The sequence below is a fragment of the Vigna unguiculata genome, chromosome 4 (assembly GCF_004118075.2).
Source record: "Vigna unguiculata cultivar IT97K-499-35 chromosome 4, ASM411807v1, whole genome shotgun sequence".
NCBI lineage: Eukaryota > Viridiplantae > Streptophyta > Magnoliopsida > Fabales > Fabaceae > Vigna > Vigna unguiculata.
The window spans coordinates 30,446,482-30,590,660 of NC_040282.1; the positions used below are offsets into that span (position 1 = coordinate 30,446,482).

At 30.5% G+C, this 144,179-nt stretch overlaps 8 protein-coding genes, 2 long non-coding RNA genes and 1 pseudogene across 29 annotated transcripts; 7 read left to right on the plus strand and 4 right to left on the minus strand.

The window, feature by feature from the left end:
- Positions 1–3,443, plus strand: part of LOC114180726 — a 4,659-nt pseudogene extending 1,216 nt beyond the window's left edge.
- Positions 3,444–16,031: 12,588 nt separating this feature from the next.
- Positions 16,032–21,698, plus strand: LOC114181996. Its single transcript, XM_028068732.1, has 7 exons — positions 16,032–16,177; positions 16,371–16,447; positions 17,001–17,133; positions 17,266–17,369; positions 19,744–19,915; positions 20,027–20,167; positions 20,261–21,698. Exons 2-7 carry the CDS (start codon positions 16,398–16,400, stop codon positions 21,239–21,241), a joined length of 1,581 nt encoding a protein of 526 aa, XP_027924533.1. The 5' UTR covers positions 16,032–16,177; positions 16,371–16,397; the 3' UTR covers positions 21,242–21,698.
- A 10,205-nt stretch (positions 21,699–31,903) lies between these two features.
- Positions 31,904–32,980, minus strand: LOC114180727. The gene is made up of 3 exons (XM_028067025.1): positions 32,776–32,980; positions 32,227–32,650; positions 31,904–32,126 (listed from the first exon to the last, which is right to left on the minus strand). Exons 1-3 carry the CDS (start codon positions 32,978–32,980, stop codon positions 31,904–31,906), a joined length of 852 nt encoding a protein of 283 aa, XP_027922826.1.
- Positions 32,981–40,156: 7,176 nt separating this feature from the next.
- LOC114180728 (protein MAIN-LIKE 1-like) lies at positions 40,157–40,887 on the minus strand. The gene is made up of 2 exons (XM_028067026.1): positions 40,369–40,887; positions 40,157–40,297 (listed from the first exon to the last, which is right to left on the minus strand). Exons 1-2 carry the CDS (start codon positions 40,885–40,887, stop codon positions 40,157–40,159), a joined length of 660 nt encoding a protein of 219 aa, XP_027922827.1.
- Positions 40,888–46,831: 5,944 nt separating this feature from the next.
- Positions 46,832–47,622, plus strand: LOC114180729. The gene is made up of 3 exons (XM_028067027.1): positions 46,832–47,226; positions 47,312–47,445; positions 47,546–47,622. The coding sequence occupies exons 1-3, from the start codon at positions 46,832–46,834 to the stop codon at positions 47,620–47,622; spliced, it is 606 nt and encodes a 201-aa protein (XP_027922828.1).
- A 198-nt stretch (positions 47,623–47,820) lies between these two features.
- On the plus strand, positions 47,821–48,369 carry LOC114180731. The gene has a single exon (XM_028067028.1). The coding sequence runs from the start codon at positions 47,821–47,823 to the stop codon at positions 48,367–48,369; it is 549 nt and encodes a 182-aa protein (XP_027922829.1).
- A 1,330-nt stretch (positions 48,370–49,699) lies between these two features.
- LOC114181185 (adenylate kinase isoenzyme 6 homolog) lies at positions 49,700–52,451 on the plus strand. The gene is made up of 4 exons (XM_028067558.1): positions 49,700–49,871; positions 50,685–50,894; positions 51,787–51,932; positions 52,018–52,451. The coding sequence occupies exons 2-4, from the start codon at positions 50,694–50,696 to the stop codon at positions 52,208–52,210; spliced, it is 540 nt and encodes a 179-aa protein (XP_027923359.1). The 5' UTR covers positions 49,700–49,871; positions 50,685–50,693; the 3' UTR covers positions 52,211–52,451.
- Positions 52,452–57,035: 4,584 nt separating this feature from the next.
- Positions 57,036–65,534, minus strand: LOC114182262 (somatic embryogenesis receptor kinase 2-like). Of its 2 annotated transcripts, XM_028069091.1 has the most exons (12): positions 65,419–65,533; positions 65,046–65,327; positions 64,245–64,377; positions 64,055–64,126; positions 62,499–62,642; positions 61,000–61,071; positions 60,833–60,904; positions 60,638–60,750; positions 59,986–60,117; positions 59,562–59,903; positions 58,224–58,618; positions 57,036–57,584 (listed from the first exon to the last, which is right to left on the minus strand). In XM_028069091.1, exons 2-12 carry the CDS (start codon positions 65,128–65,130, stop codon positions 57,270–57,272), a joined length of 1,875 nt encoding a protein of 624 aa, XP_027924892.1. In that variant the 5' UTR covers positions 65,131–65,327; positions 65,419–65,533; the 3' UTR covers positions 57,036–57,269. The 2 variants fall into 2 exon arrangements, with proteins under 2 accessions (XP_027924892.1, XP_027924891.1); XM_028069090.1 differs by having other exon boundaries at positions 65,046–65,534.
- A 9,857-nt stretch (positions 65,535–75,391) lies between these two features.
- LOC114181676 lies at positions 75,392–85,399 on the plus strand. Of its 12 annotated transcripts, none has more exons than XM_028068193.1 (17): positions 75,392–78,192; positions 78,926–79,009; positions 79,291–79,367; positions 79,532–79,615; positions 81,102–81,300; positions 81,440–81,537; positions 82,045–82,131; positions 82,219–82,357; positions 82,557–82,835; positions 83,214–83,353; positions 83,452–83,649; positions 83,805–83,895; positions 83,992–84,139; positions 84,516–84,623; positions 84,717–84,816; positions 85,020–85,080; positions 85,173–85,399. In XM_028068193.1, exons 4-16 carry the CDS (start codon positions 79,560–79,562, stop codon positions 85,054–85,056), a joined length of 1,680 nt encoding a protein of 559 aa, XP_027923994.1. In that variant the 5' UTR covers positions 75,392–78,192; positions 78,926–79,009; positions 79,291–79,367; positions 79,532–79,559; the 3' UTR covers positions 85,057–85,080; positions 85,173–85,399. The 12 variants fall into 12 exon arrangements, with proteins under 12 accessions (XP_027923994.1, XP_027923997.1, XP_027923992.1 ...); XM_028068196.1 differs by having other exon boundaries at positions 78,926–78,978; XM_028068191.1 differs by lacking the exon at positions 79,291–79,367 and having other exon boundaries at positions 75,392–75,617; positions 77,593–77,616; positions 77,698–79,009.
- Positions 85,400–112,741: 27,342 nt separating this feature from the next.
- Positions 112,742–115,325, plus strand: LOC114181543. Of its 8 annotated transcripts, XR_003603840.1 has the most exons (9): positions 112,826–113,012; positions 113,544–113,628; positions 113,710–113,773; positions 113,954–114,093; positions 114,194–114,391; positions 114,551–114,656; positions 114,738–114,809; positions 114,896–114,998; positions 115,091–115,325. It is a non-coding gene; the product is annotated as an uncharacterized LOC114181543 (long non-coding RNA). The 8 variants fall into 8 exon arrangements; XR_003603835.1 differs by adding an exon at positions 112,742–112,819 and having other exon boundaries at positions 112,913–113,012; positions 114,551–114,998; XR_003603837.1 differs by having other exon boundaries at positions 114,551–114,809.
- Positions 115,326–136,501: 21,176 nt separating this feature from the next.
- LOC114181544 lies at positions 136,502–138,213 on the minus strand. Its single transcript, XR_003603842.1, has 3 exons — positions 138,116–138,213; positions 137,937–138,007; positions 136,502–136,710 (listed from the first exon to the last, which is right to left on the minus strand). It is a non-coding gene; the product is annotated as an uncharacterized LOC114181544 (long non-coding RNA).
- Positions 138,214–144,179: the final 5,966 nt, after the last annotated feature.

Here is a 144,179-nt window from a genome sequence, read left to right on the forward strand (position 1 = left end):
TTGATGGAATGGCCATTTGTAGTTATGTTGGTTTTCCAGATCTGTTTCTAACTTTCACATGCAATCCCAAATGGCCTGAGATTCGCAGGATACTGTCTAACCTAAATTTGACACCATCTGATAGGCCAGACTTGATCTCAAGGGTATTCCGAATTAAATTCGATCAACTTCTTACAGACTTAACAAAAAATCATTTACTTGGAAAGGTTATTGCATGTGAGGATTACACTAAAACTACAAAGTTGTTATATGTTAATAATTCTAATTACAGGTTATAATTGATATGTTTTCAATGCAGATATGTACACTATTGAATTCCAAAAACGTGGTCTGCCACATGCACATCTACTTCTCTTCTTGCATTCCAATTGCAAATATCCAACTACGCAAGATATTGATAGGGTTATTTCAGCTGAAATACCATGTCCTAAACAAGAACCAAAACTATATGAATGTGTGAAAGATCACATGATTCATGGGCCATGTGGATTACCAAACAAATCTCTGCCTTGCATGAAAAATGGAAAGTGCTCTAGGTTTTATCCAAAGATGTTTCAAGAGACAACTGCTATTTCTGAAGATGGATTCCCACACTACCGCAGACACAATAATTCAATATGTATTGTCAAGAATGACATTTGCTTAGACAACCGTTCAGTGGTTCCATACAACTCAAAGTTGTTGCTTAAGTATGAAGCTCATATCAATGTTGAATGGTGTAATAGAAGTACCTCCATAAAATACTTATTCAAATACATTAACAAGTGTTATGACAGAATTACAGCAGCTATAGTGGATAACAACAACCAATCTTCAGGTTCGGCCAAAGATGTAGATGAAATCAAGCAGTATGTTGATTGTAGATATATATCACCCAGTGAAGCATGTTGGAGAATATTTTCATTTCCTATTCACGGAAGAAATCCAGCTGTAGAAAGACTATTTTTTCATCTTCCTGGTGAGCAGTCAGTCTACTTCAAGGATGACGACTATATTGACGATATACTAGGAAAACCTACAGTTGCAGAATCTATGTTTACAAGCTGGATGGAGTGCAATAAAACGCATGAAGATGCAAAGTCTTTAACATACCCACTTTTTGTTTCAAAGTTTGTATATGTCAAAAAGGATAGATGTTGGAAACCAAGGAAAAAGGGCAACACAATTGGAAGACTCATTTGGGTGCCACCAACAGCAGGTGAACTTTTCTATCTTAGGAGAATGCTTACAGTAATCAAAGGGCCATCATGTTACAAAGACATTAGGACAGTCAACAACATAGTGTATCCAACTTTTAGAGATGCCTGCCAAGCGTCTGGATTCTTAGCAGATGATAATGAATACATAGAAGCTATTACAGAAGCAAAAGATTGGGGATCTGGTCACTTCCTAAGAAAACTATTTGTAACTATGTTAGTTTGTGATAGTCTTAATAGACCGGATCAAGTATGGGAAAAGACGTGGCATTGGTTGTCTGATGGAATACTACACAGAGAAAGAATAATAGCTGGAAATCCAGGTATATTTAAAATAGTACCCAACTTATTTTTTCATTGATCGCCAAAATACATCTTAGTAATTGTCATATTATTTATGCAGAATTGCAACTTAGCAATGACACCTTGAAAAATTTAACTTTATCTGAAATTGAAGACCTCCTTCTCAAAAATAGGAGAAGTTTGAAACAGTTTCCTTCAATGTCTTATCCTGATGCTTTTGCAACAACTAATTGTGGTAATAGATTGATATACTCTGAACTAGATTATAACATTGCTGAACAACATAACCTATTTGAAAGGAACTTCAATTCGATGACAGGTTAGTAGTTCAAATATAATTTCATCGTACATGATTAACGAGAAAGTTACAATGACTTGTGTTACAATTATTATATCCACCATTACCTTATTTCATGTTACAGTTGAACAAAAGAACATATTCAAAATGGTAAATGAGGCCGTTATGAAGAACAATGGTGGAATGTTTTTCTTGTATGGATATGGGGGCACAGGAAAAACTTTTATGTGGTCAACATTATCATCAGCACTGCGGTCACGGGGAAAAATAGTCCTCACAGTGGCATCAAGCGGAATAGCATCACTTTTGTTACCCGGTGGACGAACAGCACATTCTAAATTTAGAATTCCGATTCCTATACTTGAAAATTCCATCTGTAACATTGAACAAGGTTCTGATGTTGCCCACCTATTAAGAGTAGCTCATCTTATAATATGGGATGAAGCACCAATGGCACACAAATTTTGTTTTGAAGCGCTGGATAGAACATTAAAAGACATTATGAAAGATTATCCAACATGTAATTCAGTTTTTAGAGGAAAAGTAGTTGTATTTGGAGGTGACTTTAGACAGATTCTACCTGTCATTCCTAGAGGAAGTCGATCAGATATAGTGCATGCTACAATTAATGCGTCATACCTATAGAATCACTGTCAGGTATTGACATTGTCCAAGAACATGAGACTTATGCAATCAGGACTGCACAAATCTACAACAAAAGAAATTGAAGAATTCTCTGATTGGATTGTTAAACTCGGAGATGGAAAGTTGTGTGAACCAAATGATGGAGTGGTTGAAATCGAAATACCACATCAATTTCTCATAACAGAATTCACTGATCCTCTTCAAGCAATTGTGGATTCCACTTATCCACAACTAATTCAAAATTACAGTGATAAAACTATCTAAAGAGCAGAGCAATATTGGCCAGTAGAATCGAGACTGTCGATGAAATCAATGACTATATTTTGTCATTGATACCAGGTAAAGCATTTTCTATTCGGCAAATGCATTATATACTATAACACATGCAACAACAACAAAAATAACAATAATACTGTTTTGCAGGGGACCACAAAGAATATCTTAGTGCAGATTCAATTGATAAATCTGATAATTTCACGAATGATGACATGGATTTCATTACACCAGAATTTCTAAACTCATTGACTGTTTCAGGATTGCCAAGTCATAACATCAAACTCAAAATAGGATCACCCATAATGTTATTGAGAAATTTGGATCAGTCTGAGGGTCTGTGCAACGGAACCAGATTAATTATTACAAGACTGGCAAATCATGTCATTGGTGCAAGACCTATTACAGACAACAACAATGGAAATGAAGTATATATACCTAGAATGTCTATGTCCCCATCCCAGTCCCCATGGCCATTCAAGCTAATTAGAAGGCAATTTCCAATCATGTTATCCTACGCCATGACAATAAACAAATCTTAGGGACAATCATTAGGTTCGGTAGGATTATACCTACCCACATCAGTATTTAGCCATGGTCAGTTATATGTTGCAGTTTCTAGGGTTCAGTCTAAATCAGGATTAAAGATATTAATCCATGATAAAGAAAAAAGACCTTTGTCTCATACAACAAATGTTGTTTTCAAGGAAGTCTTCCAGAATGTGTAAATGGAAGCAACCTATATCTTTATCATTGTAATATGTCTCAACATTATATACTATATGCACCTCTCTATATCTATTCCAGATCTACAATACGAAAAAAAAATTACATAACAACAAATATAACAAAATCAAAAAAATACACAATTTTTATAAAACATTATTCGTCTTGAATTTTTTAAAACAAAAAAAGACATATCGATAGTTATTAAAAATGAAAATGTCGAACGAAATGAAAACCAAAAGTTACCTGTTCTTGCTTCTTCCACTTCACTTGCTTCCCCCTCTTCCTTCGCCCCATCTTCATGTATTAATGATATAATAGCATGGATACCCAAAAACGATTCCCCATCATTTAAAACAACACCAACCAACAACGCAACAATCAAAATTACTAATTTGACCCTATTGACACCTCATTAATTTCTATATACACCACCACTATTTCAATACCCGTATTAAAACTATAATACGCATGCCAAAATACACTACACTTTTATATTGCAACCATATCCTGCACAAAACACCTTCCTCTTAAAAATGGTCGTTTACGAAAGGCAGAATCGTAAAACATTATGACATTATAAATTGTTATATTCAACTCAAATTGTTATTTAAATTAAGTTAACCATTACACATTCATTTGTCAAAATACATTCCGTTTGTTGTTATAATCAATCGGTTCATCTATCTATTCATCATTTCATCACTTCATCTATATATTCATTCTAACAGTGTAATCAATTATCGTAAAACTTCATTATTATAATAAAAAATTTTACTCTTTCATTTTTAAAAAACCAATACTTTTCTTACAACAGCTGAGGCACAAAAATCCAACCGATAAGTACGACAAAACGAAATTATTATCCATTACTATACATCAAAGATTCTAAGTTTCAGAAACCATTTACTTAATCCACCAAAATAAAGATATCCATACATACCAAACCAAAAATGCGAACATAATTAAAGTACTTGGGCCACACTTCCACACAAAAGTTATCACATAACTTTATATTTAGCGTTACCAATCTAAAGTCATAAAACAACCTAAACTTTAGTAATTATTATTGTTTTGTCGTCATCTTTCTGAACTTCCACCTTGATAGAGTCTCCAACGCATAAATTATTTTCACTGACAAATCTCTTCCATCCCAAGCCCAGATAACATTTAGATTTTGATCTTGCAGCCCATCTAATTGAACATTCCCAGCTGTTTCGATTGCCATTTGATAGAATATACTTCGTCTTAGACTTCGACAATGCAGATCCACCAAACGAAGCGTTAAGATACTGAAAACAACAATTCAAATTGTTAACAAATTAACTCAACAATAAAATCATTACTCAAAAACAATAATGGCATTAAAGATATAAATAACAGTACCAGCGACGATGAACGAAGATCGTAATCAGTCAAACACTTGACCAACGAATAATCTGCACCATTGTCAGCAAGATCTGAACCGACATTGGCACTACGAGAACAGGACGCACCATTTATGTTATAATCAATCTCCATTCCTTTTATAGAAAAGAACTTATACAGGAAAACATTCTTCGAAACATAATTCAGATGCAAGTACACTTCATCTTTCAAATTGTAGTACTTAAACATCTTTCCAATACCACCACGAAAAATAGTTGTACCATTTGGTTTCACATCAAACTTAAACTTAAAACTTTTATAACACGGATCTATGAACTGCATCTCTTCACCATATATTAATTTCTTCTCCCAGAATAAAAGAAAATATGCATCCAAGCAAATCATAGACTGCATTCCGAAAAAAATTCAATATTAGATTGGAATAAAGATATACAACAACAAAAAAGAAATTAATGAGCTTCGAAAGTTAACCTCTGTGGGACCTAACTTCACCCGAAATGAAGACAAGAACCTGGACCACACTAAATCTTCCTCTGCAATGTAACTATTACCTAAACCAGGATATTCGATCTCAGTCCAGTTTGTGTCAAAAATTTTGATTCGAAAATATCGATCACCACAGAACAAGGTACATATATAGTGCAAGTCTTCCAGTTTGTAGAAATCTTCAAAAACATATGGAACTCGAAAAATCCCCTTACTAATCAAATCGTTCTCGAACTCAAAGTTCATAACATTTCCCATTGGATCGGTGAAATAGTTCGTTCCAATAACCAACTGCTTACCCCATTCAACCATAAAACCTTCTTCAAAATCCCCAAATCCCTGCAATGCCCAAACATGCAACAACAAACCCAGATACAACATGCATGTCAGAAAAATTAACCAAACTAAGCATTAATGTCATTATCAAAACCATTAAAAAGACAAGGAAAGAATTCATCAAAGCAAGAAAAGGTACGCAAAAACATATATATAAACAATATTCATAACGCATATCAATCGCAAAACTCACTGATTACTTACGTCACCAGGAGTTAGCAAGCAGATGGAGTTCTGGAATAAGTTCTTGAAGTTGTATCTACAGCAAGACGACATCTTCAACCACCAAAGAACCAGCCGACCAAATAACGAAAATAATCTTACGAAACCTATGCCTTTTTCAATAATATCTGACCATCGCAAAATATAAAACTGCACCTCAAAATCTTACGAAACCTATCGCAAAATTTAAATCTGCAGCTCAAAATATCTAACCATGTAATTATTACTGATTAAAATATATATTAAAATATATCTGACAAAGCATTGATTACTGACTAAAATATATATTAAAATATTTCGCAAAGCAGAAAAAAAAATCCCGTGCGTATGCACGGGTCTGGTGCTAGTGATGATGAAAATTCTTTCTACTACTCAATGAAGAAGACTTTAACTAACTATGATGTTTAATGTTCTTCGTTGATATGTATGTTTATCTAACTTTAATTTGTTGTTAACGATATACAATACTTTTTTAACATAATAAACTTCATTGTTTCAGTATTTTGATGCCCAATTTGCTGTAGTTGCCTTGGTTAGGAACAGGAAAAACCATTACCTTTGAAACTTCTTTGGTTGATCGTTGAAATGTACCATAAGATGGACCAAAAGAACCACATGATAGTGTTATTTAAGTTGTGGATGGAAGTACTTATGCTAGGAAAATGGATTCAAAGATGAAGATGGTATACGCTTGGAGGTTGATAAACAACGTTCAACAACTATTAATGTTATAAAATTTTAAAATCTTAATTCCTATGCGATAACATTTTGCTATATTGGGATACTTTAAAGTAGGATTTCTTGTTTGATTTTAATATTTTATTCAGATTAAGTACTTTATGTTTATATACTTGCAATTTCAAACCTTTATTGTTACTTGAATTCTACTTCCATTTGCAGATTATTTATATTATGGTTTATGTCATAAATTATTTTATCTGTGTGAATTATTTTATCTGGAAAATGAACTCATTATAATGTTAGTTCTTTATTTAATGTTGATTTTAAATAAACATGAGGATATAATCAATCAATAATGACCATAACATTGTATTTGCTAAATAATTGAAATGTGTCATTAAATTTTATATGGTAGTCTACTAAATTCAAAAACTATATTAAATTTTAATTGGCGCTAGTACTGATTGATCGATAATAAGTTCATTCTTTATCCAGACTGGAATATATTGTATACTTGACCACTTTTTCTTTCGTATACATTAATATTTAAGAAAAACTAACTAAAGTTAAGAAATGTCTACACTTTTTATTTTGTATGAAACTTCTAATTCAGTCTAACCTGTACATCTACAATATTTCATTTTATTATTTATTATATTAAGCTCAACATATTGTAAATTTTTCTTCATATGCACAATATAATGATTAAATTATATTGAAATTGGGTCTAATATTTTCTAATTAACCACTTTTTGGCATACTCAATTCATCTTCTTAGCTCAAGAATGTTCTCTAAACATTAAAGTATGACATATATTTACACCAAAAGTTTGGTCACCTTACATTTCAAAATAAAACAGTTAAGAAGTTTATCCACCATGACCATAATTACATCTATTTCAAAAAGTCATTAAAGTTTTGATTCATCATAAACAAAAAACAGATAGAAAACATAGTGTGCTTAATTCTTCTCCTTCTTAATACTTTTGACGCTCTTGGTGGATCATAGTTGACAAGAATCAATGTCCTGAGAGGAATCACAATATTCCATATTGGTTACCAAAATTTTCTTAGCAGGAGTTTTCAATACATCATTATCAAGTTCATTATCCCTTGTTGCACTTAAACTCATCTGCAAAAATATTTAAATGATGTCATCATTTGTAAATTGATAACAAATTCGAAAATAATAAAGCTAAAATATTAAGATACTTACTTTGTCATTATCATTGTTTGTTGCTAAATTACATACATCTTTGCCATACAATTCAGCAATCTAAACGATCAACAACTTCAACATTTACTTTAATTACGTTATACTAAACAATATTAACAAATTTTTAAATTAATCAATAAATTTAAAAAATAACTATACATTGAATATGAGGACTTATCACATCCGATATCAATTCTGCTTTTATCACTGCACTCACCAATCTATTAAGAATAAATGAAATAACAAAACAATTTAAATTTATTTAATTTAAAAAGAAGATATTAAAACAACCACAATATTTAATTAAGTTATTACTTGTACTAGTTGTATGAGACCTTTTACATGTTTCACTGTATCGGGAACGTCAAACATTTTTATTACAGATGCACATCTAGTCCTTGGTTGGGTTCGGACTTTGAATGCAAAAGTACAGCCTAACATTACATCCAAATCATCATGAAAGCACTTTGGATCATCTTCACCTACCTATTACTAGTTCAAACAAAAACATATTCTATTACTTTTGAATTAGGAAATAAATAAAACAATTCATGTGAAAAAAATTACCTCAACCATTTTCTTTTGCAAATCTGCAACTGATATACCAATAAGGTTTCTACATTCTTGATCCCACACAATAAATTTGGCATAATTAGACGAATCATCACATACTTGTAATTGTAACTTATACCTAAACAATTTTCATAAACTATAAGGCCTCAAAACAATATGTATGAAATATTGAATGATAAAGATAAATATATACTAACTTGAAAATAGGCAAGACATTTTCCAAGTCACAATATGTGCATTTGAAAGAACCTATTTCATAAGTTATTTTATTACAATGATTGCAAAGCAGGTAGAACCAACCATCGTTATCCAAATTAAACTTAATTATGGTACCTAACAGTTGCACATATAATTTCCTACATAAAAAAAAACAATTGTCAATTACAAAATAACCTCACAAAATAGGAAAACAATTTTAGCAATTTATAACACCTTAAACACACCTTTTTTATGCATGGAATTTCAAACAAACTTTTCACTAAACATTTATAAACAAACTGATCTGTATCACTATATTGCAACCCAACCAATCAAATCTCAAAATAATAAAAACAAAAGATAAAATTTAATTACACATTTGTACTTAACAAATTATTTAGTTAATTAAACATATTCAATATGTGGTACATACCATTCAACAAATCCGGAGAGAAATTACCAGCTACTACTTCCTTTATACTTTCAAATTCATATACCTTCTTCGGGATATTTGCAATAGGTTAGGGCTTAACAGAGGTGGCTCCAATAAATAGTAGTTTCAAAGGGTGTTCACAAACCCTATATTGACCATTATTCTTCACTATCTTGAAATTGTGCATTATATATGTTTCACCCTCAACCAACTTGCTATCCCACACATCAAATTCTTCCTTTTTAACTATGCAATGTATCTTGTCCCCCTAATAAAAAGTAAGAGAAATAAAAAAACAAAAAAAAATTAAACATGTAAACAAAAAAAACAATAATTACAGGATTATTAACATGTACCTTCTAATCATTCAAGATCATCTCAAAGTGCACATTGGAATCATGGTTATTAACATACTAGTGATCAACTACTCTAACACCAAACTTTAGAGTCTCCCTCTTACCGTTAATATCTTTGATCATATCAAACTTTTTCGTTATTACAACCTACGTAAAATAAGACAAATAAATATCACAAAAAATTAAACTGCAACCTTAGAAAACCATACAAAGAATTAAGTCATTTCATACATACACAACAAATTACATAAATGTAAAAGAAAATAATTAACGAAAAAAATAATCCATTTCAAACATCCAAGTGAAAACGGTAACACAAAACAATACAAACTATTAAACCGTAAGATAAAACTCAAAATCAAGACAAAACCTTCACAAAAACAAAACCTAAATAGCAAAAACTCATAACAAAGATATGTACAAATATAAAATAATCACAAACCACAAGCAAATATCAAGATAAAGGGAAAAACCTGAAATGAAATGGAAACAAAACATTCATGCCATCAAGAAAAACATTACCTTAACAGAAAACCCATAAAATTTAAAAAGAACCATTGGTAGAAAATGAATCATCACAATATTCAAAACCAAGACAAAACCTTAACAAAAGCAAAAACTCATAATCATAAAGATAAATAGGAAGAAACATTGGTAGAAATATAAAATAACCACAAAACACAAAATCATTTCAACGATGAAGGAAAAAAGCTAAAATGAAATGGAAACAAAACATTCACACCATCAAGAAAAACATCTACCTTAACAGCAAAACCCATAAATCAGTTGTAAAAAAAATAACAATGAATAACAACAATGAAATAATGAAGGGAAACACAGAACACGAAATGGATACACCAATTTCACAGCTAATGCAAAATGGAAAGAAAGAATCACCTGATGAAGTAGAAGAAACCTTCACAGTCACAGTAAAAGACAAATGAAAATAGGAAAATGGGGTTACAAATGAGCAGAAGAGAGAAGGAAGTAACTTTCCATACCTCATACAACAAAGTATAGCTTCCACTACTTCCTAGAAGCTTCTTCAACCACTACCACAGTCTGAAATGAAAGCTAGTCATTTCATGTACAGTGTTTGCGCCATTACAGGAAGAGAGAAAGTGCAAATGGTCTGAGACAATGAAAAAGTCAGAAAAACCAATAAGAATGATAGGTGTCACAAATTTATATAGGGTTGTTTTGGTAATATCCATACCAGTTTGTTTTCTTATAATTATAGTATATTCTTTTTTTAAGGGTTTTAACATATTATATTCCTTGAATCTCATGTTGTTTATACCAATCTTTTTATTCTCATTTTTTATTAATTTGTTTTTTTTTTATTCTATTTGTTGATTTTTTTGTATTATAATTAGAAAATTTTTTTTACCCAATTTTGTTTTTTTATATTTTTCAATTTATAGGTTTCTAGAGATTTTTACATATACTTTGATGAGGAACTAAAATTTTGCTTGGGATTGAATTACATAAATGTACTAACTATATTAAGGTTTAGCCTTTTAGTGGATAATGTAAATAAAATCTATAATGAAATAAGCAATGAATAATTTCAGTATAAATTGTTAAAGAGTTTCTTAAAACTAAAGATAATAAAAATTTAGTTAAGATCAACAATATCTCAACAAATAATACATAGATTAACTTTATTATTCATTGAACAAAATGTTAAATAAAATTAATTACAACAATTTAATTTATTCAAATTCTTAATTTTTTAGTTTGCGGTGACTTTGATCATGAAGAAACACTACTAAAAAAACTCATATTTCCTGTCAATTTTGTTTTGAAACAAATTTTGTTGTGAAAAAATATTTGCAAGAAATTGCTACCAATTTTCTCGCAAAATATTTTGTATTAAACACTTTTCGCAACAAATTTTGTAGAAAATACTTGCAAATTTTATAATTTTGTCGGAAATGATTACCCACGAAGGAACTACAAAGTCTTTTCTTACAAATTTTTTTAACAAATTTACAAGAAAAATCTCATGTAATATAAGTTTTTCTTGTAGTGAAATTCATTTGGTTATTTATTTTTCTTTTCTAAAAAGATTTATTGACAAGTGTGTCCACACGTATCTTAATATCCTAATTACATAAAAAGTCCACCTTATAGCTTGTGGTGTACTTAAATTAAGATAAACTAAAGAAGTCAATATAACATTAATGATGAAATAAAACTTCGTTGACCAAAGAGGGTTGAAACCCCTGTAGATGTATTAGTCCTATTTAACTAACTTCTAAAAAAACTCTACAAATAATTTATGTATAAGCTAATTTATAAAAATTCTCTTTTTTTTATTTTTATTTTTACTAATAGTTAACTAACTTTTAACTTGTGATTATTTATTTATATTTCTTTCCTTGAAAATTTCACGGAGAAGTTCGTCCAAATAAATCCTAAATCAAATAGCTTGTGGTTAAAAGTTATTTTTTTTAAATATAAATGTGAGAGTAGTCATAAAAAAATTAAAAATATTATCTCATAAGTAATATTGTTTTAAAAATAAATAAGAAACTACGTAAAAATAAGTTACGAATAATCAAAGTCTTGTTATCTTAGTAGATGATATGTAAGTTATGTATAAAACTTTTCCTCATAAATTTTTGCTCTTAATATACGATTTTATTGTATTAAGCTTAAGGAAGAAAAAAAAAGAGACATATATCATGTTAAAGTTTCAACGATTCTTCTATTTTACACATGATATTTTTGGCACGTATAATTGTGTTAGACTAAAAAGTATCTACAAGAATTTAAAGCAAAATAATTGCAAGAAAAAAAATATATACTTAATTATATATTAATAATACTTATATATTTTAGTATACCCATCCATAAATTTTAATGTAAAATGATTATTTAAGCTTTGATAGGCTTAATTTCTTGATTCGAACTAGGATATACTTTACAAAATGTTGAGTTACTATTACAAGGCAAAATCTCATTTGCTATTCATTAAAATAAAAAACATTAAATATCGAAACCAATTTTAAACTATTAAAGAAATTCCAACAATTATAGAAAAAATATCAAATCTTACGATATTTTCAACAATCTTTGCCAAGCTAATCGGTTTGAATCTGATGGTAATACTTAAATATTCAGATATTGCACTTTATTAAATGAATAATACGATTTAAATTAATGTTCCAACAATACTTTTTAAAATATTTTAGATTAAATAGTAGTTTGGTCCTAGTTTTTTTTTTTTTTTCAACGTAGTTTTACTTTTGTTTTTTTTTTCAATTTGGTCCTAATATTCATCAATTTTATTCAATTTGGTCATTTTCGCTAATACCGTTAAAATAGTTAACGGATGTGAACGTAACTGTCACGTGTCATTTTGTCATTTTTTTTTTATTTTTTTTATTTTTTTTATTTTTTTTATTTTTTTATTTAAAAAAAATGTACATGTGTCAAGCTCATATTATGTCACGTGTCATTTTGTGATTTTTTAATTTTTTTTTTAATTTAAAATTTTTAAATTAAAAAAAAAATCACGTGTCAAGCTAATATTATACCACGTGTCAAAATTAGATTTTTATATTCAATTTGGTCCTAATATTCGTTATTTGTTTTCAATTTGATCCTAATTTTTTTTAATTTAGCATTTTTGTTCCTTTCCGAAAACAAAATATAATTTGTATATAAATGTTATATGGATATTCTTATTAAAATGCATATTTTAATTAAATATTTGTAATTTAAAATTAGAGTTGGTTTAAAATTAAATATTTTTAACCTCTTAAAAATTTAAATTAATGGTGTTATTGCTTTTTTCATTTTAATTTTAAACTAACTCTAATTCTAAATTAAAAATATTTAACAAACATTTTAATATATACAAATTAAATTTTGTCTCAATTTAGAGAGAAATAAAAATGTTCAATTTAAAAAAAATTAGGACCAAATTGAAAATAATTAACGAATATTGTGACCAAATTGAATATAAAAAACTGACTCTCACACGTGGCATGATATTAGTTTGACACGTGGATTTTTTTTTTTAAATTAAAAAAATTAAAAAAAATTAAAAAATCACAAAATGACACATGGCATTATATGAGCTTGATACGTGTACATTTTTTTAAAATTAAAAAAAATTAAAACAAAATTAAAACAAATTAAAACAAATCAAAAAAATAAAAGAAAATCACAAAATGACACGTGACGGTTATCGTTCACATCTGTTAACTATTTTAACGGTGTTAGCGAAAATGACCAAATTTAATAAAATTTACCAATATTAAAATCAAATTGACAAAAAAAAAACAAAAGTAGGACCATATTGAAAAAACCGAACGAAAACTAGGACCAAACTACTATTTAAGCCAATATTTTAATTACGATTACCGATAACAATTCATAAATGTAATTCCATAAAACAAAGTACATAGTATATAAAAAACCATACATTCCAAATTATCAACAAATTAATAAAGGGTAAAAACGAATATCTCCCTACTAATTTATGAAGTTATGTATAAATCAAACTTAACTTATAAATAAAATTAGAAGTGTTTATAAAGAATTATCCAATCAGATTTTATATAATATGTTAGAAGTAGAAAATAGAATTTTATGTAAGATTTATTTTATAAATGTGACAAATACTTCTAAAAAAATATATGAAAAAATGTAAATTGACTTTTATAAAATAGTTTTCAACAGATAATTTTTCAAATTATGTATGAATAAATTTTAACTTGAAAAAAAATATAAATATTCATAAATAATTTACACAACGTTGATAATGAAAAAGAGATGGAGATAATGATATATAGAATAATAAAACAAAATTGCGAATATGAATAAAAGAGAATAGGCACAACCATAAATACAAAAAAGTGGTGGAATTTGGAAGGAAGATAGTGGAAATTATGAAGAGAATAACAATAAATTTCAAAATTTGGTGATCCATTAAAATAACATAACAAAAAAAAACCAAATTAAGTTTAAAAAGAGTAAAATAATATCAGATAACTAATTTAGGTTATTAATTTTGATAAGTAAAATCATATTCCCAAATATTTTTATTCATTAAATTCAAATTTAAAAACTGAAATCTTAATGAAACCCTAACTTTTAGTTTACATTTCACAGTTATGTTCATTTATTAGAATTTTTATATATCTTATAAATATCTTATATATATTTAGTTTGATAAGAAAACGATACATCTGGTTAATGACCAAGTTTAGTAATTTATATAAGTGAAAGTGAAGTGAAAACGCTGTATTCACTTTCTTTTATATAAATTATTATTATTATTATTATTATTATAAAGTTAAATATAAATAACTTTATAATTTTATTGTAAATAATTTTTATTTACCTTATGTGTAATTTTTTAATTAAAAAAATATTAAGTTTAAAAAACTCAAATGAAAAAATAATTAAATTTAAACAAAGAGTCATTTTTTTAAATTGATAAAAAAATAATTTAAAATAACTTTAAAGTAAAATTGAAAATAAATGTGAAGATAAAAAAATAATACAGATAGATATAAATTATAGATAATTTTATTATTCTTAAACTGTGATCATTAATCACAATTATCCAAAAAAAAAAAGTTATATTATTTTTCATCTACTTACACTCAACTTAAATCAGTTTGGTTTATATAAAAGGTTTAAGGCCGAAAAGTACTTATATCTAAAAATAAAGGCTAAATTTTGTATATAAGATAAAAGATAATATAAATTCTTGAACTCTTAAAAATTATAAACTTTCACTAATTAGAGACCTTGCATTTATACAAATTGTTTTATATTTTTTATTCTATACATATATCTTCTCATTCTCTAATGTCATTGGATTTATATATATATATATATATATATATATATATATATATTGAAAATAATTTGACTTTATCAGAAATTACAAATAAAACTGGCGAATTAACTTCTTTTGGATATATTATTTTTGTATTGATGAAAATTAGACTTAATTAAAAATAAAATTATACACAAAATTTTAAAATTGTCGTATTTGTTCAGTGTATCAATTGAAATATTTTTGAGAAAAAAAAAACTATTTTTTTCCAAAATATTTCAATTTTTATTTTTATAGATGTAGATGAGACATGTTTTGATTTCAAAATCCGAATATTATAATTATAATTTGAAGTGATCCTCGCTGTATTTTTAAAAAGAATTCTGTTTTTCTTTGAATCTTAATAATTAATATCTTTGTGTTTTCATTGGATTGGAATTGAATGTGAATTTTATATATATATATATATATATATATATATATATATATATATATATATATATATATATATATATATATATCATGAGATATGTTCTCCTTATTAATTTATTGTCACAACATATACTAATTAAGATTAACAACCTATAGTCACATTAGTAATATTTGATAACAGGTAATATCTTTTAAAAAAAACACATACTAACCATACAAGGATATTTTTGTAAACAAATTAGAACGTAAAGTTTATTTATTTTAAAATTAAATAGTTAAAATCATACCCTATCACCGTATAAAGAAAATAACTATTACAAATTTAATTTCTTTTGTCATAAATTTTATAGTAATATTATTTATTTGTTTATTTTATTAGAAAACAATTTATATTTTAAAACACTTATTTGTTAGTTTAAAAGTGAGATCTAACATAAGCTTTAATTAATTTAGAGTATATATTTTCTGAAAATCAAGCAGATAATTTACAAATCAACCCAACGCGGACCGAACACTTTGAAAAACAAAATAATTTTTGGTAGTTCAATTTTCACACTTTCATCGATCCTTCTTCAGAAACCAAAACCTTCCTCGTTAAGGAAGACCAATCGGTATTCATCACATATAATCTCCTTTTTCTTTCTCTATTTTTCATTCTCACACACTCACCGATTTGTTTTTGTAGTTCAATTTAAATTGATAAAGAAAAATAGGTACCTTAAATTTCCAAGCTAGCTGTCTTCAACAAAACTCACTGCAATCCTCTGTTTTTGGTTTCTGGGATTTTGCTTTCGTGTGATTTAGGGTTTGATCCTGATCGAAACTTACACCATGGCCATGTTCGATTCCCTCTTCAACAAAGGTTTTAAGGCTGCCAAATGGTACTGTTTGCTTATTGTGTTTGATATTGTATGTAATCTGGGTGTTTTATTTTTCTTATTGAAATTGTGTGTTTTTTGTACTTTGAAATTTATTTGATGGCTGAGTGTACTACTGTGGATCAATTGGCCTAGTTGTGCTATCTGGGATAGTTTGTATTCCTGAATTTCCCCCTTTATTTATTTACCAAGTAACTGGGTATTGCTTATGACTTTTTCTTCTTCTTATGGTTTAATTGTTCGTGTATGAATTAACATACTGTATTTTAGTTTGATTTAAATGATTCTGTTTATTGCATAAGCTCGTTTAAACCAACTTTATGTATTGCCGGAAATTGTGACTGCAATTGTGGGTTATCCCAAAAAACCTTGTTGTGGCCGATATCACGGTGGCGGGCAGATTGTTTTTATAAAACCTTGATCTGGACAACAGTTCTTTTGTGGTGTTTCATTTTATTCTTGTATCATTGTGTGCCGTTGTTGCTGCTTTCATTGTTGTATATTTGGTGTTTAATTTGTTTGTAACTGATATGTTTGCCAATGCTCATACTTTCAGTAAAACTCTGCTGAAACTGACAATTCCCCGAATAAAGCTGTTAAGAAACAGAAGAGAGATTCAGTTAAAGAATATGCGGCGTGACATCGCCAAGCTACTTGAGACTGGCCAAGAAGCCACAGCTCGTATTAGGGTAAACCTGCATATGATGTTTAATTTTTTTTCAATTTTAGTATTTTAAGACAATGGTTGAGGACATCAAGAAAATAATTTTGGTACTTTTTCATTGGTAGTTCTGTTTTTGATGTGGTTATAATATGTGCAGGTAGAGCATATTATCAGAGAGGAGAATATGATGGCTGCTCAAGAAATCATTGAACTCTTTTGTGAACTTATTGCTGTCCGTCTTCCAATAATTGAATCTCAAAGGTAGTCTAGAGATGAAACGGAAATCTGCATGACTAGCTTAGTTTCTGTCTGAATTTGTGTGATATGCCCATTTGAATTTTGCATTCAGCCTAGTTATTAGTAAATCTTGTGTTGATGAAACTGTTGGTGTGTTATTCTGACTGACTTTCCCAAAAATATTACCTTGTTCTACTGATATGACTAACCAGTAACTGGGAGGACCAATTTTTTTTAGCCAAGACCTACAGTAAGCAATGTAAAAGCCACTTTGTTTGAGGGAGTGTTTGGCAGTAAACTTAGAAGAAATGATGAATTTTTTCAGCATTTTGGTTGAGGGAGTGTTCTTAAACATTGAATTTGTGCAAGGTGTAATATGATCTATAACTAGTTTAAACAAATTTATCAATTAAGTGATAAATGCTTGGGGCATAATTTTGTGATTGCAGTGTCTTAGTGCCCATGACACTCAAATGAAAAATCTACTCGAAACTATAAAATGAGTGATGCTCTGGTGTTTGGACAGTGAAGTGCCAACGAGAACAAAAGTTATTGTAGCAGGGATGAGAATACTGAGGTGATTGAGTGGATCATTGGAAATACAAGAAAATGTAAAATTACAAATGATCTGCATCAAAGAACTTCTGAGTAGTCCTTATTGATGATGGATCTTTGTAAGGTGTGGGGCGAAGACCAACAGAAACACTAGTGAGAAAAAAAGGTTTGAACTAAAAATAATGGGGTAGATTTTATTGAATGGTTTTAACTGATGATCCATCTAGTAGGTTTTATTTGCAGCCTAGTTATGTATTTTTATTTTCACACGCAACCAATTTTACTGCCTTAAGAAACTATCCCAATTATCATGATCATTACCTGTGTGATCATCATTACTTTTGTTAACCTTTGTACTTCCCTAATTATCAAATATTACCGCCACAGTTCTACAAGTGATAATAGGTCCCTGTGGTTTTCAATTGCTGTGTATGAGTGACCATAACCCTCATCACTCTTTCAATCACCCTTCACTTGTTAACAGTCAATAATATAGTTTTTATTTTTCTGAGTCAGCTTGGAAATTTCTTAATAATTCAAATAATATAACTCTCAACCTCTTTGGGGGTTGGGAACTTGGGATAGGCCTTTTTAGCTTCTTTATTGGTGTCAACATTCTTTTTAGGGAGTGCCTTTGTTTGATATGATAAGATGATAGATTGCCTTTCTAGGTTTTCACTTTTCTTTTATTGCTTGTGTTCTTGGTTCTAGGAGGCTTCTAATACTCTTGATATGTACTCTTCTTACATAAATATAAAGCATTGAAAAATTACACTGACCTCCTTAGGTTTAAGAAACATATGCAAACACCCCTTGATTATATATATGTGCCTCTTAGTTGACTTTACAGATTCTTCTTTTTGGAGAAAATAATAAAGAAAATTTCATATTGCATCATAGTTGTGCCTCACTACACTGTACTAAATTTTATGCATATTGTCCTAATGCTCCTTATTTTTTTGCTTCTGTTCATGTCCGATTATTGTATGTAGAATTTGATATTATCTCCTTTGATTCCATGGACAGCATGCATACACGCCAAATGAAGGTTGTTAAATATGGAAGGAAAATATGCATATGTTTTGGGTCTGTTTGAAGAAACTTCTCCATAAACATGTATAGGAGAGGAAATAAGGAAAACAACAATTTTTTTTTCCTCAAGTTAAAATTAGTTCATGTATGAACTAATTTATACAAGTTATTTCCTATCAGTTTCTCAATAAACTGATTTTTAACAAGGATTTTTAAATTACACATAAACTAATTATAGTTTATGAAAAATTAATTTCTTTCAGCTTATTGAAAAAACTAATTTCCTTTTTCTTCTCACCTTTATCTCGTAGAGGTGCTAATATGGAAGTTTCCTCCAAACAAACCCTTAGCCATGAACTGGAATCAGTACTCGTACATTGTAGTACTTGGTCAGATTCTACCTCGTAATCTACATTGAAATGGTCTCTATATTGAAAATCAATGAGGTTTTGTTTTAGCAAAGGAAAAAAAGCTTGTCTTTAACTATTTTTTCAAGGTAGTTAGTAAAGCAAGTTATGTTAGGCTGATCAGCTACAGATCCACTGCTGAGTAGTTGTCAATGCTATTCTAAACTTATAGTTTGTACTATTTTCTGTTAGTATCATTGGACAGACTAGGAATTTTGCACATCATCTTTTTTGGAGTGTGATAAGTGCAAATAAGAGGCCAATAGATTTTTAGCATTATTTAGGTTATCTTGTTTTTTAATAAGTGTATGCTGTGATTAAAACCATGATCATTCTGTAACGAAAGTATAACTATAAAATGCCAACCATTATTCTCTAATTATGTAAGTTCGCAATGTTTTTAGGGAATGTCCCCTTGACTTGAAGGAAGCCATATCTAGTGTATGTTTTGCTGCACCAAGGTGTGCAGATCTGTCAGAGTTGCTGCAGGTTCAGATGCTATTTGCTGGCAAATATGGGAAGGAATTTGTATCTGCTGCAACTGAGCTCAGGCCAGACTGTGGGGTTAATCGCCAGGTTCCATGAATTTTTCATGCTACTAAAATTTTTCTTCTCTCGTTGCTAAACATTTTTTTATACATAGCCATTTTATTTTCATGACATTCTCCATGTGAATATCAATTGCAGTTAATAGAGCTACTTTCAATTCGTGCTCCTACACCAGAAAAGAAACTGAACCTTCTGAAAGAAATTGCTGTTGAGCACAATGTAGAATGGGACCCAGCAGAATCAGAAACTGAGTTCTTTAAAAAACATGAAGATTTATTGGTAAGTGTTAGGTTGTAATGACTAAATAGAAAAAAACTGGCAATGATTTAGTAAAGCACCATTATCTTACATTATAAGTCCTTTCCTTTTCAGAATGGCCCCACCCAATTCTTTAGTGGGTCTAAGTTGCCCCTTCCTGATGAAAAGCCCCACGAAGAGATGTACTCTGCTCATGAAACACCCAATAAAGAAGAACCTGATTCTGATTCTGGCTCTGATACATTAGAATTTCCTGAAGTTCCTAAAGTATCAGTCCGGCCTAACGCAAATGTTGCCACAGCTCCAGAAATGGTTACACATCTAACTATGGAACCCCTTGATGTTGATCTTGATTCATCAAGCAATTCCGGAGATTTTGAAGATGTCAAGCAGGAGCAAGTTGAAGATAGATCAACAGTTCACAAAGATGAACCCCATACTTCAATTACCAAAGAGAATATACAGTTCGTGCCATTCATCTCTCCTCCAGCATTATTATCATCTGGATCATTTTCTGCAAGACCTAGTGAATCATCTCCCACCCTGTCAAGCGCAAAACCGGAACCCAATGTGGACTTACAGGATGTGTTGGCTGCAGCCCATGCTGCTGCAGAAACTGCTGAACGTGCTGCGGCTGCAGCTCGCACAGCAGCTAGTCTTGCTCAAGTCCGAATTAATGAGCTGACTAGGAAGAGAAGTGATGAACGTGTACCGGACAGCAGCTCCGATAACCCATTTTATGCTGGTGGTGATAATGAATCTCCAACAAAAGAAAAGCATTTCACTGGGCAAAATCCTGCAGATAACTCTGATGTCCATAATAGAAAAGATCTTGAACATCACCAGGATCATTATACTTCCCCAGGCTCTCATTCATCAAGTTTTCCTTCCTTTGACACACTCAAGGAAGATTTTGATTCCTCCCTGCCCAGTAATCATGTACTGACTGACAACTCCTCTAGTCACCAACCCAAGAGATTACCTTCAATGGACGATGACTCATACTTCTCATACCCCAACTTATTTACCTCTCAAAACTCGAATGTTGGATCTCATACTCATTCAGATAATAGCCGTCCCCCTCATGATCTGTGATTGAGAATATCATCCGGCCACACATTTCTTTATATGAGAATCTAAAGTCTTGCTCACGAGTGTGTTTTATACCTGCAATAAGTACTTTGTTTTTTTCATATTTTCAAAGAGCATGCAGTCCCTGGCTTTGTTGTCTACACAGTGCATACTAGGGCGCTTTGTACGATGACGGTGCTGCCACTATGTAATTGCTTTAGTTCAGAAGCGTTACTGTTTGTGGCTGTGGCTGCAATCACTGTATAAATCTTATACTGTTGGAATAAAAGCACTCACAGCTTTTCTTTTCTTTCTTTTTTTTTTTTTTTTACATTTTTTGTGTCAAGGAAAGCAAGACAGCAGATATCGAGTTAGGTCACCGGGGGATATTAGACATGTAATACATTTAGAACTTCATTTGTAATTTTGTGATATTGTAGCATGAGTGTGGAATATATCACTTCATTAGTTTTGTAACAAATAAGCTTTTATTGTTCGTATTTCTTTCCAAATCTGTTAGATATGCATCATTTGACAATAAATTATTTTTAATATTCCAAGTCTCTTAACCCCTTAAAGTGGTTCAAAATATTACACAGACAAGAGACTAGGAAAGATCTTACATTGGTCATGGAAGCATGTAGTTACATTTTCAGTGCCATTTTATTGGGTGGCGGTGCTGGAAATTCTTGTATGTGTGTGTGTTTATATATATATATATATATATATATATATATATATATATATATATATATTGAGTATTGAGTTGAGGCTTTGTTCTGTATTTGGACCATTGCAAAATAGTTACAGCAGAAATTTATTAGACTTCAAACAATATTTTGTAACATAATCAAGGTGTTGCTTAACAATGGCAGTAAGTTAAAAGCTTGGTTGAAGAAATGGGATTAGACCACTTGGTTGATCTGTTTATAAGACTCAATTGGATAAAAGCTCAAATGATTTGCGCTATGATGTGGATTGTGTTCTACATTTATGATCGATCTTAATTTGGTTTTTATCATAATATTGTTTTAAAATTTGAACTATAAAACTTCATTGGATTAAACCCTGCTGTTTTGGCATGTCTTAAATGTTGTATTTTGAGTATTATGAAAGTACCAAGCCTCTTATTGTCTAGTTTTTCTCTTCCAAAGAGTTTGTGTGAAATTTCTTTATATACCTTCATAGTGGATGACAAGAGTTGTGGGTCTTATATGCATAAAATTGTGAATCTTGTGTGCATGAAGTTGTGGGTCTTATTTAGATTTTCTATGTATGTTTTAGTTTCATTTTCTACCAATTCTCCCTTGCACATCTCTTTTACCATTTTGTTTACTTATTTATTTATTTTCTTTTTATCTTTGGTTAATAATATAAATCGTTATCCTATTTTTGGCTATGTGAACGCTGGGAACCCTTGTCCTCCACATTTCAATTTTCATTATTTTCTGATAAATAAACGTCTCTCTTATTTTCCCAAGACTCATATTCACTTATTCTATTTTTTGTTTTTTTTTTGTTTTTGTCTGTCTAGGATTTTACATTTTACAGTCTACACTCTTCTATTTGCTAGTTTTGTGATTGACGTTCTTGTAGTTTGGAGGATTTGCATAACATTGCTAATAAATCTTTAAAGACGTTGCTTATTCACACCCTCATAAACTACTGGGTTTTTGGCTAGATTTTACTACATTAAATATAAAAATCGCCATTTTAATTACATAAATATTAGAAGAAAAAGAAACATTCTCCTATTCCTATTCACTTTAAAGTAGAATTATAAAACAAAAAATACAATGGTCATATAACAAAATTATTTCTAGAAAAACACAAGATAGAGGATAAACATTACTTTTATTTATATATCTCATCGTTTGGTATCATTTAGAAATCGAGGTAGTACAACTTAAATACACACGAGTCTTATATTGTGTGTATGCACGGGTCATTATATGTTTTTTTTTTCGGTTATATTTGTTAGTTTAACATGTGTATTAGTAAGGAGAATTGATTTATTATCAAGTAACGAAAAGTATGCGGTGATTGTATATGCATACAATAGCAATATATTTTACAATAAAATAATAATATTTTTTACCAGAATCTAATTAGTTTATGAAATTTGTATTCTATTTAATACGAATAAGTTTTGAATCCATTATGAGGTATAATTGATCATGTTTGATATGACATAAGTAAATAATTAGAAATAGTTTTAATTTTGTAAAATCTATATAAGTTGTTGTAGATAATAATTAAGCACACATATCAATCCTACTATTAATATTAATATTACTAATGCTAATATTATTTCAAATAATAATATGATTACTTAGAAAATATGCAAGTTATTGAAATATGATTTCATAGAAAATAAGAGTGAAATATATGTACAAAATAAAAGTAAAGTGTAGACATAATGTGAGATATGAATGACATTATACAAGATAAAAACAACATGACAAATATTAAAATTAAAAGATAACACTTAGATATGAATTTATTTGAGCTAAGTTATAAAATTAACATAATAAGTAATTAGTGATGTGTCGATGATTAAAAATTCAAATTAGACATTAAAATTAAATATTATATTAAAGGAAATATTTTAGGTTGTCTTTTGTTGGTTTTTGTGAATTTATGGTATAGGAATTATTTGTTAATAATAATAATAATAATAATAATAATAATAATGTAAATGTTAATGCTAATAATAATAATAATAATTTCAATTCTGCTATTATGATTAATATTATTACTACTAATGCTAATGTTAATTCAAATAACAATATGGTTATTTAGAGAAAATATAATATGCAAGTAATTGAAACATGATCTCGTACAAAATAAAAGTGAAATGTATGTACAAAATAAAAATAAAGGGTAGGCACATCATAAAATATGAATGATCTCGTACAAAATAAAAAAAGTTGATGTTAAAAGGGTTAAATATGTTTTTGGTCCCTTAACTTTCAGTTAATTTTGGAATTAGTTCATCTCGAAACTTTAGAGCAATTTAGTCCTTCATCTTTTGAAATACGTGAATTTAGTCCTTTTTAATCATATTTTATTAAGTTTATCTAACATTTCAAGCATGTTTCATAATAGTATTTGACTTAACATTAAAGGGAAAATGTGTCAACCGATAAACAACTCAAATACAATCTTGAAATGTGTACGAAACATCAAATAATCAAATCCAATATTTAGATCAGAAAAGAAAAAATCTAATATACATGACCAATAAAAGACAAGCAATCAATTATCAGTAATAAAGTAGAAAAGTAACTTGATTTGAACAAACATACTTTGTTTGAGAGCCTACAACATATCGACCAACCTTCAATTTGAAGCTTCAAAGTAGCAACAATTTTCATGTAAATGATAAAAGTAAATAATAAAAATATAAACAAACTAACTTTCCTACAAACTTAGTCAAAACTAATCAGCATATTTCCAGGAATTTAAACTAAACAACTACATATGCAAATATTCAACACTCATAATTGCCTTATTCCACTATTAAAATGAAACTACTTTTTTGTATGTACTTCTATAACAAAATAAAGCTTTACATTGAAGTGTTTAATCTTTCAATTATAAACTTACTACATGATTCTCTATAAACAACTGGGTTATATTAACTTTTGTACTTTTCTAAGAAAATAAAATAAAGGCTTAAATACCTTTTTGGTCCTCATTTTCGTAGTGTTTGTTGCGAATGGTCCTCATTTTCACAGAATGTTTAAAATGGTCCTCATTTTTACCAAATGTTTAGAATGGTCCTCATTTTCGCAATTCGTGTTTTATTTGGTCCTTTTCTGTAATGCGTTTAAATCATTAACGGAGCATTGTACATGTGGCACGATTTGTATTAGGGTGTATTACGTGTACTGTACAGGTGGCTTAATTAACAATTTTTCAATTTAGGGGAAATTTTGCAATTTGGGAAATTTCTTTATCTTCATCTTTCTTGAGTTCAGATTTGCAGAGGAAGCAGCTAATACTTGCCATTTCATCATTGGATTGTAGTTGCACTCTTCATTTCAATTTTCTAGTTAATCATCATCAACGAGGTAAGTGGGTTCAGGGTTTTCTGGGTTGTGTTTTCTCGTAGGACAATGACCTTTATGTCTGACCAACAAAAGGTATGTTTAATATATGTTCAAGAAAATTGAAAATCACGAGCAAACACAACCTAGAAAACCCTAAACCCACTTACCTCGTTGATGATGATTAACTAGAAAATTGAAATGAAGAGTGCAACTGCAATCCAATGATGAAATGGCAAGTATTAGTTGCTTCCTCTGCAAATCTGAACTCAAAAAAGATGAAGATAAAGAAATTTCCCTAATTGCAAAATTTCCCCTAAATTGAAAAATTAACGTTAATTAAGCCACCTGTACAGTACACGTAACACACCCTAATACAAATCGTGCCACCTGTACAATGTTTCGTTAATGATTTAAACGGCGTTACAAAAAAGGACCAAATAAAACACGAATTGCGAAAATGAGGACCATTCTAAACATTCGGTAAAAAGGAGGACCATTTTAAACATTCTGTGAAAATGAGGACCATCCGCAACAAACACTACGAAAATGAGGACCAAAAAGGTATTTAAGCATAAAATAAATTGTCATGTCAACACTATATAAAGCAAAGAAAATCTACAAGAATATACAAAACAAAAGCACACCATCAGGGGACATTGGCAACCAAGCCATAATCGCCGTAAAAGATAATGATGAATTAAAAGTTAAAAGAAAAAACAAAAGAAATATAAATATCAAAACTTGTGCCCTTAAACATTTGCCATTAATGTTATCGTTAGAATCCTAAGTCATGGATAATGGATAAGATTAACAACAAAAATATACCTCTCACTCTTCTTGACTTTGGATCCCCTCATGCCATCAAGAATGGTTTCATCTTCTCAAGTGCATCCCAAAGTGGAGTTGGATCATTCTAATTAATATTTGGATTATCAAACTACACCAAATATTCTGGCTGAAATTCAATATGCTATAATCAATAAAGAACCGAAAAAAATACAAACAATTAAACATGGAAATACGAGTACTAAACAAAAAAATAGAAATTTGGCTCACAAAACTTCTTCAAGAGAAATGTTTCAAGTTTTTGGGATATGCTTAGTAAGCATTTGATAATCTTAGTGAACATTAGAATTGAAACTGCACATAAAATAGACACCTAATAAATGTTTTAGCGATAGGAACAAATAATTGAAAATGCAACAGATTTAGAACCTCACTCTCATTTCAATACCTATCAATACTAACACAAAAAGGTCTACAAAAAAGTCTTTTAACGTCTGACATTTTTGACCTTTGACGTCTGCCCAAACACTGACGTCGTACCGGGTGACGTCAAAATAACGTCAGAAAAATAGCAGACGTCACTTGACGTCGGTCCTTTAAAAGTCTGACGTTATCCAACGTCGAGGCCAGTAACAGATAACGTCAATTTTCACGCTGAAATGAGGGAAAAACCTAAGCAATTAAACGTCTGTCAGAGCCCGTCAGACATTAAATAACGTCGGCCCTGGTACGGTCAGACGTTAAATAACGTCTGTCAGGGCACACCAGACGTCAAACTGCTCCATTTTTAAAAAAAAATTGACTGTTTTTACAACATCCATACACTTGAAAATCAGAAAATTCCCAAAACAATTTCATAATACTTTCAGCACAATTCTGTAGTTACAATTATATATAATAGAACTTAAGTTTCAACATATATTCTAAACTAATATAAATAACAACAAACTAAAAGTTTCAACATGAAATTCTTGTACAATAAAGTTTTTAAAAGGAGTTCTAATTCATATGGTATCAACTCCATCTCTCCAATAGATATGCTGCCCATTCCTGTCTTAGTGTGTGGATAATGTCATCTGGCAGAGGTGATGGATTCTTGAATCGCTGAAAAAGTAATACAATTTCATTATGTATAAATATCATTCTTTAAAGTTTGATATGATTTATAATATGTGAAAGATATATATAATTACCTCTATCCATTCATCTTTAATTGCAGCTCGAATGATTGTTCTTATCCAAGACATGACATAATATCCACATTCCCATGAATCTTCTTGCTTGTTACACTGAACATTACAAATAAAATAAACACATCAAAGTCATAAGTTGACATACAGAAATTAATAACTTTAAAATGAATGAGTTCTAACCTTTGGATATATGACTTTAAGTTGTTGGCCTCTAGGCTTACCCATAATTCTAATGAAATTTTGGAAACATAAAACATATGTAAGTTTTTATAACTAAGTAGATACATAGGTTAGGATTGAAAAAAAATAATACTTACTCTTGTAACATGTTTTTAAAAGCTGGTGGAATCTTCCTATGACATGAACAAAACCATACAACTAGGCATTGTCTTGGAATGATGAGACAAAGTTGCCAATGATACCTACCATCAATCAAGGGTACTTAGCCAAAATAATTAATAATACTTCACAAAATATTATTAGCAAAAACACTTACGAATTAATGTATGGTGCAAAGTAGATCTCTCTATTTGACTCAACCATCCATGTTTGCAAATAAAGTTTGATGTGGTCAGGTGAGTTTCCCGAAGGTTGAATTGTTTGAGGTTCAATGAATCCATAGACGGAAGATCGACCTTGGTCCACAATGACTTTGTCCATGTACCTACAAGAAGATAGTTAGGTATAATATTAAAAGGTACCAATTCCTTGCTTTAAATATGAAATACAATAAAAAAATCTTACATGCACCATAGTTGTATGACTGAAATATTTAACATCTTGTCTCCTGTAATGATCTCTAGTGCATCATTCAGGTTTATGTACAATGGGACATGACAATGGAGGCCAAATACTCTTAACTCCCACTCTAGCTCTAATGGTCCTCTTTTCAACTTGTGTAATTTCAGAAGCAGATTTCCTAGAGGATCATCTTCTGCTTCTGCCATTTCATCATCTTCACGTATAACACGTGGACGTCGGATCGGCTGTTTTTCAGGACAAGTGGACTGAAATAAAGATTTAGAAAGGTTTGACATTAAAAGTTTTATAAATTGTAAGATTGAACTACTAAAAACATGATGTCATAATACCTTTGGCGGGCTAAAGTATGGCATGATCAATGCTTTAGGCCAAACAATAAATGTGCCTAAAGCTTCCCCAACAAATTGGATTTCTGAAGTTGGCACAAGCACTTGAGCATGGTGATCTCGAACTTCATCAATCATCACACGCGCATACTGGGGCAATAGAGGAACACCATGGATAGTCTCCCCACCCTGAAGTTGTCGTCCTATGGCCACTACGCGCGGGGGGTCTTCATCAACCAATAGCTCATACTGACTTGTGTAGTCAGTATGATCTACACCAGAGCATGAGCATTTTGTACTCACACGTTGTCCTGTTGGAGCTTGAGTGGGTAATTCCATGTTCTGTTGTTGCATGGACTGAAGCTTTTCTTCAAGTTTCTTTGTATTTGTTGTTGTTGTTGAAGTTGTTCCATAAAACGTTGCTCCATAATTCCCATGCGTTGGTTGAATCTTTCCTCCATTTGTTGCTCCATCTTCCTCAAGGCCTCTTGACTCAACGATTCATTACTTCTTTGTGGAGGACCAAAGTAATCTCGAAGACCAATGGCACCTCCAACACCACGCACACATCCTAGGTGCTCTGGCCTTCCAATTGCCGTTGTGAGTATATCGTCCCGACCATGGCCAACAAACGAACCCTAAGTCTCTTGCTCAATTAATTCATCCTACACCACAAAAGAAAGTTTAATCAAAAGGAGAAACATATGAACTATGATAGTCAAATAAGGTTTGTACTTACTATTTTTTGAGATATGATTTGAGCTGATTGTGATGTCATTTACCCATCGGACTTAGTCCAAGCAGCCTTCCACATCTCGTACCTAGGAATTGCATCCACTAGGTCAGGGGACTCAAGTCCCAGAGACTGTGCACGAGACTTTTTCAATTTTTTCTCCAATAATGCATGACCACCTCGAGAGAGTACGTGTGGTGTATCATTAAGCCTTTGTCTTTGTTGGGCTGCTGCCCTTTTTTCTGTCACACATAACATTATTTAATAGTCTTAATACACAAATATATGACTAGTGTCACCATAAAAAAATTTAACAAACAAACTTGCCAGTCTCCAAACTCTCTCCATGCACGAAATTGCATTCACAAAATTTCGACAACATTTCGCATTGGTCTCTGAAGTACACGAAATGAAAGTGATTAATCATGATCACAATCAAGTATGCATCTAGAGAACAACACAAATTAGCCTCAATCGAAATTTTATGAAATTTATGCGTAAACCTCAATGTACACATTGTAGCAAATTATGAAAAATAATTTTTTCAAACTGTCTAATCGGACAATTCAAGATTTAATACAAACGATTAAAAATTTAATCATTTGTACTAAATCTCAAACGGGAACTAAGTTTCGCGCACTGTATACTATAAGTATAATAAATTTACATATATAAAATAACACTACAACAATAATATTCAAAAATAAAATGCAATGAGAATTATTTAAACATGCATATATCTAATAATAAATATAATTTTATTTCGTAATTTTACAAATATTATTATAAAATTTTAAATAAAAAAAAATAGGCCAAAAAAATTAACAAAAAAATAATCTAAGACTAAAACTATAATGAGATTTATAAAAAAAATACAAGTAATTCTATACATACAAGTAATTCTAGGGTCTCCGCACACTGCTGGCCAAATGGGAACGAAGAGCAAGTGGGACGAATCTCAAAACACTGCAAATGGGGATGAAAACGGAAAATAATCAGTTCAAAATGCGTAAAATCAACCCATAATCAAACCCCAACAAGTTTGATGGCGAAAACCTTTCGAAACTCACCTGGAGGGGGTCAGAAATGGCGTTGTCGGCGGGAACTCTCGCGCAAACGATGAACAGCGCGAGGGTTTCTGCGTTTCGCGCAGAGATAAACTAACACTTAACGTCGGGGGTGTGGTATCCGACGTTAAGTGACGTCGGGGGTGGGAGGGGCCGACGTAAGGGACGTCTGGCACGTGCTGGTCCGACGTCAAGGGACGTCTGTCGTGTTGGGGGTCGACGTCCTTTTTTGAGTGACGTCAGGGTATCTTTTAACAGACATTAAGTGACGTCTGCCCGCTCCATGTCAGACGTTAAAAAGGTCCCGTTATTTACAAAAATGCCACCGGTCATTTTTAACGTTGGGCTTTTTTTAGGCAAACGTTATTGGGGTTACGTTAAAAGGCTTTTTTGTGTTAGTGCAAGTACAAACGATTATGTGTTTTATGTCACTATCAATCATAATGAAAACAATTTGAAAATATGAAGGTTCCAACAATACTACCAAATGTCATATCTCTACTTTATCATAAGTATTATTTGTGATGCAGTAAAATTCTTCCACTCGAGGAGCATAAATCTCTTCATATTTTCTTAAAAAGCCACGAGAAAAAAAAACATGACAAACAATTATCAAACTACAAAAGGTTTAATAAATTGACAATACTAAAATATTAGCAACAAAAAAATGTTACATGATGTAGTGTTGAGAGGAGCAGCGGAATGTCAGCTTTCTTGCTAGATGACCATAATCGTATATTTCTCTCTTGCTTCTCTCTTTGTGTTTATCCCTTCCATAGAAACAACATAACAATCCATATGTGTTATAAGATAAAAGAAATAGAAGTAAAGGAAAGATCTTAGTACACGTTAATTTTGACATGAAACTACAACCTGATTAAACTCTTACTCATTTCTAATCACAACTATTTGGTATAAACAAACACAAATCAACCAACAATTATAAATACTAACTACAAGTACAACAAAAATTATATTTAACTTCTACTATTTAAAAAATCATATGACATATATTTTAAAAAATATATATGAAAAAGTTTAAATGACACAAATCAACAAACAATTAAAAAAATCTGGAATGCACGAATACGATACGAGTATCGGATACGACGCGTATCTGATACGGCAATTCGTCTTATCTTAAAATATATAGGATACAACACGTTTTCGATACGATGATTATTTTATATTAAAAAAAATATATTATATTACTGTAATTTATTTTTAAATCATACCACAAATGTAAATTTTATTAATAAATATTATCTAAATTAAATATGCTAAATTTATTAAACTCAATATATGAATTAAAAATACAAACCATAGTTTTAAATAATTTAACAAATAAAAATTGTAAATCACAATTTATTATTTATTGTCTAGAAATAGGAATGGTGTCAATTTCATCTTCTCCTTGAGTATCATTTGTAAATAAGGCAGCTTCCATATTTGGTTCATCAAAAGATAATGTTGTCACTCTAAGATTTCCAACGTCATCGAAGCCATCCCATGTATCTCCGCAAATGTCACAATCTTACTGCTCACTTGGTTGTACTCTTCATTCTTCCTAGCCAAAAGTCGCAAATTAGTATGCATATAAACCAAGCCTTCTACTCTTTTAGGATCCAACTTATTTCTTTTTAATGAATGAATAAATGAATATGTACTCCAATTTCTTTCACAACAAGATGATGAGCAAGGTTGCACAAGAAGTTTCAATGCTAGCTTTTGAAGGAGAGGGGCAGAAGAACCATGCATCACCCACTAAGATTTAGGATCTAATATCCACATATCTTCAATTGTGTCAAAAGAAGAAAAAAAATTTGATTTTGATGAGAAATCAGCATATTCAAGTGCAGCCCTTTGTTTATCCTCACTAGTTGTGAAAAACTTTTTCAGACACTTATTCCTCTCCATAAAAATCTCTTCATTCTCATGTGGAGGGATCCTATTTGAGCTTTCTTGAAGCCATTCTTCACTATTAGACCTACAAATATAAATCGAGAAAGAAATATATTATAAAAATTAGTAACTTTCCAATTATTTAGGTATAAATTATTAAAAAAATATCGCTAAAATACATTTACCTAGGATTTAGAGAATAAGCCGTGCAATGGAGAGGAGTGCAATTTTTAGTCCATCTTGCTATTAGTATATTGTAAACAACTTGATAAAATGTTGATGTATCATTTACTTCTTTTTCTCCTTGCCTATATATAACTATCTTCACCTTTTCTATCATGGTATCCCACCACTCATAAACCAAATGAAGAGTGGGACTATCTGTATCACAAGCTCTAAGCATGTTATATATAGGTTGAGTGAAAGCCAAAATATACGTAATTTTGTCCCACCATACATCATTCAAAACAAATTCTTTAATAGCTTGGGTTTTGCCCATATCATTCGCTCTATAAGAACTCCATTCTTCGCTAATGACCATGGATTGCAATGAAGGTTTCAAAAATTTAAACCTTTTCATCATCACTATAGCATATGTAAAGCGTGTATCTGCAACAGTAAGTAACTTCAAATGTGAGAAACGATTGAAAATTGTCAACTCATGGAGTGATTCATGATAAAATTCCTAATAAAAGAAACATCATCGATAAATTTTATAATCCAACTACACTCACCATAAACAACACCATTCCCTTCAACATTCTTTGTTGCACATATGTTCTTCAAGGCAAGATTTAATGTATGCACAACACAAGGTGTCCAAAAAAGTTTAGGAAATAAACCTTCAATGATCATTCCAACAGCTTTGCATACAGGAGCATTATCTGTTATAATTTGCACAACATTTTCTTCCCCTACTTCTTTAATAACATCGACCATCTTGTCTGTTATGTACTGCTTATTCTTTATTTCATCAGAAACATCAACCGCTTTTAAAAAAATAGGAGCCCCCTCACTTGTGGCCATAAAATTAATTAAAGGTCTCCTTTGGGAATCCGTCCATCCATCAGAGACTATGCTAACCCCTTTTTTGTTCCAAATTGATTAAATTGGGTTGAGTAACCTCTCAACATGGGCTCTCTCTTGTTGTAATAAGGTTGTCCTTAATGCATTGTATCTAGGAGGAACAAAACCACTAATATTATGATTTGCAACAAACAAATATGAATTGACGTAATATGGATTTCTTGCAAGGTTAAAAGGCAATCTAGAAGAATAAAACATTCTAGCTATGAGAGCATTGAGATTGTCTTTATCCTCCATGTTGAATGCCCTCTCTAAGGGACCATTATTCCTTCTTTTTAATGAACTATTTTCATGTCTATTTTTAATGGGCAAGGGAACATGCTTAGGTTTTACTCTATTTTCTGCCAATTCAACAACTGATTTCAATTCAACTAAATATTCTTCATTGACCTTTGAGCACACACTAATTCCAGACCCATGATTTCTCAGTAAATGAGCTTTTACTCTAGAATAAGAACTTTTAAAAGTTTTTTGACAAAAATTGCAAGCCCATCTCTTGTTCCCCCTCCTTCTGCTCTTTTGTCTAATAAAGTGACATATGTCCATAAAGGCGCATAATCAACTTGTTGAACATCTTTTGAAATAAAATTACTTGAAATTTTCAAGTTAGACCTAGAAGAATTTGATAATGGTGTTGACATTTTTTTTCTACTCGCCTAGCCATAAATAAAATATTACATTTGCTTTAGAAGTAAATCAATTAATACAAAGCAAACAATAGTGAAAAAAAAAACAATCTTTAAAAGAAAAAATAATAATTTAAAAAGAAAAATACCTTAGAAAGTCGATAAAAGAAGTTATAAAATGCATCCATCAAATACCTCCAAAATAACAAGAATAGAATAATTGAATATCACTTCAAATAACTTTCTTCGTACTCCTTTACTAACACATCACATGTATAAATATATAGATTGTTATTATTCATGGTTTGTTGTTATTATTAATTTTCCTATTATCTAAACAAAATAAGAAATTATAAACTTAAAACAATATAGTTATACATTTTTATTTTAAAATTATATGGGTAACGAATTTTTTTAACTATTGTAGTGTTACATCTAGTTAAGTTATTGTGTTTTTTAATTATTGTTTTACATTTAAATATTTAATTTTATAGTTTATATTTTTAAACTACTGAAATATTTTTTAGTTGTAGACATTTTGTTATTAATATTTAAAATAGAACTTGTATCTTATTTTTTTTTTAATCTTTATTTAAAAAATTAATTTAAAGAAATATTAAATGTAAAAAAGCACCGAAATATATTTTTATTCTACTGGTTAATATTAAAGAAAGAAGTATTTAAAAGGATAAATAATTTTTTTTAATAATTCAAATTAACAGAAACATAATTACTGAATTTATTTAAATATATTGTTAGGTGATTAGATTGATTTGTTAATATTAATACTGGGTTGTTAGTATAATGAATGATAATAGAGATAATAATATAAAAACCAGTATATGAATTGATGAAAGATCGAATGAGATCAATTCTGTTTCAAATTTTCAGCCTGAATTCAGAATTTATGGTAAGCTCCGAATTCTGAGCATATTAAGACTTGTAAATGTCAGACTCATCCTTAACACGGGTACGCAATGACCATCAACGTGTCCCTAAAAAAAATCTAACTACAAGTACAAAAAAATCATATTTAACTTTTACTATTTAAACAAAATCATATGACATCGTATTTAAAATATAACATATATATATATATATATATATATATATATATATATATATATCAAAAGTAGTTTAAATGCGTACAAATTTTAGATCAAACAATTAAAAGACGTACAAATTTAAATTAAAAGGTTAAATCATTTTAGAGGTTCCATTTTTGTAACGAAATTTCAAGTAGGTTCTCCCATTTTTATTTGACTTCATTGAGTCCCTATTTTTAAAAATTTGCAATCAGTTCTTTTCCATTAGTTGTACAGTAACAGTGTTAATTAGGTGCCACGTGTCAGCACATGATTTTTTTGATTGTTTTTTAATTTTTTTATAATTTTTTTAAAGAAAAATTAAAATTGCCACGTGTCAATCTGACATTGTGCCATGTGGCAGAGACAATGTGATGTGACAATGCCACGTGTCACTATTGGATGTGAAAAATCTCAATGAAGTCCCTATATTTGTTATTTTGTCTCAATTTGGTCCCAAATTTTTTAAAATTGAATCAATTTCATCTCTGTATCAAATTTAATTTTTATATAAATTTTACAATGGTATTTTTATTATAATTGATATTTTTAACAAAATTAAGTTTATTTAAATGTATATTCCGCATTGAATTTTATTTAAATATTGTTTGAAATATTTATATATCAATAATGGGTAGGGAAGCTTGGGAGGGATGTACTCGGACAGGGGCATGACAGGAAAGGGTGTTATTCGAGATAAGGCACAGTCATTAGAAGAAGATGGGGAGAAAGTATGATGGGCTTAGGGTGGTGCGGACATATGCATATATCCCAGCCCAATTTCCGTGAACACCACGGCTCAATAGCCAGGTACATCTCGGCCACTAGAGTCAAGGCGCGTTGTGTGACCTGACAGGATAGCAAGCGCGTCTAAGATGGGGGCCGAGTACATGTCGGCCTTAGGTGCCCGATACATCTTGGCCCAAGGGTCCTGATATGTAATGGGCCAGCAGCGTAGAGAGGTAGACCTTTTCAGGTGATGGCAAAGATAACACACATCCAAGGGCTCAGGAGTTCAACATTAATGAGAATTTAGAAAGGTTACCGTTAAGGTCTGGGGGCAGTTACCATATTGATTAGATTCCTTAGTGCTTAATGGGAGAAGGAAACCGCCCTATGGGTAATAAAGTTGGGAATAATGCTAGGTAGTATAAGGGACAATTCACTGACATACAGGGGGTATGCTATCTAAAACTCATATAGTGCAGAGAGAATATCGAGTTATTTCTGACTTAGGCATCAGAGTGTTTGCAGGTACCCCATTCCCGACGGTGGACCAGAATCAGCTGTAAGGAGAGGAGACGAGGATTAAGAAAATTGAAGCTCTTGAGATCTCTTGGTTCCTACCATACAAGAACAGATAAAAAAATATCAATAAATAAAACTAAAAAATTGTTAAAATGAAGTAAAGTGCTTGAAAAGATTTTTTTTTCCCAAAAAGCACGGTTGACCACTTTTTTTACTTAAATAGCATACTGTAGTTTAAATTTACATGGATGGCACGGTTTTTATTTTCAGTTGAGAATTTGGTCCTCTGGCAGCCGAATTCCAACTTATGATGCTTTTTTTTTTCTTTTTATTCCGAGTCAGAATTCGGTCCCCAGGGATCCGAATTCTGAACTTGGTTTTTTTTTTAAATAAATTAGAATTAATTTTTTAAAATTTTTGTAATAAAATAGATATAAGATTTATTTTTTATCTTTTATGTTTTGTAAAAATTTTACATTAAAGGTTAAATATATATTTTTTAGAAATAGATATAGTATTGTATTTTTAGTCATTTTAGGTATTATTTGAAAGAAAAATAATAATAAATAATATTTTTTTCTTTTTAAATTTGTTGATTTAAAAATAGATTTTATATTGTGTAGTAAGTTATTTTATGTGTAATTTGAAAATATAAACGTCAATTTAATTTAATTTTTTTAATAATTTGTGTAGTATTAATTTTTTTTAATAGGAGTAATTGGGTGTTGTGTTTGGAATCTTTCCTTCGTGGACTTTCATTTCATTGTGGGTTCTGTATGTGGGGAGTAATGCTGGAATAAGTGGGGAGTTTTTCTTAATATTATGAACATCGCTAACAGTTTTGTTAATGTAAAATATGAAACTTGAGTGTTAAGACAAAATGTTCGTTGTCATTGTATCATAGAAAAAAACTATTTTCATTACCACGAAATTGAAAAGCAGCTTTTTTGGATGGTGTAATGAAAAGATGTCCCTTAAAGTATGTATGAGGTATGTGAGGAGTCTTGTTGGATTAAGTTGTGAGTTATTCTTATTATTTTAAACATCAGTTGCAGTAATTCAATGGAAAGAATAAAAATGGAAAATATAAAACTTGAGAGTCAAGAGAAAAATGTTCATTGTAATCATATGATAACACGGTAATATTTCTAAGACTACTAAATGTTAATTGGATGGGGATAATGGAAAAAGGTCTCATAACTAATGAATGAGGTAGGTAGGGACTAATGATGGATTAAGTGGGGAGTTACGATGGACATTTTGATATTGAGTTATGAACAACAAAAGTAAATTATTTCCATGACGACCAAATTGAATAGTAGCTTATTTGGATGGTGAACATTACAAATTATTCCATAAGTAACGTAAATGGTATGTGGGGAGCCGTGTCGGATTAAATGGGGAGTTATTGTAAATTTTTTTATTATCGGTTGCAGTAACTGAAAATATGAAACAAAAACTGGTACTAATGACCAAAATATCCAACATAACTTCCCACTTCATTGTTCTTCACTCCTCAATTTCGAAGATAGTGTGACTCGAAAATTCTAAAAAACCCCGTGGTCACATTACCTAACATTTAATGTCATGGTCATGGAAATGAATTTGTACTATGTTAAGGTTAGTGTGAGGATATTATGTTCACAATGAAATTTGATTTTTATATAAAAATTGGGTAATGAAGACCAAAATAGTCATCACAACTCCCCACTTACTACCTCTGTACTCCCCACTTACAAACAATATCAGTATTAGCACAATTTCAAAAAGGTCCACCGTCCACATAACCCTTTATGAAGTAGTAAAATTATGTATCTTTATACACACACTATCCCAATAGCGTTGACAAGTCTTGTCCAAATTGCAAGGTAAGAGTAAATTTCTGAACTAAATATCAGCCTTGGCACCTCCCAATAAAGTTGACAAGTCTTGTCATAATTAGAAGGTGTAAGTGAGGCCAATTATTTGAAATATGCGTAAGCTTTAACAGTGGTCAAAGTAAATTTTTGAATGGGCATGTTATCCCAATTGGAGTATCTTTCACCTTTTACAAGAGTGATATAATAAATCATCTTTGGCACCTCCCAATAAAATTGATAGGTCTTGTCATAATTAGAAGGTGCAACTGAGGCCTTTTATTTCAAAGATGCGCCAGCTTTTACAGTGGTGAGAGTAAATTTCTGAGTTGGCACGTTATCCCAATTGAAGTATCTATTACCTTTTAGAAGAGTAATATAATAAATCAGCTTTGGCACCTCCCAATAAAGTTGATAAGTCTTGTCATAATTAGAAGGTGCAAGTGAGACCAATTATTTGAAATATGCGTCAGCTTCTACAGTGGTCAAAGTAAATTTCTGAATTGGCACGTTATCCCAATTGAAGTATCTATTACCTTTTAGAAGAGTAATATAATAAATCAGCTTTGGCACCTCCCAATAAAATTGATAAGTCTTGTCATAATTAGAAGGTGCAAGTGAGGCCTTTTATTTCAAAGATGCGCCAGCTTTTACAGTGGTGAGAGTAAATTTTTGAATTGGCACGTTATCCCAATTGAAGTATCTATTACCTTTTAGAAGAGTAATATAATAAATTAGCTTTGGCACCTCCCAATAAAGTTGATAGGTCTTGTCATAATTAGAAGGTGCAATTGAGGCCCTTTATTTAAAAGATGTGCCAGCTTTTACAGTGGTGAGAGTAAATATGTTTCTTGGCACGCTATCCAGGTGAAGATAATCAGTTCTATTTAAGGTTGTGGTTCCTTAGTTTGCAAGTTGTGGAGTGCTCTAGTATAATAAGTAAAAATGGTTTTATTTGAAGAGTTGAATGCATATAATTCCTTTAATGCTGCTATTGATTTTGAAGATGGAAGGTTCTCCCTATGTAGACTTCCAAATGGGGTTACTCTTAACCATATGCGCATCATCATAAGAAGTCATTTGATGGGACCATCTAAGCCCCCACTAAGCCATTTGTGGTACCATGTCCCTCCTGAATTTGTTGCGGAAGGCATTGATGAGTTCCTTTTTGTAAGGAATGACGAAGATCTTCAACATCCCATTCAGTGGCACTCAATGATGGTCCCTACGGTGACAATATCTTTTTATGTCAACTTCATGAAAGTTGAGAAGTGTGACAACTTTGTACCTATTTAGTTTTTTTTTTTTTTGTATGTTGTAACATTGGTCTTTAAGATCATTGAACTTGTTGAGTTTATCTAAAGAAATAGTTGTTCGTTATTTAGCATTAAAGCATTTGTAATTATTAAATTTTTCCATTGCTGATCTTCTAAATTGTGTTAAACACGGTAAACTCTTACAAACACATAAACACAACCTATTTCATATGTAATAAAATATTAAACTAAATCTTTGTCCTTTTAATCACCATAGTGGTGTCCAGTTCCACACCGTGGTCGACGCCTGTTTCTAGTGGGGTTCCTCCTACGCACTTCAGGTCTACGTTCTTCTACGTGTGAAGGTTGTGGTTCATGTTCCTCCTGAGGTTGATGATCATCATGCGCAACAGATGATGATGCTTCTGCATATGGATTGTGGACGTAGTAAACTGAGTTTTCTTGAGGCTGATCCAATCCTTCTAAGAAATTTGGACTTTGAGGATATGTACGCAACCACGGTTGTGCAGAAGGTGATGTTTCATCATAAGTTGCAAACATACTTCATATGCCTAGTTTTGTGTTTGAAGAAATTGAATTCCTTCTTCCCTCCATACCTGATGGTGGAGGTGGAGTGTTGAAGTCATGCCTAGTTTGTTGTGGTGGAGGGACATTTGTTGATGTCGATGCACGATGCATTCTAGGATCATTTAACATTTGTGGAACTGACAAATACAAAAAATGAGTTTGAAATGTACCATGACATGTACTCAATTGTGTGTTGAAGTGGCCCAAGCATCGGTAATCCATTTAATGTTAGGTCATGCCGGTTATTCCAAACCTCTATCCATTGCGCATGTCTAGTAACCCAGTTCTCATCTTGTCTTCCCCTCATGTCTAATTTATGTAGATGATCAAGGTTGTTGGGTTCTTCAGGGATCTCTTGTGATAGCCGAAATTATAACTTCACCCTGTCTGACTGGTGCCACTCCACAATGGCAAAACAAATTATAGTAGTGCATGACGTCCATATTGCTTGGTCCCGATATGCTTCAACATCAATAATAGAGCCCAAACCTTCATAAGGAACCCAAATAAACTACAACAAAAATTGAAAATGTTAGTCATTCATTTACAACCATTTATCAATATAGAAATGCTAAATGTTACCTGATTTTGTTGCATGTGATCTATCCTTGCCCGGTATCCGACTAAATCATTGTGGGGGACATTTTTGTAGTTCAGTACTCGACTGCTGCTCCATTGGCAAACTAGCGGGAAAGTTGGTGGAACTCTTGAAATGGGTGCAATAAAGGGCATCCGAAACCATGCCCATGATTGTAACAACGAAGCACATCCACCCATAGTCCTCGCACGTCCATCCGTTACTCTGCACATCTCCCTATACAACACAGCCAAACATGTCGAACCCCAACTATATCTTCTGGTTCTTCGAAGATTAGTCAAATAGTTCAAGTACATTAAATGTACTTTATTCCCAGTCTTATCAGGCATTAAAACCCCTCCAATAAGTCTTAATATATAAGCTCTAGCATGTGCATGAATAACCTCAATACTGGAATTTTCATCTATAGGAAACAAATTATCCCTTAACCATTTTAGTTTGATCATAGAACCGACAATCGATTCTCCCTTAACCGGTATTATACCTAATAAGGTTTCACACATCTCGTCCCAATCCAACATAGTTGGACCAATGACAGGGGGTCCATCGACAGGAAGCCCCAATTGAAGTGAGACATCTTGCAAGGTTATGGTGCATTCTCCAATTGGAAAATGAAATGTGTGTGTTTCAGGCCTTCACTTTTCTACCAAGGCAGTGACTAAACTATGGTCAACCTTTAAATGTCGCAATTTATCCACACCACTAAACTGTGCTTCTTGTATTATAGGCACAATACTTGGATGAGGTTCAGGCATGGAGTGACAGTAAGACGACACAATGCTCCCTTCCGTGTCCTAAACAAAGAAGTAAAATATGTGATTACATAAAAACTTAGGTGTGTTAATAAGAAATGAAGTTGACATACCCGAGAAGAAATGTATGCAGCCCTATGCTCTTGTTGTCTCCATAGTAACATTTTTTTCAGTCTTTGTAGGTTTCTGTCGATAGCAAGAATTAAAAACAATAACATTAAACATTTATAGACAATGCAAGACTTCATGAGTGAAAACATAGCCGTTGGATTACTCAAACGAATGACATCCCTTAGATTGAGGTTGGTGCATTGTCATGTCAATGGTCATTAATGTGAATTTGACAAGTTGTCATGTGCAAAGACCTTTTCATACTTAATCTTACATGTTATTTGCACAACATGATGGCGACTAAAGCTTGTATGAAGGTGACTATACGGTGCACACACCTTTTCAGAATTCGGGCTCAAAGATCAAAAAAATCGTGAATACCAATAAATTTTATTCATGAGAAGATAAATTAACCAAACAATAGTTCCTCAGTTGTAAAAAAGGGTGGAGAATGAAGTAAAATGAATGTCTTCGACAATTTTATTTGTGGTCTTAATGATGGGATAAATACTTTTTTCTGTTTAATTTTTTGGAATAGAGGACCCAAAATTTGAACATGCAAAAGTTTTATTTGGATGACATTGAACATAAAGGTTGAAAATTATGTGGGGAGTCATCCATAAGTGGGGATTCAACCATTAATATGTGGGGAGTGAAGTTGAAAATTATGTTCCAAGGTTGTAGCTTTTTAAAAAATTCAATAATCGAATTGTGATCACGCAATATAGTCAATTAATCAAATTTTGTCTTCCAAATTCCATGACCAAAACATTGAATATTGACCATCGTGGATCTTTGTGGCTATTTAAAATTATCAAAATTTGCAAGTCATCCGTAAGTGGGGAGTCAACCATTAATATGTGGGGAGTGAAGTTCGAAATTATGTTCTGAGGTTGGAGATTTTTAAAAATAAATAAAAATGGTATTACGATCACACAATTCAGTTAGTTACATAAATTTTTCATCCTACAATTTCCATTCACTAACAGGGGTTCTTGTCTTACTTAAAAATTGTCAAAATCCTCAACTCATCCATACATGGGGATTCAAGCATTAATATGTGGGGAATAGTGTTGTAGATTCTGGACTGCATCTTTTTAAAAATTTAAAATATCGTATTGTAAATATATATATCCACCATCAAATGTGTTTCTGGTGCTTCAAAATTGTAAATATCTTCAACTTATCCGTAAGTGGGGAGTAAAGAATTAATATGTGGGAAGTACCATTGTAAATTCTGGACTGGACGTGCATATTTAAAAAAATTTAAATATGGTATTGTGATCACACAATTTAGTCTCTTAAACAAAATTTCCATCATATAATTTTTGTTATCTGTCGTGGGTGCTTATCTTACTTAACAATTGTCTAAATCCTCAAGTCATCCGTAAGTGGGGAGCCAAGAATTAATATGTGGGGAGTAGTGTTCCAAATTATGAATTACACTTGCAGGTGGTTAAAAAAATTAAAATATCGTTTTGTGATCACACAATGTAGTCACTGACACACATTTTCCTTGATACAATTTTCCTAACCTAAACACTGAATATCCACCATTAAAGGTGCATATTTAAAAAAAAAAATAAAATAGGGTGAACTTTTGGTGGTGACATTTAATTTTTTCTTTTTTTAAAATACTGCAATTGATGACCAAAATATCCAACATAACTCCCCATTTCTACCATCACAACTCCCCACATAAGTCATAATTAACTTAGGAGACTTTTTTTCATGTACACCATGCAAAGAAGACGCTATTAAACCAATGACATAAGTTTCAGATACGACAACAAATATTAATCCATACATAATGTCATCGAAAAATAGGTACTAAGTACTTAAAAAAAAGTTCAAGTAAACACAAATACTTCGTTACATTGCACACATTAAAGTCGTTAATTGAAATTAACTACTAATCATAAATATTACTAAACAGACTATTCAGACTTCCCTAAACACATAAAGAACTAAGCTTTAGTCATCGATAGTATTGCCTGCAGTTGAGTTTATTGCATCCATGTTGTCACTTTCAGAAGGATGTAAGGTCACTGAAAGCTTCATTGGGAGATCATGTGGGAGTGGAAGGAAGAAGGCAACCATGTCGCGAACATCATCATCCGTGAGGAGCTTAATTGTTTCATACTGGTCCTCTTCTCCTAACACGGGCTTGTGAAACCATACATCTTTGACCCTTCTTCCCTGACTGCAGCAACGATAGCTTGCAATTTCTTCTTTCAACATTTGTAAATTCATAGTAGTAGACACATAAAAAGCACAATTAATACGACCTTCATAGTTAACAACAACAAGAAAACTATTGTGAATGTTATTCTCGTGATGCATCACCATCCTTGTTTTGGTAATAAGCAGCTATGGTTATGAACTGAACAACCTAATAATTTATAAGCGCATTGGTTACTTGATAGTCAAAAAAAAAATCTTGACCCCTGCATTAAAGTGGGTTCACGTGACAAAGTAAAGTGGGATAAAGCCTGATTGACATTCATCGTGCAATGTGTATATTAACTATGCATGTGATGTTGGTATCACGTGATGACATTGACTAAAGCCTACCACTCATCAGGTCCAGTGCTTTTAATTTTAACCTGACATATCACATGCCAAATAATTAAAGCTGCAACACATAGGGAAAATCACTACATCACGAACCACTATGAAAAAATCCAAGGTTGTTCTACAAAGTGGATCTAAATCTTATGTGTTGGATTAGTCTACTTTGAATCTAAACCAATAGCATAAACAAACAAAAATTGTCATTGTTGTAACCCACACTGACCCATTCAGGCTATAAATAATGTCCTTCATCAATTCATTCATCAATTTTTAATCAAGTCAGTGCAAACTCCTACCCCCCAGTGACATCTACAACATTCACTGTGTTGGTGTACTTCAATGGCAGCATCTATGTTGAAGATAACTATTCTGATAAATTCATTAGCTCCAACACGGCATGGGTGACCATAACAAATACCATGACGCTGTCCCAACTTAAGCAGGCAATCCTCAAGGAATTCAATTGTGCAACATTGGATGACTATGAAGTAGACTTACGTTACAGGTTACCGATATCCATATCGGGCGACATTACACACTACCGATCTTGTACGATGTGTGGAGATGACGATGTTGAGTCCATTTTTTACATGGGAATGGCAAAAGCATGTCATCTTCCAGTTTAGATAATGGCATTTATTACAGCAAGGCAAAACAACGCAATTCCTGATGAAGTTTATTTTGATTTTTCTAATAACTTCAACATGTCCCTCAATTTAGATTGAGGTTTATATTTTCTTATTTGAAGTATGTATTTTTATTTATGATGTTCTTCTTCATCAAATGTTTATGCAGCTTTTAATTTCAATGAATTTGAACTTACAAAATGGCGGTAATGAAATGCTAATCTCTTATAAAATGTAGTTAAGTCACATGCTAACATTAGAGGTCGTGCCAGTCACATAGGTTCATAATAATTTGTGCCCCTCACATGGGTACATAAGAAGTCGTGTCAATCACATGAGTACATAAAAGCTCGTGCCACTTACATGATAACATTAACTATCGTGCAAGTCACATGTTCACATAATAGAAAGTGACATGATAACTTTAATTTTGGTATAAAAGAATACCCTCACTTTTTAAACTCATAATCTTAATCTTGCAATTTCTCTTCGCTCTGAAAAATCATCAAAAGTCAGATTCAACCACAACCTCAGATGGAAGGGTCAATGTTTGTCTGTGTATACGACGATGGAGAAATCGCCAGTGACGCTCAAACTGGTGTCTACTTTGCATCTGCAAAGACAATCATGATCCGCATTCATAGAGGTTTCGGCTTGTTCAAACTTATTCGCATAATAATGGACAAGGCAAATAGAGATCCAAGGGATGAAGTTCCACTTATTCACTTCAAATTTCCGACTAAAGTTTGTGGCCAACATGTGACATACACAACCACTCAGATCTAGGGGTGGCAATGCGGGCCGGCCCGCCCCGTTTAGGCCCGCCCCGCATAAGGCCCGCACATCGCGGGCCGGCCCGCCCCGCCCCGCACATTTTATGTGGGCCGCATACTCTGGCCCGCCCCGCATATACATTGGCCCGCGGGCCTGCGGGCCGACCCGCTTTTTTTTTTTTTAATTTTTTTATTTATTTATTTTTTTTATAATAAAACTTTCAATGTTTAAAAATTGGGAAACTTTAAGAAGTTCACAAAATTAAGTAAAGACTTTGGGGAATTAGATGATAAATTGATAATTCAACATTTTCATCATATTCATACTATGACATACACAATGTATTCTTTAAATTTTAGCACATTAAAAATTACACAATACTTGTTTTTTCCAATTATACAAGAATTTGAAATGTTAATGCAAGAGTCCATAAAAGAAGTAATTAATATATACAAGTACAAGTTTTTTTTTTTTTTTAATTTTATGCGGGCTTGCGGGCCGGCCCGCGCGGGCCGCGGGCTAGCCCGTGCGGGCCGCGGGCCTATGCGGGCCGAGCCCGCGCGGGCTTGCGGGCTCAATATCCTGGCCCGCCCCGCATTTTTTCTGCGGGCCTGCGGGCCGGGCCCGCGGGCCAGGCCCTAATTGCCACCCCTACTCAGATCCAAGATGACGACGACTTAGACGGCGTTTTCGACATGATACAGGCCACCCCAACTGTTACATCTATTGAACTCTGCACCACCTACAACTCAAGTACGAGACCTTCTGAAAATATTTCTTTAACACATTTTGATGCACATCATCCACATCCAAACACCGAACCGCAACAAGAACTATTTGACCTTAACACTACCTACCTAGGGGATTGGGGAAATGATATAAAGTCATATACCGAACTACTAACCGGTCCGTCTACCTCAAATATTTTTCAAACTCCCGCACATCACAACACCCAAAGGTCCTCTCCTCCAGCTATCATAGAAGTTGAAAACCTAGGTCTACCTACAGCATCCTTAGACGCGTTTAGCGAAGATGAGGACAATATACCTTTTGATCAACATGATGACCATGACCAAACCCTAGATGTCCACCCCATACAACAACAACACCCTCACCCTCACCCTCAAACACATGTCCCCTATAACCCACCACAACACTTCCAATTATATGAAGAATACAACCAAACCCCACACCAGGAATTCCCAAACGCTTATGACCACCACACAATGTTGCATGACAACTTTGAGCACGATGATGGTACACTGACCCAAGGAATGAGGTTTCAAACAAAGGAACAACTTCTATATGCTTTAAATAGGTACCACATAACAAACCATTGCACCTAAAAAACCACACACTCAAACACAACAAGGTTGAGGGTGTAATGTGTGCAACACGTGTGTCCTTGGAAATGTCAGGCAATATTACGTACAAGGGACCAAGTGTGGGAAATTAGAAAGGTTGAAGGTGTGCACACATGTGCAACACAACTCATAACGCAAGACCACAGGTACCTGGGCTCAAGAATAATATCTCAACATGTAAGGCAAATGGTGGAGTCAGACTCATCCACACCAATTGCAACAATAATTTCTTTCATCCAAACCTCTATGGGATATAACACAACCTACAGAAAGGCATGGTTAGCAAAACAACAAGCAATTGAAGATGTGTACGGAAACTGGGAACAATCTTACAACCGATTGTCGTGCCTACTACAAGCCATGCAAACATATTTGCCTGAGTTTGTATACAAGTTGAAAACCAGTCCAATTACAAACGGGGAGGAGGTCGTAGAAAACCAACAACACTTTCGAAGAGTGTTCTGGACATTCAAACCATGCATTGATGGCTTCCCATTTTGCAAACCAATAGTGCAAGTGGATGGAACCTTCCTTTACGGAAGGTATAGGGGTACCCTTCTAGTAGCTGTTGCACAAGATGGGAGAAATAACATTTTTCCCATTGCATTTGCTATAGTAGAGGGTGAAACCGTCGAAGCTTGGTTTTTTTTTCCTTAAAAACCTAAGGACACACGTTACGCCTCAACAAAATTTGTGCTTAATGCCAGACCGCCACAATTGAATCAGTGCAGCATTCAACAGGCCCAATAGTAGCTGGACTGAAGGGAACTGTGTGCAGGTGTTTTGTATTCGACACATTGCACAAAATTTTACAAAAAGATTCAAGAATACAACTTTGAAAAAGGACCTCGTCAACATGGGTAAGTTATTATATGTAAATTTGTCTTTTTCATTTTTTTGGCTGTTAATTTTTCACACCCATTATTAAAAAATAAATTCTTCTTATAATTATATTTGTAGCGTACGCATTGACGGAGCCACGATGTAACTACTACTACAACATCATTAGAGAAGACAACCCAGAACCAGCAACTTAGGTAGACCAAATTCTAAGGGAGCAGTGGTGTCTTGCATATGATCAAGGAAGAAGGTGGGGTCACGTAACAACGAATCTAGCTGAAGCAATAAATTCTGTCCTGAAGAAGACAAGGAATTTGCCCATTTCATCCATAGTATTGGCCACGTACACCAGGTGCAACACATACTTCACAAAAAGAGGTAGGCAAATAACTGCAATGGCCAGTGCTGGTCATGTGTACTCTGAATACGCGACCAACTTCCTACAAGATGCGGACTCCAAGTCAAACACGCACCATATCGTTGAATTTGATAGAAATACCACAAGATTCAGAGTGGAAGAGATGGTCAATCCCAGAGAAGTACGTCCTGCAGGAAAATTTGGGGTTAGATTAGATGAAAGGTGGTGCGATTGTGGAAAGATTCAAAAAATACATCTACCATGTTCACATGTTATTGCAGCTTGCAAGCATGCACATCACAACTTCAGCATGTACATAAGTCCCCATTATAGACTGGATGTCATCATGAAAGTATATGACAATTTATTTGACGAGTTAAGACATGAAGAATATTGGCTACCATACCAAGGGCCACAGGTTTGGCCTCATCCTACCATAAAAAGGAGCGAGAGGGGTCGTCCTAAATCAAGTAGAATTAGGACTGAGATGGACATTAAGGAAGGAACACAATCAAAAAAGTGTTCCTTTTGTAGAACTGAAGGACACACAAGAAATCATTGTCCTAATAATCCTGCACTTAGATGATTCACATCAAACCACTTAGTTTATGTTGTACTTTTAATTGTGTTCAATAAACTTGTACTTGATTCAATTCAATGGTACATCTTTTCTTATTATCTTTTATTGTTACTTATTTTACATAAACCAAAAACAAATAACAAAATTATTTAAAATACAATAATGAAATGCTTTTAAATTATTTTAGTTATTTCCATCATTTTTAAAATATTTTTAACAAATTTTCAATGTTTATAATATACAATTTTTTAAAATTATCAAAAATTAAAAGATAACTGTAATTTTGATATTTATAAACATCTATTAAAAATAATTAATATTACACAAATTATAAAAAAAATTAAATTAAATTAAATTGACTTTTATATTTTCAAATTGCACATAAAATAACTTACTACACAATATAAAATCTATTTTTAAATCATCAAATTTGAAAAGAAAAAAATACTATGTATTTATTTTTTCTTTCAAATAATACCTAAAATAACTAAAAATACAATACTATATCTATTTCTAAAAAATATATATTTAACCTTTAATGTAAAATTTTTACAAAAGATAAAAGATAAAAAATAAATCTTATATCTATTTTATTACAAAATTTTTAAAAAATTAATTCTAATTTATTTATAAAAAAAACAAGTTCAGAATTCGGATTCCTGAGAACTGAATTCTGACTTGGAATAAAAAGAAAAAAAAAACATCATAAGTTGGAATTCGGCGTCAGAGGACCGAATTCTCAACTAAAAATAAAAACCGTGTCATCCCGATAAATTTAAACTACAGTATGCTAAAGTAAAAAAAAAGTAGTCAACCGTGCTTTTTGAAAAAAAAAATCTGCTTGAAAAGGAATAAAAGTTAAAATGGTCAGAAAAAAAATAACATAGAGATCAAAGAAAAACAATTAAACCAAACGTAAAACAAATATATATATATATATATATATATATATATATATATATATATATATATATATATATATATATATATATATATATATATATATATATATATATATCATGATTATTACATTCACGCATGTAGAAAAAATATTGAAAGATTGAACCTTGAAAAAAAGCTGACAAAAAAGATCAGGAAAAAAAACATACTTTTTTACAAAGAAAATAAAAACTAAACAAAACAAACATATAATCATACAAAATAGAGATTGCAAATCTAGAACAGATGGCAAACAAAACAAATACAAATCAAATAAATTGACAAATGTACTCAAAATTTAAAAAAAAAAAAAAGGAAAGATTTTCTCAAACGCATCCTTACCGTTTGTAAAGTTTGTTAACCTACATAAAAGATGCTTTGGTGCAATCGTATCATTTTAAATATTTTAGTAGTTAAAATTTAACTCGCCTATTTTCAGAGTAACAACAATAAAAACAAGAACGAGTAATGCTTCCTCAATCCGATCAACCCTAACCTAGCAGAGCAGAGAAAAGTACCCGACAGAAGCTGCCGCTGCGACGCCGTTTCGATTCAGTCCTAACACTTTCGTATGTTCATCCTCGTTCACACTTTACGAACAATTCACGACTGATTGATGATGCGTCTTGCTAGAGTAGAATTGTTTAAAACCATGTCTTTTTTTTTTTACGAATTCTTGTATGCATCAAAGTTATGGTGGGTATCGGACAGTGGTTCAGTAAGTTTGTGTGAAAAAAAAAATCACATTGTGAAATGTTATGCGGCTATGGTACATTGGAGATTTCGGTGTATGGGTTATTGAGATAATTATGTAACTACGTGTAGATCCAATTTTTATTTTTCAATTTTCTTGAGCCTAATGCATTTTAGTTATAGTTATGGGCAAAGTGATTTTTGCAGGTATATTGGTTTTACTTCCTTTATGTGCCTTTAAGGACTGTTTTATTTGTCAATTATTCGGTGTTGGCGAGGAGAAGTAACCTGGAATTAATCTATTAGTTTATTGGTTAGTCTATTGCTTGGTTATAGAACACAGTATAAATTGTTGTCACCTTTTTTAAGATTTGAGGCTTTTAAAGGATCAAACAACTAGTACTCTTATGTGTTCAGTGGGTAGACTCTAAATTGCTTTAAAATGACTAGAGAAACTGAAATAGAACAAATGTATGACGTAGTGTGTGAGGTTCCAATCTGGTGAGGGTTAGATGTATACCGCGTTGCCCTAGCATGCGGAGAGGCAGAAACAAAACTACCACGGATTAGGAAAAACACAATAGCCTTGCAGTAGAGATTGAATTGAAGAATAAATTTGAAAATAGCCTTGATGATGATATTTATATTTTGTTGTGTGAAACATTGAGACTGCCTATTTTTTGATGTAGGTTGCAGTCATGGTGCTAGAAAATGGTAAGAGGAAGAATCCAAACATTCTGGTGACTGGAACTCCGGGGACTGGAAAGACAACCATGTGCACTACTCTAGCAGAAGCCACCCAACTCCGCCACATCAATATTGGAGAATTAGTCAAGGAAAAGAACTTGCATGATGGCTGGGATGATGAGCTTGATTGTTATGTTCTTAATGAAGACTTGGTAAGCTGCCAATTTATGTATTGACAGCCATTTATTTATGCTTTTTGTTTGCCATTTAGCTCCTCTAAAGGGAGGAAACATGTAAGTGCAAAGATAAGAAAATAACTCTCTCAACATTGATTTAAATTGGCAGATACAATCTTTTTACTCATTTCAATTTTGAAATGTTAATAGTAGGTCAATTGATTCTAAATTATTACTAAATAATGATCCTCGTCAAAACTTGAGGTAGTAGATATATTGAACATTGAATTAAAGACTATCTCTCCGTAAGTCATGGTTCCATTGTAGCAATTAGCAAAGGTTCATGCTACTTAATGGTACAATATTCCTGCATCTGTTTCTAATATCTCTTGGAGATTACTGATAACATCCTGAGAAAAGTTAAGACTCGTCTACTCAACTATTTAGTGAAAGTAACATCCTGAAGTGGGAGTGTTCCAGATCCTACACTTTGTAGACCTCATGTGCGGAGCAACATTCTCGTCATCTATTCTTACTCCCCTAATGTCTAATCCCTTTAGCTGTCCTTATACCTTTCTCTCCTTCATAACAACTCTCGAAATCATTACTGCAGTGCATAAATGTGCTGAACTTCCAGTGGTACAAACTGAATCTAATTTTTCTTCTGAATTTTCCTTGAGTTTAGTTATTTATTTATACTATTGATTGTGTACATTTATATGTAATTTCTCGGGGCTCTTCATGCCAAAAGAAAATGTTATTAAGAATAATGGTGTGGAGATACTTTAGTTTGACGAGGCCTGGATTTGGTTTATGTTACGTTGGATCACATGAAACAGTTTTAATATTTTCTTCATTTACACGTTTCTTGTCATCTTGTGTATGTTGCTTGATTTATAGGTTTTACAATTTTACATGGTTTCTGTAGGTGTGTGATGAACTTGAGGATGTTATGGAAGAGGGCGGAAACATTGTGGATTACCATGGCTGTGATTTCTTTCCAGAGCGATGGTTCGATTGTGTAGTTGTACTTCAAACTGATAACACCATTTTGTATGACCGTTTGAGTAGGAGGTATGAAAGCACTTGTTTCTGTTTTTATCACGTTGATTTTGCTACTGTTATTGGTTTCATTAAACTATCTCCGTACATGTAATAGGGGGTACACGGATTCAAAGCTTTCAAACAACATTGAATGTGAAATCTTCCAAGTTCTGCTTGAGGAGGCTAAAGAAAGCTACTCGGAGGAGAAAGTGGTTGCATTGAAGAGTGACAATATCGAAGACATTAGTAGAAATGTTGCAACTCTGACAGATTGGGTCAGAAATTGGTCTTTACCCTCACAATCTTAACAAAATTATAGCAGTAGTAGTTTGTATATACCATGAGTGTGGTGAAATGTCATGATGAACCGGAAGCAGATCTGCAGTGTGGCTGAATTCTCTTACAAATTTTGGTGTGGCGTTTATCGGAGGCATTTAAGTTATGGGCTTTAAATTTGACAATTGAAAGGATAACTTTTGCCGAGTTTTGTGATCCTGGGTTTCAATTAGTGCAGCGATGTTTAATTAAACTAGATGCAATTTATATCCAGAAGTTGATGCAAAATCCAATGGGTTGATAGAACATGGTACACACACACCCTCAACATTTTGTCAAACACTACTGTCACTGCATAGTTCAATGTCATATAAACCAAGCACCAGGAAGTTGGGGTGGATTACTCAATAAGGATTGTGGATTAGATCCATTCATTTTAACTTTTCACCCCTTCTCCATGTCTAGATTCCACAATCTAATCTCCACCATTTTCCTTCATTTAATCATCCTTTGCATTTCATCTCAAGAAAAATTGGTGCAGATCATGTTTGTCCAAGGGAGATCATGATAGTTCTTACAATTTTTTTACCCATTTAGCCAATGAATATTTACTTACTGTTTTTGCTGATACACTTTCTCCCTCTAGTTTGTTTTATCTTTCTGCCGGGTTCGAGGATACTAATAAAAAGTGTTGTCACAACAAACGAAGTGTTTACTTAGAGTATATTTGATGGGAGTTTTTTTGTCAACAGAAATACTCTTTTTGTTCTTTGTTGACACCCTTTTCAAAAAAATGATCATTTTTACAAGATCTCTTTGTAATTTAATGATGCATTAATTTATTTTTAATTAATTTTCTTTACAGGGTGTAAATTAGTTGAAAGGTTCTTATAAACATGGACAAGAGAATATTACGTTAATGTGAAACTTCACCAACACAAGTTGCTTAAAATTAAATAAGGTTACCCAAAGTTTTTTTTTTCAATTTAAAAAAATAAGGTTTAAAAAACCCATATATAAATAATATTGATACAGAATTCTAGTAAAAAATTCCCATCAGAGATCTTATCATAACAAGTTTTTTTGTTTCCTTCTTATATTATTGGTCTTTTATACAAGTATTCGTTTCTATTTTGTTTGGTATTTAAAAAGTGATAGTGGTTTAAAAATAGTGAGACTCGATTATTTTAATATTAAAAGGTTTTAGTATAAATAAAATTGTTATAAACGAGTTTCATTATTTTAAAACACATCATCTCTCTAGAAACCACTTTTCTAGAGTTCTCTGACTTCTCTCTAGAGATTTTGTCTTTCTGGTCGTCTGATTGAAGAATTGAGACCGTAGGATTGATCCTCTCGGCGAGCTCTTCAAATTGGACCGATCAGTTTCTCCGTTCGCGTAAGTTGAATTTATGCCCTCGTTTTGGTCTAATTCTGTTTTCTCTCGCATGTGAGTCATCTTTTGCTTGCATGCCTTGTTTTAATCATCAGTATGAGATGAGTCTTTGTTGATCAGTGATGATGATGGTAGGTCCTGATCGTTCTTGTGGTGTTTCTATGTGTAGATAGAGCATCCTGTGGAGTTAGATATGTTTTGGTGTTCTTTGAGCGATTTGGGTTTGTAGAGTCGCTTTGTCAGGTAAGGGAAGCTAATAATTGATTGTACTTAAAAGAATTCAGTGGATGTAATTATATGTAATTAGGACTGCCTGTTTGATTGCTATGAGATTGCGAAATGTTTTATGTTTGGTATAAGTGAAATTGTGATTGCATTGTGTGAATTGAGGTTGAATTAGAAAATGAACACTTGAATCATGGCTCTAATTGATATCATCTCACTTTGCTTGAAAACCATTTTGAAAACTAGACAACTCTGTCATGGAGGTGCCAATTTGGTCATGAATTCAAGTGAAACATCTCCCAATGAAAACCAGAATCTGTGCTGTTTTCTGGTGTGAGGTTGAGCCTTGAAAAATCCGACAGAATCCGCGCTGAGTGCCAGCCCAACGGTGCCTAGCATTGAAAAATGCGAGAAGAATGAGGTTGAGCGCCAGCCGAGTGGTGCCCCAGCGTTGAGACCCCTGCAGGTCTGGAACAAAACTCTAATGTTGAGGCTGAGCGTTGGAATATGAGGCTGAGCGCTAAGCTGCCATATTTCATGTGTTTGTTGTTTTGATGTGTTTCATTGCATTAACTGATCTGAAATGGATTATTTTGACTGTCTTTGTATGCTTTGAGTGAGATTGGGTGAATATGTCTGTTGTATGTGAATTATGGAGGAATTTCGTGGAGAAATTCTAAGTGTGGATGAGATAGGTTATGCAAAGACATAAGGACTCAGTTTTGGTTGGTATCCTGACGCTCCAATAACCATTAAGGCTCATATAGAGTATAATGGGTTATGCCGTGAGGAGTAGCAGGAGGTCTTAGCCACTGGGCTCGATCAAGTCTTTGGCGCGAAGGAGATTTACCTGGTGTGATGATTGGGTGATAACCCCTTGAGGCCAAACTCTGCAGAGTTTGAGAATCATACACGGTGCAAGCCACCAAGAGGTCCAATGTTAATTGCATATATCCGGATAATTGAGTCTAGAGTTGAATGACGTGTGAGTATTGGAATGTTCCTATGTGAATTTGTGATAATTGATTGTTATTATACTCTTTCTCTAATGTAACCTTCTTTAAATCATTATTAACTTACCCTTGCTTTTTGTGTTTCTGTCTCGTATTGTATGTTTTTCTTTTGCGATGATCACCTTTTCGGTGGGAGCAGATGTGATTGCAGTGTCAAGGGCACTTATAAAGGATGAGGATTCATCGTTTTAGGTTGTGGAAGAGCTTTCCAGTTGAAGCTTTAGTAGGGGTCAATTTAAGCATAGTGTTTACTAGTTTAGTTTAAGTGTATAATTGATATATTTTTTTAGTCATATCTTTTGTAAGACTGTATTAATATATTGTGTACATTGGATTATCTGGTTTAGAACTACAATAAAACTCCCTATTTTTTTTTTTTAGTTTCAAGCTGCTAAAATTGGGATGTTACATTTTACCTAATGTATGACTTTTAAAATTTAATGCTAAATTTATTTTGGAGTTTATATAGACGATCAAAACCAAATAAAAAGAAATTTAAAACAAAAAAAAAATCATGCTAGAAATTTTACTCCATTTTTACATATCAAACCTATAGTTTAAATTTCTTAAATTTTAATATCTATTAGTTTTAGTTTAACAAATAAGTGAAATATTTTTACTAAAAACTTCAAATTGTGATTCAAATTATTCATATGTAAAGTATTACAATTAAATATAAAACTAAAAACTTGCATTAATGGAAGAAAGTCAAAGAAATTTAAAACAACTCACAATTTTACATTTTTTATATTTAAATTTAATTATCATACATAACATTTATTGCTTTAATAGACATTTTTTTATTAAGTTGAGTTGGCCGGAAAAACAATACATTTTAAGCAACTTCGAATGTCAGTGAGAACTCTAACGAAAAAGTTACTTCAAACTTGTAAAGCTTATAAAACTATAGTAATTACTAAATATAAGAACGGTTTCAGAAAAAGGATTAAGAAATTTTTTTCATTTTTGAAGAAATTGATTAATGATTAGTGATTAAATTAGAAAGAGGTTTGATTAGTGATTCAAAATTATTCCGGCAAGGCGACTTAGTTCACTTTTTAAGACTCCAGAGAAAATGTTCTCTTCCTGTCCTAAATTATAAATAAAAAGTATTTTAAAATTTTCTTATAAATATATGAACCAGGACAGGACAGGACGGATTAAGTGAATTCTGCTCAAAATAAGTTCCATAACTTCACATATTTTTCACTGATTTCCTTTATATATTTTTTTTAAATTAAGGTTGGTCATTCCATACATAATAATAATAATAATAATAATAATAATAATAATACACTAAAGTTAAGTAATTTTTTTGAAAAGAAATCACTGAATCCATATGAACCCATCTTCTAATTGTTCCTCACAGTAATTACCTTTTGAATCAAACTATATTTAATTATTGTAGTTCATAAACAATATATATTATGAGTTTATCTTTTTCTCTTTCAAAAGTTGAAGAGCTTTTAAAGAAAAATTTGAGCTCCTTGTATACATTATTTATTTAATAATTTTGAAAAAAAACATACAATTTCATAAAAATATAAAGTGGTACATTACCTAAATTAAATAGTTTAATGGATATGAATGAACTATTGATGTTATATTTAAAGACAAATAAATTTAATTTAGATGCCAAATATAAAGATTAACTACAAACAAGTAGAAATCACTCAAATAATTATTACAAAAGTATTATATTATAAGTAAAAAAAAAACTTCATTCATTAGTATATTCTAATTAAATTGAAACTAATAAGATATAATTAATCATCAACCTACAAATGATACAGAAAAACATAACACACTGCCAGCAAAATCAATCAGGATCATTGAATAAAAAATATCGCCATAAACTTGAAGCAAATATAAAATAATTGATCAATATACAAGCACATAAAGTATTAAACATATAAGCAAGCAAGGTAAAAGAAAGAATTGAGCAAAGTAAAAAAGAAAAATAAAAGGGTGGTGCAGAAAAACTAATAAATTTATACAATGAGTCAAGCACTACGTTTTAAAAAATGAAAAACTTGATGCATGGAAAATGAAGTAATAATCATGACAAACAAACCCAGATTTGAATGATAGCAAGCACTTGTAAGGACAAAGGATCCATGCAAATTGGCCACCTTGCCCATGAGGGTGCAGGGATAGTCTCCTACCACACAACTTTACAGAACATCATCATCAAAATTGCAGATTATAGAAAAGTATAAAAGATAGTGTGCATAATTCTACTGCAATTCTTTAATCTAAGTAAATTTTCACTTCATCAAACCACAGCAGAAGCAGGTGATACACATTGTAACTCAAGAAAGCTATGCACAAACGTAAATGAATACAATGCAGTGGACTAGACTTACAGGAAGGAACAAGAGTGAAAGAGAACTTCTATAGCTGAAAAAAATGTCAAACAATTCTATTTTCTCCTTTTAACTTACTATTGTGCCAGAGTTACCTTGGACCAGATAACTCAACTGCATGTAGATTTTCAGTTGAGTCAACAATCCAATCAGAACTGGAATGAGGGGTGAGCTCCACTTCCTGGCGCAGAACCTCCACCTTTTGCCACTCGTCCCATCTTTCTGCCAAACCATCACCTTCAAGCATTCGCACTACTTCTGACATCTTAGGCCGGTCCATAGGGAAACCTTGTGTGCAAAGCAGTGCAACCTGAATCAATTGTTCTACCTCAGCATCTATGTAATTGCTATGGAGATCAGGGTCCACAAGCATTTCTAGCTTCTTTTCCTTCAGAAGTCCTTTAACCTAAGAACATACTCAGCCGTTAGATTACTATAAAATATTATGAATTCACTTGTGATTCTTGTCGACAAGTAACATGGACTGTAATTTAACATGTTATTGTTTCATGAAAGATCATGAATGCACAGTTCAAAAGACTACAAGTCAATGTTCAACATCATGCTAATCCTTCTTTTCCAATTAGAGGCATAGCCTGTTTTTTCTTTCCTAAATCAGATCATGATAAATTATATTGGCAGTTAGTACATTTCAGTGCTAATAGCATTAGTAACATTAACGTTGACCTAATTTTCCTAGCCTGCAGTCAAAAAGTATTATCAGTTAGAACTTGTTTTCTCCTGCAAGACCTAACAGGACACATTTGATGTCATAGATACCATTTTCAATAATAAAACAGTGAAAGTATTTAGAAGCACAAAAATAGCATTGAAATTAGCACAGTGGTGACAAAGAAAATGTAAAAAATGGAAAATTTGAAAATGTTCTGCATTCTACTATCTGCGGGCATGATTACTACTCCTGTGTCATCCTTGTCTGAAGAATTGAAGGAAGGAGAAAACTACTTTAAGGATTGAATGAAACTCAACTGTAAACATAAATGAAATTAACAAATACACAACGGTATGCATTTGCAGTTCATACCCAATCCAGCAACATAACATCATCATCATTAGCAAGACGAGCTAAGTCAAAAGCCCTTTGTCCAGTGATCAGCTCCAGAAGCATTATACCATACCCAAATACATCAGTTTTCTCTGAAGATTTACCAGTAGATAGGTACTCTGGGGCTATGTGCCCAATTGTGCCTCGTACAGCAGTTGTAACATGGGTATCCTTGTAGTCCATCAGTTTAGCCAACCCAAAATCCCCAACAACAGCCTCAAACTCCTCATCCAACAATATGTTTGCAGCTTTTACATCACGGTGGATAATCTTTGGATCACAGTGATCATGCAAATATGAAAGACCCCTTGATGAACCCAATGCTATTCTTTTTCTTGTTGGCCAATCAAGGGGTTGTTGGTGTGCCGGACGCTCTGGAATAATGCAAATACGAGATCATGAGGCAACAGAAAATTGGGAAAGATAAGGTAGAAGACTCATGTTTGACATAAATAAAATAAAGAACTGAGTCAGTAACATAAGTTTTGTTGACTTGTGGTTTAACCAAATTCATCTCACTGTAGCATAGAACATTACAGTACAGTACTAAACATCATGGGATTTCCAGTGACTGTAGTGTTAACAAACTCAAATTGCATAAATCGCGCAGTGTCTTTATCTTATAATGGTGCCTTTATCTTATAATGGTGCTTTATCTTCTCTTCTTTAGTTTGAGTCTATACTTCAAACATACTTTCAGCACGAAATTGTACATCAGTGCAGAATCACTTTCCAAGCCAGAGGATAACAAAATCTATAAGTGAAGTCAATGGTAGTTAACACTTAATCCAAAAATGGTGGCCCAAAATTCCTTGTTTTGATGTATATGTAGACATGAATAAGAAAAAAGGAGTAAAAGGTAGAGTGGGCTTTTTACTTTTCTTAACATCATATTAGAGAAATAACTCTAGGGACTTTGAAACTAGAAGTCTCTTTTAAACCACAGATGACACTAGTAAACTTTTGCCAAACATGTCTTTATAAATTTAAACCCTAATTATCATTTTTATTAGTATTCTTTATACGTGCCAGAGCTAGAGGACACTAAAACTATATATGTGCTTTAATTGCCAGTAGCAAGGATTTATAGAATTTGAAAATTGAGAGGAATAACTGGCAATGATAGGTAATCAAGAAAGTAGAGTGCACGACAGTTAAAAAACTGAAAAGTCAAACTGATATCATATGTAACTTATTAACATGTCCTGAAAAACTAAACTCAAAGTCACTACACAGCAAAAATGAAGGGCTTTTAACATAAGCCATGTTCTATTTTGTTGCTAGGCCAAAGACTGGAGGAAAAAGGAAAGGCCATACCTCTTAAGCATGATGCAACGCTTCCATTAGCCATGTAAGGATATACAAGTAGCCTTTCCGTTGGTGTCATACAGAACCCACGTAGACGGAGGAGATTTCGGTGCACAGCCATGCTGATCATCTCTACTTCTGTCTGAAACTGAAGCTCCCCACCAGGCGTGCGCTCCTCTTTCAATCTTTTCACAGCAACCAGTGAACCATCTGCCAAGCGTCCTTTGTACACCTTACCAAATCCTCCCCTTCCAAGAATGTTTTTATTACTAAAGGTATCTGTTGCAACTTGCAGTTCCCGGAGTGAGAACCTCTTGAGCTGCCCAAGGTGTACTTCTGGATCTTCTTCAGCTGCAATTAGATGTAAGGAGTCAAACTCCCTCCAATTGTTCCACCAATGCACTACTAACTCAAATAGGAAGGGAAAGTTCACCAGGCACATCAAAGAAAAATTCTTGTGGTTTCCTTCGACGCCACCATGCAAATGCAATTGCTGGAGCAGCAAATAAAAGAGCAGCACCTGCAGCTACTCCTCCAGCTATTGCACCAGTGGCACTATTTCCTCCTGCAATTAGACAGAGGAAATCACAAAATATAAGTGCTTCCTTTATACTGAGGTTTCCAAGAACGCAATAACTGACAGGGAGCATAAATAGGCATTGACTGAACCTATTAAAATGTATGACTGACCAACGACTAGATAAGAAAAGATTTTAATCTTCAAAACTTCACAAGACAATAAACAGCAGCAATGGAGAACGAACAATAAGTCTATGTAAATCTACACCAACTCACTAGCATGACACAATAAGAATCCTGACGTTCAATGGAAATTAGAAGAAAATATTAACACCAATAATTAAATTTCAATAAACCAAAAATAGAAAAATCAGGACATGGAATATTGCCCAGTCATCATAACCACATTATAAAAAGTTGAAATAGCCACCACGATGGGTATAGCATGAACTTCAAGTTAAAACCCAGGTTAAGAAAAACTAAGCAACAACTATAGAAATTATGACAAATTTGCAGATAACAGTGTAGTCCAAATTTTAAAGTTTCAAAAGCACAATAAAGAATACCTGGAGCTGAAATTGGGGATGGTGGAACAAAAGGAGGGGGAGGAGAAAATGGAGGTGACCCAGGACAAGGGTGCCCAGTGACTGGGCCACATAAATCCAAGTTGTTGGTAAAACTACAGGAAGGGCAATCCATTCAGAAATCGTTTGCAGGCCAGATCACTGAAAGCAAGAATATCTCAAAGCTGAGCAAAATACCTTATGGGAGTGAATAGTGAGAAGGAGCCATTAACAGGAACCACACCTGAGAGACGGTTATTTGAAAAATCCCTACATTTCAGAGTAAATATTGAGAACAAAACATTAGCTTTGCATAAAAACATTGCTAAGATAAATAAACCACATGTTGAGGGAAACTGGCTCACAGCACTTGCAGAGCAGTGACATTAGTCAGTGACATGGGAATAGGACCAGTAAGGCTGTTGTTGTTAAGACGGCTATCCTTAGACAAACATACCACAAAAACGGTATTAGATATTAATATTCCATAGTGGTTCAAAAAACAAGACACATAGATCAACAAGCACAAGGCACCATATTCAGCTTTTAAAGTCCTAGTCTATGACAGAAAAATAATAGCAATTTACACCAAAGCAATATAGCTTTAATTTTCATTTCTGGTTCACTCTTACAATACCTTTTAAATTTCTTCAAAGAAACAAGCACGAAAAATTAAAAAAAAAAATGTATTCACAAAGAGAGAGTCAAGTGCACATGATTTGATTAACGATAATCAAATGCTATGGGCCGGGGAGGGATGAAGGAACAATCTTGGGTAAATAGGAATGCAAGTTCCCTGAATGAGTAACATATCTAAATTCTAACCTAGTATTTCAGTGAGCATTTTGAACCAAGAATGACTCCTTTGGTTTAATTAGTGATTAGTTTACTATTCATTTGCTTAAACTGTCAACTCTACTTGACACACAGAATTAGTAGCAACAAAACCATAGTTGAATGTAAGTTATCTAATTTTTTAGATTCACCGTAGAATTTAACTAGTATCTACCAAAAGTGTAAAAGATTTTTACACTATCATATAATCATGATTTCCATGCATGGTAAGATCTAAATGGAACCGAAAACTAATTGGTGGTTCGTTTATAATAATGTAATTCAATACTAGGCTTTTTATGATAAATTACTTTGAAAATCAAATCTGTAATGGTTCCTAATTGGTTAACTGTGTAAAATTCCTAACAGTATCAATGTATGAAACTAAAATATTTATTAATAGCAGGAATGCATGAACTTGTATATCCGCATTTCTATTATATCAAAGGAATAAAATTTTAAAATATATATACTGTGTAAAAATCCTAACAGTATCAATGTATGAAACTAAAATATTTATTAATAGCAGGAATGCATGAACTTGTATATCCGCATTTCTATTGTATCAAAGGAATAAAATTTTAAAAAATATATATATATATATATATATATATATATATATATATAATTTCTAATAATGGTTTAAAAAAATCTGTGGTGCTTATTTTTAACTGGAGAAGTTATATAGTTACTATTGAGAAGGGAGATTGTGCAATTACATATTTTATTAAATAAATAATATTATTTTTATTTACTAAAGCATAAAATTGTCTCCTTAAAAGGTTAAGCCAAAAGTAGTTATAAAAAGGTGTGGAACATGATGGTATAGTAGCCCATAAGAATTTGTTTTATTGTCAAGGCGCTTTAGCACATTTATCTTTTCATTTACACTAACGTGAGTCATTCATAAATCATAATGCAAACCAAATGTACTGATGATAAATAATGCAATTCAGAAAAAGATATTCTTAGAAAATTCCACAAAATATATGTACTTAAAACAATTCATCCCAACAATAAGTATACTCACAGGAAACGCAATTTTGACAACTTGCCCAATGACTCTGGGATAGGTCCACTGAAGCGGTTTAGATACAAATCCAAGCTCACCAAATTAGTAAGATTTCCCAGATCACTTGGAATTGGTCCACTAATGTTATTGCTGTAAAGTTCCCTGATATGAAAAAAGAAATAGCATGAAAAAATATGAACATATCAGACCTCCAAATTAATATTTCGTAAATTAGAATCTAGCTAAATCACTTTAATATTTCATTAAAATTTTATCACTGACTGCTAGGCAATTGATATCATCCCTTTAGAGTCATACAGCTTCCAAAGCTAAAAGTTTCATTTGAAAAGTACTTAATGCAGATTGTCTGTTTTCTTCAGGATTACAACAAATGCAGATACAAGTATGGGAAATTTCTCTTGTGGGCGAACTCTTAATAGGCTTCTTCTCAAATATGTCAGAACATTTAGAACAAGATCCGCACAATCCCAAAACACAAGAGGCCTTGGATTACCTCCTCAAGAAACTTCTGACTAAGTCAAATGCAACTGCTGTATCGCACAAACTCAATAGCATAACCAAAGAGAACCAATGCACAATTGTAATGCTAGTCAAACCATCCTTAGCCGAAGCCATTTTCAATTTAGATAGCTTATCAATAATCCAAAGCCAAGAGTGTATAGACAAATATATGGTAGAACACTCTCAAAAGTCAGGATCAACCATCAATTCCCCTCCCACTCTCTCTCCTTCCCACACCCTTCCCTCCTTAAAGTATGAAGAACCAAATTGTCATGTTCAGAATCAAAAGAAAAAAGCAAAAAGGAGTAAAGGTCACCCAGAGAGAATCTCGTATAAATTAGTGTTATAACTGTTGTTGATTTCTGTTAATCACTTAGTTACAACTGTCATTGTCCGGTTGATATAACTTAGTCAGTTAGATGAGCTTCTCTAGACTAAATATAGTAGCTGCGAACAGAAGCTCATTTACTTGTTCAAACTAAGGTCATCAATACACAGTTTTCTTTTCTCTATTTTTCTTCTGTTATCAGAGTCAGATTTCTGTAAACAAAAGTTCATTACTTGTATGATGATCAATACAAAGGCCTTTCATTTTATCTTTAATGGTACAAATATCGGGCTCGGATACCTTAGATAAATTCACCAGTTACAGAAAATATTATAATTATTCTGAATAATAAACTAAATAACAATAATAACATGCACTTATCAAGTTCAGTATCTTACAAAAACCTTACCACCTAAAATCTGCATTGAAAAAACTGAATGAAATGTTATAGATAGGACATTTCAGAAAATGACAATAAATTATGCATTCATAAAATTAGAGATCTGAGTACCAAATTTGCGCATGACAGTCCTAAATACTGTACTGTTTTACTCTACATTATTGGAAAACCATCCCTATGAATATTGAAACAGAAAAATAGACTGGCACATAAAATATTAACACAAACAGGAACAAATATGGTCATCCACTAACCAAGTTCATAGAAATATTATAAAAGGAGAACTAAAATATTGAAACACCAAAGGATGAGAGTATAACATACAAATACTGTAAGTTTTTGAGCTGGCCAAGCTGTGGAACAAGTTGACCAGACAAAGCAGCATTTCCCAGATCACTGATATTAAACCAAAGGAAGCGATAATAACACGTTAAAAAGTAAAAAGATGAAATTAGGCTGCAAAAAATACAGAACAAACATAAATACGACAGATATCAGGGGGCAAACAGCTTACACTCTAATGACACTATTATCATTGTTGCATGTTACATGAAACCACGTGCATGGATTCACCAATGTAGGGTCCCAACTTTGCAAAACATTGTTAGGATCCTGTAAATTTGTCCTCAGGTTATGTAAGGCGTCACCTGTTTCGTAATACAAGGACAAAGATCAGGTGCTGTAAAGACTATCATCTTGAAATATATTTGTTACACACTGCATCTAACAAAACAACACCCTACTGAGCAATACACCCCCGACCCCCAACACACATACACACCGAGAGAGACAAATAAATAAATAAAACAAAAAAAAAGTTCAGCAGTTGTTGAAGCATGTGAATCAGAACATTAGAATCATGTCCCTACTAGACAAACAAGTACAAACAATTGAGGAAAAAGATAAGCCTAATGAACACTGTTCCTATTCCCTATGAGTAATGACTTCACACTCTGTTTATATTTCTTACTCTAACCATAAGAGCGTAGCCCATTTTGTTAGAATCTTATCGATACAGAGCAAAGGCATTGTCATCAGATGTTCTCCAACACAAAACCCATAAGGCCATTGGGACAAAAACGTAGATACAATATCTCGTTTGTACCCCAAAACCAAACTATGATCCATCAAAACCAATCCAGCACTTAACATTGCAAGACCACTACACAAAAACCATAACACAGACAATGAAACACCAGCCAAAAGTTCAACCCAGTTATCCAACCCATACACAACCAAAGCTTGAACTCCTCACTAAATGAGCCACAAAGTAAAGAGCTTCAACACTCAAAAAATAAAAATAAAAAATACAAACCTTCCATGTTAGCAGAAACCAAGCACAATGGGCGAGCTAAGAGCACCCACCAGAAGAAAACAAACCCCCACACCTCTCTCTCCATTGAAAACTAAGTCACCAGAACAAACCTCAGATCCAAATGGTACCTCACCCCCCAAAACACCATCACAAAACACCAACAACCCAAAATGCCACAAAAACCCTAACCCCCCAAAAAAATCTCACATGCAAACCACCATTACCAACCACCACCACACCCAGAACCCGATCCCATCAAAACCAACATTTTCCAAAACCACCCTGAAAAGGATCAAAACTCAGAAATCATAACATTTTCCCACATTCTTCTTTTCCAAAACATAAACAAAAATAAATAAAAATAATAACAAACTTTGCTTTTAACTTTTTCTCTCTTGCTTATGAAAGAAAGAGCACACTTTATTTTTTATTTTAATTGATTTCTCTCTCTCTCTCTGCGTATTTATTTATGGGTGAAGAGTGGTGAGTGTATTTGAGTGAAGCGTGGTGAGTATGAGTGAGTGAGGCTGCCCGAACGGTGGTGCCCGCTGCCCGAATCCAATTAAAACAGCTTCGCGCTATATTGCGGAAAGCAACTTGAGGCAGAACCCCTCCGTTCTGGGGTCAATAAGCGTGTGATTTCTGTGGGTCCCACACCTCTCGCTTTTATTATGCTTTTGTAACATCTTATTATTACTATACTATATTAATATTATTATTCTTCATATTATAATATATATTAATATATTATTATGGTATATGTGATGATTGATTACAGTGACTCTTCTATGACTATTGGTGATGAGAATTTAGTTTACTGTTACGTGATTTGAAAAATCATTGAACAAGTTTTTGATGGAAATTGACGTTACTTTCATAATTATATTATGAACCACAGGTAAAATTTGTGTATTCCAGTTTAAAAAAGATTATTTATGGTACGATGTATTTATTTATTTACTGGAAATTATTAGTTTTTACTTGTGGAAAAGAGTAAAAGATGGTTTTGAGTTTATCTTGAATTAAATTGGTTGTTAATATCATTTCTTATGAGAATTATAATAATACTGTAATTGGAAATATTTTTTATCATTTAATATTTATTACACAATTTAACCAAAAAAGAGAGCATTTTTTTAATTGAAATGTGAAAAATGTGTATTCAATACTTTTTCCACTGTGTTTTCATATAATTTATAATAAACAAAATCATTTTTTTCAATTATTTAACCAATATGTTAGTAGGTGATAAAGCAAATGGATTGTATCAGTTTTAATTCAAACTATAATAGATTGGATTGAATTATTGATTTATTTATGTCCATTAAAATATTACGTAAAAAATGATTTATTCATTATCATCAATTTAATAAAACAAATCCAAATTATTTATAAATATTTTTCATACATGTTCAATTTATTGAAAAAATAATATTATCTTAGGTTCTATATAAGAAACAAATGTTTAGTTTATGAATATTAATCAAAGTAATTAAATTGATTGATTTTAATTAATAATAATGTTATAAAATTAAATTTTAATTAAAAGATAAACATAAAATTAAATATTTATGTAAGAAACAGATATGAAGACTAATCAAAGTAATTAAATTGATCCATTCTAATTAATAACAATGTTATAAATTTAAATTTTACTATCACAAAATTAAATACTTTAAGTTGTAGTTACCTTTAATGATACTATTTTATAATTCAATGAATTTTTCAAAGTGACTCAAATAATTAATGAACAAATAAATACATCACTTTCAAAATAAATATATGAGTACATGTATCATTCAATTAAACTAATGATATAAAAAAATTGAGAATTGTAGAATTGTTTATATATTTTGCAAGAGAAAAAAAAGCATCTCCTTGATTTGATATTATATATATATATATATATATATATATATATATATATATATATAAATAGAGAAGAAATCGTAAACTTATTTTATTTGAAAATTTAATCAAATAAAAATGCTCTTTTGCTCCTTTAGTTACTGCAAGGTGTGATATGAAGAAAATTAAAGAAAAGAGAAAGTATAGAGAAAGAAGGAAAAGGTTTTATAAAGAGGTAAGAAAATGAAAAGTGGGGTAACGTTACAAATTCTATTGCAACTAGTTTTCATCCTTTGGTTGTGTTTTTGTTCAATATTTTGGGGTGTGTAACCTTTAAAATGACCGCATCCAAAATCTCTTCTTCAGGAAATTTAACTCAAACTTGATTAAGATTGATTCAGGTAAGGTGGACAAATTATCCACGTTCAATTCATAATGATTCAAATATATATGGATTTTAAATTCAATTCTGATAGGAACAAGGGTCTTGATTCTTATATAGTATTCTACTTTTTCATTTTTAGTCAATGTGGAACTTAGACTCACACTTAGATTCTTAACAATCTCCCTCTCAAGGGTGAGTCCCTTCAACCACATTGGTACACTCCCCCTCCAGCGGAAGCATCCCAACCATGAGTACTCCTTTTCTGTCCTTTTCTGTACCGCCGTTATTCTTAACGGACACATTTTACCTGGAACCCTTACCTGGGACTTTTGTCAGGAAGACTTTCGATACTAGGACCATACTGCACTCGTCTGAGCCAGTTTTAACCATCGGCTCTGATACCACTTGTTAGAAATCCAAGTGTGAGTCTAAGTCTCACATTGACCAAAAATGAGAAAGTAGAGCACTATATAAGAATAAAGACTCATAAACCCATAGCCTTAAGGTTTTGGGTTGATAGTGGTGTCAATGCCTTATGTGGTTAGGCTAATGAATCCCCCTCTATAAAACCTGACAAGTGGTATCAGAGCCGATGGTTAATATCGGCTCATACGAGTGCAGTATGGTCCTAGTATCGAAGTCTTCCTGGCAAAGGTCCCAAGTAAGGGTTCCAGGTAAAGCGCCGTTGGAGGGGGAGTGTACCAATGTGGTTAGGAATCCAAGTGTAAGTCTAAGTCCCACATTAACCAGAAATGAGAAAGTAGAGCACTATATAAGAATAAAGACCCATAAACCCATCGCCTTAAGGTTTTGGGTTGAGAGTGGTGTCAGTGTCTTATGTGGTTAGGCTCAGATCTCATTGGTGTTGTTCTCCCCAATGAAACCCTCTCTGTAAAACCTAACAAATCCATTTAACAATGGATTTGGGTTGAATAATTTTTTGGATTTTGAAAATCTAAATCTTAATTCATTTAATTAGATTTGGATCGGATATTTTTTGGATTTAAAAAATCCAAAATCAAAGTGGGTCTAAGCTATGTAGTTAAGAGTTAGTCTTAATTGTTTTCGGTCAAAGGTTGACTCTAGTCTTCTCAACCTGAAGGTCGATATGAGTCATCACTAGTCGATATTTGGCTAAGAAGGTCTCGGGAAAAATTTGGTTGAGTCAGTCTCGATCGAAATTCGACCGAGTTAGGCTTAGCCAAAATTCGATGAAACTAAATACAACCAAAATTTGATTGAGTTGATCCAAAGCGAAATTTGGTCAAATCGAACCTAGTCAAAATTTGGCGTCAAACTCAACCAAAATTGAGCGAAATTCAGCCAAATTGTCCTTAGTCTAAATTTGACTAAGTTAGTCCAAGCCGAAATTAAACCCAATCGACCTAGGCGGAGTTGACCCTCATTAAAAATTATGTCGAGCCGAGGACGGAAAAAATTTAGTTGAACGTGCCTCAATTATAGCGGCTCCTGTCAAATGTCGGTCGAGTCGGCCCGATCAAAGGTCCACTAATAAATGCATATTTATGCCTCACTAAACCTTTAATCTTAATTTCTTTGTTATTTTTTGTGCTTAAAATGATGTTTAAATTAGGATATATTACAAGATAGCTCAGTGACATTGAGATATAAAAATAGATTAAAAATAGTTTTTTAGTTGTATAAATATTATTTGAATATTCTAAGTGGTTTTTTAATGCAGTCAAAGTTAAGTTTAAGCTCATGGATTGATTAAGCTACAAGAGATCAAGTCGAATAGTGGATAAAAAAGTGAAGAAATGATGATGGTTGAAAAAACAATTTAGCTAAGCCAAACTAAATTTGGCTAAAAAAAGAAAAAGAGAAAACAAGTAACAAAAATTGAACCTTTACAGTTTTATCTATTTACAGTTTTATCTATTTTTATCCACGTAAAGGACTTAGGTAATTCAATAATTTTTAAAATAAAGATAATTGGGGACAAATATATCTTTAAATGTTTTAATTGATGTTTTTAAATAAATCTACATGCATATCAATAAGGTAAAGTGAGTGGAAACTTTTAGGAAAATTTGTAGTAAAGTGAATGATTGTATAAAATAAATTTGGTTATTTATACATATATTTTTAAAATAATTTATTGTAAAATATAAATTAAAGATAAAATAAATTTTAAATTAAGACAAAAAATTATTATAAAATTTTAGCAAATAAAAAATTATATCTGAGTATAAAAATATATTAAAATAAATTATACCAAAATGTAAATAATTTTATTTTTATTTTATTTTGATAAAAAATATATTAGAAGGATATTAAATTTATTTTATTTTATTAATTATTTTAATGTTTTCTATTTTTCATTTCATAATAATAATAAAATATATTTATAAATATTTAATTATTATTTATATTTATATATTTTAGATCAAAAGAATAAATCTTTATTATATGTTATTTAGTTTTAATCGATTACATTTGTTTAATCAATTATGGTTATGGGTTTTGTTTAGAAGTAAAATAAAATTTAACAAAGTATTTACAAGAAAATAACTTTTTTAGCCTATATATTAGGATGAAAATTTTAAGGTAGAATTTGTCATCGTTTTTTTGGGTTTTTTTTAACATTTGTCACTCAATTAGTTTCTTGTATTGGAAACAAACACATACTTGATATTGATTTCTTGTTGTAGATATTTGCATAGAAACTAAAATACTTTCTAAGTTTCTCTACTATTAAAATTAAAATATTTAAAATTCAAAAACTTATATCGAATTTTTGATAAATTTATTCATAAAAGTAAATAAAGACTTTATTGGCCCATGGCATGTCCTTACATCATTTTCACGACAATTTCTTCCTTCCCGGACTTTTTTTCTTCATCCTGAAACCCCATAAAATATTATAATCCGAAATTACTCCTCAGTGATTCTTTATAGATTTCACGATTTGGAATATACTTTCAGACCTAAAAAATATATCTTGTAACAAAATAATAAAATATATCTTCCAGATTATACGACCTAGAATATATTTTCAGATGTAGAAAGATATTTCATATTATGTAATTAGGAGCGTGATTTTTTATTGTATTTTAAATTTTATAATTCAAAATAGAGTTAAATATACTTGTGTTCTCTAATTTTGAGTAAAAATTAGAATTAGTCTATTTTTGAAATGTTAGACTAATTTGGTCCCTCATCTTTATAAATATGTGAATTTAATTATTTTAATTAAATTTTGTTAAGTTAATTTAATATTTTAAATATATTTTATAATAATATTTTTTGAATTGTTTACACTGACACAAAAATATATTTAACCTTCTAAAACATATCTCTAAATCCAAAAACACATAATTGATTATGCATTTCGGAAAATATTTTAAAAAGTACATTATATTTAAATCACTCTTAATAATACTAAATTAGTATATTTAATAATAATTAGAAAATTGACATTAATATATGTTCAATTAACAAATTATGATGTTGTTATTAAAATATTTAAATTACTCTTAATAATATTAAGGATTTTATTATCAATAAATACAGTGAATTTTGATAACAAACAAAAAATATATATTCATATTTTATTATTATTATTATTATAAGAAATAATAATACTAATAAAAATATAATAACACTAATAAAAAAACTGTATAAAACCTCCTTCAATGGTAAAACACCGAACGCATCCCCTCAATCGGTGAAAGAATGACAAATTGAATGTGAGAAGGGAAAGAAAAAACATGAATGTGGAGTGTCTACAATTATGAATGTGGAGGTGCACGGAGAAAAATGGAGGGGCTAAGAGGGAAAGGGTTAACGATTTAAACCTAATTATATTCTGAGTTCAAAAATTAATTTTAACTAATTCTACTTTAAAAAAGTTCTAACTAATTATACGATAATCAATTCTAACTAATTTTACGTAATTTTGCGTTATTATGCCATAGGGTGCAGAAAAAGGACATACAAAAGAAATGACCCATTTCGACTTGGTTGATGATAGATACCAAAGAAAATGGAATATAAGCGTGATTTATGAAATTTCAATTTTTAAATAGGTGATGCTGAACTTACAATAAAGGGGTGTGGGAATAGCAAAACCACCTCGGTATTTTGCTTTGAAGATAGATTTAGGTTATGCTTGGAGTCTTCCAATTCATGTGTAGTCTGCAATTTTTTAATAAATCAATTTTTTTAAGAAAATATATATTAATTAAGGACCAGTACGTTTTACAAACTCTAATAAGTTAGTTTTATTTTTATACGTATAAAGTTCAATAAAATTATTATTAAAATTTATAAAACTTTAAGATATTATTGTTGTGGATGTACGTTGTTAATTTCTTATTTTGATAAAAGAGTTGTGTATTAAAATATAACTTTTTTATAAAACTATAAATTAAATTTTAAAACAAGATTTGAAAAAAAAAATATAGAATGAAAGGAGTATTTTCCTTTTTCAAGAAAACATGGTGGAGGATAAGTTTGTTTTTATATGGAGGTAGATTTAGAAAATAAGATATGTAAACACTTGTGCATAAGTTAATTATATTATTAACATACAAATAAGATTAAAGTGTTTCATTTGTAATGTAATTTTAAGTTATCGTATGATATATGAAGAAAAGGCGATTAGTTCTAGGAATTGTTTATAAGTTATTTTAAGCATTTATGCCACGTTTAATTCTCATGATAAATTTCTATTATATGTTAATGTCCTAAAATTATACCTAAGAAGAAAGTAATGTCAAGTCCCACTATAGTATCCGATATAATGTATGATTTCTCCTTAAAACTAATTAATATTTATGACATTAACCAATAGATGTATAAGTTGTACTCTAAAACTTCAAGAATCATATTGAGCTAATAGTAATTTATCTTTTCATTATAACTTAACGTAAATGTTTGAAATAACTTATAAACAAGTCCATAAACTACTTTTAGTTCAACTTTTCTTCATATATCATGCGATAGCTTAAATTTACATTGCAAATGAAACACTTTCATTTTATCTAAATTCAGAAATAGAAATAACGTATAGTAGAACGTTTACATGATAAGCATAAGTTAATAAAAATGATGAGAAGTCCCATTTCACCTGACTCAAGTAACAAAGTACTGTTATACAACTTTTATATATATATATATATATATATTGGTCAATTCCACAAATGTTAATTTATCCTACAATGAATCTTTATGTGGTTTCAAAACCAACAACAGGAAATATCTAATGTAAAATTTCAAATTGAGTGAATAAATAAATTTTACTATAAATATTTGTAAGAAAAAAAAGTATTAAGAATGAATTGAGTTTCTCGAAGAAATCAAAATCTATTATAAAAGTTAATTGCAAAGTTACTATAAAGCTTACTTTTATTTCATATTAATGGGTTCAGTTTCATTAAAGAGGTTTAAGTCACTTTACATGTTTTTCCACTTTCAGAAAAGGAATTTTTCAGCATCTCTCACTCTACTTTCTCATTCTACTTTTTCCATTTAGTTCCCTCTCCATTTTCTCTTAAACTCACCCCTTCTCGGTCACTCTTCTACCAGTTTCCTCGTTTTTAACTTACTTTCTACACTTCTTGAAGCAAAGAGTAAAACTGGACCTTTGCGGAGTTCTCATAGAAACAAATCGAATGTTCCTTTCTTTCATAAGTCAATCCCCAACCTCTATTCCATTTCTGTTTTTCAGTTCTGAAACTTTGGTTTCATGTTATTTCCTGATAATGGTCTCATTTTCATCTCCCTTTGTACTTGTTTATTAACTTCTTAAGTTGTAGTCATACTGGGGTGCTCACGATTAGTTTCAAGGTAAGGGAAGCTAGGGTTTTTCACATTTTTGATGTATCTTGCATGTTTTTGGTTCAATTTCATGTTTAAAATGTTTGGATGATGTTTGTATTTGTATGAGAATGAAATGTCTATGGTTTGATATGGATTTCTGGTTTGCATGCGTGAGCAGGGGAGAATTTTTGCCCTAGCAAACAACCATCGCCTAAGCGAGAATAGCAAAAAAAACTCACCCAGGTTTCTACTCGAATTGTCGCTCACGCAAGAAGCTCTAGTTTTAAGTGAAGAACAATCTTGTTCAGCCGAGGAAGTCTCGCTTAAGCGAGAACTCGCAGAACCTCACAGTATCCACTGTTCGAGCTCTCGCCCAGGCAAGAATGCCTAGCTTAAGCGAGAGAACTTCTATCACTTAAGCGAAGGCTTTTAGCTTAAGTGAGACTGGTGCAGGGACGTGTTCCGTTATTTGCTCTCTTCTATGATCGACTGTTTTACTCCTTGAGGGCATGATGTATGATGTTGTGCATGTATGGTGGGGTATTTGAGAATGTATTTCATATGTTTGACATGAGATGATAATGTTTTGAGATAATATGTGGAGTATGTGTAGGAATTTCATGGAAAAATCCCTTTTAATGATAAAGTAGTGGGTGTGATGACTTAAGGATTCAAATAAGGCCGCATCATGACAATCTAATGAATCAGTTAGGCTCACATAGAGTAGACTAGTTCATGTGATGAGAGTAGCAAAAGGTCCTAATCTTTTGCAGGATAATGATCCTAGATGATCATGGACTAACCTTGTGTATGGTAGGGTGAAATCCATTGGCAATGACTATACAAAGTAATAGAGGTCACTACAAGTGCAAGCAACCAGTGAATCCAATGTCATTACACATATTCGGATAATTAAGTCAGAGGGTATGCCATGTTTGTTGTCGCATGTTGCTTGTGTTTATAAAAATTTGCGTACTTATTTACCTGTTAAAAATCATTTTTCTCTAGCTTACCTTTTCTTTTGTATGTTTGTTTCTTGTTTGGTTTTCCTTTTTGTAATGATAACCGATGTTGGTGTGAGCTGATATGGAGACTGCTGGTGACCTCCGAGTTGATAAAGATGCTGTTGTTTAGTTTAGACATGTTGGATCTTGCTTAATGGTGAGCTTATTTTGAAGAACTGTTTTCTTTATAATTCCTTGTTCTGTAAGCAATCTTTTGCTAAACCTATTTTACATTTCAAGACATTTTTATGACTTTATTATGTGTCCTAGTATCTTCATTCCAATATATTTGGATGACCATTCTTATATTTAATTTATAATGTATTTGATTTAGAAAGTACATATTTTGTAACAATAAATTATTTAAACATATTTTTAAATAATAAATATTTTTAACATAAAAGATTTTGTTTCGGCCTTTAATTTTTTAATATTTTGTATTTGAGAGGAAGCATCGGAAACTTGATTTTAACTTTTTTTTTCCTATACAATAAATGAATTTAAATTATATTTTATTTATCTGGAGGGTTATTTTGGGTTTAATTGTTTTAATGTTTTTGGATACATTTTAAAAAAATATATGAAATAGATAGATAGATTGTAAATCAATTATAAAATATAACCAATATTTTTTTAAGATACTATTTTTATTTTATTTTTTAAGTATTAGAAACAGTTTTACTATTATGATAAATGCACACCTGAGAAATAGAAAATAAGAAAATTATCACTTGAATTGAAGGTATTACAATTTTTAGTGCAAAATTTAATATATTTCATCTGTCCCTTTATTATAAAGTTATCTCATTTATAATATAATTAAATACAGTCATGAAAGAAAAAAAATAAAAAAATGGATAGAAGAAAAAAGTATGACTTTTATTTTTTTTAAAAGTTAAATATATATATAACACAGTTTTCAATTAAAAAACTGGTATATATTTTTACTAGGATGGTAAATGCACACCCGATAAATAGAAAATAAGAAAATTATCACTTGAAGGTATTATATTTTTTTATGGAAAAATTTAATACATTTCATCAGCCTCTTTATTATAAAGTTCTCTCATTTATAATACAATTAAATACTGTCATGAAAGAACACACAAGAATTAAAAAATGGATAGAAGAAAAAAGTATGACTTTTATTTTTAAAAAGAGTTAACTCTATATAACACAGTTTTCAATTAAAAAACTGGTATATATTTTTTTAATTTTACAAAATTAATCTAAAACAATAACATATTCATTTGTACTGATTCTAGTACTTTCGGTATATCTATGGAAACCTGTTACCAAGAATAAATAATATAAAGTTCTGTATGATAACAACTCTTTAAAAGAAGAAACAAGGAAATTTAAAGCTATTAACAGAGCAACATCTCTGCAATGTCCGATGAAACCACTGTCTCCTCCGGTCACCACCGGTTTTTTATTCTTCACCATTCAACTCGCTCTCCACTCAGCGCTGAACTCGGTCACTGCTTGTTCACCTGGAGTTCGTATATTGTGGCGAATGGTGGTGGCAATCGGTTCAGCTTGGTTCCTATGGTATTTGTTTTCTCTCATTGGAAACCAGATTTTTGTTCCTCTTTTCTCTACATGTAACTGGATCATCAGACCATACCCTAGGATGAGTTTGGAAGAAGTAATTTACTTTTAGGGTTTATATTAACTCAGTCAAGTTCATAAGATCATGGTTGTCTTTCTCAACTCAGAATAGTTCATAAAATTTGTAAGAAATTGTAGTATTTTTCCCTACATCTTGAACATGCTTGCACATAAGTGTTATAGTTTAATAATAATAGTAGTAGTAATAATTGAAGGTCTATTGGTCTAACTTAATAGCTGTTATTTGTAACTTATGAAAATAGTTTACAATTTAAATGAGCTAAATTTGAATCTGTAAAAACAACTTATACAAGGGTGTTTTCATTTCTGGTACAAATATTATTTTTTTGGCAATGAGAGTGTTTGCATTTGTGTAAATGTTTGAAACCATTTATAAGTAGGTTAATAAACTATTTTCTGTTTATCTCCTGGTAATAAATCATGAAAACAACTTACACTTAAACTTACATCCCAAGTGCAACACTATTTTTAATTTATTTTCAATAATAGAAACAGCTTATGCGCCAATACTTGCATCATAAACACTTATAAGCACTTTGGTGGTGTTTGAATAAATTTCACTCTTAAATATTTATAATGGGAAAAAGCTGTTAAAATGAATTGAGTTTCTTCAATAAAGTCTACTTGTCTACTTGTAAATTTCACTTCTTGACAAAGTTAAATCAAAAGACTTCTGTAAAAGATAACCGCACTAGTTACAGGAGAAATGTTTGGAAGTCCCACATTGCATACATCAAGTCTTTGAGTGCAACTTATATCCATGTGGGGCAGCTTCTTTGATTAATACCTATTTGTTTTAAGATGGAATATTACTTACCCTATAGTAGGATTGCCCAGTTTACCAGACACATTCCTCTGTGGCATGTATGGTGAAGTCCCATATTGTCTGTCTACCTTTGATAGTCCTCCTTAAAACATAGGTTTCAAAACCAGCTAAATATTGTGGTTCAAAGAAAACAGTAGTTTAAAAGAAAAGAATTCACGCTTACCTTTGATAGTCCTCCTTAAGACATAGTTTCAAAAACCAGCTAAATATTGTGGTTGAAAGTCTGATTCAAAGGAAGCAGTAGTTTAAAGGAATTCACACATTTAAGGGAAGCCAATGGAATACCTGATGTGTTGTCTAAATGTGGTTTGAATATGAAAATTTCTTTCAATTTTTTTACCAGATCTTCTTTGGTTAGCTTTATCAGCAAATACTGTTGGCATTAGTTTATTTTGAGGTAGCTAGTATAGTTCTGGGACATTGAAGTCTAGTTTTCCACAGAAAAAAAAAAAAAAAAACAACATACACTTGGCAAAAATGCCAAATTTGAGAAGTTTCTTTCAGTTCTTGTTACCACAAATAATTATGAAAGTACTGTGTATTTTTACTTCCTTTCCTTTTTTTCTCAGAACAAACAGCCTTAATATTTACCTTCATAGAAAAGATTATGGCTCCAGTAAGTACTTTGAAAGTTACCATGCACTTTTTCTAGTAAACTTCACTTGTTATTTTAACAATAGCAGAGGATCAAGATCATTAGTTTTTTCTGAGAGTACATGTAATGGTATTGGGTTATTCGACAATTTTGGATTTCAATACTGTTTATATTAGTATTTTGTGAAGTATTTAAGAAAAGAAATATTGAACTATAAGTGAATAGATTTATTGTAAATGTGATTTCTCCCAATCTGTCTCGGCACAAATGAAATTTGGTGGTGCATTGGTGATTGTTTGTAACATGTCCCTACTCTTTGAGGGAACTATTATATATTGTTGCAAGTTTTGGTCTATATCCCTCGTCTCAGTTCGTAAATTCACCGCTTTACATGATTGTCCTTGGCCTCACTACATACAATTTTGTAACTGGTTGATGGGTTATTATTCTCAGAATATTGTTAATGGTTGCAGGATTTATTTGGTGTGGTTGGTTAGGTATTGGAATCTCACCTCAATTTTTTATTATTCATTGACTTTATGTAATACATTAAGCGCTGATGTTTTTGTTCCGTACAGCTGCAGTTTTTTGGCTGTAAGGTTTAATCTTCTCCATGGATCTGAATGGCGAGTTATGTTAATATATGACTTCCCTTTTGCAATTATTGGAATACCACTCAAGGTGCAAAGTAAACAAAATTTACTAGATAGACAATCATCATGACAAAATTGGGCATCATAGTCATGTTTGGGCCCTTTCTAATGTTAATATTATTGCTAAAAAATAGGTCAACACTAGAAGGGGTGGGTTGACAGTAGACAGTCTGATGTATGGACTTTATGCTTTTAAAAGACTTTTGATAAAATGATTTCCACAAAACTAAAGTGTAAAGATTTATCGACATATATACAGTTTACAAGTATAATAGAAGAGCGGCGAAATCTCGTTTCATCACTTTTGATTTATATGTGGACATAATGTCACTGTTGACAAACCCTCCTTATCTCTCCTTGAGACTAAGAAGACCAAGTATTATATGACACTAAGCTGCTTTTGGCTTTCTTTGACACCAGGTATTGGTTATAAGAATTGTGTATTTGTTGTTTAGATGTTGTTCTTATTTTTTAGGCTTCAAGAATGTGTTCATGGTAAGACATTTGATAATGGGTACTGAAACAAATCTTTGATTGTTACTCCAAATAGCTTTTATTCTTTCATGTTAGACTGCTTATGTGTATCTCTGGTTTGTTGATATGTGCTGGACACATCAAAAAGGAAATTAAATGTACGCGTCTTAGGGATAAATTGTAATACTTTTCTTTTTGTGTTATATTATTGTCGTTTACAATTTTAAATTGAAGCAAGTAAAAATATTCATCTTTTTTTAATAAGATCTTACCAGAAAGTAAATCCTTTCCGAAAACGGACTGTTGGATGCTGGATAATACTTATTGATATAAACAAATTATATACGCTAGATGACAATGCTGTTTTTGTCTTATAGAAGGTTAGATAATATAAATTCATTAAGCTTTTTAATTGATTTAGCTAGTTCCAAAGTATATGTTCAAACAAGAGGATATGTGGTTTAACTCTGTTGTTACTTCAAAACTTAATCTTGAATGTTATTATCAAAACGTAGTGTAAATGTCATCTAGTATGTTTAAACAGTGTGAGACTAGACTATTTGAGTCTTAACAGGTGTTTCATGTTTCTCTTTGTGCATTGATGTTTAATTGAATGGTCCTGTGGGTCAAGTACTCTTTGTATTGTTAATATTCTGTCATTGTGCCATGTTTTCTGCAGTATGCAAAACTCATGCCAGCATGCGTCATTTATTCAAATGCTCAAAGCTTGAGGTAAACATGTGCAACTCCAATTCTTAAACAGGTATCTCATGGTAGATTAATTCTTACCGTCATTGTTGGTTTCAATTTAAATTACTCATAAGGTGTTTTCTAAAATGGTCATTTGGATGTATAGTCTAGAAAGCTCAGCAGTTGAATTGGCTGCTATGCACGAGTCAAACCGATATGAAATCTCGATAAACCTTAGTTGCAGGAATTTAACAAGATTAAACTCATTTGTTAACTGTTTCTGTCACATTACCTTTTTTATTCTGAACTGATATATTGGTTAAACAAACCTTATACAGAGTTCATTTTGTGTAGTGTCCATGGATCATGCCAAAATTGTCAATGACATATGGTTGTACATCTACCAGGCAAACAGTTCATTCCTATAAATGGTCATTTTATGCATTCAATATGAAGTCCATCCATACTTTTCAATTTTCTATTAACATTAGTTCAAGTTTTCCCTCTAATCACTCCATTCTACCCACTGTTTGTGTGTCTAATCTATGTGGCTTTGAACATTAAATCTATCATGTGTTGTCCTGTGCTTTTACAGGTGAAGAGTGATTTTACCAGATATTGGTATGGAGGTGAGAAGCATTTGGATGAGACATGGATACAAACATTCTTATATGACCATGTATGTTATTTGAATTAGTGAATAGTCGATTAGATGCTTTTTATTTTTTGTATATTATTACTCCATTTTCATACTTCTAGGAATTACATGAAACATAAAAGTAACATTTCTTTTTCTCTGTTCTCTACTTGTGTATGAAATGAAACACAACACGGTACTTGAACCAATTTCGAACTTAAATTTGGGGTGACTTGGTTCTGAACATGGGCAAAACTGAATCCTTCTTAATACATAATGATATATTTGTTATTAACCAACCATAACATAAACTTAAACTATTAGGGGAATGCATGTGGATCTTTTTTCATACTACAAATATTCTTAACAATCTTCATCCTCACTGACAGCATTAGCTAAACAATTAGATTGCCACTACATGCACTTGTTGATTATGGAATTTAAGTATTCTTCTAAAGTAGCCCGTGTTATGTTCTTCAGTTCTGAGCCATCATTTTATCTGTCTTGCTTCAATGATGAGCCATAACATAAACTTAAACTATTAGGGGAATGCATGTGGATCTTTTTTCATACTACAAATATTCTTAACAATCTTCATCCTCACTGACAGCATTAGCTAAACAATTAGATTGCCACTACATGCACTTGTTGATTATGGAATTTAAGTATTCTTCTAAAGTAGCCCGTGTTATGTTCTTCAGTTCTGAGCCATCATTTTATCTGTCTTGCTTCAATGATGAGGAATACCAATAGTTCTCCTGTTCTACAATTGATTCTTGTAGAAGTATGCTTGTCAATTTAGCATTAGTTAACCAATCAATAGTACTATTACTCATTTCATAACTAACTATTTTTTCATTACTTATTTTATGATCTGGAGATTAGTGAAAAGAAAATAGTGTAATTTATCTTATTTTAATTTAAACCAAAAATATGTAAATTAGTAGAATAGGATGCGCAAATTTGTGTTGCTGGTTCATCTCTTCCCTCGTGCGCACACTATCATCTCTCTCTCTCTCTCTCGGTATTATGAGCCGTTTTTTACCGCGTTATGTTCCCTGGTCTTTTTTTACTCATTTACTACTATTTATTTAATTTAAAACTACATTTATGTTCATTTGGAGGTATATCATGAACTTTGTTCTCATCTTAAGCTTATAACTTCTATCCTTATCCCTAGTATTTATGAGTACTCTTTTTCAAGCTTCTTTTGTATTGTCTCAGCATTTGAGATTCAACTAAATGCTTTTGTATTGTCTCAGGCCTATTTGGGTATTTATCACAATATATGTGTTGGTTTTGGAATCTAAAGCTACGGCTAATTTCTTGTTTAATTATTACCAGTTGCATTTAGATTGACCTTTAAACTTCCATTGTAATCCGCTTGGCTTAGTAGACTACTTTTAGTAAATTAGAATAACATCTTCTGAAAATTGTTCAGATTTAGCTTTAATACATTTATAGATTGATAAAAAAAAAATCATACATTTATTACTGTAATTAATAAAGCTTTTTTACTTATATATAGAGAGACGGGAGGACCCTCCCAATATTGCAAACCAGCCGTCTTGCCTTTGCTGCTCCCCTCAACTCACACCATTCAAAGAGATAATTCCTTTCTCCTACTCCAAATGGACGTGAGATTTTCTTCCGCTCAGACTAAGAACTCCCAGGAGAATGTTGTGGCCAGTCCTCCAATTCAAATTGGGGGAAAATCTTGTCATCAGGTACTGTATTATTTTTTTTCTACTTTTGTGATGTCTAATTTTTCATTTTGCTTGTGGTGATTCTGTGATTATTCTTTGTTCAGTTTATTTCTTGATTTTGATGATAACACTTTTGTTTTGTTGGTTTTCCACCGTGAAGTGCCGGCAAAAGAAGGAAAACTTTCTTGCAATCTGCAAGAATTTAAAAAAAGGGAAGAATTGCCCTGTTAAGTTCTGCCACAAGTGCCTCTCGGCTAGGTAATGTTCAGTTTTATAAATCTCGGATTTTCTTTTTATTTTAGATGTCTTGTACCAGGTCACCGGTATCCCTCATGAGATATTATATCTTGTGTGAACAGGGTAGGACCATGGATAATACTGTTGTTGTCTATAGTGGTTCTGCATAGATTGAGTAAGATTGTTTATTATGCTGGATACCTGTGGCCTTGTACAGAAAAAAGACAACACATTTTGGTGGTTTTTGTGTGTTTCAACTATAGTTGCAAAGCAATGGAATTTTGGACACACTTCCAATGCAAGGAACAACTTAAAATTTTCTAAAAACTATGACTAAAATTGTTTTTGTAAATTGTGAAATGTTCTAAATATGGGGTCCAAACATGCTATATATTTTGAAGGAATTAGGCTTTGATCGCCAGCTGAGATATCCTTGGTACAAAATGAAAGAATCACAGAGTATAACAATACAATACTTGTATATATGTATATGTTTTCTCCAATGAGGATTTTCCTGTGCTGAATTAGGTACGGGGAGAATGCTGAAGAGGTCGCAGCGTTGGCTGATTGGATATGTCCAAAGTGTCGAGGTGTTTGCAACTGCAGTCTTTGCCAGTGGGTTTCTTTTCGTTTTTTTCTATTTCTTTTTTGAGTTAGTAATGTATCCATGAATTCATTCTAATAAAGGAGTTGTGTTTGTAGAAAGCGACGAGGTGAAGTGCCTACTGGTCAAATGTATCGCAGTGCCAAAGAATCTGGCTTTAAGTCAGTTGCAGAGATGTTAGCGTTTAAGAAGGCTTCAAAGGCATTAAATCCATCAAGCGATGGTAGTCTGAAAGAGGTAAGCTATTTTTCTACCTATCCCCTTTCCAAAATCTCGTGGTTGACAGATTTGGTTAAAAGGGATCTCTTGTTTGACTGTGCAAATTCATGATAAGTTAATATGAGCGAAATTATGTTTATATTTCAATTTATGATAAACTTTTCATGAGATAACCTTATGGTTCGTGGTTCGTGTTCTTTTTTGTTATTTCTTGCAGGAGCGTGAAGTATTTTTTTCGGGGGAACTTGGAAAGGCAAGTTGCTCAGATGCAAATGATCTCACTGACGTTTGCAACAGAGATCATGGTGGTGATAATGTTGGTACCATCCTTCAAAGGTTCCCAAATGTTGGTATGAACCTAGAATGCAAAATAATTGAAGAGGAGGTTCTTTTACCACGTGGCATCGAGTTAAAAGAAATATATGGCATGGAGTTACAACCGAAAGATGTTGGGAATGCATTGCAGTTTCTGGAATTTTGTAGAGTGTTTGGAAAGGTATGGTTTCATGTTAACAATTTTTCTGATGTTTTGTTTTTATTAATTGCAATTCATTGTTGCATTTTGATTCAATAACCATAACCGGCAAATTCCTTTAATGCTTCGAGTGATGTTACAAAATTGGAACTAATTATTTCTATCAATATGATGCAACTTAAAAATAAAATTTTAGATGATTTTGCAGTTGGTCATTTAATTGAATGTTTTAACCATGAATGATTTCCTTGTGTTACATTAAATTATATACTCTGGAGAAAATGGTATTATTGTTCAAGCGTAATTCTTGCTTTACACTTACGGTGTCACAGCTATTCATAATATATTTATCAATTGTTTCTTCACTGTTTGTTATTTCCCGTGTGCAATTTTAATCAGGCTCTTGATCTCAAGGAAGAAGAAGCTAAAGCCATTTTTGAAGAATTGATAAGTGAAGAAAGTATGGATGAACATAACTCTTCACTGATTCAATTTCACATTAAACTTTTGGCATTGATCCTAAGTGATTCGGAAAAAGAGTAAGTTATCCCTTACAACTCTTCTTTGAAGTTTTTTCGGCAATTAATTTTTTTTAGATACTTGAATTAAAGTTTTGATATGAATGATTTTGGTGTAGGTCTCAGTCCTTACTTACGAAGAGTGAAACTAATTCATGGATAAAACATTTGGAGGGTTTAATGATGCAATCGCATCATATTCTAAATGATTTTCCTGTGAATTGGTTTCAAGAGGGCATAAGTGGATATTTTAAGTTGGATTTGTCTAAAAAGTTTAGACTAATGACTTTTCTCTGTGACGAAGTCTTGAACACAGAGTAAGTATTTCAAGTCAAGTTAGAAAATATTATTTTCTTGTGTATTCTTCTTTTGTTTTATTACTTTAACTATTTTATCTTTCGTTTGTTTTTTTTCTTACTTTTGTTGTCTTAATATAATTTAAAGTGGTTGGAAACTTGCTTAATATGTCTAGGAAACTGAGAAGATATATTCAAGACGAAAATACGAAACAAACAAAAAGAGTAAAAGAAGCGAAACTTAAGATTGCTGCAGCTAAAGAAAAGGTAATATACAGCAAGTTGTTATGATGCTTTTTATATATGGATTATCCTTGCTGGTGCAGTGTGTTCATAACAAATTTGTGTGCATGATATATACAGGTAAAGTGTCTTAGGCAGAGGTTGCGTAATGAGAAGGCCAAAGTGTCCCCATGTCCGATGGAGGAGTGTGATGCTCTTATAGACATAAGAACCCAAGTTGATGAAGCACACACTGATATGCTCAGCTTAAAGAGCACAAATCAAAAAGGTATGTTATGATTAATGGATTATGAGTTATGCATCATTCATGTTATCCTGGCTAAAGTTCTCCACTCTCATCGGTTTAGGTCAAAATATTTTGGTGTAGTACAAAATTTCATGGTTCAAAGTTATCCAACTTGTAAACAAGTAGTTATTAGCACAAGATTCTGAAAGCAGAATAAAATGTTGGTAAAGTAATAAATGTTCTTTATGTGGTCAAAACAGAAAATAGAGTATGTGTAGGTAATTTTGTTTCTTAAATAGAGTAACGCTCTTAACGAGGCCAAATTGGAAAGTTTGGGTACATATTGGTTCTTTATATCTTGCTAGCTTTAATGTTTCTGCTATTGTGAGGGTTGACATTTGTTTTTCTAATGTTAAAGAAAGTGGAAGTGATGCCACGAGAATTAATCCAGAGTTCGTGGACAACAATGGGATGACCTTTTGGAACTTACGAAGTTACAATGAGGAGTCTGTTGTTTTGCGGCAAGGTAATTCTCAAAATTCATGAGTTCAATTTTCTGATTGATGATACCAATTTTATTTGGGGTTTAGTAAATTTTCTAAAAGAAAGCAACACACAGATCTAAAAGTACAAGATGAAGCTGTTACATCACCTGAAGAAAGCTGGTTCGTTTATAGTCCTAAGGAGAAGGATGAGGTTGATAAATATATTTCTTCAAGGTGAGTTATTTTCTTAAAAGTTAAGTGGATTGTTATTGTGGTTTCAAATACTTTAAATGATATTTGAAAGTTTGCATTCTTTATATTATGTCAATGAACATGATGGTGAATTTTTAATGTCGGATGTTACATTTTGGTACATTATATTTGTAGACTAAGCCACAGCCATTGAATTGCATTTTTCCTTTCTACCTTGGTTGCAGGGCTAAAAGACGTAAGAACTCTCAAATAATAGCATGACGCTGGCCAAAACACTGCATCATGGTATTGTATCTATGAGACTCTTGTAAATTTATCTTACAATAATTTGTTGCGAACATTATTTTTAACATGATATACATTTCTTGTTTTTGTAGATTTTGATGATGGCCGTTCCTCATTTGTTTTTGAATACAAGTCATTGTATAAATTTTTTGTATTTTATTTTAGTGGAATACGAAATGAAATTATTTTTTTAATTTAATTACTATTATGGTTGTATTTATTTATTTATTTAACTAGTTAGATGTAGTTAGATGTACAGTGATATATCCATTGAAAAGTGATGTATGTATTCTGAATATTTCTAATAGTTACGATTTGAGAAGAATTTTAGATCTTTTCTCTTGACCAAATATTAGCAAATATATATATATATATATATATATATATATATATAATTTTATGATTATTCATTTTTCATCACTGTTTTACGTATAATCAAATATCATTAAAATAATAATAATAATAATAAATATTATGAATACTGATGCAAGATAAAAAAAAAACTTAAAATTAAAATATTTAATTTAGAAGTCACTGTTAAAAAAAGTATCCATGAAACTGAAAAGGTAAATGATACACATTTCTATTTTTTAACTAAAATTGTTCCTGAAAAAAAAAATTGTTACAGCCTTTAAAAGTTTATAATATTCTGTTTCAAAAGAGTTTTTGAACGGTAGCCTTTATTTTATTTTCTTAAAATAGTTTAAATTAAATTTTGTTTACTTGGATTAAGAATGGGCAAAATATTTTAATTTTCTTGATCCCATTTACTTATACTCTAATTTAATCCATTTAAAGTGCATCTTATTAAAATTCAATTCATTTAAAATTTATTTTTATAAAATTTCATATCTACGTTTTATAACTTTCTTTTATTGGATATTTATTATTTGAATCTAGATTTTCAAATATGAAAAATTTAAAATATGCAATCTAGATTTTTAATCCAAATTTTCAGCTGGTTTGGATTGAAGGTCGAGATAGATTGGTTCAGATCGAAGGTTGATATTGGATAGTTTGGGTTCAAGGTTAAGATGGGTCAGCACTGTCTGAAGGTCAACTGAAATTTGGCACCAACTGAAATTCTGTCAAGTCGATCCTGACCGAAATTTAGCCTAGGTAGAAATTTGGTCGAGACGACCTCTACTGAAATTTGGCTCAATTCTACTGAGTCTTTCTCAACGAAAACTATCATATTCAATTGAATTATCCCTGACCAAACTTTGACTGAATCCTATCGAGTCAACCTTGGTAGAAATTCGGCCGAATTATCTTTTACAGAAATTTGGTTGAATTCGGTTGAGTCAGCTCCGACTGAAATTTGACCGATTTCAGTTGAGTCGACCCCAAACAAAATTTGACCAAGTTGGCCCCGAAAGAAATATTGCTGTATTCGGTCGAGTCAGCCCCACAATTTGGCCGAATTTTATTGAGTCAACCGTGACAGCAATTAAGCTGACTTTGGTTTAGTCAGACATAGTTGAAGTTCGATTGAGAAGGCTCGACCTAATTCCTGTTGATTCGCCTCGACCGAAAAATTTAGTTGAGTCAGTCCTAGCAGAAATTTAGCCTAGTCTACCTGGTCAAAATTGGACCGAATATTGTCAAAATTCGATTGAGTCAGTTTTGTCCGAAATTCAGACGAATTCAAATGAGTCGACTTCGAAGACACCATATTTGAAAAATAGAATTTAAATTTATTTTGTAAAAAAATTATTTTGAATTTTGAACTTAATCCAAAAATTTGGGTATGCATTTAAATCTTGATCCGTGATCACCCTTAAGATAGTTAGTTTTGATTTAGTTTTTTACCATGCTTTTTGATTAGATTCTAAAGTAATTATAAAATATAATCCATAAGATGTTTATATACTTACGTTCAAATTTAATCTGTATCAGTTTAAAACAAAAACAAAAAATTAAGACGTTCATATTAATCTATTTACGTTACTTTTATTATATGTTTTAGAAAACTTATCATGAAAGAATAATAAAGATCTAGGAAGACAAATTTGATTTAGAAAGAAGAAACAAAGTAGAGAAGAAGAAACAAAGATCTCTGCCATATCTTCTAAGGTCTCTGATGCAGCAGGATTAGGTTTTCAATGAACATCGTTTTCTTTGAAAAACGTTTTTCTTTGCCTCTTTTCTGAACCATAGAAATGACGCAGCAGGTTTAGTTTTTCAATGAATGTTGTTTTGATCGAAAACCCTTTTCTTTTGCCGCTTCTCTCAACCAATGATCTCAACTGTGAAACAACCAAACATTAGTCTGTGCTCTGTCATAGCAAAAATTGAATGCGCAGATTCTTCTATAAACAAATTAGTCATCATTCACGTGAATGTATAGGACAAACCTGCTGAAAACCGTGTACTGTCTTTGTATCTAACTGTTTATAGTAAATAATTGAATGTGCACATTAAAATTGTTTCCTTCTTCTCCAATGTAAAAGAGAGGAAGAAATGCATAGTTTTTGAACCTTAACTTAATAGCATCTTATCTATTCATCACAAATTACATCACAAACAAAGAAATGCCTTCATTTCTACTATAAATACTATTGTTTTAGTAATAAAAAGTATTTTTTTACATTTCATATGCGTCACCTTGATTATATCTTATTATTGTTATCCATAATATTTATAAACGAATATAAATAAATCATTTTTAAAATATATTTCAAGGTATGTTTCTAAGCTTTTTTAATAAATTCTTTATTGATTTAACAAGGGTTTAAGTAAAATTATTTTATATTTACCGTAAATTTCAAAAAAAAATATTAGACAAGTCATTTCATACGTTGATTACACGAGTCTAAGAATACACTGAATAAATGAGTATAACAAAATATATTATATGAGTTTGTCACTAATTAGATGAGTGTAACAATATACATTAAACAAGTCTATTTATATATATATTGGACGAGTCTATTAATATACATTAGACTACACTATCCATGATCTAATTAGATGAGTCTTGTGATACACATTAAATGAGTCTCTCAACATAATGATTGGACAAGTTTAACAATACACATTAGATGAGTATGTCTGTATATTAATTAGACAATGATGCACTAATTAGACAAATCTAGATATACACATATTCTATGTTTTTGCACGTATTCTAATTTTTGTATTTTTATAAAATTTACTCATTACATTTATAAAAGATATGTGTCGATGCACATATATTTTTGCACATACTGTTTAAGCATATAATTCCATTATTAGTAATATGTAAAGTCATTTCTAAAAATTATTTATACTACATAGTTTAATTCATTTAAAGAATCATAAAATAGATATTGTCCAAGTTTGAAATTTGGTATTTTGTAGAAAACGTCTTAGAGATTAAAAGAATAAGATATAATTAATTTGTTTTGATTTCACCTCCTTAATTAAAATACGATATAGTACATTTTTTAGGTCTTCTGTAATTGTCTTTAATATTCAGTAAATTAGATTCGAATATTTTTTAGAAAAAATATTTTGTCAATAACTTTTTGCACTACTACAATTTTTGAAGTAACATTGATTAAAAATCTAAATTTAGATCGAATGTATTCAGAGATTGTTAAAAATATTTAATATATTATTATCATAGGTATGCGAGTCCATTAGCCATATATCAAACTATAAAATATTAAATTATTTTTGCAATTTTTTTTTTTTACTACAAACCTCATCGTTGCATGAGAAAAAAAGGTTAATTTAAATCAACCAAAAAGTATGTGGTGTTTGTATGTGTTTTTAATCCTTAATTATACTTTATTCTTGTAACAATCTCTTAATTCAACATAGATGTTGGATTATCTTGTGATCTAGATTAAAACACAGAAGAACTTGTAATAGGTGACATGAAATAAAATCTTTCAAATTCCTATATATAGAATTCAAATTAGGGAAAATATTATGCCAGCAAATATTTTTTTTTTAATTCGTAACTTTTCTTTCATGTTGCATTTTGGAGAGTAGTGATATGTAAAGTGAAATTTAAATTTTGGTAAAAAGAAATGTAGAAATTAGGAGAAACCGAGAAATTCAGTTCAGAACATGGTATGATAATAATGATTTGTTTAAATTAGTGTTGATACCCGGTTAAGGTATAACTTATCGACCAAATACACTGTTTCAACTGTACTATCCTAATACTCCTAGGAATCCACGAAAACCATTAATACTCCCATCGACCCAAATAACCTTCCAACAACATTAGAAAGAAATTAAATTAAATTTAACAGCTAGATAAAAATAATTTAAATTAAATTAATTGATTATATAAGAAAATAAAATATAAGATATTTGTTCATAAACTTTCTCTACAATCAGTAAAATATAAAACAAAACTAAAACATGCAATTTAGAAAAGAATGAAAATAAAATAATGAGAAAAGAAAAACAGAATTTTAAAATTCAACAGTAACATAAAATATAAAAAAATAATAAATAAAACAAAAGTAATTCACGTGAGCGTCTTTAAAACCTGTGATGCAAACATTTGTATGAACAGTAATAACAGTGCATTGTTTTTAATTTATGTATATCTAGTTCACTTGAGAGTCTTAATCGAATTGAACAATGTAATTTTGAATCATATTTGATAGCTTACGATCCATTTCAACTTGTATCAATAGTGTCCATTTTATTTTTGGACTTTTACTTGAATGTGCTTATGCCAAGTAGGCTAGGCTTAGTAAGAGAATGATTAGAATGTGCTAATATCCATGTTAACCCTCTTATTATGATAATAACAACCATAATTTGAAATGATGTCTACAATCATATGCAGTATGATCTTAATCCTCTCTTGCACACCTCCAAAATATAATATTGGAGAGAAGTACATGGACATGGGTAAATTATCGATATGTTAATCTAAACTCATCTAAATCCATTCAAATTAAAAAAGAATTTTTTTTAATAAACTCATCTAAATCCTTTCAAATTTGTCTGTTTCTTTTTAGGTCAAAACAAACATTTGTTACAAATGAAAATTCCTCTCATAACACTTCTTAATTAAATTCATTAATAGAAGGATTCACTTGCCATTTAAAGATCGGTCATTACAAAATTTTATAATTCAATACATCCTTCTAATATGAAATCTTTTTATTTTAAATTAATACTGGATTATAACTTTTACTATTTTCATCTCTATAAAAATGTTTATTTACATTTCATCTTTACTGTTATTTAATATAGTCATTATGTCTTCAACAAATTAATAGCTATAGGGTTACAAAATTTGTATATATAAAGAACTAAAATAAAAATATTTAACTCAGGTAATTTTAATAATATTATCGTGTATTAAAAAAATGTTACATATAATAAGACATAAAAATTAAGTAAATTTATTTTTTAATTAAAAATACTCTTAACATAATATATATATATATATATATATATATATATATATATATATATATATATATATATTTGTTTTAGTTTTCCTAGTTATAATATTTTTGCAGTTTTGAAACAAAAATGGTCTTTGATGCAGTTCAATATTTAGTTTTTTTAGGGAGTATCATTTTAAGATCACAAATTCATAAATTTCATTCAGACTCTCTTGTATACAAAGATGATAAAAAATGTAACAAAAACAAAATATCGTGTTGTATGATTTCACATTTAGAAAATTCATATTTAAAATTTAACTTAAATGTTTTCAAAATAGTAAAAATTACAAGTTTTACTCTCTATCCATTTATATTTATTTTCAATATTATATTTGGACATATTATTATAAATTAGAAAAATTACACTATAAGACTCATATATTGTTTTTAGTAAAATGTTCATAGTTAGCAAATTTTGATATTTGAAGGATTTTAAAAATAAAGTCTTATAATATATATTGTATTTTTAATTATATTAGAATTTATCTATTACATGACTCACTACTAAAAATTCTCATATTATATGAGAATTTTCTTGCAAATTTGTTAAAAAAATTTGCAAGAAAAGATCTTTTCCTGCTATTTTTTCTAAGAATTTTAATTAGCAGGTAATTCCTTCGTGGGTAATTATTTTCTACAAAATTATAAAATTCTCAAGTATTTCTTACGAAATTTGTTGCGAAAAGTGTTTTATACAAAATATTTTATAGAAAAATTGCAGCAATTTCCTGAATTTTTTTTTATAACAATTTATAAGTATTTCACACAAAAAATTCAAAACAAAATTGACAAGATATATGAATTCTTTTAGTAGTGACTTTTAAAAAGAAAATCTAAAACATTAGAAAGAAATTAAATTCAATTTATTAGCTAGATAAAAATAAAATAAAATAAATTAATTAATTGTAGAAGAAAATAAAATATAAGATATTTGTTCATAAACTTTTTCTACAAACAGTAAAATATATATAAAAAAAACTAAAACAAATTAAAACATACAATTTTTTTATACTTTACTGGGTACCTAGAAGTAGTAAACTAATGATTCAGTAAAGAATGAAAAAAAAATGATATGATGAAAAACAAGACTGATACCATAATTCTTATTTGTCGACTTCTATCCTTTATTATCCTTTATTTATTTTGACATGATTTAGGATTGATTATTGATTAATGTATTATTATCTTTTTTTCTTTTAGAAAAATTAATGGTGAACACTAAGTTCATAAAATAAAGGATAAGAGTCAAAGAATAATTTTCTAAAAAAAAATCTTAATTTTAAAATTCAATGATAACGTAATGTTGGGAAGATGTCAAAAATAACATATAACCAAGCGCGGAAGCAAAATCCAAATCAAATCTTCTCTAAATAAATAATATGCAAAATAAAAAAATGCATAAAATAGAAAACGAAAAAACCAACAAACACCACAACTTTTAACCTGGGACAACCTCAATATGGAGGAAAAATTCATTGGACCTTTCCAGTAAAAACTTTCACTAATAAAAATTAATGATGAATACACCACAAGTTCTCTTCGAGATCCCAAGGATCAATAAAACATTATTTTCTTTACCAACAAGGTGGATAACAAACCCCCAATGTGTACTTTAAATAAACAATAGAGTGAACCCCAAAATATGAGAAGAGGAATAAAACCTTTTCTCCAAGGTAGTTTCTCTACACATACTTGCACAAGATAAACTGGTTGCTCTTTTCTTCTCCTTCACTCTCTTTGATGGCTTCTCACTAGAGGCACTCATAACTTCTTTCTCTCTGTCTCACTCTATTTTTTCTCTCATATCAATCTTGTTGTAAGTGTTGCATATTTAAATTGCATAATGGGTCGGGAGCCCATAAAAAAAACCTCCTTTTATTTTTCTTAATTAAATCAATGTGGACCCAATAAATTGGTGACCCACCTGACAAATCTCCCCCTCAACAATTAATTGGGGCCATAATCAACCAAACTGACTTTCTCCTTGCATATAACATATTTTCCTGTAGGTAAGATCTTTGTCATCATATCTTACCCATTCTCATCAGTATGGATTTTCTCTAATGACAATTACTTCATCTCTAATGCATCTTGTATCCAGTGATATCAGACTTGCTTTGACCCTGAATGAAAAGTTGAGTTCTTGCTAAGATGAATTGCACTTTGACTATCACAATATAAAACATATTTTTCTTGTGATAATCCTAACTCTTGTAGGAATTTCTGCATCCACAAGAGCTCTTTAACAACTTATGTAACAACAATATATTTCGCCTTTATAGAAGATAGAGCAACTCATTTTTGTAACCTGATTTGCCATGACACTGCTCCCCCTGCAAAAGTCATCAAAGAGCTAGAGGTAGATTTCTAAAATCCACATCACCAGCCATGTCTGCATCTGTGTAACTATTCAACACAGGCTTACCACTTCCAAAGCATAAACAAACTCTAGAAGTACCTTTGAGATACCTAAGTATCCATTTCACAACTTGCCAATGCTCTTTTCCAGGACTAGCAGGGAAATGACTCACAACACCAACAACATGAGCAATGTCTGGCCTTGTACACACCATGGCATGCATCATGCTACCAACTGCAGATGAATATGTAATCTTCTACATTTCTTCTTTCTGATACTCATTTGTAGGACAATCCTTTGAGCTCAACTTAAAGTGACCTGCGAGTAGAGTGCTAACAGGCTTTGAATTTTCACATTAAATCTCTCTAATACCTTTTAAATATATTTTTGTTGGGATAACCACAATTTTCCATTCTTCCTGTCACGAACAATTTTCATGCCAAAGATTTGTTTTGTAGGACCCAAATCCTTCATTGCAAAGGACTTTCACAACTCTCTTTTAAGACTTTGAATGTCATTTTTATCATGACCAACAATCAACATGTCATCAACATATAGAGCAAGAGAATAATATATTTTTCATTAGGAAATTTCTTTACAAAAACATAATGATCAAAAGAAGTTTTATCATACCCGTGATCCATCATGAAGGAATCAAATTTTCTATACCATTGCCTTAGAGCTTGTTTAAGCCCATACAAGCTCTTTCTCAATCTGCAAACAAAATTTTCTTTTCCTTTGACTCCAAAACCTTTTCAAACAAAATTTTCTTTTCCTTTGGCTGCAAAACCTTTTCAGTGTCTTTTACCTTGAGGCAACTTCACCAATTCAAAAGTATGATTCTCATCCTGAGGGGAATATTTTTGTTTTTGTGAGGGGACCACACTGCACTCGTCTGAGTCGATTTTAACCATCGGCTCTAATCCCACTTGTTGGGTCTTTCGAGAAAGGATCACCGGGGAGATACAACACCAATGAGCATGAGCCTAACCCACATATAAGGGATTGAGACCACTCTTAACCCAAAACCTTAATGTTGTGTTTGGATGAGGAAATTTAGGTGGGTGATTCATTTATTTGGAGAATTTGAAATTCTTTGCAATGAAATGCTTTGTTTGGATAGAGAAATTAAAAAGCATTTAAAAGGCATGTATTTTTTTAAAGTATTTCAATTAGTTAAATTAGAAGAAATTCAAATACCCTAAAAAAATGTGGAGTTTGAAATTCTTCTCACTCAACCTCACACTCTGGACTCAACCCAAACAGACCCGACAAACGCGACAACCATGACAGGTTAGGCTGGCCAGATGATCCAGACGGATTAGATCGACCTGATGACACAAACGGGTCGAGCATGCCCGACGACCCAGACGGATCAGGCGGGCCTGACGACCCAGACAGATTAGGCGGGCTCGACGACCCAGACGGGTTAGGCAGACCCAACGACCCAAACGGGTCAGACAGGCCTAACGACCCAGACGGACGGGATGACTTGATGACACATATGGGTAGGGCGGGTTTGACAACTCAAATAGGTTGGTCAAACCTGACAACCCATAACCAAGACGGGTTAGTGAGTTCGATGGCTCAAGCAAGACGGGCGAGCCTGGTGACCCATACGGGTTTGGTGAGCCAAACGACCTAGAGGTGTCGGGCGGGCCTAACGACCCAAATGTGTCGGGCGGGCCTGACGACCCAAATGTGTCGGGCAGGCCCAATGACCCGATCGACTCGTTGACCCGACAAGCATGACCGACCTGTTTCCAAATTTATCATGAACTCAAAACATAATTAAGCCTAAAATAAATATTGATAAAATAAAACTTTATCACACAAGAAATTCAATTATTTTGTTTAAACAAGAAATTGAAATGTAAGATATTTTAATTTCTTTATCCAAACAAGTTATTTAGAAAATGAAGGGAATTTGAATACAATGCATTTCAGTTTCTCAGCATTGTTGAAATGCTTCATCCAAACACAAGGTAAGGCAATGGGTTTATGGGTCTTTATCCTTATATAGTGCTCTACTTTCTCATTTCTAGCCAATGTGGGACTTAGACTCACACTTGGATTCCTAACACATAAGCAATATAAAAAATAATAAATAAAACAAAAATAATTCACGTGAGATTGGTTTCTAAAGCTTGTAGTCCCAAGCCAGGAATTTGTATTAGTAATGGCAACGATGCTTTGTGTTTTCTTCCAAATCAATTAATGTTTCGTTCCTTGTAAAAGACCTAACTCATTTCATTTCTTCTTCAGAGAGTATGTCTTGTTTCTTTCCTTTGAGATAACTAACTCATTTCTTTAGAGGAAGAAAAAGAATTTTCTAACCTCGTTAGAAAGGAAAAGTAGAAGTTGTAGCGCTTGTGTTCTTCTTCAAGAGGTAACTTATCTTATTAATTAGTACTTGCATAATATGTTTCAGTCTTCTTTTTCTCTTTATTTCTTCATTTTTCTTTTTTGCATCCTTTTTCTTTGAGAAAATTTGATAAAGCATAGTGTCAAGTGGAAGAAAGTTTGATAGAAAAATAGTTTTGCTTTGATGCATGACATCTCTCACTGTATTCATTTACTTTTTACAACTTTTTTATATGCTCTCTGTCATTTATATCCACATAAAGTGCAATTTCTTTCATGCATATCCATGTCAAAAAAAATTTCTCTCATGTCTGAAAACCGTGAAGAAATGGTTCATTTCATCACGGTTTTGGTTCAAGAAAAAATTTCAAAGTTATTCTATTTCTGCATGCGGTAATTTTTCTTTACTTACATTTTATAGACAATATTCATAGAATATAAATGTGTTTATATCTTCAAATATATAAAAATTTTCAATTACTTGCTTTATCTTGATTGCTACAGAATAAATAAGTAGAGTCTACATTTTTTTGTTATGAACTTGGTAAACCTTTCATTTTAGTGTGTTAGTGTGTTGTCACTTTTTCGATGTTTGATTCTTCAATTATTATATTTTTTATCTTTAATTAATGATGATTTTTATTTGAAAGTGAATTTGACTTGTTTGAATGGATGTTTTTGTTTTTATGTTTTTTATAGTTGTTCACATGAATATGTATCATATATATATATATATATATATATATATATATATATATTTTGTGATAGTAAGTGTGAGCATGATATTTTAAAGAAATTTATGATAACATGTGTCAAAATTTTATACTTTAACATGCATTGCTTGTGTGGCGCAAATATTTAATATTTATAAAAAATATATTAATTTTATAATTTTTTATTCACAATTTTTTTAATTGGGTAAATTTATTAAATTTTATCTTATATTTTTATGATTTTAAAGTAGTGTTACTAAGTATTGTTTTGGACATGAGCAACATTTGGATAAAATATGTGAATAAATATGTTCATAAATTTTTTTCATATAATAATGTATGTAATTTAAATTTGTAAAGTCAATTAGAGTATTATTTTTTTATGGTTTAACCATTCACTTTTATATTTGTAAGAGTTAAACCTAATTCATAATTAAAATATTTTGAGAGTTTAACGATGTAATCCCATCATGTTCTAAATATGTTTTTATTGTATTAGTTCTAAGACAACAACGAATAATATAAATGGGATTTGCTAATATATATATAACTGTTATAAAATAAAGCATAATAGAGAGAATAGAGAAGAATAAACAATAGAATGAAGAATAGAGAATGAGAGAATAGGGAGCAATTTCTGTGTGTCATGTTATTGATAGGAAGAGTCATATTTATAGATATAACATGGTGACCCATAAAGGACACAAATCAAATAATTAATATAAATATTTACATAAAGAGTAATGAATCATATGAGTATCAATCATATCAATCATATGAGTAATTGTATTAAATCAATGGACGACCATTAATTCATAATACACCCCTTAGGTGTCCATTGATAAGAGAATGTGCCTCGTTAAAACCTTTCTAGAAAAAATCCTTTGGGATAAAAACCCAGTGAAGGAAAAGAAGTACATCATTCTACATAATAATGTTCTTTACATCTTCTATTTCTCCCCCTCATGTAAACTTACATCATTAAGATGACGAAGTCTAATCTTGTGGACCAATTGCTCAACAATTCTTCTTGGCAAAAACTTTATAATTAAACCTGCCAGATTTTCACATGAATGAATCTTTTGGATATTTATATCATCCTTTCAATATACTATTGTCTTCATATATAGTCATTTTTGTTGGGGATAGCCACAAGTTTCTTGCACATGTTGAATAATAGATCTTAACCAAACATATTCACAACTTTCCTCATAATTCTATATGATTAGACGATATTGTTACTATGGTTTGTTTCATATACCATCATGAAACCATTGTGCTGCCACATGTGAACAAACATCTTGTTTGTGATCAACCATTGTGAGAATATGTAAAATAACATGCATATACATAACCCATTAGGTCTGATTCTGAATCATTTGGATGAAATAATCTTATATTCGTAGTACCTTTAAGGTAACAAAACATATGTTTTACTCCAAATCATTTTCTTCTTGTAGTTGAAGAACTATATCTTGTTTAACAAATTTACAGCAAATGCAATATCAGGTCGAGTATAATTAGCAAGATACATTAGTGTTTCTATGACACTAAGATATAGTACTTCTGGACCAAAAAGATCTTCATCATTTTATTGAGGTCTAAAAAGAGTATTTATCAACATCTAACGACCTCACAACTATTGGAGTGCATAATGGACATGTCTTGTCCATTTAGAACATTTTAAGCACCTTAATCATATAAGCCTCTTGATGTATAAAAACAATTTTATTTAAATACTCAATTTCTAATTTCAAACAAGACTTTGCCCTTCAAAGATCATTCATCTCAAATTCTTTCTTTGAGCAATCAATTGCCTTGTGAGCTCATCAAGAGTTCCAACGATGTTTATGTCATCTACACAAACAATAATTATGGCAAATTGATTTTCTAATATTTTCATATAAATACAAGGACAAAAAAATCATTTCTAAATCCTTCTTTTAACAAGTACTCAATAAAACGGTTATACCACACACGTCCTGATTGTTTTAATCAATAAAAGGTCTTGTTCAATTTTATTGAATACCCTCTTTAGAATTTTCTTTGTTGGGTAAATAAAATCCTTTAGGTATTTTTATATAAATAAGATTCTCAAGAGAACCGTACAAATAAGCTGTAACATCGTCCATTAGATGTAAATGCAAACCTTATTGTGCAACTAGGATAATCAAATATTGCAATGTTGTTGCATCCATTACTAGTGAAGATGTCTTTTCACAAATCAATATCAAGTTTTGTTAAAAAAACTTAAGCAACCAATTGTGCTTTGTATTTAACAATGTCATCATTCCTTATTTAACTTTTGCACAAAAATCCATATGTACCCAATGGGTTTCGCACCTTCAAGTGTGCGAACTATAGGTCTAAAAACCTTTCATTTAGCAAGCAAATCTAATTATGATTCTTTGCATATTTTCATTTTGGCCAATCATTTCTTTGTCGACAATCTTCAACGATCATTGGTTATTGATCCTCATTGTCATTCATAACATTCATCGCTATATTATATGTAAAAGTTTTGTCAATGTTGACTTCATTTTGGTTCCATATTTATGATTCATGACATAATTTATTGAGATCTCATCATTTTGAACAATTTCAGGTACCTGAGGTTCTTCTGGAACTGAATCATTAATTATGTCAAATGAATCTTTTGGGATTTCCACCTTTTTGTTTAGGTCATCTTGCATTTTAGCTCTCATTCTCATTCAAGAGACTTTATCTTTGGAACCTATAGACCTAACACGCTTCAAGCGTGTCTTTGGAACTAACAGGCCTACCATGCTTTAGGCATGTTATGAATCAATATCAATTATCTTTAGATTATTAACAGTTGGTATTAGTTACCCTTTTTCTATCAGTAAAACATAAGGTAATTGATTGACTAGTTTTGAAAGTGAATTATCCTTTGAACTTCTAGTTCATTAGTTCACATTCTTTTATACAAGGATCAAGATGAGATAATGATACTTCATTCCAACCAATACCTTTTTCCAATTGTTTTCTTTCTCCCCCTAATGTTGAAAAAACTTATTTATCAAAGTGACAGTCGAAAAGTCGAATTGTAAATAAGTTTCTTGTTGGTAGTTGAAGATATTTCATGATTGAGGGAGAATCATATCCAACATATATTCTCAATTGTCTCTGAGGACCCATCATAGTCCCTTTTGGTGGGGAAAACATATACATCATTCCAAAAAAATTCTTACATGAGAATATTAGGTCATTGACCAAAAACCAACTGCATAATAGAGTATTTGTGATAACTTATTGGTTTGATGCGAATCAATAATACAACATGCAAAATTTCATATCCCCAAGTAGCCATTGGAATATTAACTCTCATAAGTAATGGTCTTGCAACCAATTTTAGATGGTTTAGTAATGATTCCACAAGTCTATTTTGAGTATGAACGTCTGGTATTGGATGCTCAACTTCAATTTTAATTGATATACAATACTCATGAAAAGCATGAGATGTAATTTCACCAGTATTATCAAAACAAATTTTCTTAATTGGATAATCTGGGAGGTGACCTCTTAACTATACTAATAATTTTGCAAATCCTTGATTGCGAGTTGATAATAAACAAACATGTGACCATCTAATAGATGCATCAATTAAAACCATGAAATATATAAATGATCTACATGGTAGGTGTATTGGACCATAAATATCACCATGTATTCGTTTTGAAAATGAGATTGACCTATTTCTAATTTTTTCTGGTGATGGTCTTATTATCAACTTTTATGAACGTATAGTACATGAGAAGTCATTGATCTAAAGAAGTTTCTTGACTCTTAAGTGGGTGTCCACATGAGTTTTTCAACCTTTTTTTTTTGCATCATAAAAGATCCAGGATGACCCAATTGATCATACCAAACAAGGAGTTCATTTTAATCCGTAAACTTCTAGTTTACCATGACATGCATTTTAATTGTACTAATATATGTGTAGTACAAATCATCCAACTGATCATGCCAAACAAGGCATTCATTTTGATTCATAAACTTCTGGTTTACCATGACATGCATTTCAATTTTACTAATATATATATATATATATATATATATATATATATAGTACAAATCATAAGAGAATGTTGATAATTTCTCCAATACACCTTTTTTTTTTCAACTCAATCGAAGAGATATAAAGATATTTCATATCTTTTTCATTGTTTGTCTCAATATGATTTCCATTTAGACAAATACTCTTGAAACTTAATAAGTTTCTATTCAACTTCTTGGCAGAAGTATAATAGCTCTTCTGGAGCCTTCAAATATATTTGTTGTACTATAAATAATACTAACATTGATATCTCACATTACCAAACAAGAGAAAATTCATTACTCTTGAGAATTGTATAAGTTGTTGCATTATCAATAAGGCACATATCCTCATCATTGATACTAGTGTCAACATTCGTTTTTCATATAAACGTAAATATCAATATGAGATTTTTTTTAACACTCTCATAACCAATGAGGTGATCAATACTTCCATTTGGTTTAGCAAATAAAATAATAATATCAAGATGAGTAGCAGCATCCATATACCATAATCTGAATCACCATCTTCATAAGCAAAATGTGTTTTTATTATTTGTAAGATGCTTTGGTGTACGACAAGTACAACTCAAATGGCCTTTACTATCGTAATGATAATACATAATTTCATCTTATTTGCTAATATTTTCACACTTTTTTTCCTTTTTTTTTCACATTATTATGCCGCTTCTGGTGACAAAATGTGTCTTTGAAATTTTCTTTATAACCATGTCCATAATCAATATCACGATCACAATCATGAAAATATAAATCAAATGTTACTGGATTGACTTTTGGGAATGGAGCATAACCAATTGGACATACTTCATGAATTTCTATCAAAAGCTCATTGCTTTGTTCAGCCATACAAAGGCATGAAATAAATTTATAATATTATTTACTGTATTCACTTTTGGGAATGGAGCAGATTAGGCATATCTCATGATTTTTCATCAAAAGCTTTATTGCTTTGTCCAACCACACAAAAGTATGAATAAATTCATAATATTTGTGAAATCTCTATTCACAATATTGTTCTCGTAGGAACAAATTAGTTGCTCAGATGCATTAGTATCCAATATAAGTAATTATTCCTTGTAATATCAGAGGACATAAATCCAAATTTTGCATTGTTTCGAGTGTTTAGAACTAACACATAATAATAATAATAATAATCACCATACTAATAATAATAATAATAATAATAATAATAATAATAATAATAATAATAATAATAATAATAATAAGATGGAGAAGAAAATTGATAAAGTCAAACAATTTTTATCCCAAGAATAAGAATATATGATAAAATTGTAAATGAAGAAAGGATTAGAAAGAGTCTAGGTTGAGACACGCAGAACACTGTCTTTAAAAGAGAAAAAAACTTCCACTAGCCCTTAGTTGGTTGAAACATGGTGTTGATAACATGTTATAAAATAAAGCATAATAGAGAGAAGAGAGAAGAATAGACAATAGAATGAAGAATAAAGAATGAGAGAATATGGAGCAATTTCTGTGTGTCATGTTATTGATAGGAAGAGTCCTATTTATAGATACAACATGGTGACCCATAAAGGATACAAATAAAATAATTAATATAAATATTTACATAAAGAGTAATGAATCATGTAAGTATCAATCATATCAATCATATGAGTAATTGTATCAAATCAATGGACGACCATTAATTCATAAAAATAACAATATATAAAGAGGATTCCCTATTTTGTGTCCACATTTTAAAATACCAAATTTACCCTTTAAAATAAAATTATTTATTAAATTTTTGAAAATTGATCGTTACTTTTACAAAACATTTTTCTCTATATATCAACAATTATTCTCTTATCTTTTCTTATATATTTCACTTTATTTTTAATAAATATAATTTTATTTTATATATTAACTTAATATCATTATATTAATATAAAATCATACATATTTAAAAAATGCGTACACACAGACGCGACAACGCTTGTCTGTACGCTAGTATGTATGTATGTATGTATATATATATATATATATATATATATATATATATATATATATATATATATATATATTGTCTAAAGAGAATTTTCTTGTGGAAACTTAGGTATGGGGAGAATGTTGAAGAGGTGGCACAATTGGCTGATTGAACATGTTTGAAGTGTCGAGACTTTTGCAACCGTATTTTCTTCCAGTGGATTTCTTTTCTTTTTTTTATCTATTTTTTCTTTAGTTTGTATTTTATTCATGAATTAATTTTGGATTTATTTTTATAGGAAGTAATGAGACGAACAATATAATCTCTTATATCATATTGTCAATGAATTTGAAAACAAATTAAAAACTCCTAGAATGTTTCGGCCGGTCCTTTGTTTCGAATTGAAGGAATATGAAAATCTTCTCATTAGGTACATTAATTTTTTTATTTTTTTATTTATTTTTGTGGTGTCTAATTTTTCATTTTGGAGTGTGGTGATTTTGTAATTATTGTTTGTTATTTCATTTGTTTCTTGATTTTGTGATGCATTTAGGAATAACACTTTTGTTTTGTTGGTTTTTAACTTTCAAGTGCCGACAAAAAGAGAGAGAATGTTGTTGCAACATGCAAGAACTTAAAGAAAGCAAAGTTTTGGCACAAGTGCCTCTGACTGGGATTCAAGAGCACAAATGAAAAAGGTATGTCATGATTAATTGATTATGAGTGCATCATTCATGTTATCTTGGCTAAAATTCTCCACTTTCATCAAAATATTTTGGTGTGGTACAAAAATCCCTGGTTCAAATTATCCTAGTTGTAAACAAGTAGTTATCAGCACAAGACTTTAAAAACAAAAATAAAATTTTGGTTTGTGTATGGCAAACAACTGTTCTTCATGTATGTATTTTTGTTTCTTAAATAAATTAATGCTCTTGACAAGGCCAAAATGGAAAGTTTGGATACGTTATATCTTTCTAGCTTTAATGTTTTTTTATTGTAAGGGATTACATTTTTTTTTCTAATGTTAGAAGAGAACAATGGATGTGATGCCACGAGAATCAATCCAGAGTTTGTGGAAAACATTGGGATTTAATGTTTTTCTATTGTAAGAGTTGATGTTTGTTTTTCTAATGTTAGAAGAGAAAAATGGATGTGATGCCACGAGAATCAATCCAGAGTTTGTGGACAATATTGGGATGACATTTTGGAACTTACAAAGTTACACTGATGAATTTGTTATTTTGCGACAAGGCAATTCACAAAATTCATAAGCTCAATTTTTTTGACTGAGATGATACCATTTTGACTTCGAGTTTAGCAAGTTTTTTGAAAGAATGCAACATGTAGATATAAAAATAGAAATGAGCAGTTTATGTTTGGTTGACATGTTTTCAAAGCTCCAAAATTAGCACGGGAAATCAAGCGATTAGGTTAAATTTGGGTTGTTCCCTTTCAATTCATTATTTATGAAACTCCATCTTTGCTCTTAGAGTATCCTTGTTCTAAGCCTAAACTTTGACCAACCTTAAAATAGTCTATCTTTATCAATTCCAAATCCAAATTGGGACAGTCACTTTGTTTGTAATTCATATATTCCCATCATTCATTCTGAATTAGGGCATTTATTTACATTGAAAAATTTGATCACATTAGGGGCCACTTATGAAGATCCCGTCATTTTTCAATCTCCTCAATTGAGAGAAGCCAAACATGCTTTTGCACCCTAAGACCATCCTAGGCTCCCACACTAGGGGCAAATTTTTAAAGTCACCATCATTTCCTTCATACCATCAATAACTAGGGAAACCCCAAATACATTTTGTGCCCCAAGACCAATTCAAATTGGGGCAACTTCCTTATTAATAATCATCACCTCATCCAAGCCTTTTCAAACCCTTAGCGATTTTTGCATGTCATTCAAATAGTGTTTCAAAAGAATGATTAAAAGAAGGGTTTGTTAGTAAATTGCTTAGACCAAATAAATGATTTAGAAAAGTAAAAAAAATTTCAAAGTAGAATGATTTTATGAATTCGAAATAACAATGAAATGGGGATCAATTCGAATTTGTTTCAAAAAAATGCAAAAAGAAAAATTCATACATAAGGTATTTGATACATCATACCAAGTCATGCATACATGAGTCATTCATATTTGTGAATAAAATAATTTCCTTGCTATCAATTAAAATAAAGGAAAATTGAACAATGAAAAAAAAAGCAAATTTGATCCAGGCATCCATGCATCCATGTATGCATCATCATATAAGTTCAAAAAGAAAATCATAATATCTCATGCATCATCACATCATGTCAACCATGATACTCCATAGAATCATTGAAAATCATTTCCAAAAAAATAAACAAAGAAATTTGAAAAAAGTCAGCAATGAAAATTTTTTTTGTGTAAGTCTCACAAATGTTAGGCATTCACGCAGTGTTTGTCGACACTTGAAGAGCAAAATTCAAGTTCTTCTTTTATACATCAAGACCCTCTGTAAGGCAATGGTCATTGATTTCTTTCCTTTCGATATAGACATTTTCCTCAGAAATGGTCTAATTTCTTTCTTCAAAAAGTCAGAAAAGAAAATAATAAAACAAAGTGATTTTCATATCAGAATCCTCTACGTGGTAATGGTCACTGAATCTTTTGGATAGAGACCCTCTCTCTAGGATTGGTCTAAGTTTTTTCAAAAAGTAAAATTTGCAAAAAGAATGTGATTTTTAGATCGGGATCCTCTACATGGTAGTGGTCACCAAATCTTTTGGATAGAGACCTTTTCCTCGATATTGGTCTAATCTCATTTTTAAAAGTCAAATTTGCAAAAAAGAATGTGATTTTTAGATAGGGACCCTCTACATGGTAGTGGTCACCAAATCTTTTGAATAAAGACTCTCTCTTCGGTATTGGTCTAATCTTATTTTCAAAAAGTCAAATTTGCAAAAAGAATGCGGTTTCCCGGGTCGGAAGCCTCTACATGGTAAAGGTCACTGAATTCTGACCCTCTCATTGGGACTGGTCTAATATGTTTTTTTTTTCAAAAATTAAAAAAAAATATGGTTTTTCAGGTCGAGACCCTCTACATGGTAATGATCATTGAATCTTTTGGATATAGACCTTCCCCTCAGGATTAGTCTAATTTGTTTTTTTTTTCCAAAAAAGTAAAAAAAATGGGGTGTTAGATGAAGACCCTTTATTTGGTCAAGTTTGTCTTTAACTTTGTCTTCTTTTGTAACCCGAACAAAATTAGTGTTTCTATCTTTACTTATCTTTTACTACGATAATATGAAAAAGTCAAACTTTAATATTATCTAGTAAAATATAAATAAAAAGGGGCATCTGTCAACACCCAATTTCGTTTGGGTCGAAAAAAAATAAAAAAATGAAATGTTTTTTAGTTAATGGTAAATAAAAAAAATGAATTAATTTTTTTCAAGGACTTTCAAACTTTAATTTTAGTAAAAAAAAATGAGGGATAAAAAAAGAAGAAAAAAAGAAGAAGGAAGAGCCCAATTTGTTTTTAATTGTGACATAATTATTCTTGAGCCCAACAACTCAACATATCTTAACATATCTTTTATCCTTATCCTTTGTTTTGATAGAGAAACTAGTGATATGATTCTAATAATTAAAAACAATATCTCTTCATATAATTAGAATCAATATTACTAATTGGGATTGATTTTGTGCTCTGATTTATTAATGATTAGAATCAATATTAACGATCTTTTTTTATATTGTGCTCTGATTTGCTATGATTTTATTCCCATAATGTGTTGTTATCATGATCAATTTCTTCCTTATATTGTTCATTATAATTAAGGCTAGGATTGCATTGATATTGCAATTTGTGAATATAAATAGACAGTCTGTCATATGAAAAGGGATCGAAAAAGAAAACAAAATTTTCTCTACACTTCCTCTCTACTTCTCGTTACCACCCACACAGACACACCTATTTTTTTTTATCTCTCTTGGAACAAAAATTAGAAAAGGAGGCAAGACAAAAAAAGAGAAAAAGGTAGTTATGATATACAAAATGAGAGGGTGAGATTGATACAAGAGAAGAGGAATTAAGAAGTGTAGAAGGTATGCCACTAAAAGGAGGCAATACAAAAAAAGAGAAAAGACAGTTATAATATACAAAATGAGAGGATGAGATTGATACAAGAGAAGAGGAATTGAGAAGTGTAGAAGTATGTCATTGTCGTTATTTTTTTAATTTATTCATTCCTTTTTTCTTAAATTATCTTTTAATATTGAACGTGTTTTGTTTTACACCTAACTTCGGTCTTTTGCTTAAGGATATTATTTTATACTGTTCAAAAATATTTTATTTTAAAAATCATAAAAAATAGTTTTCTTCATTTCTTTTAGTGTTTGTTCGGTCGTTCGCGTGACACCAATTTTTAAATTTCTTTTTTTAAAAAAATATAAAAAAATATAAATAACTAAAGATTAAAAACAATTTTCTTTATTTAATTTTTGTGTCTGTCCAGTTGTTCAAACTCATTTCCAAATAATTAAAAATATCAAAAAAACATAAAAACGTCTTAAAAATTCACCAAATAAAAATCGTATATTTTCTCGAATAGGTTTTTCATAAAAGAACTACGTAACCTTGATTTTCTATGGTAAACATAGATACGTAGGAGGAGCGAGGATTAATACTTATTTGTCCTAAAAAACTATAAAAAAATATTTTTGTTTCTTTTGTACATCATTTTATTATTATTTTTGGGAAAAATTAAAAATTTTGAAAACCACATCCTTTTGCATGTTTAATTAAAGTCTTAGGACGGACGTTGTAGGATGGTATTTTTTTTTTCAGACATTGTCTTATATTTTTTATTTTTTCAGAATAAACTATGGTGGCGACTAAAAATTCTGTTTTTAATATTTTATTTCGGTTGCGACAAAAATATAATAATTTTTTAAATTAAATTAAGTATTTTGGTGTTAGTCCTTGATATAGTATATTTAGTAAATTAAAATTTGATATGTTTAAAAAAAATATATTTTGTTAAAATATTTTGTTCTACACTCGTATGATTTTTGAAATAAAATATTTATTAAAATTTAAATTTAGATTAAATGTATTTAGGAATCGTTAAAAATATTTAATATATTTATTATCATAGGTAAGCGAGTCAAGTTATTCTCATGTAGCAATCTTCTCTTTATTACACACTTTATCGTTGCAAGAAAAAGTTATTTTATTATTATTATTATTATAATTATAATTAATATTGACAATTAATATTAGTTATTATATAAATATTATTATTTATTATATTTAATTATTATATATATATATATTATTAATTATTATGTATATATATATTATTTTTAGTTTTTATTCATTATTACTATTTATTTATTTATTTATTTATTCATTATTATCATTGTTATTATTATTATTATTTTTTATATTGTCTCATTAACAACCAATTTTAGTGATGAAAGAGTGGTTAGTCGTAATGATCAATTTAGATATCAATTTATAAAATAAAAAATTATTAATTACTAAAATGTTAATCTTATAAATAAAAAATTATACTTGGTCTTTAATTTGATTTCTAAACTTTAGCTAGGAACTTGTTTCTAAATTGGTATCTAATTAATTAATAACCAATTTAATAATCAATTATAATTTTTTGATTCATAATAATAATAATTTTTTATTTTGTAAATTGGTATATAAATTAGTGACTATAATAATTAATAACTTTTGATTATTAAAATTGATTGTTAATCAAATATTTTCATGTTATGATTCATCCTTTCAAATCTTCTCTACATTAAAGAAATGTAAAAAAGTCTCCCATCTATTAATAGACATACAAAAAAGTTGTTCCACATCCTCTCCTTCTCTATTCTTCTTTTACTTCTTCTCTCTATTATTAGCTCTATTTTATAACACGTTATCAACACGATGTTCCAACCAAAATCAACTTAGGACTAGTGGAAGCTTTTTCTCTCTAACGATAGTGCTCTGCATGTCTCAAATCAAGCTCTTTTTAATCCTTTCTTCATTTACAATTTTACCTTATATTCTTATTCTTGTGATAAGAATTGTTTGACTTTATCAATGTTCATTTCGTCTTATTATTTTTAGTTTTATTATGATGGTGATTATTATTATTATTTTTATGATGAATATTATTATTATTATTATGATTATTATAAAGAAAATTTCAAAGACACATTTTGTCACCAGAAGTGGCACAATAATGTGAAAAAGGGAAAAGAAAAATATGAAAATATTAGCAAATAAGATGAAAATATATATTATCATTAGAATGGTAACCGTCATTTGAGTTGTACTTGTCGTATGCCAAAGCATCTCACAAATAATGAGAAGAACATAGAAACACACCTTGCTCGTGAAGATAGTGATTCTAATTATGGTCATATGGATGCTACTCGTCTTGATATTATTATTTTCTTTGTTAAACCAAATGGACAAATGGAAGCATTAATCATCTCATTGGTTATGAGAGTGTTAAAAAATGATTATAAAAATATTGATATTTATATTTATACGAAGAATGAAGGTTGGCACTAGCACTAATGATGAAGATATATGTCTTATTGATAGTGCTACAATTCATACATTGTCTTATCAATGGACACACCCAATAGGAGTGTTATGAAGTAATGATCGTCCATTGATTTGATATCGTTACTCATATGATTGATACTATTATAATTCATGACTCTTTATGTAAATATTTGTATTAATTATTTGATTTGTATCCTTTATGGGTTACCATATTGTATCTATAACTATGACTCTTCCTACAAGTAATACGACACACAATAAAGTTGTTCCCCATTCTCTTCTTCTCTATTATTCCTTACTTCTTATCTCTATTATTAACTCTATTTTATAACTATGTTTTTATTCCCTCACAACTCCAAAAATCCGAACACGATTATACCCGCAAATCCATTCTTCAAAATCCTTCGATCTCGCAAATCTTTTGTGCGAACCCACTCTAAAAGATACTAATAATACACGAATTCTCATGCATAGTAAAGAAAACTAAAACTATAAAATTAATGGAACTAAAAAGGAATAAATACACGAATACTCATGCATAGGTAGAAAAACACTAAAACTTATTTATACTTTGAACTAAGGAAGATACACTCTCAAAAAAGTTTCTCAAACATGAAAAAGATGATTATACCCCTTTGACCATTTTTACTTTAAATATGTGTTAATAAAATATTTCTGTTCTATGTTAGAAATTTATACTTTTTTGTTTAGTGCTCTACCTAATAATTATTTGCATTTTATCTATATAGTGGCACTCGTTTTCTTTTAACCCATATTTGTATTTAAATTTCACTTTTAGTCAAGTAACTACTTTTTTTTTTTAATTATAGAAATCAGTGTGTTTTCAATACTTTTCAATTTTTTTGTGTCATCACACGATTAAAAAGAATTAATGGATACATAGTTAATGACACCTGAATAATAAAATTCAAAGGTAAAATAAAATTAAAATATTTAATTTAGAGGGCACTCTTATAAAAGATATTGAGTACTAAAAAATAGAAATAGTACATATATTTGGGGTAGCAATGTGAGTCCGCTTGACCCATTTAAATTAGAGTTCTCAAAGTGAGTTAAAACTCGTGAACTAACTTGGTCCATCACAGATTTGAGTTGGATTGGATAAAAAATAATTTACAAATTTTAGTATGGAGAAAAAATGGACTTGGTCCAATAAAAATCTAGGTCACAAGTTGGTTCACCAACTTAGACATAAAAAAAAAAACACATCACTCTTAATTGGTTGTTTCTTCCTATGCCTACATTCTAATATCACATCATATTGCCCATTTATTTTTGGGATGAATGATTTATTTATTGTATAAAATGAGAAAAAAAAAATTAAAATAGGTTTGGACTTTTAGATTTTAGTAACATTAAAAAAATGTTAGATTGAAGAAAAATAAAGTAATTTTTTTAATTAAGTGAGTCAATCCGTTTATTTAACCCACCAATCCTGTGGTGGGCAAGGTCAGATTCAAATTTCTTGAGCTCACTAATGAGTGAGATGGGTTGGCAATGGCAGATCTTCAGACAAAATACAGGGGGTGCCAAAATAAAGGGTTAAATATAAATTTTGGTCTCTTAATTTTAGTAAAAATTAGAATTAGTTTCTCTTCAAAACTTTGGTCTAATTTAATTTCCTAACCTTAAAAATACATGAATTTAATCATTTTAATCAAATTTTATTAAGCTTATTTGACGTTTAAAATGTGTTTCTCATATAACATTGAAGTAGAAATATGTTAAATAGTGTAAGTAACTTAGATGATATATATGTAAACGCATTTCATGATAGCATTTAAGTTATTTACACCATTTAACACATTGTCGCTTTAATGTTAGTTGAGAAATGCGTTTGAAACGTCAAATAATCTTAACAAAATTTGGTTAAAATAATTAAATTCACACATCGATAAAGATATGAGACTAAATTAGCCCAAATTTTTGAGGAGAGACTAATTTCAATTTTAACTAAAAGTTAAGAAACCAAATAAATATTTAATAACAAAATAAATGCATAAAAGTTTTGTAGATGCAAAACACATAAATCACATCAAACACTTAAAAAAATGGTTTTAGCAAGGGTCCCCCCTCCCCCCACTTGGTATGTTACCTGTGATTTGACTTTTCCTTGGTAAAACAAGTGTCACCAACAAATTATCAATGATTTTGAATAATACTTGGTGAAGTTAAACTTTCCTAGAGTTTCATAAGTCCCATAAATTATTAGAGGTTTCAAAACCCCGATACTTCCAAACCCCTTTTACTATTACATTATCATCTTTTTGTTTTTTTTCTTGGGGTTTCAAACCCTCGTTATTTTTATAAGTTCTTTTTAGTGCAGGTAAATTGATTTTTTTTAATACACATAAATACAAGAGGCAAATGAAAAAGACAAGAGGCAAATATTTTGAAATGATGGTATTATACTGAATATAACATATATTAACGGAAAGAAGTACATAGTTTAGATTTTGAAGATAAAATAATGTAAAACAACTCGTTTAGGTGAAACTAGGAAACATTTCGATATCTTTGTTCACTATCATAAAATTGGACAAAAGGAAAATCAAATAACAATCTTCAATCACACCCTTATCAAATAGCTAACATTCAAAAGTTAGTCATAATTAGTAACATCCAAATTACAATATAAAATAATATTAACATATTAAGATTTAAATATTACCATATTGGATACTTATTCATTAACAACATTCGTTATTCTATGAGTTTGTTTTAATGTTGAGAGGAGCCAAGCTTGATAAGACACGGTGATGTTGTTAAAGGAGTTTTGCTGGTGATTCAAATGATATTAAGAAGAAAAAAATAGAAAATTTGTAAGTAATATAGTTACTAATTGTATCTGATATCTTTACATGAAAATAAAGCATGGTCCATCAAAAAAAAAAAAAAGAAATTACGTGTGGGTTTTGTAACCCTCCATTAGAAAAGTTGAAGTCTCATTGTTATCTAAATTTGAGGACATAGTTAGTGATTCAAAATTAAAACACTCAAGAATACAGAGAAAGAACCTCATACTTGGTCTTATAAAGTTTGGCAACAGTAGCATGATACTAAAGCAATGTTAAAATAAATAAATATTTTTTAATGAGGCTGTTGTAGTTGTTTATTCCTTCATTAGCCACTTGTGTACTCTATCTGGATTGTCTTTTCAACCATACATAAGTAAAAAATATTATTTTTTGTTAAGAATATTTTATTTTTATAAGAATCTCGAAATGATCAAGAAATGGTATTACAAATTTTTTTCTTAAAAATTAAAAAATGTTCATATTTAACCGTTAGGAAGACAAATATGATTTAGAAAGAAGAAACAAAGTAGAGAAAAAGAAACAAAAGATCTCTGCAATATCTTCTAAGGTCTCTAACGAAGCAGGTTTAGCTTTTCTATGAATATTGTTTTCTTTGAAAAACGTTTTTGTTTGCCTCCTTTCTGAACCAATGAGCATAGGATATAGGATGAGTATGAAAGAGGCAATATTAATGAAGAAGACACCAAACTCTCTGCAATTTCTAGGGTTTTTCTTTCATTGAAAGCTGTATTGTTTCAGAGGGTTTTCTGCACTCATTCCAACTTACAAATGACGCAGCAGGTTTAGTTTTTCAATAAATCTTGTTTTCATTGAAAACTTTTTTCTTTTGCCGCTTCTTTGAACCAATGACCTCAACTGTGCTCTGTCTGTATCCCAACTCTTCATAACAAAAATTGAATGCGCAGATTCTTCTATAAATAAATTAGTCATCATTCACGTGAATGTATAGGACAAACCTGCTCAATGATTCATTATTTTCTTTTTTACTAGAATATGTTAGTTAAGCAAATTTTAATATTTAAAAGATTTTAAAAATAAAGTCTTAAAATATAGATTATATTTATAATTATATTAGAATCTATCTATTAATGAATTTTAAAAAAAATCTAAAATATTAGAAAGAAATTAAATTAAATTTAACATGTAGATAAAAATAATTTAAATTAAATTAACCGATTATATAAGAAAATAAAATATAAGATATTTGTTCATAAACTTTCTCTATAAACAGTAAAATATAAACAAACTAAAACATGCAATTTAGAAAAGAATGAAAATAAAATAATGAATAAAAAAATCTTAATTTTAAAATTCAATAGTAACATAAAATATATAAAAAATAGTAAATAAAATAAAAGTAATTCTCGTGAGCGTCTTTAAAATCTGTGGTGCAAACATTTGTATGGACAGTGACAACGGGGCATTGCTTTTACCTTCAAAGCCAAAGCATTCGTATTGGCTGTAACAACGGTGCATTATTATTTTTTTTCTTTCAAAGTTTCAAAATGAGAGAGTAGGTTTCCTTCTCTTTAAAAGACCTAACTCATTTCTTCACTTCTTCAGAGATTAGGTTTGTTCCTCTAAGATACCTAATTTATTCAGAGGAAGAAAAGAAGGGTGAAGAAGAAGAGCAGAAAGCGCATGTTCTTCAGGTGTTCTTCAGGTAACTTATCTTATTAATTAGTTCTTGCATAATATGTTTCACTTTTCTTTTTCTCTTGTTTCTTCATTTTTCTTTTTCTCCTCCTTTTCCTTGGAGAAAATATGAGAAAGCACAGTGGAAGAAAGTTTGACAGAAAAATAGCTTTGGTCTAATGCATGACATATATTCATTAACCTTTTACAATTTTCTATATACTCTCTTCATTTATATATACATAAAGTGTAATTTCTTTCATGCATATTCATGTTAAAAAATTTCTCTCTCTTATTCTAAGAACGTGAAAACTGTGAAGTTTAGACTTATTTTTATTTATTTTATGGTTTAAGCATTCACTTTTGTATTTGTAAGAGCTAAAAATAATTAATAATTGAAATATTTGGAGAGTTTAATAATGCAATCACATCATATTCTAAATGTTTTTTCTTTGTATTAGCTTTAAGAAAGCATTAAATACTATAAATTGGATTTGCCTAAAAAGTATATAAATATGTACATGTTTTGTCTAAAGAGGATTTTCCTGTGGAAAATTAGGTATGGGGAGAATGTAAGAGGTGGCACAGTTGGTTGATTGAACATGTTCGAAGTATCGAGACTTTTGCAACCGTAATTTTTGATGGTGGGTTTCTTTTCGTTTTTATCTATTTGTTTTTTGAGTTTGTATTTTATTCATGGATTAATTCTGAAGTTATTTTTATAGGAAGCAATGAGACAAACAGTATAATCTCTTATATCGTATTGTCAAGGAATTTGAAATGGATCAGGTACTTTATCATTATTTTTTTTAATTTTACTTTTATCATTATTTTTTTTTAATTTTACTTTTGTGCGTTTAATTTTTCCATTTTGGAGTGTGGTGATTTACACTTATGGTGTCACCGCTATTCATAATATATTTATCAATTGTTTCTTCATTGATATTTCCGGTGTGTAATTTTAATCAGGCTCTTGATCGCAAGGAAGGAGAAGCTGAAGCCATTTTTGAAGAATTGATAAGTGAAGAAAGTATGGATGAACATAACTCTTCACTAATTCAATTTCACATTAAACTTTTGGCATTGATCCTAAGTGATTCGGAAAAAGAGTGAGTGACTATCCCTTACAACTCTTCTTTGAAGTTTTTTCGGCGATTAATTTTTTTATATACTTGAATTAAAGTTTTGATATGAATGATTTTGGTGTAGGTCTCGATTCTCACTTACGAAGAGTGAAACTAATTCATGGTTAAAACATTTGGAGGGTTTAATGATGCAATGGCATATTTTCCAAATGTTTTTCCTGTGAATTGATTTCAAAAGGGCATAAGTGGATATTGTAAGTTGGATTTGTCTAAAAGGTTTAGACTAATGACTTTTCTCCGTGAGGAAGCCTTTGAACACAGAGTAAGTATTTCAGATTAAGTTAGAAAATATTCTTTTTTTTTTCTATTCTTCTTTTGTTTTATTACTTTCACCACTTTATCTTTCTTTTGTTTTTTTTCTTCTTATTTTTGTTGTCTTAATATAATTTAAAGTGGTTGGAAACTTGCTAAATATGTGTAGGAAACTGAGAAGATATATTCAAGATGAAAATTCAAGACAAGCAAAAGTAGTAAAAGAAGTGAAACTTAAGATTGATGCAACTAAGGAAACGATAATATACAACAAGGTGTTATGATGCTCTTTGTATATGGATTATCCTTGCTGTTACAGTGTGTTCATAACAAATGTGTGTGCATGATATATACAGGTAAAGATATAAGAACCCAGGTTGATGAAGCACACACGGATATGCTAAGGTTAAAGAGCACAAATCAAAAAGGTATGTCATGATTAATGGATTATGAGTTATGCATCATTCATGTTATCTAGGCTAAGCCGCATGCTTCCTTTCTACCTTGGTTGCAGGACCAAAAGATGTAAGTGCTCTCAAACAAGTTTGTAGGAGTTTATGTTTTATGTTAATTGTTCTTAATAGAATGATGCTTGCCAAAACCCTCACTGCATCATGGTATTGTATCTATGAGACTCTTGTAAAATTATCTTATAATAATACGTGGCTAACATTATTTTTAACATAATATACATTTTTTGTTTTTGTAGGTTTTGGTGGATATCTCTATGTGGTGGTTGTTCCTCATTTGTTTTTGGATACAAGGGACCTTAATTATTGTTATCATTGTATATATATTTTTTGTATTTTATTTTAGTGAAATACGAAATGAAATTAATTTTTTAATTTAATTACTATTATGGTTGTATTTTTAATTTGGTAAATGTACAGTGATATACTATTCATGGTATTATTCATGGAAAAGTGATGTATGTATTCTGAATATTTCTACCAGTTACAATTTATGAAGAATTTTAGATCTTTTCTCTTCTAAATATTAACAATATAGATTTTTGTTTAATAGGACTTGGTGTTGCTATTTTTCATAACCATATAATTCATATATATATATATATATATATATATATATATATATATATATATAATTTTACGATTATTATTTTTCGTGACTGTTCATATCATCAAATATCATTAAAAAAATAATAGTAATAAATACACGAATACTGATGCATAGTTAAAAAAAAGACTTAAAATTAAAATATATTTAATTTAGAAGACACTGTTGAAAAAAAAATCAATAAAACTGGAAAGGTAAATGATACACATATCTATTCTTTAAATCTTATTTTTAACTAAATTGTTCCTGATAAAAAGAAAAATTGTTGCAACCTTTAAAAGCTTATAATATTCTGCAGGTTCAAAAGAAGTTAAAATTCAGACATATTTGATTAAGTCAGTATCGAAAACAAAGTTTTTTAAAAAGTGAATTTTGAATTTTGAATATAATGCAAATATTTGGATGTGCATTTAAATATTGATCCGTGATCACCCCTAAAGTTAATTCTCATAATTTTTAAGAAGGGTATTAAAAAAATAAATACTAAATTAATTATGAAATATAAAATATGAGTATTTGGTATCACTTTCAACTAAGGGAGATTCATTCTAAAACAAATCTCTGGTACATGACAAAAAGGAGTATACTATTTTCACCATTTTTATTTACGTAAGTGAGTTCAAATTTAAGCAAATTTAATAAACATTTCTCTTCTCTGATAGAAACTTAAAAAGAAGAAAGAAAGGTCTCTGCAATCTCTTCTAAGCACTGTCTTCTCTTCCAACGCTTACAGGTTTAGGTTTTCAATGAATATTGTTTTCTTTGAAAAACGTTTTTCTTTGCCTCTTTTCTGAACCAATTAGATGAATTGGGAGAATGAAAGAGGTAATATTAATGAAGAAGACACGAAGCTCTCTCTGCAATTTCTAGGGTTTCTTTTCACTCTTCCATTCATTCAAACTCAGGTAACTGTTTCTTCACTTGGGATTCGTGTTTGTGCAGAATTGCTATTGGCAACGGTATTCAGCTTTTCAATACCAACTTTTTCTTTTGTTGAAATCTGTATTCTTTCGCAGGGTTTTCTGCAATGACGCAGCAGGTTTAGCTTTTCAATGAATTTTGTTTTCATTGAAAACCCTTTTCTTGTGCCGCTTCTATTCACCAATGACCTCAACCACGAAACAAACAATTTACTGTTTCTACATCTTTTCAATAACTTCTTTCTTTTCTTTCATTGAAAACAGTATTTTTTCTGAACCAATGAAAGAAGCAATTTAATTACTACTGTCTTTATATCTAACTGTTTACAATCAATAATAATTGAATGTGCAGATTAAAATTGTTTCCTTCTTCTCCAATGTGAAAGAGAGGAAGAAATGTATAATTTTAACTTAATAGCATCTTATTTATTTATTTTTGGATGGTCAAGCTTGATATTGATATTGGGATTAAGTGTTACATCTATACATTTATTAGAATTAAGTAGGATTAAGTATCACATCTGCACATAAATTATACGAGATTAATTTTTATTTATTTTTAATTGTTAGATTGAATTATATTTTTTTTATTTCAAAGAATTATAAAACTGCTTAATAAAATTTTATATAAAATTTAAAATACAAAATGTATAAAATTAAAAATTCAAATTTAAATTAGATAATTATTTGTTGAAGTTATTAGTTATTTAAATTAAAATTAATAATTAAAAAGACTAAATTAGTTAGTAATAAAAATGTAGTTTTGAAAATTAGAAATAGATGTAAGGTAAAAAAGATAAAGTCAAAAAAGAACTGATTTAATATAATAAAAATCAGTTTTGCTTATTGATGTTTTTTCTTCAATCGAAGGTGCATATGAAGAAGGTCACTGATATGTATTAGTTCTTTAATATAATATCTTCTCATTAAAGTAGTGGTTCACATTTGGAGATTCAAAAGCTGTGTTCCAGATTCAAAGATAGTTGTTTTTTTATGTTTATCAAATTGAATTATTATTATTTTTAAAGAAAGAGTTGAAAAAAGTCCCGGTTAAAGGTTAGAGTTCGAAAGGAAAGAATTTTGCATGTCCTTTGGAAAGAGAAATTAATTAAAGATGATTTTTATTTGAAAGTGAATTTGACTTGTTTGATGAATGTTTTTATGTTTTTTTGTTATAGTTGTTCACATGAATAATGTACCTTATATATATATATATTTTTTTTTCTAAAGAGGATTTTTCTAATGAGAAATTTGGTATAGGGAGAATGTGGAAGAGGTGACACAAATGACTGATTGACATGTTCGAAATGTCGAGACTTTTGCAACTATAGTTTGTTCTAGTGGATTTCTTTTCGTTTTTATCTAATTGTTTTTTATGTTTGTGTATTCATGAATTAATTCTTGAGGTTTTTTTTATAGGAAACGATGAGATGAACAAAGAATTTGAAAATGAATTAAGAACTCTTAGAATGTTGTGACTAGTCCTCTGATTCGAATCGGAGGAAGAGGAAAATCTTGTTATCAAATGCTTTACTAAATGTGGCGTAATGTATTATAAGATCACATTGGTTCTCAAGAAAATTTGAAAGAATTTATGTTTTATGTTAATTGTTCTTAATAGTATAACCTCAGCCAAAACACTCACCGCATCTTGGTATTAGATTTATGATACTCTTGTAAATTTATCTAAAATAATAATATGTTGTTAACATTATTTTTTTAATGTGACACACATTTTTTTGTTTTTTAGGTTTATTTTATTGCTATTTATGATTTCACTGACAGCACCTTCACATTCACACAACATATACCTGATGTTAAGTGTTGGTTGCACCCACCTTTTGCTATGCGTACCCCTACATTTTACTTAGTTGCAATCCATGTTATTACCACTTTATTTGTTCTTTATATCCCATGTTTCATTATTTACATCACTTTTTTGGCTAATCTTTATTTTACTCTTCACAGTCTCTATTTTATTATTAATCATACTTCATACTTTTCATTATTCAGCATCTCATTAAATATAAAATAAATATATTTTAAAGTAACATTAAAATGTCTTTTTTTATAAATAATAAAAATATGAAAAAAATACATTTTTAAAGATTTTAAAACTATTATTATAATATTTTAACCACTTTAAATATACTTCTAATTTGGTTTTTCCAATATTTTAACAACTTTAGATGTACTAATTTGGTTATTCCAATATTTTAACCATTTTGGATGCATTTCTAATTTGGTTATTGTAATATTTTAAACCACTTTGGATGCACTTCTAATATGGTTATTTTAATATTCTAAACTACTTTAAATGCACTTTTAATTTGGTTATTTCAATTTTCAAATCATTTTGAATCACTTCCAATTTGGTTATTTTAATATTTTAAATCATTTACGTACATTTCTAATTCGGTTATTTATATATTTTAAAATCACTTTGCATATACTTCTACTTTAGTTATTTTAAAACTATTGGAAATATCTTTCAATATTCATAATTTTGGTTTTACAAAATATTACAAAATTAAAAATCTATTTTACCCACAAATACTTTCTATAAAATTTTTCTAGTTACAAATGTTTCCAATAAAATTCTTCTACCGAAACATGTGTTTTTCAAAGAACTACATGATCTTGATTCTCCCTTCTGAATGGAGATACGTAGAACAAAAGTTAATCCTTGTCGGACTCACTCCCTACAAATCCAAAATATTCAAAAAATATGTTTTCAAATAGTTTTCTTCTAGAAATACGTGGTCCTAATTTTCGACTGTAAATGGGAATACATAGGATCGAGGTTAATCTTTGTCGGATCTAAAAGTTAAAATATATGTTTTTGTTTATTTTATACCTTCTTTATTTTTATTTTTGGGAAAAACATTTATAAAAATCACATTCATTTTACATAGTTAAACCGACTCTGGAACCCAAAATCTGATTTACCAACTCTTATTTCATAAAGTAGTCTTATTTTATCATTATCCTTATTTGTGAATGAAGATAAATAAATCTTATTTTGAAATTTTTTTCATGGTATGTTTCTTCTTTATTTGATTGATAATAATAATAAATTAAAAAATGTATTTTAAATTGTTACATAATAAATTATTTAGAATAATATGAATGATAATAATTGTTTAAGAAATCACTCTTACGAAATGGTTATATATTGTTACATAAATAATAGTTACCAATTATATTTTATATATTATATTTTAATTCAATTAATTAGCTTGTATTTATTAAAATAAAACATTACAGATTTCAATCATAAAAATAATTTATGTATGAATATTTACATGATAAATACATTTTAAAAAGTATTTCGGTATTAATTCCACAAATTTAAGAATAAATATTTATAACAAAAAGAAAGTAATTAAAATGAATTGACATTATAAAAGAAGTTATGCTTTAGTCATTTAGGAAGTTAGTTAAGAAGATTTCTATAAAAATTAAGTCCACAAAGAAATGTTGAGAAGTCGGATATAGTCGACTTTAAGTCTATTAGTACAACTTATTACATATTTATTGATATCTTAAGATGAAATCTGGCATGTATCATAGCTTATATAATAGAGTGGTGAAAATGCCTTAATTATATCTTATTTTAACGATACAAATACATTTTGAATGAATGTTTATATGATAAACAACTTCCAATAAGTATTTTGGTGAAGAAAATAGTTAAAATGAATTGAGCTTATCAAAAGAAGTTAAATGTCCAGGGATAACTTGAAAAAAACAAAACGTTGGAAAGTCTGGCATAATAAATCACCCATTGTTTTTTCATAACCATATAATTCATATATGTAGAAATATTTATGGTTGTTCATAATGAATGTTAGGAAGAAGGCAATAAAGGAAGAATAAAGGAGAGGAAAATAGGCACAGAGAAATTAACGTAGTTCAGCGTACAATGTGTATGCCTACGTCCACGACTATACTAGGAAGTATTTGTATTTTTGGTGTATCTCAAAGCTTTACATAAAGTCTCTTATATAGTAAAATAGAGAACCACATCTCACTATTCTGAGCGATGTGGGACTAAATCAAGCACCATAATACTAACAATTCTCTCACTTGGGGTTTGATTTACATTACCACCTAGTGTAGTGCCTTCATCATCAATTTTCTCGAAGGCCAGTTGAGGCAATGCAAAGCCTCAACTTAGTTGTTGTGACAGTCTTGGTCAACATATCAGCTGGATTCTCTGCACCTGAAATCTTCAACAAAAACAAGTCTCCATCATTTATCAAGTTTCTGATAAAATGATACTTCAATTCAATGTGCTTGCATCTGGAGTGAAGAATTAGATTTTTAGCAAGACAAATGGCCCTTTGACTGTCACTGAACAACGGAGATTCATCTTGCCCTTTTCCTAATTCTTTTAGAAGATTCTTCAACCATATCAGCTCTTTTGCTGCTTCTGAGATAGCTACATATTCAGCTTCAGTGATTGAAAGGGAAACTCTTCCTTAAAGTTTAGACTTCCAACTGATAGTTGTGCCACCCAACGTAAAAATATAACCTGTTGTGCTCTTTCTACCATCCAAATCACCTCCCAAATCTGCATCAGAAAACCCCTGTAAAGTGAGATTACTCCTTTTAAAAGACAAATGCATCTTTGAAGTGCCCTTCAAATATCTCAATATCCACTTCACGCCTTCCCAATGCTCTTTTTCTGGTGCAAACCATAACATACATCAAGCTCCCTACTGCAGATGCATATGACACTTTAGACATGTGACTTACTTCTTCCTCTGTCTGAGAAGATTCCCTTTTTGAGAACTTTAAGTGAGTTCCCAAAGGTGTATTCCTAGTTTTAGCATTTCTAACATTGAACCTGCTAAGCAATTTTTCTATATATTTTTCCTGAGATAAGTTTAAAATACCTTCAAATCTATCCCTGGAAATTCTCATACCAAGAATTTGCTTGGCTGGACTAAGATCCTTCATTTCAAAATTTTCTAACAATTGTTTCTTCAACCTGTCAATTTATGTCATATTAGCACCAGCAACCAACATGTCATCAACATACAAGGCAAGAATGATATAATTGTCAACATATTTCTTCACGTAACAATAATGATCTTCTTCACATCTGTGAAATCCTGAGTTTCTCATAAACTCATTAAACTTGTTGTACCATTGTCTCGGTGCTTGTTTCAACCCATACAAACTTTTATGAAGCTTGCATATAAGATTCCCTTTGCCTTGTACTTCAAAACCTTTTGGTTGTACCATAAAGATTTCTTCCTCAAGATCTCCATGTAGGAATGCAGTTTTCACATCTAACTGCTCTAGATGAAGATTTTCTACAACTACTATACTCAAGATAACTCTATGGTAGTTATCTTGACAACAAGAGAGAAAATTTCTGTGAAGTCAATTCCCTGTCTCTGTTGGAACCCTTTCACTACGAGTCTAGCCTTATATCGTTTGCTGCCATCTGGTTATTCTTTTAACCGATAGACCCACCTGTTTTGCAAAACCTTCTTTCCTTCTGGAAGTTTGGTTAAAGACCATGTCTTATTCTTCTGAAGAGACTTTATCTCATCTTCCATTGCTAGCTCCCACTTAATATGTTCATCTCCTTGCATAGCCTCAGCAAAATGCTCTAGCTCACCAGCATCAGTCAACAACAAGTAATGCAATGAAGGGGAATACCTTTGTGGTGCTACAATTGTTCTGCTAGACCTTCTAGTCGGCAATTCAGGAGTTACTGACTCTACTATCTGTTCAGGTTCTGACCCAGATTCTAACTCAAGCTCTGACTCAAGCTCTACTTCTGTATTCTGCCTTCTGTTGATTACATCACTTTCTGAAATTTCTTCTAATGATACCTGCTATGGCTGGTTATTTCTTTTGCAAATTCTGGAGTACTGTCCTTATAGAACATGTTTTCAGTAAAAGTAACATTTCTACTTCTGATAATTTTCTTGTTTTGGTCATCCCAAAACCTGTAGCCATACATGTCAGATCCATAGCCAATGAAATAGCATCACTTTGCCTTAGGGTCCAATTTATCTCTACTATTAGAGTTCAACAAAATATATGAAGCACAACCAAAAACTTTCAAATGTGAAAGGTATACCTATTTCCAGACCATACTTCTTCAGGTAACTGATAGCCTAAAGAAACTGATGGTCCTCTGTTTATGAGATAGGCTGCTGTCCTTATTGCATTTGCCCAAAATACCTTGGGTAATCCTGACTGGATTCTCATACATCTTACTCTCTCATTCAAGGTTCTGTTCATTCTTTCTGCCACACCGTTTTGTTCTGGTGTTCTTGTAATCGTCTTCATCTTACTCCACCATTATTAGACTTCAAACATTTAATCTTTAAACCTGTTTGAGTCTCAACCTCCTGTTTCCACCTTTTAAACACATAAAACACATCAGATTTATTTTTAAGAAAATAAACCCATACCTTTCTTGTAAAGTCATCAATGAAGGTTATGTAATACTGTGAACCTCCAAGAGATTTCACTGGAGCTGGCCCCCAAACATCTGTATGCATTAGTGTTAGTCTTTCAACTTTAGACGACTTACTTGTTTTGGAGAAGCTAACCTTTTTTCTGCTTTCCAAAGATACAATGTTCGCAAGGTCCAACGTCAACATGCTTCAAGTTAGGTATTTTACCTTTTGAGACCATGAGCTTCATTCCTTTCTCACTCATATGCCCAAGCCTCTAATGCCACAAAGAGGAACTATTGCCAATTTCTGCAACTGATATCATATCCTCATATGCAATAATGTAAAGAGATCCTTGCTTCTTTCCATGAGCAACAACAAGATTACCTTTCATTACTTTCCAATGTCCATCTCCAAAGGTGGTGTAATGCCCCTCATCATCCAACTGCCCTATAGATATTAAGTTTCTCTTTAAGGCAGGAATATGTCTGACATTATTCAAAGTCCACACACTTCCATTAGAGGTTCTGATATTGATATCACATCTTCCTATAATATCAAGAGATTTTCCATCTGTAAGGTAGACCTTCCCAAACTTTCCTGGAACATAGTTAGATAATAATTCTAAGGAAGGTGTAGTATGAAATGACGGAGTCCATAATCCATGAGTCAATAGAACTATCTAGACTACATAATAGTGCATCTTCAATTTCATCAGTTGCTGCATTTGCTAATTGATCATCATCTTGCCTCTTGTTGTTGTTGTTCTTCCTTGGAGCCCTACATTGATTTGTAAAGTGACCCCTTTTCTGACAATTCTAACAAGTGATATCATTCCGGAATTTTGGTTTTGATTTCTCTCTAGACTTTGATCTGCCTCGGCCTTGATTACGACCTTTCTGGCTACTTCTTCCTTTAGTTTCAGTACTCAATGCTAAACCAGAACTAGAACTGGAAGATTCCCCTGAACTTTTCCTACGAACATCTTCGCTTAAGATCAAGTCACGGATGTTATCAAGCTTCAACTTACTATTACTTGCAGAATTACTAACTGTAGTAACAGTTGCACTCCAACTTTCCGGAAGAGATGATAATAAAATTAATGCTTTCACCTCATCATCAAATGTTATTTGCAATAATGTCAGCTGCGCAATAATTGTATCAAATTCACTAATATGATTAGTAATCGAGTTACCTTCACCCAGTTTTAGGTTGACTAGCCTGCGAATCAAATACACTTTATTGGCTACAGATGGCTTCTCATACATATTTGACAACGCTTTCATCAAATCTACGGTTGTATTCTCGTTCATGATGTTGAACACAACATTCTTGGTTAATGTCAACCGGATCACACTGAGTGTTTGCCGATCTAACAAATCCCATTCTGCCTGCTCCATGTCGGTTGGCTTCTGCCCTGTTAAGGGTAGATACAACTTCTTCTGATATAGGTAGTCCTCTATTTGCATCTTCCAGAACCCGAAGTCACTGCCATCAGAATTCTCAATCCTCACCTTCCCTTCTTCCAATGCCATTGCTCTTGTTGCTTTTGACGAAAGCTCCTGCTGCTTTTGACCAAAGCTCCTGCTGCAACTTTTGACCAAAGCTCCCACTACTTCTCTAAACTGAGATCCCCCAAAAGAAAAAATAGAAACCAAATCTTTTTTGATGTAGAAGATCAGACAATGTTGCAACCATAGAGCATACTAAGAAAAATGGCTTTTGATACCAATTGTTAGGAACAAGGCAATAAAGGAAGCATAAAGGAGAGAAAAATAGACACAGAGAATTTAACTTGGTTCGACATACAATGTGTATGCCTACGTTCATGACTACACTAGGAAGTATTTATATTTCTGGTGTCAATGCCTTATGTGGTTAGACTCAGGTCTCATTGGTGTTATATCTCCCAGTGAAACCCCCTCCTTATAAACCTAAGAAGTGGTATCAGAGCCGATGGTTAAAACCGGCTTAGACAAGTGCAGTATAGTCCTAGTATCGAAAGTCTTCCTAGCAAGGGTACCAGGTAAAGCGTGTCCCGTTAAGAAAAGAACAGAAGTACAGAAAATGACAAAAAATGAGTACTCGTAGTTGGGAATGCTTCTGCTGGAGGGGGAGTGTACCAATGTGGTTGAAGGGACTCACCCTTGAGTGGGAGATTGTTAGGAATCCAAGTGTGAGTCTAAGTCCCACATTGACCAGAAATGAGAAAGTAGAGCATTATATAAGGATCAAGGCCCATAAACCCATCGCTTTAAGGTTTTGGGTTGAGAGTGGTGTCAAGTTCTTATGTGGTTGGACTGAGATCTCATTGGTGTTGTTTCTCCCTAGTGAAACCCCCTCTTTATAAACCTAACAATGAATAGTTTTATTTGGTCAATGTGTACGAATTATTTATACTTTTCAAATGTGAGTTGAATATCGATATTAATATTATTAGCTTTTTTTGTACAAATTTAATTTTATTGTTGGAATGTTTTATAAATAATATATATATATATATATATATATATATATATATATTATGATTATTCATTTTTTTCTTGACTGTTCTACATATCATCAAATATAATTAAAAAATAATAATAAATACGTGAATACTCATGCACTGGTAAAAAAACTTAAAATTAAAATATTTATTTTAGAAGGTACTGTTTAAAAAAAAATCAATTGAACTGAAAAGGTAAATGATACACGTTAAGAACATAAAAGTTATGTAAATCTATTTAAAAGAAATTGGTTCCTGACAAAAAAAAATAATTGTTACAGCCTTTAAAAGTTTATAATATTCTGCAGTTTCAAAAGAAAATTTTTGAATGGTAGCCTTTATTTTGTTTTCTTAAATGAATTATTTTAAATTAAATTGTGTTTACTTGATTAATGCGGACATAAATTTTCAATTTTCTTTATCTGGTCTATTTTTTCTCCTATCGAATTCATTTAAAGTTCATTTTATTAAAAAATAATCTATTTAAATTGATTTCATTATATTTAGATTTTAAGTTGATCTATATTATTGAATATCCTTTTTTTAAATCCGGATTTTCAAATATGGAAAATCACAAAATATCCAATTCAGATTTTTAATCTATATTTTTAGTTGGTTTGGACGGAAGGTCGAGATGAGTTGGTCTAGATAAAGTTTAAGGTCGAGACAAGTCAATCCTGGCTGAAGCTCAACTAATATTCAATCGAATCGACCCCAACCGAAATTTGATGAAATTCAGTCCATTCAACTCCGACCACCATTCAACCAAGTTGACCTTAACCAAAATTCGATCAACATCGACCAAGTCAGTCCCAACCAAAATATGGTCGAAATCGGCCAAGTTGGCCTCAAATACTTTTAGGGACATAAAACATTTTGCTTAATGCTGTATTTAATAATTATATGTATTTTATCTAGGTTAAATTATACCTTTGGTCTCCATTTTCGTAGCAAAATATGAATTTGGTCCCTCAATTTTTTTTATCTCAATTTGGTCCCTATTTTGAGAAATTTGATGCAATCAAGTCCTTTTCGTTAGTGGTGTAGTAACGACGTTAAATGGTGTGCCACGTGTTAGTTCTGTTAGAAAATGATTACTCAAATAATATTAATAAAAATATAAATATAAATATAAAATGATATAATAATAATTATTAGATCAATAATAATACTGAGACAATATATATAAAATAATGAATACTAATTAGATATCAACAAATATAATAACAATAATAAATAAAAAATAAATAAGGAAAGGAATAGAAATATTCTAGGTTGAGGCACGCATAGCGCTATCCTTAGAGAGAAAACGCCCCTACTGCACAGGGCTAAACAAATATGTCAATACACAATCATATGTGTTTTTAATCATTTGCGTTTCTCTCCCAAGATACAACAACCCGTCAGATCAATCGAGTACAGCGAAGGATCTCCGAACGTTATGAACACCACTGTCTTAAAGATAATATAGAGAATAAAGAATAACACTTTTAAGAAAAACTCTAGTGTTTTTTGTCTCTATTTGTTGTGTTTTTCCCCATGCACCTAGGTGGTATTTATAGGTAGATAAAGGAGACAAAGAAGTAAATTGCAATAAGAATATAGCCGTTAGTCATTAAAAACCATTAACCCATAAATTAAAGGTCTATAAAAACTTCAGTAACAGTAGAATTTTTATTTTAATTATTTATTTTTTAAATTATAATAAAATATTCTAACAATCCCCCACATAATTTAAAAAATAAAATAAAACAAAAAAATATATTATCTTTTTAAACAAAATATTGTAGTTCAGTGTAAGGAACCTTCCAGGTCTGACCCTTACACCTAGTGTTTATAAACTTCAACCCGAGAAAATGCAGAGACTTGATTGTCTTGAACTACATCCCTTGTGGTCGGATTTTAGTAAATAACACATACAATATCGGTGTTCATTATAGGTTCTAATCAGTGGGTGCACGTTACGATCTTGTGCATGTATCTTGTTTCATGAGTGTCACTTAGAGACTTACCCATGTCTCACAATAGCGGCCCCACCATCACACTCACTAGGTAAACCCTCAAAGGGTGGTTTGTGACTCACACCCCTACAATAATTGTCATTGGGTTTATTAAGAGGTATTTTATAAAATAACGCACGTACCTCAACCATTGGGTTTATTAAGAGGTATTTTATAAAATAAGCATAATATTGCACATACCTCAACCTAATTATTGCCACAATTTATATTACACCTCGTCATAGGAATGAGACATAAAATTTAATCAAACTATTTGGTGTACTTTAGTCAACAACAACTTCGTTGTTACCCATTGAACTCCATTCCATGGGATCGCCATTCATGTGGAGATGGGTGTCCATTGTTGTAACTAATTTATGGGTTATAGTCTCATTCCCCTCGACGACTCAAATACTTGTTGTTGATGCATCAACCCTTTGATAAGCAGATCTGCAATATTTCTTTTTGACCTGACAAAGTCAAGAGAGATAACCATGAGTAATTAAGTTTCTAATACATTTGTCTCTCATTCTTATATGCCAATTTTATTGACATTTTTACTAAAAACTTTAAATATAACAATTTAATTGTCAGGATGCATCGAAAAAAATAATAATTTATGCTTGCATAATAGATCATGATAGAACAACAACTTTTTAACATGTTTCCATGATAGTACATCTTCATCCAAGGTTAAAACATAACCATAACCAATAGTTGATATTGTGCCACCAAAATCAATATCCAATTTACATTAAAAATATCATTCAATAATCTCAAGAAATTGGACATATTTCCATAACTAGAAAAAACACAAATAATATTACATTAGATGGCAAAACAGTGAGGTATATATTCATTCACTTTATAATATATAACCAAGATTTTTTTATTAACAGGTATGTTAACCATTGCAAGACACCCCCACACTTTGAAATATTTTAAATGTGGTTCTTTTTTCTTTCATAACTCATAAAAAGTTTTATCTCAATCTTTTGTGTTCAAAATATGGTAAGCAAGATATAAAATTTCACTAATATAATGTTAGGCAAGGTAGAACTTATAGAATAATATTTACCATATCAAAACATTTTTTTCTTTCTTTCACTACACCATTATATTAACACCATACACTATATGAAGATGTTACATAATAAATAATACCATGAATTTCACACAAAAACACTCATTTATAAAGATATGTATCATCACTTCTCTATTTAATTAATTTTGTACCTCAAAATTTTATAATTTGAATGGTCTCTAACCAAACTTCTCAAAAATTATAATAATCAAAGAAAAAGTTACTAAAATAATTTATTACAAGATAAAGGTTTTTAACTCAAACAAACCATCATAAATATATCATTTACCAACCAAAACACATGTCTAGAAATAATAATCTTATTACACTTGGACACCACTTCATAACCTTGTTGAGCACGAGAAAGTTTATAAATTCAGAAACATGAAAAACTCCTTTTTATTCATAAATCTGATAAAGATTATATTTATTATTAGTCACTTTTTTTCATATAAATATCAAGCTAATTTTTTTCTCTTTGCAAATGCAAAGTTTAGTTCAAGTGTTTTCCATAACACAATAATAGTTTTAGAATGACAAATTATTTTATAATTGTTTTCATACAAAACAATTAAAATATATACATGATATAGAACATCTTTATCAATGGTAAGAGTAGACAATATTAAAGCATAAATTAATATAACAACATAAACATTAGCTATAGACATCACAAAAAAAATTGTTCAGATCGAAGGTTGATATTGGACAGTCTGGGTTCAAGGTCAAGATGGGTCAGCATTGTCTGAAGGTCAACTGAAATTTGGCACCAACTGAAAAAATGCCAAGTCGACCATGACCGAAATTCAGCCTAGGTAGAAATTCGGTCGAGACGACCTCTACTGAAATTTGGCTCAATTCTACTGAGTCTTTCCCAACGAAAAACTATCATATTCAGTTGAATCATCCCTGACCGAAATTTGACTGAATCCTATCGAGTCAACCTTGGTAGAAATTCGGCCGAATTGTCCTTTACCGAAATTTGGTTGAATTTGATTGAGTCAGCTCCGACTGAAATTTGACCATTTCAGTTGAGTCGGCCCCAAACAAAATTTGGCCAAGTTGGCCCCGAAAGAAATATTGTCGTATTCGGTCGAGTCAGCCCCACAATTTGGCTGAATTTTATTGAGTCAACCGTGACAGAAATTAAGCTGACTTTGTTTTAATCAGACATAGTTAAAGTTCGATTGAGAAGGCTTGACCTAATTCCTATTGATTCGCCTCGACCGAAAAATTCAGTTGAGTCGGTCCTAGTAGAAATTTAGCCTAGTCTACGTGGCCGAAATTGGACCGAATCAGTCCTTGTCAAAATTCGATTGAGTCAGTTTTGTCCGAAATTCAGACGAATTCAAATGAGTCGACCTCAAAGACACCATATTTGAAAAATAGAATTTAAATTTATTTTGTGAAAAAATTATTTTGAATTTTGAACTTAATCCAAAAATTTGGGTATGCATTTAAATCTTAGATCTGTGATCACCCTTAAGATATTTAGTTTTGATTTAGTTTTTTACCATGCTTTTTGATAATTTTTAGAAAAGGTATTAAAAAATAAATACGAAATTAATTGTAAAATATAAAATATGAGTATTTGGGTATCACTTTTAACTAAGGGAGATTCACTCTAAAACAAGTCTCTGGTACATGACAAAAATGAGTATACCGTTTTCACCATTTTTATTTACGAAAGTGAGTTCAATTTAAGGAGATTTAATAAATATATGTAAATTTATCTTTTAGTGAAGTAACTTATTTTTCTCTATTGATATGTGTTTTCAGTACACTTGAAATGTTTTATGCCATCACATAATTAAAAAAAAAAAAATTAATGATACATGAACAGTTGATGACACCTGAATAATAAAATTCATGGATAAATAAAATTAAAATATTTAATTCAGATAGCACTCTTATAAAATATATTACTAAGGTACATATGTTATGATATAAAAATCCAGTAAATTATTTTTTAATTAAAAATATTCTTAATTCAAAAGAAAATGATATTTGTTTTAGTTTTTGATATTATAGTATTTTGCAGTTTTCTGAAAAAGTTTATGAATAAACCTTTGATTTTTTCTTTCTTATATAATTAAGTAATTTAAATTAAAATATATTTAGTCGGGAGTTAAATTGAATTTAGACCTTTCTAATGTGTTGGAATTTTTCTTTCTTAAAATTATTAGATTCTAAAGTAATTATAAAGTATAATCCATAAGATGTTTATATATTTACGTTCAAATTTAATCTGTATCGGTTTAAAACAAAAACAAAACATTAAGACGTTCATATTTTTCTATTTACGTTACTTTTTTATATCTTTGAGAAAACTTATTATGAAAGAATAACAAATTTGATTTAGAAAGAAGAAACAAAGTAGAGAAGAAGAAACAAAATCTCTGCAATATCTTCTAAGGTCTCTGATGCAGCAGGATTAGGTTTTCAGTGCATATTGTTTTCTTTGAAAAGCGTTTTTCTTTGCCTCTTTTCTGAACCAATGAGCTGAACTGGACCATAGAAATGACGCAGCAGGTTTAGTTTTTCAATAAATCTTGTTTTCATTGAAAACCTTTTCCTTTTGCCGCTTCTCTGAACCAATGACCTCAACTGTGAAACAACCAAACATTAGTCTGTGCTCTGTCATAACAAAAATTGAATGCGCAGATTCTTCTATAAATAAATTAGTCTTCGTTCACGTGAATGTATAGGACAAACCTGCTCAATGATTCATTATAGGACAAACCGTGTTTTTTCTGAACCAATAATGAAAGAAGCAATTTAATTACTACTGTCTTTACATCTAACTGTTTATAGTAAATAATTGAATGTGCAGATTAAAATTGTTTCCTTCTTCTCTAATGTAAAAGAGAGGAAGAAATGTATAGTTTTTTAACCTTAACTTATATAGCATCTTATTTGTTCATCATAAATTACGTTATAAATAAAGAAATGCCTTCGTTTTTACTATAAATACTATTGTTTTAATAATAAAAAGTATTTTTTTACATTCTATATACGTCATATCTTATTATTATTATTATTATCCATATTTATAAACGAATATAAATAAATCATTTTTAAAATATATTTCAAGGTATTTTTGTAAGCTTTTTTAATAAATCTTTATTGATTTAACAAGGGTTTAAGTAAAATTATTTTATATTTACCGTAAATTTCAAAAAAATATATTAGACGAGTCATTTCATATATTACATTGATTACACGAGTCTAAGAATACAGTGAATAAATGAGTATAGCAAAATATATTATATGAGTTTGTCACTAATTAAATGAGTGTAACAATATGCATTAGACAAGTCTATTCATATATATATATATATATATATATATATATATATATATATATATATATATATATATATATATATATTGGACGAGGCTATTAATATACATTAGACTACACTATCCATTATTTAATTAGATGAGTTTTGTGATACACATTAGATGAGTCTGTCAACATAATGATCGCACAAGTTTAACAATACACATTAGATGAGTGTGTCTGTATATTAATTAGACAATGATGCACTAATTAGACAAATCTAGATATACACATATTTTATGTTTTTGCACGTACTCTAATTTTTGTATTTTTATAAAATCTACTTATTACATTTATAAAATATATGTGTCGATGCACATATATTTTTGCACATAGTGTTTAAGCATATAATTCCATTATTAGTAATATGTAAGGTCATTTATAAAAATTATTTATACTACATAGTTTAATTCATTTAAAGAATCATAAAATAGATATTGTCTAAGTTTGAAATTTGGTATTTTGTAGAAAACGTCTTAGAGATTAAAAGAATAAGATATAATTAATTTGTTTTGATTTAACCTCCTTAATTAAAATACGATATAGTACATTTTTTAAATTAAATTAGGTCTTCTGTAATTGTCTTTAATATTCAGTAAATTAGATTCGAATATTTTATAGAAAAAATATTTTGTCAATAACTTTTTGCACTACTACAATTTTTGAAGTAACATTGATTAAAAATCTAAATTTAGATGCAATGTATTCAAACTAAAAAAGGTTAATTTAAATTATTTTTGCAATTTCTTTTTACTACAAACCTCATTGTTGCACGAGAAAAAAGGTTAATTTAAATCAACCAAAAAAAGTATGTGGTGTCTGTTTGTGTTTTTAATCCTTAATAATACTTTATTCTTGTAACAATCTCTTAATTCAACATAAATGTTGGATTATCTTTTGATCGAGATTAAAACACAGAAGAACTTGTAATAGGTGACATGAAATAAAATCTTTCAAATTCTTATAGAATTCAAATTAGGGAAAATATTTCACCAGCAAGTATTTTTTTATTTTTTTTTAATTCGTAAGTTTTCATGTTGCATTTTGGAGAGTAGTGATATGTAAAATGAAATTTAAATTTTGTTAAAAAGAAATGTAGAAATTAGGAGAAACTGAGAAATTCAGTTCATGACATGGTACGATAATAATGACTTGTTTAGTGTTGAAACTGTTTCAATTGTACTATCCTACTGCTCCTGGGAATCCACGAAAACCATTAGTACCCTAATACTCCTAGGAATCCACGAAAACTAGGGATGACAATGCATGTTGGCCGTCCGTTTAGGTCCGTCCCGCATAAGGTCTGCACATCGCGGGCCGGTCCGTCTCGTCCCGTACATTTTATGCGGGCTGCATACTCTATCCCGCCCCACATATACGTTAGCCCGCGGGCCTGCGGGCTGGCCCGTTTTTTTTTTTAATTTTTTTTTAATTTTTTTTATGATAAAACTTTCAATGTTTAAAAATTGAGAAAGTTTAAGAAGTTCACAAAATTAAGTAAAGACTTTGAGGAATTAGATGATAAATTGATAATTCAACATTTTCATCATATTCATACTATGACATACACAATGTATTCTTTAAATTTTAGCACATTAAAAATTACATAATACTTGTCTTTTCCAGTTATACAAAAATTTGAAATATTAATGCAAGAGTCCATAAAAGAAGTAATTAATATACACAAGTACAAATTTTTTTTTTTTAATTTTATGCGGACTTGCGGACCGGTCCGCGCGAACTTGCGGACTCACTGACCTGCCCCGCATTTTTTCTATGAGCCGGACCCGCAGACTAGACCCTAATTGCCATCCTAACGAAAACCATTCATCCACCCAAATAACCTTCCAACAACTATGACCTATTCTATAACCCGCCACCAAACCATATCCCAGCAGCCTAAGTATCCATTCCCTCAATTGACCTAGCCCATTTCCAACTTCGTAGACAAAGTTTTTCCTGCACCAACGATAATGTTAGGTTGTTTTTCCCTACACCTCCAACAATTTCTTTAGCACCCCCAAATTTTATCAAATTACTTAAAATGCCCTTTTAACTTTGAGCTACTTAAAATCTGCACTACTTTTACGATTCAAATGTTGAAATCCGGTTAAAGAAATTATATAACCATATGTCGACATCCAAAACATATATATATACATAAACACACCGGATGTGAATATCAGAATATATATAAACGGATTTTTACATCAACATATATATAAAAAAAATTTCTTTTTATTTTTTTTGTGTAATTGTGTAGAGGCATTGTATTTAGGAGTAATTCTTGAAAAATTGGTTAGAGTTTATATAGATTAAAGACAATTTTAAAGATTTCCTTAAAAATAGTAAAAAATCAAATAACAAATACACCCATCCTCTTGATTGGGCTATATTATATATATATATATATATATATATATATATATATATATATATATATATATATATATATATATAAATCTTTTATTTTTAAAATATATATTAAACAAAATAAAAAAGAAATAAATAAATGAAATAACACAATAATATATATATATATATATATATATATTTTTTTTTTTCTTTTTTTTCTTTTGTTTTTTAATTTATTAATTATGTTTAATTTTTTTACTCTTAGTTTTTTTAATTTTATTTATATTATAATATTTTATTTTTTATTACTTATTTTAAAAATAAAATACAATATTAATATATATTTATATATGTACATAGTTTTTTTTTCTTAAAAATTAATTTTTTTCAATTTAATTTATTTAAAAATATAATATTTTAATATTTTAATTAAAGAAATGAAATATATATATATATATATATTAATTTATTTTTTTAATTTTAATTATTTTTATTTAGTTTATTATTTATTTTATTTATTATTTATCTTTTAATATTTGTTTAAAAAAATAAAATAAAACATATAATATATATATATATATAATTTTTGTTTTATATAATGTATTAAAAAATAAATTAAACTAAATAAAATAAAATTTAAAAATAGTTAAACTTTAAATTAAGAAAATATAAATGTGTATATATATATATATATATATATATATTTTGGAAATTGATTTATGGTATTATATATATTTTGGAAGTCTAACTTTTTTATATTTCGAAAGTCGACTTCCGATAATATATTTTGACATCTTGCAGTATTCTTTTCTGGATGTCGACTTCTTGTAATATATTTTTATATTCGAATCCTTCGTGGGAAGTTGACATATGAAAGTAATTTTGGGGGTGTGATTTAAGTGACTTTGCTCAAATGGTCAAAGATAATTTTGGGATTTAAAAAATATTTGAAGGTGTAAAAGAAATTTTGGAACAAACGCAAGATACAAAAGACCATAAGGATTAAAGAATATAATATTTATTAGAGTTTCGTTAATTATTATCAATAGTTTTGGGCTCAAATGTACTGCAATACGACCTTTATTTATATAACTTCTTGCCCTTATATGACTTCCTACAGTGAATTAGGACAATGAATGAAAATAGGCGCTTGTTTTTCCTGTCTTCCATGTTCAATAACTCTTCCTAGGATAATGGTTGTTACCGCCTAACAATTCCCTTCTTTGAGTTTTTATTGTTGTGTTTTTATTTAACCGAATAGTTTTTTAATTCAAGAATATCTAGTTCATTTGAGAGTCTTAGCCGAATTGAACAATGCAATTTTGAATCATATTTGATAGCTTAGAATCTATTATAGCTTGAATCAATAATGCCCATTTTATTTTTGAGCTTTTACTTGAATGGACTTATGTCAAGTAGGCTAAGCCTAGTAAGAGGATGATTAGAATGTGCTAATATCCATATTAACCTTCTTCTTATTATGTAATAATAACAACCCTAATTTTGAGATGATGTCTCATATGCAGTGTGATCTTAATCTTCTCTAACACATCCCTAGAATATAATATTGGAGAGAAGTACATGGACATGGATAAATTATTAATATGGGAATCTAAACTTATCTAAATCCATTCAAATTTTCAACAAAAACAAGTTAATCAACTCATTTAAATCCTTTCAAAAATTTGTCTCTTTTTTTAGTTCAAAACAAAAAATTGTTAGAAATGAAAATTCCTCTCATAACACTTCTTCCTTAAAGGTTTAAATTTTTTTTCTAACAAAGTCACTAATATAATGATTCATCGGTCAGCACAAAATTTTTTAATTCAATAAATTTTTTTAATGTGAAATATCTTTTTATTTTAAATTGATACTCAATGGATTATAACTTTTACTATTTTCATCTCTATAAAAAAAATATTTATTTACATTTCCTCTTTATTGTTATTTAATATGGTCATTATTCAATGGATTATAACTTTTACTATTTTCATCTCTATGAAAAAATGTTTATTTACATTTCCTCTTTATTGTTATTTAATATGGTCATTATGTCTTCAACAAATTAATGGCTATAGGGGTTAAAAAAATTTGTATACAAAAAGAAGTAAAATAAAAAAAAGATAATTTTAATAATATTACCGTGTATTAAAAAAACGTTACATATAATAAGACATAAAAATTAAGTAAATTTATTTTTTAATTAAAAATACTCTTAACACAAATATATATATATATATATATATATATATATTTGTTTTAGTTTTTGCTAGTTCTAATATTTTTGTAGTTTTGAAACAAAATTGTGTGACGTCCCATTTAAATAGATTAATCTACTAAATAAAACATCACATATTTATAACAGTAGAGAACAAAACTGACAAATAAAGCCAAAGCCAAGGAAGGCACTCTTACAGTCATCCACGGAAGTACTTGCAATGAAAACTGGGCATACAACCATGCCATAAACAAAACATAATCCAAAAGTTCAACAGTTACACCAATCAAGACTCCTAGAACTAGGAATGACAAAAAGCACTACTGCCATCTAAAAACTGCTCCCAAGAGCCAAGGGTGACGGGGCCCTCTACGCCGCACCACTGTTACCGTCAGGTCCACCTTCCCCAAGCTTCCCATCTACTCCCACCAACATGGTGATCATTGCAAAAGAGGAACAAGACAAGCACAACACGAAGATAAAAGGGTAAGCTAGTGTGAAAATATTGGTTAACAAATTATAGAGCATGTACAAGGCAAGGCAAGTCATTAACATTTAACAAAAGGCACTCAGATCATGCGAGAACAATCAAATGCAGTTACTATGACTCGATATCCGGATCATACACTTGATATAGGATTTTAAAGAAAGTATGCGTCTGTGCTGGTTTCTAAACTCTGCAGAGTTTAGACGCAAAGGGTATTCACCCAACCACACACAAGATTAATCCTCTATTGTCTTGGGCCCAAAATGTCCCAAGACCAGGACCTCCTGCCACTCTCACCACAATAACCATTCTGCTCTATGTGAGCGTGAACAATTATTAGAGTTCAGGATACCCTCCTTTATCTAGACATCTCCTATATCAAGGTATACACTAGGCATATATATATATATATATATATATATATATATATATATATATATATATGTCACCAAGAGTTCCCCATGAAACTCCTTTCAACACATTCCGCATGCCTTACAATCACCCAATTGTCATGAAATTCCATCCACAAATATATCATGTTTCTCATTTCATACTTATTACATGCATACCAACGATCAATCCAAGGAAATCATAGCTTATTACATGACAGCATTTTCATTCCAGTCCCATTCAGGCATACATACTAATTATGGTCACATACTATGAGCAAAAGAAATAATTAATACATGCATAGAATCATATCAGCCAACACAACAACCTCTATCACGGATTCTCGTCCAATCTGAAGGTCCTCGCCCAGGCGAAAGGGTTTCTTTCGCTCAGGCGACCCCTTCTCGCCTAGGCGAGAGTGTAACAGTGGCCATTGCAAGGTTCCAGCGGGTTCTCGCTTAGGTGACAGCGTCTCGCCTAAGCGAGACTGCGCCTCGCTCAAATTTAAAAAACCAGTCGCCTAGGCGACAAAACGAGCTAGAATTCAGGGGTGAGTCCCTGCTACTCTCGCTTAGGCGAGGGTCACTCGCTTGGGCGAGATTAGTAGGTTTCTCACCTGTTAGCACATGTAACTTCTTGCTCAACCAACATACACACGCACCACACATTTATATACAACCAACAACATCATTCAAGCATCACAGACACAAAGACAGTCCAGAAATATGAAAAGTAACCTAAAAACACAAAGTATCTAGCTTCCCTTACCTTTTTTAGATACTAACACAGAGAACGGCAACCCAAGCAAGAGAAAACGAGTTCCGGATAAATCTACAGAACTGAAAAAGAACACTCACGAAGTTAAGAATGGGTATTAGGAAGAACCTAAGACGAACCCAAATTTGTTTAACTGGAAAGAGGAAGGATGAAGTCAAGGTTCAACTTACTTGAGAGTATTAAGCAGGGTAGCTAGTTGGAGGGAAAGGGAACTTATGCCCTAGCAGAGCCTTAACTAGAGTTCAAGGGTGAGTGAGAGGGAACAGTTTCTGCAAAAGGAACAAGTGAGAGTGAATGAGCTGGTAGAGTGCAGGGGTTCCCTACAAGACTGGCCTTGGGCCTACGAAAAGGCCAGGCCCAAAACTCACATGCTGAAAGAAAAAGGGGGCTTACAAATTGACCTTTGATTTTATTTTTATGTAATAAATTATATGAGATTAATTTTTTTTTAATTTTCAATTGTTAGATTGATTTTTTTTTTATTTCAAAGAAGTATAAAACTTCTTAGTAAAATTTTATAAAAAATTTAAAATTTAAAATGTATAAAATAAAAAAATTCAAATTTTAATTAGATAATTATTTGTTGAAATTATTAGTTATTTAAATTAAATTTAATAATTAAAAAGACTAAATTAGTTAGTAATAAAAATGTAGTTTTGTAAATTAATAATAGATTTATGGTAAAAAAGATAAAGTCGAAAAATAACTTATTTAAATTAAATTTATCAAATGTATATGATTAAAATAATTTAATTTGTTAAAATTTTAATATAATTTGTTAGAAAAGTAAAATTAAATGATAAACTTATTGTAAGTGAAATTACTTAAAAAGAATGAAGTAAAGAATTAAATATATGATTAAAATTTTAAAAGAAGTGAAGTTGATGTAGTTCAATATTTAATGTTTTTTTAGGGAGTATCACAAATTCATATACTTCATTGAGACTCTCTTATTTAAATACAATAATGAAAGAAAAGAAGTAAAAAGTATTAAGAGATGGATAAAAATTGTAACAGAAACAAAATAACAATCCCATGTTGTATGATTTCAAATTTTGAAAATTTATATTTAAAATTTAATTTAAATGTTTTCAGAACAGTGGAAATCACAAGTTTTATTTTCTATCTCTATCTCTATCCATTTATATTTATTTTTATTATTATATTTCAACATATTATTATAAATTAGAAAAATTACACGACTCATATTTTTTTTGTTACTAAACTCTTCGTAGTAAAGCAAATTTTAATATTTAAAGGATTTCAAAAATAAAGTCTATAGATTATATTTTTAATTATATTAGATTTATCTATTACATGAGATTTTTTTTTTAAAATCTAAAACATTAGAAAGAAATTAAATTAAATTTAACAGCTAGATAAAAATAATTTAAATTAAATTAATAAATTATAGAAGAAAATAAAATATGAGATATTTGTTCGTAAACTTTCTCTGCAAACAGTAAAAAAAAAACTAAAAAAAACTAAAACATACAATTTTTTTTTTATACTTTAGTGGATACATAGGAGTAGTAAACTAATGATTCAGAAAAGAATGAAAAAAATATGATAAAAAAAAGTCAATGATAATTTAATTCCCATTCTCATTCTTTATTCGTTTATTTCTTGACGTGACTTAGTGTTGATTATTGATTAATGTATCATTATTTTCTTTTTTTCAAAAAAGTTAATGATCAACACTAAAATCACGTCAGAGATTCAAGAAGTAAAGAATGAGAATCAAAATATAATTTTCCAAAAAATAAAATCTTAATTTTAAAATTCAACAGTAACATAAACAATTAAAAAAAAACAAAAATAATTCATGTGAGATCGGTTTCTAAAGCCTGTGGTTCCAAGCCAGACATTTGAATTGGTAATGGCAATGGTGCTTTGTTTTTTCTTCCAAATCAATTAATGTTTCATTCCTTTTAAGAGACCTAACTCATTTCATTCCTTCTTCGGAGAATATGTCTCGTTCCTTTCCTTTAAGATAACTAACTCATTTTCTTTAGAGGAAGAAAAAGAAATTTCTAACCTCGCTAAAAAGGAAAAAAAGTTGCATCGCTTGTGCTCAAGAGGTAACTTATCTTATTAATTAGTTCTTGCATAATATGTTTCACTCTTCTTTTTCTCTTTGTTTCTTCATTTTTCTTTTTTCCTCCTTTTTCTTCGAGATAATTTGAGAAAACATAGTGTCAAGTGGAAGAAAGTTTGATAGAAAAATAGTTTTGGTCTGATGCATGGCATCTCTCACTGTATTCATTTACCTTTAACAACTTTTTTATATGCTCTCTGTCATTTATATCCACATAAAGTGCAATTTCTTTCATACATATCCGTGAAGAAATGGCTCATTTCATCACAGGTTTTGGTTCAAGAAAGATTTCGAAGTTGTTATGTTTCTGCATGCGGTAATTTTTCTTTACTTACATTTTATAAATAGTATTCACAAAATATAAATGTGTTTTATATCTTCAAATATATAAATTTTTTTCAAATACTTGCTTTATCTCGATTGCCGCAGAATAAATAAGTAGAGTCTACATTTTTGTTCTGAACTTGGTAAACCTTTCATTTTAGTGTGTTGTCACTATTTTGATGTTTATTCTTCAATTATATATTTTTTTATCTTTGATTCACTTTTACTTTTTCGATGTTTGATTATTCGATTATTATATTTTTTATCTTTAGTTAATAATGATTTTTATTTGAAAGTGAATTTGACTCGTTTGAAGGGATGTTTTTTTATAGTTATTCACATGGATATATATATATATATATATATATATATATATATATATATATATATATAGATATAGATATAGATATAGATTGTGATAGCAAGTGTGAGTATGATATTTTAAAGAAATTTATGATAACATGTGTCAAAGTTTTATACTTTAACATGCATTGTTTGTGTGACGCAATATTTAGTATTTATAAAAAAATATATTAATTTTATAATTTTTGATCACTATTTTTTTAATTGGGTAAATTTATTAAATTTTATCTTATTTTTATTTTTTTATGATTTTATAGTAGTGTTACTAAATATTGTTTTGGATATGAGGAACATTTAGATAAAATATGTGAATAAATATGTTCATAATTTTTTTTCATATAATAATGTGTGTAATTTAAATTTGTAAAGTCAATTAGAGAATTATTGTTTTATGGTTTAACCATTCACTTTTATATTTATAAGAATTAAAACTAATTTATAACTGAAATATTTGGAGAGTTTAACGATGAAATCCCATCATATTCTACATGTTTTTTTTTCTTTGTATTAGTTCTAAGACAGCAATGAATACTATAAATTGGATTTGCTTAATATATATATATATATATATATATATATATATATATATATTATTTTTTTAAAGAGGTTTTTCCTGTGGAAAATTAGGTATAGGGATAATGTCGAAGAGGTGGCACAATTGGCTAATTGAACATATTTGAAGTGTTGAGACTTTTGCAACTGTAGTTTTTTCTTGTAGGTTTCTTTTCGTTTTTATCTATTTGTTTTTTGAGTTTGTATTTAATTCATGAATTAATTTTGGAGTTATTTTTATAGGAAGCGATGAGACAAACAATATAATCTCTTATATCGTATTGTCAAGGAATTTGAAAACGGATTAAGAACTCCTAGAATGTTTCGGCCAGTCCTTTCTTTTGAATTGGAGGAACATGAAAATCTTGTCATCAAGTAGATTAATTTTTTTATTTTTATTTTTGTGGTGTCTAATTTTTCATTTTGGAGTGTGGTGATTTTGTAATTACTCTTTGTTGTTCAATTTGTTTCTTGATTTTGTGATGCATTTAGATAATAACACTTTTTTTTGTTGGTTTTTTACTTTGAAGTGCCAACAAAAAGAGAGAAATTTTGTTGCAACATGTAAGAACTTAAAGAAAGGAATGTTCTGACTCAAGTGCCTCTTGACTAGGATTCAGGAGCACAAATGAAAAAGGTATGTCATGATTAATTGATTATGAGTTATGCATTATTCATGTTATCTTGGCTAAAATTCTCCACTTTCATCAAAATATTTTGGTGTGGTACAAAAATTCCTGGTTCAAATTATCCTAGTTGTAAACAAGTAGTTATCAGCACAAGACTTTGAAAGCAAAAATAAAATGTTGGTTTTGTGTATGGCAAACAACTGTTCTTAATGTAGGTATTTTGTTTCTTAAATAAATTAACACTCTTAACGAGGCCAAAATGGAAAGTTTTGATACTTTATATCTTTCTAACTTTAATGATTTTCTATTGTAAGGGTTGACATTTGTTTTTCTAATGTTAGAAGAGAAAAATGGATGTGATGCCACGAGAATCAATCTAGAGTTTGTGGACAACATTGGGATTTAATGTTTTTCTATTATAAGGGTTGACATTTGTTTTTCTAATGTTAGAAGAGAAAAATGGATGTGATGCCACGAGAATCAATCCAGAGTTTGTGGATAACATTACGATGACATTTTGGAACTTACAAAGTTACACTGATGAATTTGTTATTTTGTGACAAGGCAATTCTCAAAATTCATAAGCTCAATTTTTTTTGACTAAGATGATACCATTTTGACTTCGAGTTTAGCAAGTTTTTTGAAAGAATGCAACATGCAAATATAAAAATACAAATGAGCAGTTTATATTTGGTTGACATGTTTTCAAAACTCCAAAATTAGCACGAGAAATCAAGCAATCATGTTAAATTTGGATTGTTCCCTTTCAATTCATTATTTATGAAACTCCATCTTTGCTCCTAGACTATCCTTGTTCTAAGCCTAAACTTTGACCAACCTTAAAATAGTCCATCTTTATCAATTCCAAATCCAAACTAGGACAGTCACTTTGTTTGTAATTGAGATATTCCCATTCATTTTGAATTGGGACATTTATTTACATTGAAGAATGTGATCACATTAGGAGCAATTTGTGAAGACCTCGTCATTTTTCAATCTCCTCAATTGGGAGAAGCCAAACATGCTTTTGCACCTTAAAACCATCCTAGGCTCCCACACTAGGGGCAAATTTTTAAAGTCACCATCATTTCCTTCATACCATCAATAACTAGGGAAACCCCAAATATATTTTGTGCCCCGAGACTAATTCAAATTGGGGCAACTTCCTAATTAATCATCAGCACCTCATCCAAGCCTTTTCAAACCCTTAACAATTTTATGCTTGTCATTCAAATAGTATTTCAAAAGAAATGATTAAAAGAAAGGTTCGTTAGTAAACTGCTTAGACCAAATAAATGATTTGGAAAAGTAAAATAATTTCAAAGCAGAATGATTCTATGAATTCGAAATAACAATGAAATGAGGATCAAATCGAATTTGTTTCAAAAAAGTGCAAAAAGAAAAATTCACGTATAAGGTATTTGATACATCATACTAAGTCATGCATACACGAGTCATTCATATTTGTGAATAAAATATTTTACACCTTTCCAATCAAAACCTTCTTCACTCATATGAATGGTTATTGAATCCTTTCGTTTTAGAAGGAAGAAAATTAAAAGAAATACACAAATTTGTTTCTATGATGTTTCTCAAATTTATAGTCCTCTTCATTCATATGAATGACCAATATACCCTAAAATCAATTTTCACACTGGCCCCTAAGCCCAGTTTCCACACTGGCCCCCAAGTCCGATTTCCACACTCGTCCTTAAGCCAGGTTTTCACACTGGTCCCCAAGCCCAGTTTCCATACTGGACTCCAAACTTAGTTTCCACACTAGCACCCAAGCCTGGTTTCCATACTAACCCCAAGCCCAATTTCCACGTTGGTCACCCAAACCCAGTTTTATCTGCCTCAAGCTCAGTTTTTTTCTAGCCTTTAAGCCTAGTTTTCCTTGCTATCAAATTAAAATAAAGGAAAATTGAAAAATGAAAAAAAAAAAGCAAATTTCATCCATGCATCCATGTATGCATCATCATATAGGTTCAAAAAGAAAATCATAATATTTCATGCATCATCACATCATGTCATCCATGATACCTATAGAATCATTGAAATGTTAGGCATTTACGTATTGTTTGTCGACACTTCAAGAGCAAAATTTAGGTTCTTCTTTTATACATCAAGACCTTTTGCGAGGCAATGGTCATTAATTTCTTTCCTTTCGATATAGATCTCCTCCTCGGGATTGGTCAAATTTCTTTTTTACAAAGTCAGAAAAGAAAATAATAAAGCAAAGTGATTTGTCAGATCGAGAGCCTCTAC

What these genes read in the sequence shown, in the direction of transcription:
- LOC114180727 (XM_028067025.1), bottom strand. Translation starts at nt 32,980, where the DNA reads ATGGTCGATGTTATTAAAGAAGTAGGGGAAGAAAATGTTGTGCAAATT. An exon ending in AGGGAATGGTGTTGTTTATG is followed by an intron (nt 32,651 to 32,775) that starts GTGAGTGTAGTT and finishes TTACTGTTGCAG; the next exon opens with ATACACGCTTTACATATGCT. An exon ending in GCTTATTCTCTAAATCCTAG is followed by an intron (nt 32,127 to 32,226) that starts GTAAATGTATTT and finishes TTATATTTGTAG; the next exon opens with GTCTAATAGTGAAGAATGGC.
- LOC114181185 (XM_028067558.1), top strand. Translation starts at nt 50,694, where the DNA reads ATGGTGCTAGAAAATGGTAAGAGGAAGAATCCAAACATTCTGGTGACT. An exon ending in ATGTTCTTAATGAAGACTTG is followed by an intron (nt 50,895 to 51,786) that starts GTAAGCTGCCAA and finishes TGGTTTCTGTAG; the next exon opens with GTGTGTGATGAACTTGAGGA. An exon ending in TATGACCGTTTGAGTAGGAG is followed by an intron (nt 51,933 to 52,017) that starts GTATGAAAGCAC and finishes TACATGTAATAG; the next exon opens with GGGGTACACGGATTCAAAGC.
- LOC114182262 (XM_028069090.1), bottom strand. Translation starts at nt 65,130, where the DNA reads ATGGAGAGAGAGGTGTGGGGGTTTGTTTTCTTCTGGTGGGTGCTCTTA. An exon ending in GATAATAGTGTCATTAGAGT is followed by an intron (nt 64,127 to 64,244) that starts GTAAGCTGTTTG and finishes GTTTAATATCAG; the next exon opens with TGATCTGGGAAATGCTGCTT. An exon ending in CGTTGCATCATGCTTAAGAG is followed by an intron (nt 58,619 to 59,561) that starts GTATGGCCTTTC and finishes GCATTATTCCAG; the next exon opens with AGCGTCCGGCACACCAACAA.
- LOC114181996 (XM_028068732.1), top strand. Translation starts at nt 16,398, where the DNA reads ATGGCCATGTTCGATTCCCTCTTCAACAAAGGTTTTAAGGCTGCCAAA. An exon ending in CCAATAATTGAATCTCAAAG is followed by an intron (nt 17,370 to 19,743) that starts GTAGTCTAGAGA and finishes CAATGTTTTTAG; the next exon opens with GGAATGTCCCCTTGACTTGA. An exon ending in AAAAACATGAAGATTTATTG is followed by an intron (nt 20,168 to 20,260) that starts GTAAGTGTTAGG and finishes TTTCCTTTTCAG; the next exon opens with AATGGCCCCACCCAATTCTT.
- LOC114181676 (XM_028068189.1), top strand. Translation starts at nt 79,560, where the DNA reads ATGGAGGTGAGAAGCATTTGGATGAGACATGGATACAAACATTCTTAT. An exon ending in GACGAAGTCTTGAACACAGA is followed by an intron (nt 83,650 to 83,804) that starts GTAAGTATTTCA and finishes TAATATGTCTAG; the next exon opens with GAAACTGAGAAGATATATTC. An exon ending in AAAGAGCACAAATCAAAAAG is followed by an intron (nt 84,140 to 84,515) that starts GTATGTTATGAT and finishes CTAATGTTAAAG; the next exon opens with AAAGTGGAAGTGATGCCACG.
- LOC114180728 (XM_028067026.1), bottom strand. Translation starts at nt 40,887, where the DNA reads ATGTGTGAAACCTTATTAGGTATAATACCGGTTAAGGGAGAATCGATT. An exon ending in ATCACATGCAACAAAATCAG is followed by an intron (nt 40,298 to 40,368) that starts GTAACATTTAGC and finishes TTTTTGTTGTAG; the next exon opens with TTTATTTGGGTTCCTTATGA.
- LOC114180729 (XM_028067027.1), top strand. Translation starts at nt 46,832, where the DNA reads ATGGGATATAACACAACCTACAGAAAGGCATGGTTAGCAAAACAACAA. An exon ending in GGTGAAACCGTCGAAGCTTG is followed by an intron (nt 47,227 to 47,311) that starts GTTTTTTTTTCC and finishes CAATTGAATCAG; the next exon opens with TGCAGCATTCAACAGGCCCA. An exon ending in AAAGGACCTCGTCAACATGG is followed by an intron (nt 47,446 to 47,545) that starts GTAAGTTATTAT and finishes TTATATTTGTAG; the next exon opens with CGTACGCATTGACGGAGCCA.
- LOC114180731 (XM_028067028.1), top strand. Translation starts at nt 47,821, where the DNA reads ATGGCCAGTGCTGGTCATGTGTACTCTGAATACGCGACCAACTTCCTA.